Source organism: Carya illinoinensis, chromosome 5 (assembly GCF_018687715.1).
Source record: "Carya illinoinensis cultivar Pawnee chromosome 5, C.illinoinensisPawnee_v1, whole genome shotgun sequence".
Lineage (NCBI taxonomy): Eukaryota > Viridiplantae > Streptophyta > Magnoliopsida > Fagales > Juglandaceae > Carya > Carya illinoinensis.
In genome coordinates this window covers 25,725,106-25,869,284 of record NC_056756.1, presented here as the reverse complement: position 1 = coordinate 25,869,284, position 144,179 = coordinate 25,725,106, and the positions used below count along the sequence as shown (strand labels likewise).

At 37.5% G+C, this 144,179-nt stretch overlaps 5 protein-coding genes, 1 long non-coding RNA gene, 1 other non-coding gene and 1 pseudogene across 39 annotated transcripts; 3 read left to right on the top strand and 5 right to left on the bottom strand.

The window, feature by feature from the left end:
• Positions 1 to 12,350: 12,350 nt before the first annotated feature.
• Positions 12,351 to 17,072, bottom strand: LOC122309588. The gene is made up of 5 exons (XR_006242461.1): positions 16,737 to 17,072; positions 15,133 to 15,255; positions 14,766 to 14,921; positions 13,599 to 13,671; positions 12,351 to 12,812 (listed from the first exon to the last, which is right to left on the bottom strand). It is a non-coding gene; the product is annotated as an uncharacterized LOC122309588 (long non-coding RNA).
• Positions 17,073 to 17,309: 237 nt separating this feature from the next.
• On the bottom strand, positions 17,310 to 18,784 carry LOC122311628 (lignin-forming anionic peroxidase-like). The gene is made up of 4 exons (XM_043126247.1): positions 18,489 to 18,784; positions 18,196 to 18,387; positions 17,930 to 18,095; positions 17,310 to 17,814 (listed from the first exon to the last, which is right to left on the bottom strand). The coding sequence occupies exons 1-4, from the start codon at positions 18,705 to 18,707 to the stop codon at positions 17,420 to 17,422; spliced, it is 972 nt and encodes a 323-aa protein (XP_042982181.1). The 5' UTR covers positions 18,708 to 18,784; the 3' UTR covers positions 17,310 to 17,419.
• Positions 18,785 to 43,291: 24,507 nt separating this feature from the next.
• Positions 43,292 to 44,773, top strand: LOC122310228 (nucleoside diphosphate kinase B-like). The gene is made up of 3 exons (XM_043124110.1): positions 43,292 to 43,350; positions 43,873 to 44,106; positions 44,642 to 44,773. Exons 1-3 carry the CDS (start codon positions 43,292 to 43,294, stop codon positions 44,754 to 44,756), a joined length of 408 nt encoding a protein of 135 aa, XP_042980044.1. The 3' UTR covers positions 44,757 to 44,773.
• Positions 44,774 to 71,600: 26,827 nt separating this feature from the next.
• Positions 71,601 to 108,777, top strand: LOC122310227 (annotated as a pseudogene).
• Positions 88,489 to 88,592, bottom strand: LOC122312111. The gene has a single exon (XR_006243024.1). It is a non-coding gene; the product is annotated as a small nucleolar RNA R71 (small nucleolar RNA).
• A 736-nt stretch (positions 108,778 to 109,513) lies between the features above and the next one.
• Positions 109,514 to 114,083, bottom strand: LOC122310599 (pentatricopeptide repeat-containing protein At1g06143). Of its 33 annotated transcripts, none has more exons than XM_043124613.1 (5): positions 113,946 to 114,074; positions 113,781 to 113,816; positions 113,608 to 113,712; positions 111,470 to 113,318; positions 109,514 to 111,380 (listed from the first exon to the last, which is right to left on the bottom strand). In XM_043124613.1, exon 5 carries the CDS (start codon positions 111,377 to 111,379, stop codon positions 109,688 to 109,690), a length of 1,692 nt encoding a protein of 563 aa, XP_042980547.1. In that variant the 5' UTR covers position 111,380; positions 111,470 to 113,318; positions 113,608 to 113,712; positions 113,781 to 113,816; positions 113,946 to 114,074; the 3' UTR covers positions 109,514 to 109,687. The 33 variants fall into 33 exon arrangements, with proteins under 33 accessions (XP_042980547.1, XP_042980548.1, XP_042980554.1 ...); XM_043124614.1 differs by having other exon boundaries at positions 111,470 to 113,292; XM_043124620.1 differs by having other exon boundaries at positions 111,470 to 113,282.
• A 4,469-nt stretch (positions 114,084 to 118,552) lies between these two features.
• LOC122310226 lies at positions 118,553 to 120,019 on the bottom strand. Its single transcript, XM_043124109.1, has one exon. It carries the CDS (start codon positions 120,017 to 120,019, stop codon positions 118,553 to 118,555), a length of 1,467 nt encoding a protein of 488 aa, XP_042980043.1.
• A 22,990-nt stretch (positions 120,020 to 143,009) lies between these two features.
• Positions 143,010 to 143,948, top strand: LOC122311714. The gene is given in 2 exon segments (XM_043126351.1): positions 143,010 to 143,173; positions 143,822 to 143,948. Coding segments are annotated over 2 exon segments (291 nt in total).
• The last annotated feature ends 231 nt before the right edge of the window (positions 143,949 to 144,179 follow it).

The window sequence follows — 144,179 nt, the reverse complement described above, 5'->3', positions numbered from 1 at the left end:
CCGTCACTCTACTACTTTGAATGTTAGTAAAAATTTCGGCAGCACTTCCCCATAGTTCTCCAAGTATACATGTTCACATATAGGGATTATGACCCTAAGAACAGTATACCCAAAGAACAAATGAGGAAGACACCGAAATTTCATACTAAACGTTCAAAGTATGAATAACGTTTATGTGCAATACAGATAATATAATCTCAAACTGTCCACACTGGACAATTCAAGAATTAATGTACACCTAAATGTACACTAATTCCCAAACGGGTCTAAGGTTATTTATGCAATGTTATACAATATCTAACAAAAAAGTCAACAATAAATTAGCGCACATTGTTTGAATTATACCGATGTACTAATAATATTTATATTATTAATGATTGATAACACTTAAAAATTATTTGTAGACTTATATAATTCCTTATTTATTATATTATATGTCATTTATCAGCTATATAATATATAACACTACTATAAAATATCTTATAATTACAAATATAAGTTACTAATAACACTTATTATATAATTATTACTATTATTGCCAAAATTATTATTGATAACACTTAAACAATATCAGTTATTATATAATTATTACTATTATTGCCAAAATTATTATAATTATTATAATAAAATATAGTTATTAAATAAGTAACTATTATTATAATTACTTATCTATTTCTTATTAATCATTTTTTTATACTATACATTACATGATAATTATTATTATGGATTAATACTAATATACTCTATACTATATATTATTAGATAAAATATTTAGGATTATTGAGCTATTAGATAAATAAGTATTATTATTTTATAATACTTATTTATATTATAATTTTAGTAATACGATTTTTTATATATACTAAATAGTTATGCCTTATAATTGATACTTAGGGTCATGTGATAATTTATTATATTAGTTATTTAACTAATTATATATATAATAGTTATAATTGTAATATTATAATTTATAATTATGATCATCCAATAAATTATATACCAAAATTGTTATTCTTACACAAATAATATAACAATTTATTTATTAAATAAATAGTTATATATATTCTTTTATAACAACAAATTACTAAAATAGACACATAAACTAACAAATAATTATTATTCAAAAACATACACTATACTAAAACATTATCACATTAAGAATAAACATATTCAATAACAATAATTTTTCTTTTTAATTCATCCAAACAACACAAACTTAATCACAAATTATATCCACAATAAAATATAACAATAGAGTTTAGTATATATACCTTGTGCTTTAAATAAATTCTTCTTCAAAAATCACAACTTCTCAACAATTCACAACAAATGATCCTTCAAAAAATACACAATACTAGTTAGTTAAATATATATGAAATAAAACATTGATAATTATCATGTATATTACAAATAAAAAATGAGAAAAACCATTTACCTTAATGCTTAAAAAAATACCTTTGCAAACATATACTCACTATAACCCTCCACTTCTTCTCTTCCTCTCTCTAAAACTCTCTCTCTCCCCACTGCTTTCCACTTCCTTTAGTATTCCGTCTCTCTAAAACTCTCTCTGTCTCTCACTCTAACACGCACGGAGGAAAGCAGAAATGAATCTGCTTTCCCGTGCGTGAAAGTTTTATTTTCTGCTTGTTATGCAATTAACGTTCGAACGTTCATTAATGAACGTTCGGACGTTTGATTTTACGTTCGAACGTTTATGCATTAACGTTCGAACGTAAAATTATCCCGTCCAATAATTATACAGTACGTTCGCACGTATGTACGTCCATCCAACGTATTCGTCAGTAACGTTCGAACGTTAAAATAGTACGTTAGAACGTACTGTGCAAATTTGGTTTAAGCGGGAAATTTCCCTCCGAATTTATTATAACGTCCGAACGTCATAATTTAAGTTCGAACGTTAATATTATTATTTACATATTATATATTTAGTATATTCCTCATAATATAAATATATATTAAATTATAAATTATACAATATTAATTAATATATAATTTGTACCAATTATATAATATATAACATAAATATTATATAAGAATGTACTATATATATATTATAACTTTATATAAATATAATATATATAAAATATATATTATATTATAACTATAATATATAATATACTTATTATATATTATAGTTATAACAAGTATATTATAATATATTATATTGGAAAAATTGTATATTATCCTAGTATAGTATACTTTAATATAGTATATCTAATAACTATATTAAAGTAATATAGTCATATACTAATGTAGTATAAATATTATATAATATATTATCTATATTATAGTCTATAATATAGTATAAGTATTATATACTATATTATCTATATTATAGTCTATAATATAGTATAAGTATTATATAGTATGTTATCTATATATAATAACTATATAATATCGTATAATATATTATATAGTAAATATATTATAGATATAATATAGTACTAGTACTATGTTATATATACTACTTGTATATAATATAGTATATATACTACAAATATAGTGTAATACTTAGTATACTATACATATACTTTATATGTATATACTATATATATTATAGACTATATAATTACTATATAATATACTATAGTTATTATATAGATACTATAGTATATACACTATAGTATTGGATAGTGTTAAATAACTATATAATACTACTATATAATATATACTATATATATTAACATTATAAAGTGCTATATAATATATACTATATAATAACGGTTTCAATAATACGTATATAACACTATATACGTATTAAAACTACATACACTATAACACTATATAGTATACACTATATAGAACATAAGTGTAATATACTATATATTATATAGTATAACACTATATAGTATATAATATACGTATATTATACGTATATAATATTATACATTATATAATATATAATATTATATATTATATATCATATTATATAGTAATATATAGGTAATATAATATATATTACATTATATATATTATATAATATATATAATATAATATATAGTGTAACAACGTTCGAATGTTATAACCAAAACGTTCGGACGTTTTGATTGACGTCCGAACATAATAGACGCACGTTCGCATGTTAACACAACGTCCGAACGTAAAAGTATCACGTTTGCACGTATGCTTTTAAGTCCGAACGTGATATACATAACGTTCGCATGTGGAGTTAACGTCCGAACATTAATTAATTAACGTTCGGACGTTAACTGTATATAAGGCCAGGCACGACGGTTTCCAGGCCATAACTTGTACGAAACCGGTCCGAAAACTCAAACTCTCTCATCCTCTCCGCCACGCACGCCGCCGCAACCGTCGCCATCCGCCACCACAACCGTCACTAAAAGGTAATGTGCCCTCTCCCTCTTCTATTTCCTTGCTTTTAATCGATGGGTTTCAAAAATTCGAAACCCACCGTAGCCCGGTTATAAAACTTGCATTTTCGGCCACCATTCGCAGTAAAATGATAGAATAGGACCGTAGAAACATTTCCCATCTTTTGAAATTCATATTTTGGTTGTTTGTGGCTTCGAAACATGCGTTTCGAAGCTTTCGGTAATGGCTGAGTCGACTCAGCGATTCCGTGTCGTAACGTTCGGACGTCACGACACAACGTCCGAACGTGTGACCTTTTGTATTCAATACGTTCGCACGTTATATTGTTACGTGCGAACGTATTAGTTTTACGTGCGAACGTTTTTATCCAACGCTTTAACGTAACGTTGGATAAAACGTTCGAACGTAATCCGTTGGTCTTCTTCGGCTAGTAAGAACGTCCTAACGTATGAGGATTCAAATTCATTACGTCCGAACGTTTAGGTAATACGTTCGGACGTAATGAGCTTATTCGCACGTTTTTATCGAACGTTTGAATGAAACGTTCGATAAAAACGTCCGAACGTTTCATCTTTGTATATTCGGACGTATTTTAACGTGCGAACGTACATTGTATTAACGTTCGAACGTTTACAATATAAAATTTTTTTATAATGTTTCTTTTAGGTATTATTATTTTATATATTGAAAAAGTGAGTTTCTTTAAAAGTTTTACTCGCAAAATTATGTAAATTTATAAGGATGATATTTTAATTTTTAGTATAATCCATATATGTCATAATACGTATGTATCTGTGATTATAATCATTTTTTTAAAATGTTATAACTTATATATTTTTTTTTATTTTCAGGATATGGCTCAGTATATGACGACAAGGAAGCGAGGGAGGGATGGAGGCAATCCGGACATCGCTCGACTGGGGGCACGAACTGTTATGGGGGAATGAGAAATCCTCATTAATGAGTTTGATGAGCTCAGCTGGGAGCGAAAGACGCTGAGAGACGTCTTCGTCACCAGAGGCTGGGGCCCCATATGCACATTGAGGGGAAAGATTTACCCCACAATGGTTCGAGAGTTTTACATTGGGATGACCACCATGCCTAACGATGCATCATCCCATACTCTCAGTGTACGCGGTGTACAGTTTCAGTTCTCGGCGGATGTTCTCGCCGACTTGCTCCAGATTCCGCGTATGCTACCTGAGTCGACAGCTGCTCAGGCTGATGACATAGCAGCTGCATTTCCCCGGGCATATTCGAGGCAGATCCAGCTGCTTCTGCTTCATCTTCGGGCCCTGTTGAGTTTATGCCAAGTCATGAAGAAGATCGACCCGAGGGCGATCCTATTGCTGCTGAGGTTGGTGACGATGAGCGGGACTAGGATTTCTACATCCTCACTGGCACGGACCGCACAAAGCTCGATAGGCCGAACTCCTTCAGCCAGAATTAGCTGCTGCCTTTCTTTCGCATGTTGCACATTTTTGTTGCAACAAATGTAGACCCGGTGGCACATAAGAGCACATTCAGTCGGGCTTGTGCACAGTTCCTGATTGGCTTGGCACGTGGTGAGTCCATTGACTTGCCCCTTGTTATATTTGAGCGGATCCGTTACGAGGCCAGCATCGTTACCACGGATAATCTCCCGTACGGAGTCATCATCAGCCGCTTATTACTAGCCCGGGGAGTGCCACTCCAGGCGGAGGAGATGGTGATAAACCAGATGAGCCCTATCGACATAACCACACACCGCCGGAGCATTGGACAGGGGAGAGGCTCAGCTCGGCGTCAGTCTGGTCCTACGCCAGATCTTGTTCCCCCGACTGAGTCTGGGGCCGATGTTGCTCGCCCGTCGGCGAGTACTAGTCAGCAGCCGGGAGTTACATCTGCTGGGGATGTGCGACCTGCTTGGGTTGATACAATGATGACAGATATGAAGGCGCATATAGACCGACAGATCGATAGACAGATTGCACATATAGATCAGGCTGTCGCACATCTTGCACATCATGTAGATGTGCTAAACAATAAGGTTGAGACATTGACTGAGGAGTTTCGATCTTTTGTAAACCAGCAGTTCTGAAAGTGATTTGTAAAAATTTATCATTCGAACGTTTTTTATTTTCGACATATGTAATGGACACAAATATTTAATGTATGTATTGTGTAGCTTAATTTCTACTCTTAATTTTTTTTTAATATAACGTTACTCAACCTTACTATTAAAAAAAATATATATTATGGTTAATTTATGTAATTTTACATATAACGTTCGAACTTTATCACATTAACGTTCGAACATTGGCGCTAATATATTCACGTTCGCACGTAAATAGTTAAAACGTTCGAACGTTCGCGCTAATTTTTTTACGTTCGCACGTAAATATACATAACATTCGAACGTTACTGTGACGTTCGAACGTATTATGGGAAACGTCCGAACGTTTTGAAATTCTTGCCCAACATTTAGTGACAGTTCTCACAAACCGTCACAGTAAATACGTTTTAGTCACAGTTTGGAAACCGTCACTATTTATAATCTGTCACTAAAAGCCATATTTGTTGTAGTGGCTGCAGTGCACCGCCCCTCCCAATCTCTTCCCCTCCTACCAGCGAACACCCCCACCCATTTCCAACCTATCTAATGCTGCCATTAGCCCCCTCACACGGCTGCAAGCCGCGGGCCATTTTCGCTTCAACGCCACCGTGCCGCCACCAGTTTTTAACCATACCACCATCAGCCCTCCAGCCACCTAAACCACCCTTTCACAACTTTGATTCGCCACCGGTGAAGCCAATCTATTGCATTTTTTGATTTGAGTATTTTGGCTTTTAACCACCACTCATGCTGCCACCCAAGGCCAACCACCACCACTAGTAGTTTCACCAACACCTTTAAGTTTTTCCCTATCCATCCTAAGTCTTCGTTTGTCCCCATTCAAAATTGGGTATTTTGAGACCCACGACCTTAGCCCAAATTGCACTATTACGTTGCTATATCACCGCCTTTTGTGCCACATTGATCCTTCAAAAATTATATTTTAGCATGCAAGTAACTTTTCAAATAACTTTTTGAGATTTACATATATTTTTGTGCTAACTCATATTTACTGTGATTTGGTTGGTTGTGCCAAACTGAGTCCGAGGAGTTTGGGAGTCAGTTGGATTAAAGGATGTAGTTATTTGTGTGATTGGATTATGCTGAGATTTGGTGGCTATTGAATATTTGTGTCGTGTCATACACATTGCATAATGGCATGCATTTCCATGTGAATAAATGAAAACTGGGTTTTCATGTGTAAGATGATTTTTGGGTGCGTGTGTATCACGATCCCAAGTTGAGATTGAGTATTATCTCGGTGTATCTCCTATCATCACTCAGGAACGTAATATACTAAATGACGTCTTTTGAGTTGTCGTTGGGTGACAACGACATCCGACGAGATGGTAACGCTCTTGTACCGATTCCGTGGCCCTTCTGCTGGCAGGAGCTAGAGGATGCTTAGCCATGATGAACACACTGGGCGCGGAACTAAGCATCGCTAGTTATGAAATCATACGCATAGTCATTATCCGTGGAGTGGCGAAGGGAGCCATGGTGTGCGGATGGTCTCTATTGGAGATTATGGTACATATGGTAAAAATGGATAATGGGTCATTTTCTAAGAAAATGATAGATTTTGGGTAAATGGATATATGTGGACTATTTTCTGGGAAAATTATGGATTTTATACTAGGTCATTTTCTTAAAACATGGTGGAGATTATTTTAATGGACTTGATTTTTGGGCCAAATGGGATTTTGGCATGTGTTGGAAAATAATTATTTTTGGGAAAGATGGATTTTTGGGTATCATGCATATTTCATCATATGCACACATATTTGTTGGTTGCATTAATGTATTTTTATCTCTTGACTTGTTTGGGTTGTTACTAAAATTCATAATCTGACAGTATTCGACACCATGTACTGTTTCATGGTAGCGTAGATTTTGATGTTGATTATGAAGTAGAGCTTGAGGATGCGGCTCTGTCGCATGAGTGATCAGAGATCACTTTCTCGTGGGATGGGATTTGTTTCCCATTTTTGGATATTGTATTTTGATTTATTGCATTTGTCGTTTGGGTGTATGACCCATGTTATTATCATCTCGACGCCTCAATTTTCGCGTGTCCGTACTTGAGAGTTGGGGGCTTGACATCAATTACCCCAATTTGCATGTGGCTTTCTCACTTGATTGTTTTCCTGTGGAAGCTAGCCCTACGTTTCTTTCCCCTACAAAATCACCTCCTTCTAGTCTCCATTTTCATTTTGGAGTTAACTTATTGGGCTTCAAGTATTGTTGACCAAGGCTGATTTTCAAGGATATATTCCATACAAGTATATCTTTAGTAATTTTTCTATCACTCCCCCTTCATGCATAGCTTGCTTTCCAAAAAAATTTGGTTTTTGTTAGTACATTAATTTTTTTACACTGTGAATCAGAAAGCATGTTCTTCCTTTCAGTTTAATTTTTGTATATCAGCCTATGTACGTGGTGGTCTAAGTTGTGGGTATTAGCATAATGCAAAATTCATGGGTGATATTCTTGCAAAAAAGAGCCTCCTTCTTGTAGAATTTATGGCCCTTTTTGGGTTCCTTCTAATATATAAGTAAGTGAATTATGTGAAGAGAGAAGAAAGTGCCTACATTTTTTGTAGAGTATATGATGTCATGAAGTTGTTGCACAAAGTGGGGAGTTTATAGGTCAAGGGTCTTTCACATAGCCCTTGTATATGGGCCAGAGATGAATCTTTGTGTTTGCCACCTTTATCGATCACATGTGATATGTTGAACTATTAGTGCCCATGTCGATGAAAAGTCCCACTTAAATAGAGGTGAAGAACTTGTTAGTAGTGGTTGTAGTGATAGTAGAGTTCTCAAATCTCTTATAACAATAATGTTTATCTATTATTTAATTAGTAACTCAATCTGTACTTGATATGAGTATAATGCACTAGCCCAATGTATAAATACATATGAGTTTGGATGAATTGACGCTTGAAAAAATTAATCACTTAGATGCAAATGATCTCAGCTATATTTGTTGACAGATTAGTTGATAATGTCAGTGAATCAGGCACACTTGAATGAATGAGAATGAACGTCATTTGTTAATTTGCATAAATGTGTCTTCTACATTTACTTCAAAAAAATTAACAGAAATGTGGGAAACCTGAAAATGAATGTGACTTTAGAAACCTTCAAAAATGAGACCCAATGGGAATACTAGGCAAAAAATGTGGTTTATTAGCTTTTTGCGACAATATAATATTCGATACAGGTGAAAAAAGAGAGATGCGATAGACTTTTAAAAACCTGATTTAGTATTTACAGTGATCAAAAAATCATTGGCACAGGTACATTCCTAGTGATTTTTGAATTGTTGCAATTGAGATTTCAAAACTAAAAACTTAGTTGCAGTGATCCAATAATCACTGGCACAGATACATTCACAGCGATTTTCTAATAGCTGCAACTGATTTTTAGTTTTGAAATCTCAGTTGCAATTCAAAAATCGTTGGGAATGTATCTGTGCCAGCGATTATTGGATCACTACAACTGAGTATTCAATTTTGAAATCTCAGTTGTAACGGTTCAAAAATCACTAGGAATGTATTTGTGCCAACGATTATTAGATCGCTGCAACTGAGATTTCAAAACCGAAACTCAGTTGCAATAGAGTTTTGAAAATGCTGGAACAGTAATTTTACGACAATTTTAGAGCTTTTGGCAACGCTAAAAAATCGCTAGAATTAGTCTTTCCCAACAATTTTTAACTGAATCGTAGATCATAATTGTAGCGATATTTTGGACTAATTGCGACAAAGAAAATCACTGGGAAATCTAAGCTTTTAGCAACAATTTTTAACTTCCATTGTAGCATATTAGAAATGGAGGATTAGCACCGGTAATCATGCAGCGAGGTGTAAATTAGATTGGATGTGGTCAGAACCCTATCGGTTTTTACCAAACCGGGACATGATTTTAATTAATTCTTTTACTTTTTTAATGTGACAAAGTCAAACTCAAAAGTCCCTATTAACTAATTAAGTTGTGTTGTCATTATTTTTTAAATTAATGCTACATACCATTGTTAATATATATATATATACACTTAAAATAATATATAATATAGAATTTGTGGTCCCAGTACTGGTATCAATTAATATAACTAGTTGGGAATAATAAATATATGCCCTGAAAGCAACTTGTAATTTTCTTATTTTGTATTAAATAATTTTTAATTTTTTGAGAAAGTAACGGTAATCATTTAATTAGTATTTGTCTTTAAGTACTTCATAAATTATATTCTCAATCGGTAATGGAATTGGACGTTCTAACTGAAAGATTGAACTTTCTAATTTAATAATTATGATCATAGAGAATGGAGACTTCAAATTGACATGATATTCATGTTGGTATATATGAAACATCGTATATGGACCAGTCCTTAAATTGTCACTCAATACTAAACCACAATTCCTAAGATTCATGATTATCTGAATTAATTCATAGTCCTAAGATATATAGTAGTTGTGAGTTTACATGTTGTCAAATGTTTGCATTGATAATCTCCAACGTCCTACTTATAAATCAATAGTGGATGTGCTTTTGACTGAGAGGATCGATGCATTCATTGATCGATCGACTTGCTTAATAAGTTCACTTTCAATATATAGGAGCGAGGGGCTGAGGGCCACTTGCAGAAGACTCTCATTAAGATCACTTTCAATAAGATCGCTTAATAAGATCACTTGCGGCGGCATGCAGTGGCACTGAGAATAATCCAGCTAACTATGGATGTCGGAGTTGCTATGGAGGCTACAGAGACTAGTACCAGGGAAATCCAATCTTTGTTGGAGGACCATCGTGCACTTTTGATCCAAAACATGGAGAGGATTGACGAGAGGATCACTGTGCCCATCATTACTTGACTCGAAGGACTTGAGGCACGCACGACTGTGAAGCAAGAGGACCTCGAGAATCTATCCACTTAGTTTTATTTTGTATCAAATATTTGTTTTGTCTCGAGCATTGTCACTTTTGAATATTTTTTTAATTTATTATATATAGCTTGTTGGCTCATTAAATATTATTTGTCCTTATCATTTAGCGATATCAAAAATCAGTTTTGTTGGAATAAAAAAAAAAATTATTTTCAAATTTTTATTTACCATAAAAAACTCATAATTTATATTTTTAATAACATATATTACTTTTCTAGGATGACATATATGATCTATTTTAATTAACACTGAAAAGTAGATTTTTCATCTTTTATAAATGGAAATTAATAAACTCAAATAATGATTAGTTTTAAAAAATTTGAATGCCTTTAAATAAATTTCCATAACAATGTCTATTTCAATATTGTTCATCACAGTTCAAAAAAATCTTTGTAGCTTTCGAACGGTTTATAACTCTGTTCAAATGTAAAATTTATATTCAAACTAGATTTAAGTTATTTAGCACATCCCCGCAAAAATTGTATATAACTTCCTGTCAAAAATATCATTCGAACTATTACCTCAACATTCGAATGGAAAATACAATTATCTCAACTATTATCTCAAATTATATTTTGTTCCAAATAACTACTATTATGGACGAAATTATCAAATTTCTTGTAGTGATCATGTATATATTATTATAGAGATCGACGTGCACGTTAGAAAAGAGTTAGGAATTGTACAGAAGATTGAAAAGACAGATGTTGCTAATTATTATTAGAGCACTCAAATAATGCTTATGCCTCGAATGTTAATTACATAAATACGTCTGGAAAGTCCTCCATCTACAGTACTTGTTTTGATTTGCAAATGATAACACATGAGAAATGGCCACACACTACAACAGATGGCACTTTTTCCGGCGATCATAAATCGTCGGGAAAAGTGGAAAAATCCCCGCCAAATACATATACCGGCGATTACAAAATCGCTACATATTCGCCGGTACTATTCAGCCATTTCCAATATACTACGGCGGAAACTAAAAAATCGCCGCTAAAACTAAAGGATTTCGCAACGATTTTTGAATCGCCGCTAATAGAATTTCAAAACAGAAAGTCATTTGCCAGCGATTACAAAATCGCTGCCAAATCCTTTGCCAGCGATTTTTGAATCACTGGCAACGAAATTTAAAAACAGAAAGTCATTTTCCAGCGATTAGAAAATCCCTGCCAAAATCTTTCCCAACGATTTTTTAATCACTGGGAAAGGACTTTCGGTTATTAAATTCCTTTGCCAGTGATTTTATAATCGATGGGAAATCCTTTGCCAGCGATTTTTTATTCGCTGGCAAATGATTTGCCAGCGATTAAAAAATGGCTAGCAAAGACCTTTCGGTCATTAAATTCCTTTGGCAGCGATTCAAAAATCGCTGGAAAAGGATTTCCCAGCGATTAAATGAGCGCTGCCATTAAATACCCTTTGCAGTTTTATCGACTATTCCCCGCGAAAAAAAAAAAAAAAAAAGCCTTTTTCGGCGACTTGTTATCGTCGCAAAAAGTATTTTAAAAAATAAAAAAAAAAATTATTAATACAAGCGAACCTAGCCTAAAACATACATCCTTATCATACAATGCACAAAAGTATACTATAAATGGCTAAACAACTTTATAGTCAAATGTACACAACTTTCTGACCTAAGAGAAAATAAAGGGCTAAACACATTCATGGGATGATTATATACACAATCTTCTCAGATTATAAAGACCTAGAACAAAAATTGTTCATCTGGAAAGCTTTGAGGATTTTGAGAAACAAAGATTATAAGGTAGCAATTTGACTTTGAGGATTTGGAGGGGAAAAAACAACCCAAGTCTGTTAATTTTCATAGGATTAAAATCAGCATAAAAATATATATATATTGCTCTAAAATCAGCATTAAGTAATCCCAATTTATAGAGATAAAATAACATAGGATTAAAATCCAAAAATGAATAATCAAGCTTCCCAAACCATCCCAAGGAAAGTAGGCAAATCTTTCTTGAGTGAGAAACAGATGTGAACAATGTAACTTTAAACATGACCATTAACTAAAATTATTGAAAAGAAATCTTTAGGTAGCTGACAATTATAGGTTCTCAACTAACCTATCAAAAAAAAAAAAAAATTGTAGGTTCTCAACCAATATAGTCAACTAAATTGTTCAGTATGATGCTTGCATAGTAAGGCGTACCTTAAGTGGCCTGAAAAGAATCTACTACTTTTATTGCCACACTGTAACATTATTTGGCCCCTTGTCAGAAGACTAAAGTCCTCTTTATACACATTTCTTCATAGATCATACCTTAGCTCCCTCTGTGCATGCTTCGAAATATTTGAAGGCATTCCTGCACTTTGCATCTATCTCTCCAAGGCAGCCATGTCATCATCATTGTCACCAAGCTCCTCTTTTATAGCTCTCATCTGGAATATGTTTCAGATGAAGTAGCCAAGATAGAGGAATAATTAGGGGTAGATAAAGAAAAGTAACAATATAAATATTTTCTAATGCATAACTAAAGATAAACAAAAAGAAAATAGAAATGTTAATAACAACAATGATAAAATAAAATAAGCCAAAAATGCGAGGTTGCAGCATGCTAAAGGGGATAAGTTTAAGTTACTCTTCTCTTGTGTCCTCTGTAAGTATCAATGGTCTTGATTGCAATCTTTGGTCAAGAGAAAGTTCATTCAAGCTTTTTGATTATGGTATAGGGAAAAACATTCAGAATAAGTCAAGAGTTAGGGGCTCTAGGAACAGGGAAAAAGCAAAAAACCTGGCTTCTTGACAGGTTTGAATATTTGCTTCATCCTTTAAACATCATACTCTTAAAAAGCAAAACACCAACAGAACTATAGTTATTGTACCTGCCATTTATGTTTTTACGTCAAGCTGAGTTATTGATGGGCTATAACTATGTTGTAAATAGCTACCCCCCTCCCTGCATGTTATTTTAATCTCACACCCCCCTAAAAAAAAGCTAATATACCTCAGCATGCACCCCCAGCTAAGCAGAGGAACAATTTAGTTTGTTATTACATAATCAAACCAAAGCATATGGGATGATTTCAATTTAGTTTGGTGCATGCTCAGACAGTCATCTTGTTGAAATGATCTGACTAATGAGAAAATCGTTCCCCACTATCCCCTATCCCACAGCAAAATTAATTCGTTCTAGCATCCTAAACTAACATATGATCTTTCCATACCTGACAGAATCCAATGGATCATAATTGATTTTCGATCTGCTTTATTCTTGCCATATATCATTGCTCCGGAAAACTTCACAAAAAAGATTCACTAAAGTTAGAATAGTGACCATTTACATGGCTAGCTTGAGAGAACAGAAAATCAAAAGAAGAGGACATCAGTACTTATTTTTAATACTATCATATCCCTTTTACTTTATTATTATTGGAGAGAATTTTGCAGTACAATTTATGTTCTCTTGAAAAACAAAATTGGAAATACATTATAAATGATCAAATGGTTCGCATGCATAGAATATACATTCTTTATATAAAGGTTCAGACTGTATTACCTAATGCATGCCATTGCAAGCCCACCATTGATGCATTTTTAGTGTATCAAATGCATCAATCTGTCCAATGAGACATGATGTTTTCTAATGTTTTTTATTTCTATTACTGTCATTACCAGCTTTGAGCTTCCTTGTTGGTTGGTGCAAATTTGAAACACCAACAGCTACAGCTCAAGGACAACAGGACATAATGTTATAAGAATTGAACATAAGTTGGACAGCTTGGGTACATGTGGCTATATATGTTTGGTTTGTGCTATCCCCCCCCCCCCCCCCCGCGCCCAACACATAATACATAAATACGGAGAGAAATTGATTGTATTATTAAATTGGAATGGTTTTGCAGGCAAGTCGGAGATCAGTCATCAAACAAGTATTTTGCATTACTACACTTTCTATAGTTCGTGGCAATTCCAGAAAATCTTGTCATGTCAATTCATTTTGATAAATTTCCAAATGCAATTCAAGGAGATTTATGATTTAGCAGTTCAAGGAATCAATCAGCATGTTGCCCAAGAGAGGGAAGGTAAGCACAGGTTTCTGTGGGAATGGCAAGCACCATTCCCAAATAACAGTCTGTTTACACATAGTACCTAAAAAGTAATTTGGACTTACCCAATGGTACGTAGCACAAGAGAAAAATAAGTAGACTGTTCCAATAATTTACTACATTCTTGGTACACTATGAGACAAGACAAGACATGAGTTGAGAAGAACAAAGGTCGCACTACACAATTAGGAGAAAAAAAATGAAAGAAAATGTAACTACTTTATGTGGGAAGCACTTATTTCTGTCTCAACAAAAAGAGTAGGCAACCTATATACAAAGGCATACCACTAGGGAGCAAAATGACATGCAGAGATTATCAAGCCGCCCTGAGAAGATGAATTCCTTTGTGGCACCTGCTATAATACTCGGTTGGGTATCACATGCTTGCAACTCAAAATCACATATATCATCAGGTTCAAAGCCAATCTGAGTTGCAAGCAGCTAGGGAGAAAAAAACAAAAAGAAAGAAAAATAACACCATCGTCAACAACCATACCCAAAAATATCAAACCGAGATAGTCCAACTAAAAGTGTTACAGCTGCTTGTGATCATGCCACTAACACATTCATGTAGTCTGAAATCTACAAATAAAAAGATTGATCCTGCCACACCCGCAGAAGAAAAGAGAAAAAAGAAAAAGAAACTATTTACCTGTAATAGGAGCGAGTGATGCTTTGAGCTATTAGTGGTAGTTCTTTCATTACCATTTTTTCCATTAGCCTGACCTCCACTATTGCCTGAACCATCTTCAGCACCCTCTTTATTGAGCTCTGCCTGCAAAACATAGTTCATAGGATAAAACAAGATTTTGATCAGAAGGAAGACGTACTCAAACCTTAAACAAGACATATTCTTCGGAGGTTCAGTTACTCCTCTAGACAAGCTATGCTGGTATTTGGAAAAAAAAAAATGCACATCTCAATCTACCAAGTTAACCTGATGTGATTGCAGAGTCAGACTCAACATACGAATTGTAATTCCTGTAAGGTCTCACATTGAGAAATACTAAATCTAATTTTCTGGTCCTGACTTATATGAGGAGGGAAAAGAGGATACACTTCCTCATAATCATTTTCTAGGATTTATAATAATTAAAACACACACACAAAGGTAGACAGAAGCATATAATTAAATGTGTGTAATGCCAAGAATACCTCAATTGTATTTTAGTGCACAAAATAGATGCACAACATTTAAAAACAGAAAAGAACCACAACTGTGATGCACAAAACAGAACCACAACTGTCATGTGCACTAAAATGTCACTGCACTAAAACAGAACCACATAACAGATGAAGTTTGTAGTTCAAGCAGTCTCAAAGGCTAGTAGAATGCAGAAAATACAAGTTGAAGGCCACTTATCTTTCTTTCTTTCTTTTTTGATAAGTAGGCCTCTTCTCTTTCTTTTATATTTTCTTTATAAGTTTTAGTAATTTGAAATATAGAATAGATGTTAAACACATGTAGAACATCTGAAGGCATGAAACTTATTGTTAAAAAAACAGAGCAATGCACTAAAAATTTGTAAAAATGTCGATGGCTGGAAGCTCTTCTAATATTCTAATGGGATGCACTAACTTATGTAGTATTTAGTAATATTATTTCAACATGAATGTCGCAGCTTCTCACTGCATGGGAGTTTTAAGTGATCTGCATATTCAACATTTACCATATACTGGCTTGGTTTTTCTTGCCTTTAACTCATTCATTGGACTTAATTCTGCTTTAAGTTTGATTCCCCACATGCCCTAATATCATTATAAATTAACAGGCATGAAAAGAGATTAAATCAGAAAAAAAAAAAAAAAAAAGGTAATCTTGGCAACTGGCAAATACCTTATGATTCATGCCAAACAGAGAGTATATCACTAGAAGATATAAAACGACATTGACTCCAACAAATCAATAAATAAATCTATTAGTAAATTCCACTCTCAATCTACATTAAAACCAAAGTACTAATCTGAAACTAAACAAGAAAAAAAAAGTTGTAAAACTCGTGCTTTTCACCGTCAAAACTCACTACCCAGCTAATAAAAAGAACAGAAAAATAAAACATATATTTTCCCCAACTATTCAACATCCAGCCGAAAGGTCAAATATTGTTCATAAACAAAAACCAAAATATTATAAAGACAAAATCTTCCATAAGAAGTTTGTTGCCAGTGTACTTCGAGAGCAAACCATGGATCAAAAACTGGGGATTTATAAACGAGAGAGAGAGAGAGAGAGAGAGAGAGAGAGAGAGGTGGTACCGAAGGAAGTGGGATGAAAACAGAGGTGCTTGCGACGAGGTGCTAGCCAAGGGCTGCTGCGACGAAACCACAGAAGATGAAATCTAGAACCCAGGTTGTCGAAATTGGTGAACTAAGAATGGAAGGACAGAGAAGGGTGTGGGAAAATGGTCCAAAAGGTCACGATAGAGGAGTTGACGCTGGGAGAAAACACTGGAAAGGGTGGATTTGCAGGGTCTGAAAATGGAGGTTTTGGGGGAAAATTCATCGAGTAGCAGAAGGTTCGCGCGGGGGAAATATCACGTTGGGGGGAAATAAAAGGCGCTTCGTCATTTTGGTGCCCCCAAAAGTGAGATCCCGACGAAAAAATATTTGTTTCATTTTGCGACACAATAAATCGCCGTAAAAGTAACTTAAATCGCTGTGAAAAACATTTTAATGAAGATCCCGCGCTCAAGTGCCGATGTGATTTTAAACACCGGCAGCGATTTCAAAATCGACGCAAAAAGTTACTTGTTGCGTCGATTTTATTTGCAGCGATTTTAAAATCGCTGCAAAAACCCTAATTTCTTGTAGTGACAACGTCTCATATTACACGTCCCGGCCTAGCTCTTATTTACTTACTAATACAAAAACAATCAACTTAATTATGGAATTTTTTTACCAAAAGAAATGATCAGAAAGTGAATAGACTTGCTGACAACTTAGTTGACAACACTGCAAAGTTTTCGCATCTGTCCTTGAGAACCCGTGATGGGTTCGATATCTCCCATTCTGACCATAGCAGCAGCAAAATCATTTTTGAAAGTTGAAGGGCTCTTGCTATACTCTGTAACAATGCTATCTGTGGATCCTCCACTAAATAGTATTTGATCAGATTGGAGAAGACCCTTCTTCTGAATGAGATTCTTAAAGTAATTATTATCGAAAGAATTGGGTGTCACCAAATCAAGCGGTGCTATCTTCTCGTCGTCACTACCTATAGCAAGTGAACACTTGCGCTTTCCAGTGCTAGCAAACCCAGCATCGATATCACTTGCATTGTTGTGAATCCTACCGCGGAAGGTCACACATCTTGCTTGTCCTATTGTATGCGATCCTGCAATATTTCATAGAAAACGCTGGTATTTAGCCATGTTTCCCTTGCATGCATGCATGTTGTCGTGATAATTAAAATTTCCATTATATTCTAGAGTAGTTAATTAGGCTCAAACCTGAAAGGGCGACCATATCTCTTTCACTCAAACCTTTCTCACGAAACAAGAAAGTCAACCTGCCAAGGCCATCAATAAACTTTGGAAGGTTGGCGTCGGTTAGGCTGAGGCTTGCTGTGGTAGAGTCTCTTCTTCCAAGCTTCACCGTCCAAGATGGTCCTCCGACCTGTTTTTGTTGTAGAAAACATCAAGTTATTTACTTATCCGTCATGAATGCTTTGGAGAGAATTAATACTAGTTGAGAAAGGTACTAGTTAGTGACTCACAGCAACAGATGCATCCCGGGCTACAACTGCTAGAATATCTGCACATGATACAACACCAGGACAAACGTTCTCCACTTTAGACTTGATGTCATCAATGACTTCGTATCCTCTCACTGAACCAGCATTGTTTGGTGCTGTCTTCTCCCCCAATATTGAGGGAGTATCATCAAGCAAAATTGATGCATCACAACCCTACATGAATAAGATGATTCATAATAATTATGTTATCTATTACTCGTGCCCGGAACACAGTATGGAAAACTTAATTTAAGTGTCTTGCAAGTTTTACATACCTGGACAAAACAATCATGGAAATGAAGCCGAATGAGCGATGCCGCCATTCTTCGCTCACGAGAAACGGCGCTTCTCGTGGCTGTTTGGATTGTGCTAAGTGCTTTCGGACATGTGTTGTCATAAAATGTTGAGGATAGCTGTGCTTCGCATGGCATAGTACTTGAGATAAACAAGAATACAGCAAGAATCAAGCATGCACAGGTAACAGTAGAAGCCATGTTCGATGATTTGTTTCTCTACACAGACGAAAATCGAAATAGTCTTGTTTCTGATAGAGCTGGAGATCATGAACGTATTGGAGCTAAATATTTCAAGATGGGATGTGAAGCACAATTCTGAACCTATTGTATATATATATATATATAGTGCTAATAATTAAAGCAAATCATGAGCCGCCTTGTTACAGTCTCATATGACGCTTACATATGAACCAAACAATTCAAAGCTGGAGTTGTACAGCCTCCATGCATGAAATGGCCAGCTAGCGTACGCATGTAATTTTATTAGAAATAAATTAATATCAAATCTTGGTGACATGGCTGCAGGATAAATATTAAATGGTCTGATATTTCAGCACCGCGTAAGGTTTCGTTACCACACATAAATACCGTAACGCCGATTAAAGTTAATTTTATCAGTCAAAGGTATACTCTTTTTTAATTAATTATTTTACCAAAACAATATATATTAAAGTCACCGCCAAAAAGCTCCCTAATACGACAACTCATTTGTTGTTGGCTTCCATCATCATCATCGTTATTATTATTATTAAAACTAAATCGATGTGATCTGATCCAGTCCATTCATCGTTTACCATGTGCAAGCTATTAATTCTAATTGAACGTGTTAAAAAATCAAAACTAAAAGAAAGAAAATCGAACCCTTTTTTTTGGGACCACGTCTTTGATATTCCATGATAAATACAACAACAAAAAGATGGAAATGGTCCATTTTGCCATATTCTATCTCAATTTGAATAAATTCTAATTAAAAAAAAAATTGTGTTTATAGCCATATGGGCATTTTCTAGCTCAGATTGGAAGCTCAAGTACTGTTATTTATAAGGATTATTTTCTTAAGAGCTTATTTAAATTTTAAACACAATTGACTGTTAATGTCGAGTTGACTTCAAACAGCTGACTAAATTGAGCCGATTTTACATGATATAGGATGAGATCAAAACTCGTCGACCATATCCAATTAATAAAATAGGGTTTTGGCCAAACCGGGGGATATGCTGGTTCTAGCATTTTTCAAATATTGCAACAAAGTCAAAAATCTTAACCAGGATATATATGTTTTCATTATTCTTGACTTTTTAAAATTAAATTCCTATTCAGATAATATTTAGAGAACTTTTGAAGGAAATATATCAAATTTGCAAATCATATGCGCAACGAAATTAATTTTGATGGCCCGTTTTTACGTGTATTTTCACTGAAATGTTGTTTTTAATTTAATTAATATATTAATTTATTTATTTTAAATTAATGTATTTTAATTGGTTTTTAATTTATTTGATGTGATGTTTAATTTATTTTAGTCGTTTTACAGCTTTTCAAAATCGTTTTCGGCGGATTAGTTTTGGTTTCCGGAGTGAGGATTGAACCTCATTTCTTTTCTTTTCTCTTTTTATTTTTCCCTTTCTCCTTTTGTTTTTCTTCTTTTCTTTCCTTTCTTTCTTTTTCTTCTTCTTTTCTTCCTCGTTTTCTCTCTGCCCTCGCACTACTTCTTCCATTTCTCCTTACCGTCGCAGGCCCTTTGACCACTCGGTTCGCCGCCGTCCGGCCACCGTGTAGTACACCACCCCCACCAAAATCTTCCCCTCCCACCCGTGATCATCCCCACCAATTTTCAGGGTCATCCGACAAGCCGTTAGCCGCCACGCACGGCTGAAAGTCACGGCACCAGCCCTGTTTTTCCTCTCTGTCGCCGGTGGCTTTCTCAGCCCAGAACCGTTGCTCACCGGCGGCATGGCTACACCACCCACCCAGTTTTCTTCCCCTTCCACCGGTGAACATCCCCACCAAGTTTCACTTCCATTCGAGCCACCGTTAACCGCCACGAGCTCCTCCAAGCCACATGATTTTTGAGATTTTCCGATGCCGTCATTCCACCTCCGGCCACCATCTCTTCACAGCTTCTTTCCCTACCTCTTGTCATCCAAACCCACCCAATTCCGGCCTCGATCCGTTGCCGGAGCAGCTCCCACGAGCTCAACTCTGATTTGGGCTTTTTCCACTTCCACCGCCATTTCCACCCCCACCCACGGCCAAAACTCACTTCCTTTAGCTTCATAAATATCTTAAGGCCATTCCCTATCAATTTCATGCCTTGGTTCGTTCCCGTTCGAAAGTGGGTAATTTATTACCAACTGCCACAGTGTAAAATACACTGTTACGTTACTTTTCCTCCGCTGTTTGCAACACCGCGAGCTTTCAAAAAATACCATATAACGCTGTAAGTATTTTTCAAACTCTACTTTTAGATTTAAATATATTTTTCTCTTACAATAAATATTTGCTGTTAGTTGGTTGATTCCGGACTGAGTCCGAGGAGTTCGGGGGTCGGATGGATTGAGGACGGAGTTGCTTGATTTGTTGATTTGTGATTGGATGGTTGTTTTGTGCATTGAGGCGTGCATTACATGGAGCATACATGTGCATTTTATTTAATTGAGAAAAACCCTATTTTATTGGCATAAATGGATTTCGGGTGCGTGTGTCTCACGATCCCAAGCCAGAACGGGTTATTATCTTGGTGGAGCTCCTCTGGTCACTCGGGAGTGGATAATACTGAGTGACATCCCCTGGGTTGTCGCAGGGCGATGACCGGATCGCACGATATAGTAACGCTGTCGTGTCGACTCCGTGGTCCCCAGAGTGGCGGGGACTAGAGGTTGGCCTGACCAGGGACGTGCTGGGTGCGAGTTCTGGGCATCTCTCGTTTAGGTGTCACATGCGTAGACGTTACCTACGGTGTGGCACAGAGTCAGAGTGTGCGGATGATCCTTAAGGGAGATCATGGTGCATGCATAATTGGATCGTTTTTATACTTTTGGTTACGGGCCATTTTCTGGGAAAATGGCGAGATTTGGTTTGAAGCTTTGTGATCCATTTTCTGGAAAAATGGTGGTTTGGGCCATTATCTGGGATAATGGCGAGGCTTGTTTTAAATAATATGTTTTTTGGCCAAATGAGTTTTTGGCGTGCGTGGAAAAATATGGTTTTACGGGACATGTGTATTGACTTTTCTTTCATGCATATTGTTTGGATTTTATATGTTTTTATCTAGTGGTGTTTGGATTTTACTTACCTGTGGCACCATTTTGGTTCCGTAGATTTTGGTGCAGAGTTCGAGGATAAGGAGGAGGTTAAACCAGAGGATACGGCTCCGCCGGAGTTTTGAGTTGAAGTTTAAGCTTGTTGTTGGTTTGAACAATATTTGTGTTTTGTAATATTTTATTATGTATGTTTTGAACAGCTTGTATTAAACTAAGAAAAATTCTGGTACTTAGTTATATGACTTTACTATCCGCTGCGTGTTTCTTCGTGCACATTTGTTGCTTATACACACACTTGGCACTCATCGATAGAGTGGTGACCTGTGATGTCATCATCTGGACGTCTCGATTTCTCCGTATCCGTGCGTGGAGATTTGGGGGTGTCACATTAATAGGATCGTAAAGCTTCGAATTTACATAAATAAATTATGAACATGATCATATGTAGATCGAGAAGATAACGTACGTACCTCAGATTTAAAAAAGAAAATCAAATCTATTAATGCACTTTTTATCACAAAAAGAGCATTGGTTCAAAGAGTGAGTTCTTTGAGGTAACAAAAAATACAAATAAATAAAAAAAAGGATGCCCAACTAAAAACATTATTTGATTTAATGGTGAAAATACTTTTCTTTCAAATAAAAATCTCACTCAACCTTTTCCCTCAAGTGAAAAAAAAAAACAATCAACAACACCAAGAAGATCAATATATACTTAAAAAAAATTAACTTCTCCTTTCCTAGGTGGCTCGTGATAAAAATGAGTAATACTTAAGTGGCAAAAGCTCTATGTATATATAGATGCATCATGGCTGCACGTCTAGTTTAGAATTGAGGGGGAAAATATAACTTTTTATAGTATTTCTTTTAATTGTAAAGTTACCAAAAAAGTATTTAAAAAGTTATTTACTTTTTGATAACACGCACCTAATTTAAGGGCTTTTAAAGTTATCTATGGTGGTTTTTTAAAAATATAGCATATTATCTGCAAGAACTTTCAAAATAATACAAGGAAAACTTCAATTTTTTTAGGTGTTTAAAGCATTTTATATAAATTTATTACATTATTTTTTTAAAAGAGCTTTTAAGCTATTAAAAGCACGTTTTAATCCTCCAAACTCCAATCGTGCATGGTCAAGAGAGTGGCTTCCCGCATGTCATTAATCCTTTTTCTTTTTAATTTTTTAACTTTAGAAGATAAATAAATAACTATATATATGTATATATAAACTATACTGTCACTTTATTATCTCTACATCTTAATTTCTTGAGTACCAAGTTTAATCTCCTGATTTTTCTTTTATTACCCAACGAATAAATATTATTCAATGCTAAATAAATACTAAATAAACATTACCCAACGAATTAAGATATTGAACAATAGGATCTCACCCTGAATACATCAGAGTAACATGATGCATGTCACATTCGAGTTAATGACCTTCTCTAAATTAAAAATTAAATGCTATTTATTATTCACTACAAGAAATCTGGACTATTCTAACGATTTTCTAATCACTGCAAATTATTTTGTTGGCAAAGGTAGACTTTTGTCAGTGATTTAAAAATTGCCGTGAGTTTTAAAACCAATCTATGAGTACGTTATCAGACTATTGGCAACGAGGGTTAATCGCTGAGAAATCTGGGTTTTTTATTCTCTATGTTGCCATTGTGTGGGGACGCGAAATCGATTTAGAGTTATAATTTTATTTTTCCCCGCCCCCTTCCCCCCCTCCCCCCACCAAAGACATTTCCCCCCAAACCTACGGCTTCACCAAAACCCAACGTGATCGAACTGAAGTGTGTTTGAATCCGAGCGTTTGCGCACGGCTTCACCAAAACCCACCCAAAAACCAACCTACACAGTTGTCCTCCTCCACTGGAAACCACCACTAACAGCGAAGCATCCACCCATTTTGCCGAATGGAAGGTGAAATGTGACTTTAAAAACTTAGCACTGTAACAAGGATTTTTTTTCTTTGTATTGAGTGTTCTACCCGATTTCCATTCCCAAAATCGCCCATTTTTTCTTTCCTAACCCACTATTCATGGGCCCAAGCGGTGACCCTTAAGCCATTTAAGGGTTTTCCAACTCGCCAACTCCCTCTGTCCTCTCCTCCAATCAGTTGTCGCTAATTAGCACTGGTACGTTGCTCTATTTTTTGTTTCTTCTTGTATGAAATTGGTTAGGTCAAGTAGAAAATAGTCTGAATACACCTCCCATTGGATGCCCTATAAAACCAACTTTGATGAATTCTGCTTTACTCTTTGTTTTACATGCATCTTTGGCTAATTATTGATTTTTACTATGTTACTTTGAACTGTTGGAAATTGCATGTATTGATTTTGATGTTTGTTGAGATATCTAAATTTTCATTACAATTCTATGATTGCCCTTTCGAAGTTGTCTAAATGTTCAAGTTTGTATTTTATTTTATTTGATTGAATTTGTTTTGTTATCTGTTATAATCTCGTTGTTCAAAAATTACCTGGATGGATCTTGCAAAATTTTAATGGAGAATTAATTCATTGAAGCTGGCACAATCTATGGCCAGTACTTCTTTTTGTCATATAATGTGAATGCTTCTTCGATTACTAGGTGGTTGCATAATGTGAATTTAATTATTTAAATTATTGGTTGTAATCATCACAGTTGAAATGTAATTTTGTTCATTTTGTACACTTTTTTAAAGTCTTGATCTCTGTCATGCTATAAATACTTTTAGGCCAGCATTCTAATTGTTCTAAAACAAAAAGTTCATTGTAGTTGCTGGTGATTGGCTTTGCCAAATTCCTTGGAAACCAATCTATACACTACAACAAAAAATAGATTTTGGGACGATTTTGGTTTGGGACGAAATGAAAATTGTCCCAAAAAGTTAGATTTTGGAACGAAATATGAATTTTATTCTCAAAAAATAACGGATGTCTAGACCATTCGAACGGTCTAGTTAGAGACGAAATATTTTGTCCCAAATTAGTTAAACGTTTGAACACTAAAGATATACCATTCAAAAGTATAAATTTTACCGTTCCGAACGTAATTTTGGCGCATTAAGTAAAATTTTTTTAGAGAGAAATTGATGCATCGTTCAAACGTTAAAGTTTAACCGTTCGAATGATACATCAACACGGTTCAAATATGATTTGAATGGGTCGAATGGTGACCAGGGGTTTTATTTTTTATTTTTTTTTGCAAAATTATATTTATATTAACTAGTAAATATAAGAAATTGGTTAATTAAATAATAGGAATAATATAAATTAATAATTAGTTTAGAAAATATAAAATAATAATATTTCATAGTTAGATATTGAATTTACAAAATAAAAAATATTGTCCATACTTAAAACAAAAACTAAATAAAAAAAATAAAAAAATAAAAAAGATAGAAGGTACTAATTAAGACCCAAGTCTTTGCACACTTCCTCGATCGCAGCTATACGTTCCTCTATTTATGTCAGTCGTGTACTGATGGTGACCTGAGTCTCAGACATGGCATCAATCTGTGCACGAAGCACAGACATAGCAGAATGGATCTCCATACACACTGCATCAATCACCGCTGATGTCTGTTTGCTGATCGCTGCACACACAATCTCGGCCATCTCCTCACAAGTAACATTGTTTACTGATGCCTCGGCCTGTGTGGATGTCCCAGCAGCTGATACTCCATGATCTCCCAGCTTTGCATCTCTCTGAGGATCAATCCGATCTGGAACATGTCCACGAAGACGCAGTCTCGAGTGTCCCGTGCTGCGTGAGAGGGTGGTGCTGTTTATCGGTCCCATCGACTCCCGTTTACGCTCGGCAACGTCAGGCACAACACCAGCAAACAGTAGAAATCGGGTGATCAGGATCCCGAATGGCAATATATCCATCGAAATGTATTGAGACTCTGATCGAATCCTATCGAATATATACCCCACCAAGTCGATAGGAATGCCACGAGAGACCCGTATCATAAATTTCGTCCGATCAATGCCAACCTCTGTCTTGTGCTGCCAAGGGTCAATGTTGTAGGCAATTATCAAATTCAAAATCTTGAAGAAAGATGATAAATCTGCCTGTTTGATGTTTTTCATTTCGTCATACGGTGGAGCATCTGGACCAACAACCAAATCCCTCACCTCATGATCAGCAAGGGTATCGACCTCATCAGTATAAACTGATGCCTCCTCCTCAGCTGTCTCCACCTCAGCTGAAGGATCTCCACCTCAGCTGAAGGATCAGACTCTCTAGGCACCACATTTGGATATGCATCTGGCAGACTAGGAATACCGAGATGCTCAGCAAGTAGTACCCGTGAAAATACAACAAGTACTTCTCGGACAGAGATCCTGTAGGCCCCTTCATCATCGGGGTTGGCACTACCGAGCTCTCTATAGAACTCAGCAACAATGTCAATATAGAAGATTGGCTCCCATGCTTCCTCCCGTGCATCTAGGATAAGTCCCCAACCACGATCGCTGAAGACTGCTGGCAGTGAATGACCCTCTCAGACAAGACTCTGAAAATCAGAAATCTTCACTGGTTGCTCTAGTGAAACAGTCCTCTCCCTGACCGGACCACTACTAGTCTCACCAGGATTGCATCACTTACGTCCCGCCCTAGAAGAAGACATTATAATCAACCTGAAATTTATAATTAAAAATTAGATACACAATATTAACAATAAAAATATATTAAATAAATATTCACAATACACATCAAGGAATAACAATTTAAAAAGTGAGACATTATGAACAAAATAACTTTTAATAAATAATATCACTTTATTTAATATTAATGTGATTAATATTAATAGAAACATTAATATTAAATTTTATATTTTTAAATTATGGCATGAATTGTATTATAATATAGAAATTATTTTTAATTAAAATTGATTGGAACTATAATATGGAAAAAAAACAATTAACAAATATTACTAAAATAGTTTATAACGTTCGAACTTCTGAAATAGTGATCGAACGGTAAAACTGTACATTTGAACATGTAAAACAACGTTCAAATGTTTAACGTTTACATGAACGGTCGAACAGGTTACTACTTGGCCCAAACGTTTGAACGTTTAAAACAATGTTCAAACATATAAATACCGTTTGAACAGTATTTACATGAATGGTTGAATGGTTGCATTGTTTTGGAATGAACATTTGAATGCCTAAACAAGCGTTCAACCGGTTAGTGAATACCGTTCGAACGCTCCCAAAAGTGTTCGAACGTTATTCGAATCGATTTGGGCGTCTAGGCCAAGTCGACTCAGACATTGAAATCTATGAAATTTGTCGATTCCATGGATTTTTCACCCAAATAAATCAAATACAAACTTAACGAAACATTCCTACAAATGATTAAAGCAAATCTACGGTGAGTATTGATGGATAAATCGGTTTATCCTAATTCAAACAAATAATCCATCAAAACCTAAATCTAAACGATAAAATGCTTTGAAAAAGAAGAATACCGGTGCCTAGATCGATTGGCTTCGAGTGGGTACTGTTTACGTTAGAGAAGATGGTGTTGAACGGCGGACATTGATGGTTAACGACGGAGAACGTACGGAATGCACACGTTTGGCTTCTGTGAAAATGACGTCTGCAGCAACTTATATATGCAATATCGTTCGAACGGTATTAACTTACCGTTCAAACGTATTAACTGTAATTTCAGTTATTATTAAAAGATGATATTTTTATCATTATAATTTTTCATGATTACTATATTTATTATTTATAATATAGTATGTAGTATATTTTCATTTAGTAGATAATATTATATTATATTATATTAACTTATATATAGTATAAGTTATATGATGTAGTATAATATAGTATACTATATAGAGCTCTCTATATAATAATATTAGGTAACATATAATAGTGTTATGATAAATGCATATTATGACTTGTTTAGTATATTAAGCTAATTATATTTTAGTTATAAGCTAATTAACTAACACTCTCTATTCTAGTACTATAGATGACATTATATTATATGATAGTATATATATGTTATATATATTAGGATATATTAACATATTAACATATATAGTAATATTTGATTATAATATATAATCAAGCATATATGTTATAGCTATTGATGTCAAGTTGTTCATTAAATTAAACTAAGCAATCATATGTCAATTGTTCTTTAAATCAAACTAAACAATCGTATGCCAAAGAGACTCTGCAGTGAAATGCAGTCTTCGAGAGAAGATATGCATTTTTTTAAGATAATTCTTAATCATTGTCTCTGAGATAAGAAACTTGTAAGCATTTCCTCCGTCTTATTTAGCAATTTAACATTATTATTTTACTTGACATCTCGAATTTGTAAAGCTAATAAGATAAAAAACAGTTCATTTCGATTACATAGAATGTCTCAGGTTTTGTACTCTCAGAAAGAAATGCACTTTAATTTGATTCAGTTTGGCTTGGAACTTTTATAAGACATCAGTAGCTATAATCTAGTGCAAATCTAATTTTTAACTGAATAAAAAGGTATACTGAATCTGAGTTTGAACATCGTTCGAACGCTTACTATTATGCATTTGAACCTTTTTGTACCCAGGATATTAACGTTCGAACATAATATTTCACGTTCGAACGTTAAAATCATGGGGGAGAACTTTTCAACAAAATAATTTCATGTTCAAATGGTTAGTAAGTTACCGTTGGAACGTAAATGTTCTACATTTAGACCATAGAATCTCACAATCTCGCGCTCATCTCACTGCTCCCAGTGTCGCTCCCAGTTCATTTCTCATATAACTAGCGTCATTCTCTCTCAATCCAGCCCGCAAATATTATTTGCTTTCATCCATCTCGTATATTTTCGGATTAAGATGTTATTTTTACCATTTTTTGAAGAGCTTTTTCAAGGTTTTGGGCATTACGTGTACTCTTGCAATTTCATCTATCAAAACTAGATATTTTATGCTATCTTTGACTCATTTTGGTTTGAATATAAGTGTTTTCGTTTGCTGCACTGAGTTTGTGATATTGTGTGCTTTCGTTTGATGTAATGAGTAACTTATATGTTTGGGTTTTTAGAGGTTGAAGACTACTGGAATTTGTTCTAGATCCATTCGAATGGTACACGTTTACCGTTTGAACATGCGTCATAAGTTCAAACGGTCAAGTTCACCGTTTGAACGTTATGTTGGTCAGTATTAAAATGTTAATTACAAATTAGAATATCCAACTTAATCTTGAAATCTATCAATTTCAATATTAATTAAACTACAAATAATTAAAATTCAATAATACTTAAATACTTAATCTTTAAATTAAGCATATGAATTTAGTTTAATTGTCAAATAATTAAGAGTTTATAATTGAACATATACTTAAAATTTAAATTAATCAACTAAATTTTTAAAAAAATACAAATAATTAAGATTTAATAATACTTAAATACTAACTATTTAAATTAATAAAATTGAAGTTTGGAATTAAAATACAAATAGTTAAGATTTAATAATATTTAAATACTAACTATTTAAATTAATAAAATTAAAGTTTGGAATTAAAATACAAATAGTTAAATTTAATAATATTTAAATACTAACTATTTAAATTAATAAATTTAAAGTTTGGAATTAAAATAAAAATGTTTAAGATTTAATCATATTTAAATAGTAACTATTTAAATTAATAAAATTAAAGTTTGGAATTAAAATACAAATAGTTAAGATTTAATAATATTTGTTTACTAACTATTTAATTTAATCAATTGACTTTTAATTAGCATATCTTGCATTGTTTGTATGATACATGTTAGCATATCTTGTATTGCTTGTTCATCACAATAAACCTTAGATCCGTTCGAGAGTTATCAATCTGAATGAATTGAAATATTGATAACTCTTGAATTGTCCAAAGTGGACAGTTTGGAATTGTAAGATCATTCTCGCAAACTATCGATCTATATTTGTTACACGTCCAGTATTAAGATTTTGGTAGATTCATTCATCCATTGCTCTCCGGATATGCATGATAGTGATGGTGTATGGACATGTTAAACGTCGATGCACACAACCAGACGAGCATATTTGGAGAACTATGGGGAGATGCTGCCGAAATTTTGTTGGACGTGACAGATTATAGAGGATAGGTTTGTGACTATGATCTTACAATTCTGAATGAGATAGGACCAACTACCCGGTATAAGATGGCATACTCCTTGATTGATACATGATACATGATACATGATGTATGATGATACATGTTTGTTTGTTGATGCACACGTGATTGTTTGTAATGAAAATAGTCAGCATGGATAAGAGTTGGATGCGAGTTAGCGATCGATTGGGTCAGAATTACAACGTATATGCTGAAGGTGTTAAAAAATTCTTAGAGTTTGCATTGGGTACAAGTGATAGTGATGGGCGTATTAGATGCCCATGTAAAAAATGCAGGAATTTGCGCTCTCATAAGATAGACTTGGTGAGAGAGCATTTGTTTGTGAAAGGTATTGACAAGGGTTATACTGATTAGGTCTTACACGGCGAACCATATCCAACTTCATTCAATGTTCCACATGAAGAAGACGAGATCGATGAAGATGTACAACTAGATATTGTTGGAGATGAATATAATGAGAATATGGAGGAAATGTTAGGTGACATCGGTGCGGGAATATTTATGAATGAAGGTGGCACAGACACATTAAGTTCAAATGATGGGGGTCATAATACTTTTGCGCGATTGTGGAATGATTCACAACGTGAGCTATATCCAGAATGCAGAAGACACAGTAAGTTGTCATTTACCGTAAGACTGCTTCACATAAAATCAATGTGCCAATTATCAATTAAGGCTATCAATATGTTACTCGAGTTGTTTAAGGAGGCACTGCCATTAGATAATACTTTACCTCGTAACTTCTACGAAGCAAAAAAATTGAAACGAGGACTTAGATTTTATTACAATGTAATACATGCATGTAAGAATGACTGCATATTATTTTGGCAAGAGAATGAGCAGTTGAACGAATGTTCCATATGCCACGAATCAAGATGGACATCTGACAAACAAAATGTGCCGCAAAAGGTAGTACGCCACTTTCCATTGACACCTAGATTACAACGATTATATATGTCACGTGCAACGGCTGCAGACATGATATGGCACTCATCAGCCAGAGTTAGAAATGATGATATTTTATCGCATCCTGCTGACTCCCAGGTGTGGAAGGAATTTGATAAGGAACACTCATGGTTTGCAGAAGAACCGCGTAATGTGAGACTTGAGTTGGCAACAGATGGATTTAATCCGTTTGGGAACATGAGTACTAGTCATAATACTTGGCCAGTTGTACTTATGTCGTATAATCTACCACCGTAGAAGTGTATGAAAATCCATATTTCATGATGAGTTTGCTCATTCCAAGTCCGAGATCACTGGGAAATGATATAGACATATACTTACAGCCATTGATTGCAGAATTGAAAGATTTGTAGGAGAATGGGGTTGTCACATTTGATTCATCAACAGGCAAATCGTTCAAGATGCATGCTGTCGTTTTATGGACAATAAATGATTTTTCAGCTTATGAAAACTTGTCAGGTTGGAGTACTAAGGGGAAAATGGCATGTCCAACTTGTAACAAACATACTAAATCTGAATGGCTCACTTACGGGAGGAAATTATGTTTCATGGGTCATCGTCGATTTCTACTTGGTGACCATAGATGGCGGGAAAATTTACAAATGTTTGATGGTACTGTTGAATGGGACCAACCTTCACCATATTTGTCTAGTGAAGATTTACTTGCACAATTTGTAGATGTTGGTTGTAATGAATTTGGTAAAAAACATCAAAAGAGAAAACGAGCTACATCTGAGTTGAATTGGACAAAGAATAGTATATTTTTCGATCTTCCATACTGGTCAAAATTAAAATTACAGCATAGTCTTGATGTTATGCATATTGAAAAAAAATATATGCGAATCCGTATTAGGAACATTGATGTCAATTGAAGGAAAAATGAAGGATACATTAAACTCAATGAAGGATTTGAAGTGGTTGGGAATAAGACCAGAAATGCAATTGCAAGAAAATGGTTCGTTTGTCTACATGCCGATTGGGTGGTATACATTGTCAAGGAATGAAAGGGCTACTTTTTGTGAGTGGATAATGAAAATTAAATTACCGGACGGTTATATCTCAAATTTGACAAGGTGTGTACGAACAAATGACTGGAAAATAACTGGGTTAAAAAGTCATGATTATCATGTCCTTTTGCAGTGTATCTTGCCTATTGGTATCCGTGGGTACTTGACTAGAGACGTGCGCGTGGCTTTGACTGAGTTGGATTTATTTTTCAAAGACTTATATGCTAGGACATTAAATGCAGAAGCTTTGGATCGAATGGAACGGGAAATTCCCATAATATTGTGTAAGCTAGAAAGTATTTACCCACCGTCATTTTTCGATGTCACGGTTCACCTAATCGTCCATTTGCCACGTGAGGCTCGACTTGCAGGACCAGTTCAGTATAGATGGATGTATCCCATTGAACAATTTCTTGAGCAGTTGAAACGAACAATTGGTAATAAGGCTCGCCCAGAAGGATGAATTGCAGAAGCATATATTGATGATGAGTGGCATACCTTCCAAATATTTCCATGGAGTTGACACTAGGTTTGATCGGCCAGAAAGAAACTTTGACGTTGACAGAGCAAGACAACGAAATGTGTTTTCCGTGTTTTCCCAACAAGTACGTCCACTTGGTGCAGTGTGTGGTTATGACTTATGTGGAAGAGAGTTTGAGAAAGCTCAGTGGCATGTGCTAAACAATTGCCCTGAGATAGAAAATTACTTGAAGTAAGTACTAATCTTTTCTTAATTTAATATTCGCTCATTTACTTTCACAAAATTCTAAGAATATAAAATATATGTGGTAATCATCAATTTCAGTAATCATATTAACATGCTCAAGGAACTAGGAGTAAATGATATAGACCAGAAACATGAAGAGGAGTTCCCGAGATGGTTTGAACAACGGGTAATGACATTACATATGCTTCATCCAATAGTTTAGAAAATATTGATTATTTTTTTATTGATATAATAGAAGCTTTACTCAATATGTAGGTTGTACAAATGCATGCCAATAATCCAAACGGTATATCAGATGAACTGTATACATTAGCGCATGGCCAATTGAGACACGCTACAAGATATTCTGCATGTATTTCTCGGGGAAGTAGGTATCACACAATAGATCGAGATTATTATAGGAAAACACAAAATAGTGGTGTCCTAGTTGAGGGAAGTCATGATGGAGAAAATATAGATTTCTATGGAGTGAATGTTGATATAATTGGAATGAAATATTTAGAGGAGCTTGCAGTGTATCTGTTTAAGTGTGATTGGTGGGATTTAAGCAATCCTCGAACTGGAGTCCGTGATGATGAACATTTTTTGAGTATTAATACATTAAGAAAATGGTACGAGGATGATCCATTTATTTTAGCTTCTCAAGCATCTCATGTATTCTATTTAGATGACCCGAAGTTAGGAAATCAATGACGAGTAGTACAAAAATATTCTCTAAGAAATATATATGATGTTATTCCTCAGGCAGAAGGAGGAGCTGAAGAAGAAGATGATGCCTCTACTCAAGAAGCATATCAAGAGAGTCAACCCGTCTTTAATTTGTTTGTGGATTTGAGCCAGTATGAGATGATTCCATTAAATAGAAAAAAATATTGAGGCTGAAATTGTTGATGCAACACTTGAGCAAAATGTTGATTCATCTGAAGTATCTATAGATGATGAGACTGAATTGTCAAATGATACTGATATAGATAATAATTGACGAATTATGTTTTCACATTACATGTGATGAGCACTATTTTACTTAATAAATATTGTATTAGTTTTCTGAAATTATGTCTCCAAAGAGAAAGGAAGTTCGCAACCCATCTCCACCTGTTCCTACCTCTCCTTCAGACTCACCATTAGAGATTGACTCTACAGAACATTATAAATGATAATATGTTTGTCTAAATTTTTTTTTATTCGAATTAAATTTTGGTCGGAGAGAGGAGCATAAGACTGTGGAAGATCTTATGAGTAATGCATTCCGCAAATATAAGGCGATGTGTCATGAGCACTATAATAAGTTCGAGAATATGGAAGATGCACGCCAATATCCTTTTCAAAATGTCAAACCTTCTGATTGGGAAAAACTTTGTGACATGTTTGAGGATACATTATATAAGGTATAATTATATTAATTATTTTAGTCATCCTATATTTAATTTCACTTTCTAATATTTTCAATTCCTATGTAGGAGTGAAATTCTATAAACAAAACAAATAGATTGAAATTGAAGATTACTCATCATGCAGGCTCAAGATCTTTCCACCGCCTCTCTAAGAAATTGGTATTGCTATTTTTTTTATTTGTATATAGTTAACTGAATATATGAATGCTAATGACTTTATATCTTAACAAATATTTATTATAGCAAGATTCAGATGCCAATTATGATTTGACAAAATTATATGCTGCATCACATACTAATCGTAATGGAGAGTGGAGTCATCTTGATACCCGTGAGAATTATGTAAGTATTATAAATTATTCTAAATAAATATATTAGAATATTTATGATGATATTAACTATTTATCTTATGTGTAGGATAAAATGGTTGTCATACGTGCTGAATCTGTGTCAGATCAAAACTCCTCGATAAATGAAGTTGAGATTTTCACACAAGTTCTGGGTCAACGTTCAGGATATTTGAGGGGTTTGGGTCGCTGTGGAAAACCTTTTCTCTCTTCCTCTTCTTCCGGGTCTGCCTCTGTAGCCTCTATAGCGCAAGAAAATTCGAATCGTAGAATCAAAGAATTGATTGCAAGGCAGCATGAGTTAGAGGCTCAATTGGCGAAACAATGAGAGATGGAGAGACGCCTCAAACAATATGAAGAACAATAAGAACAATTCATGAGAGAAATGCAACTCTAAATGCAGCAGCTTATGCAACAGTACAGGCCTCCAAGCAACTAATGGTTTTTTACGTATAGATTATGACATTATCTAATTATGTATGAACAATGTCTCGAGGTTATTTATTAGTTTGAACTTATTATAAAACTTTCATGAGTACTAAATTGTTTCTAATGTATGTTTTTCAAATCTTATGAATTTCAAATTGGTTTTTTATTATTATGGAATTTTCATAAAATAATTTTCGTTCGAACGACCATGTAACGTTCGAACATTATTGATTGAGCCATTCGAACGACATCAGATTGGTCAAAAAATGTTCGAACGCAATTTATTAGCGTACCATTCGAACATAACTCAACACCGTTCGATTCATTTACCATTCGATCTTTTCTTTTAACATTCTAACAGAAATCTCTTTTATACCTTTCGAACGTTATTCTGAACGTGTGATCATTTGAACGTGTTTTCATAACCGTTCAACCAATTTAATTTCATTAGAATGCCCAATATATTACCATTCGAACGTCATTCTGGAACGAAATTGAACCGTGACAAAAACCTAACCCGTTCGAACGGTATCGAACGGTCAATTTCAAAATCGTCCCTAAAGATATTTTCTGGGACGAAATGGTGATTTTCGTCCCAAAATACCTTCTGGGACAGTGATGTTGGGACAACCTTGAGATGATTTTTTTTCGTCCCAAAATATTTTCTGGGACGAAATCACTACAATTTGAGATGAAATTTTTCATCCCAAAAAGACGTTTCTACTGTAGTGGTAGTAGTGTAATGACTACAACAATCACTAGTGTGGAATTGGATTGACTTAGACAATATTATATATATATATATATATTTAAAAGCTATGAGAATATATTTGAAGAAATGCTTGTAGAATATTGCTGGCGTTTTAGTTGATAAGCTAACTTTGAAGATTAAAAGGTTTTAGTATAACGGTACCTTTTCTTATGACCTTATAGATAAGATGTCAATATTCTTAAAGGAAAGGAGAAAAATTTATAAAATATATTTAAGTTCATAGCATCAAGACATGAAGACAAGTAAAACACTTGATCTAGAAGCCAACTGATATGTGCATATATATACCGTTTCAACCGTGAGAGAAATGGTTTGATGTGATCTGTAAAACCTTGATTTTCTCATGACATGCATTCTTTATATAATATGTGTGTGTGTGTGTGTATATATATATATCTTTTTTCCCATATTTCATGCGCTACATACAAATATATCCTTGTTCGTTGTTTCTACGTCTGATGATTGAGCCGGATAATTGTCTGGTTTCGATTGATCTTGGTGCATTAACTAGTGAAAAATAGCCCAAAGCTTTATTATCGCAGCTAAAATTTATAGATGAAGTCACTGATCTCTTCGATCTCATCCTCCTTTTCATGATCATGTGTTTCATGTTTTACACAATTAGTGATCACCATCCCCAATTTATACTGGTTCATGTCATGAACTTTCCCAGATTTTTATTTTCTTGATCTGGGAAAATGTACCGATCATAGATTCTTTTTTTTTTTTTTTTTTGGAACAGAATCACCAAATTAAACAAATTGAGTTCATGTAGTACTCTTTCTAAGAAATTCTTGGTGCATTTATAAAATAATTACAAAAAATTCTCTTAGTAATAGACGTATATAAATTAATATATATATTAGTTGTATTTGGTACAGTATTATATTATTATGCCTTTTTATTGTAAGATAAAGTTGACATGTCTCTTAAAATTACGTTAGTTGACAATCTTTTTATTTATTGTAATTTTCATTGTAGTCTTAACACTTATCACTCTTTTTACAACATCAATTTGGAATTGAATCTGATAATCGTTTGAATTAATAGAATGATTCTTCCTAGTTCCCACGCACCTTATTTTATATCGCCATTGCAAAACAGATCAAAGTATTATTATATATACATTGGTGTAAATATATGATATATATTCACCCTTTTATTTATTCATATTTATTAATATTTTTAGGTCTAGTTTGGATAGTAAGTTGAGATGAGTTGAGATATATAGTTTGTGAATAGTAGTGATCAGATATTTAAATTGAGATGAGATGAGTTAGCTAGAAATGGTTTTAGTTAAAATATTTTATGGGGTTTTGGGATAAATGAGAAAAAAAATTGAATAAAAATATCATAAAGTTATAATATGGTTAGCATATAATTTTTAATATTATTTAAAAACTTATATTTGAAAAGTTGAATTGTTTTTTGGGTTTTGTTTGAAAGTTTGGAAAAATTGTAATAATTAGGCCTAATAATTATTTAGATGAAAAAATTGAAAAATTGAAATTAAAAAATGTTTGTATTTGTAGTGTTAGGATATTGAGAGATAAGATCATGAGATGAGATGGAAGTATGTCATTATCCAAACCAAGTCCTAGTTAATTACCTTGATTCTATTTATGACTCTTAAAGCACTACTTCCAGGACATTATTGGCCGCATGACTCAAAAATTGTCTTGCCTGGCCTTTTCCAATCTGATATGAAAGCCATCCATGAGCATTAATCACTCCGGCCAGCTATATATGTGCATATATATATATTTATATATATTTGGGTATGTTTTTGCTTTATCATGTCATTGGGGTTTTTGAGGGGGCGAAGATCATTGGAAACTCATGATCATCTAGGGGAGATCAGTAGGGTTGTTTTGGAGAGCTATATAAATGTATAATATCCTGGATAGGGATATTTGCAGGCCGGGAGTGACCGACAACTAGTTTCAAGAAAGTTTCAGAAAGCCTAGCTTGCTGGCCGGCTAGCTATATGTTATTTTTCAGATCATCATCTTATATATGGACTAATCGATGTTCATGATTTAACTCTCCTTAGCATCATATGTAGCATTTTGCATATATTAATGTTGTTTTATATTTCAAATGAATAATGTAAGAAAACACAGAATTATTAACTCCTGAAATAATTGAAGTGACTTGAAGACTCTAATTCAAATATCACCCAGTACTCTTGATAATGAACTATCATGCACGTCCCATCTACATTACAGATCATGGACATATTGAATTAAAATGGAAAGCATTCCCTCTAATTAACTTTGTAACCTAGCTAGCTCCACAATCTTTGTGCAGATCTTTTAATTAGCTCCAAACCTCTTTGTTGATTCAGTTGGTAATTTAGCATCACCTTTCTCGGTGGGTTTGTCAATGGGTTTGCTGTCCTTGATCATCACCTTAATTTCTCATTTTCTTTGTTTCCCTCCTTATTCTGATCTGGTTTTGAGGCTATAATCCGGCCTGCATGCATGTTTGTGCACCTTCTTTAGCAAGTACCACACACACACACCTGCACACACACATATATAGTAGCTTAAATATCAGATTTTGGGGATAATACAGATTTTGTAGGGCTGGATTTTGAGTTTGTAAGACTTAGAGGTTTGATTCGTATGGATAGGTTGGGAATGGTTGTTATTAGAGAGAAGTGATTTTTTTCTCAGAGGTTTTGTATCTAAGGTATTCCTCCGCCATAAGTGAGAGTTTCTTAATAAAATTTGGGGTAGGGATCCCTCTTGTACATGGGATCCTGACTTTTTTTAAAAAAAAAAAGAAAAAAAAAAAAAAAAAAAAAAAAAAAAAGCTTAAATATCAGGCTCCATGGTTAATCCTTAGGATGTCATGATCAGAGTTTGTGTTTTCACACGGTACGATCTGTTTAATTAAATGCTGGAAACACCTGCAAATGTTGTATGTTGGTAGTATATATGTAATTATGAACCCAATTACATGGAATAATATATTTTTTATTACCTAATTCTTTTGGTATGTTGTTACCTTTGTGCATTAGAACATTTAAGGCCCTTCTTCATGAGGTTTTGCTGATCACATATATTATATATATATATATATATAGCAGTGCCAAATTTCACACAGCTAGATTGGCTTAACATGAGGAAGACGGGCCAAATTTTAAATTTCCACAAGTATATATATAAGAACTGAGTTTTTTTTTTAAATAATATATTTATGCCTACGCACAATAAAGTATGATATGTACAGAACACAAGATGGATCACAAAATATAGGGTCGGGTTTGTATTAATTGCTATATATATATCACATGATGTACGCATGCTCCTAATTCTTCAGGTTGTTTAGATTAAATATTGATTAGCGGTTTTCTTGGTATGACTATATATGAGTTATATATCATCTGAAACATGCATGCATGCGCACAAGAGTATATATGTCCATTATATTGGACATGATCTATACCATGCATGCTTAATTTTATTTAATGATAAAGGATATGAAACTCGCAATGTGTTTTGTCTTTAAATGCAAAAGGGATAAATCTGGATCCCCTCATGATGTAAAATCCAAAAATATTGCCCCACGGAATATGTACTACATGATCAAGATTGCAAATCAAATTGAAATCTAAAGATCAATAGAGCAATTATTACTATTTGTGGATATATATATATATATATTTATATATGCCCCCAATAGAACAATTATTAATAAGGCTTGATGTTGGTGGGATTTGCTAAGGGTAGCTCAACAGCTATTAGAAAGTATACGTACTTGAATATCTTGAGAAAATGGATGGATCCTTTTCTGGTCTAAATGGAGAATTAATTCTCCATGCTGGCACAATCTATGGCTGAAATTCTGTTTGTCATATAATGTGAATGCCAATAATTTTTTTATTAGGGGTTTCTGTGTATTGTGAATGCCAATTCTTTAAGGCTATGTAAATGCCAATGCTTCTTCTTATACTGGGTGGTTGCATAATGTGAATTTAATGATTTAACAATATTAGCTGCAGTCATCACAGTTGACTTGATCATTGTTCATTTTGTACACTTTTTTAAAGTCTTGATCTCTGTCATGCTATAAATACTCACTACAAGAAAAACGGTCTTTTGCGATCAATTTATAGCAACCAAAAGATTATTAACAACCAATTTTCTTGTAGTGACTTTTAGGCCAGCATTCTATTTGTTCTAAAACATTGTTCATTGTAAGGATGCTTGCATTGGCTTTGTCAAATTCCTTGGAAAATAATTAAAGAGGTTCACAAAAAATCCTAAAATATGAAACAAACATATGATTTTAATATGTAACAACATGATGCAAGCCCCAAAACATGACCTGCACGTACAGTTTTCTCCTCATATGACACAAAACTAAAGAACCCAACCTATATATTCGCTGCAAAACAGATATTAAAGATAATCCCACATTCAGAATGTAGTAGATCATTAAATAAAGTTTATTCTTTTTTGTTTTTTGGTAAGTAAGAAGTAATTTATTAGAAGCAAATGTTTAGGCGAAGCCATGTACACAGGAAGTATACAAAAGAAAACCCCTCAATACATTCCACAGTAATAGAGAGCAACAACAGAAAATCATGAGCAGAAGCTCCATTAATCACTAAAGCAGAAAACCAAATCATTTAAAAAATGCGGGTTCAATTTTTGGAGTTTGTTCAAAGTACTGGCCATGAACCAGATCTCTTTTTCTCTAGCAAGCATCGTCTTAAAAAGACCATTTAAAGTAGGAACGTTAAATGGCTGCTGGTCTAGTGCAGGGTAGAGGACCACAAACTAGAATGTGTATGCATCATATTTCAATATATAACTATGGTAAACAATAGAAGCAGATAAATATATTGAATCCAAAAAATCTAGTTTGAGCTTCACACATACCTTTATGTACCTCCTTAATCAATATGAGAAGGCAGCTGACTATAGAACAAGGAAATATTAAAAAATGCATTAGTAATCAGAAGACTACAGTGTTATCCTTTGAATAGATCAATATTAAAGTGGCAGCTGACCATATAGCAAGCAGCATATGGTCAATCTGAAATGCCATAATGGAGACCATCAATTATCCTAGCCTCTGTGTTGAGAGGTTGGCTGGCACTTACAAACTGCAGCATATTTAATAGAGGAACTTATAAACAGAATGATAAAAACACCAAAGAGAAGAAAATCATAAACCCGAAAAAGAATTGGAAAAAATTGAACGCTATCCAAATCAACTAGATATATATACCAGCAAGCCAGATCTAACAAATTCCAGTACTTCAGAATCGTTAGTGAACAATGTAGCCAAAGAACCAAAAGACACACCCAATATGATGGCTAAGGAAACGTAAGTGAATAACCCGGTCTGAGAAACATATATGACAAGTTATAAAAGGGAATTGGAAAGGGGGGAAATGGGGAAAAAAGATTTTAATTATCTGCTAAAGTTTTTTAATTGTAAACAATAGCAAAAATAACTTTCAAAAATGACTTACCTTCAGTGCAAAGTAAGCAATTTCTTTGACAGTGCTGAAGTCACCTCTAGCAAAAGAACTTGCAATAAGAGCCTACACTCAACAAAGGCTCTTCAGACATGCTTATTAAATTAAAAGTTTCCAGACTCTATAAAATCATAATGCAATCATAAGATTTAGCAAGGACAAAAGTCACAAGAAAATAATTTGTAGCATTTGCAATTATCTGATCGATAGAACTACAAATATCTACCAAAAAAACACTAATGTAGGCAGACCAACTAGTCATGATTGGCTATGAATTTCCAAAAACCTCAATATCCTTTAAGGAAAACAAGAAAAGATGCGGTGTTAACAATGTTTGGAAGTTTTTTAAACACATTTTTAAAACTATGAATGGTTTCAGGTAGGTAAAAGCTAGAGAAAATAAACTGAAAAGGTTTGAGATTACACATGGTTTACCTGACTGGACAAAGCTTGCGCATCAGCAAGCTGAGATACAGATAACCATAGGGTTTAAGTCATATCTGATGAGCTGCCATAGATAATGGTCCTAGACGAGCAGCCATTGATGTGGTCAAAGTTATCGTCAAAACAGCAGCTAGGGTTCTCCCAAGAAGAAAACCACCTAAGCAAAAAATTATGTTGCATATGTGAGGAACCAACGCACAGAGAAGTACGCACTTATACCTAGAAAATATGAATGTAATCGTTTACCATTTGAATAATTAACTTGGATTCAGAAGAAAGAATCAAATGCTAGGTGTTTTCCATGTGCACTTTCTAAGTACTTGAGCTATGTCTACTGTTCAATACATTTTCGGCTTTTTTCTTACTTGCCCAAAGAAAATAATCAAATGATTTTCTAACATCCAATTAAGGATATAATCAAATATTCTTCCAAAAATATGGAAGAATATTTGAGGCGCTGTAAAGTAAATCATATCATTTGGGAATCAATCATTTGGTTCAACCATGTTTGGTTGAACGTGTTGGCTGATTGGGTTGGCTTGCTTGTTTCGATTGTAGCTTGGTTTGTTCCTCTTTCTCTTTTTCTGAGTTTTCATTCTTTGAATATGAAAGTCAGTTTGTAATGTAATTTTTGTGTTTATATGTTTGGAGTTTTATTATGAATATTGAGTTTTATATGTAAAAGAAGGGTGTATAGGGATTTTGTATTTCTGGCTTTTGTTGTGACTTTTTATTTTTTGCTAAATGCTTATGAGTCAGAAGGATTGAGATGGTTCTGAATTGGCTAAATCAATAGAAGTTTTTTGCTATCGGGGGGTTAATGTTGTTTTGGCAGGCATTAGTATGCCAAATGTATATTGAAGAATTTCCAGTGAAACAATATTTTAATTATTTGGCTTTTCAAATTTCTTAAAAACGATTTGGCATGCATAAATGATAAATGGATAATTTTTGGGTTCATAATGATACAAGTTGTGTACTGTTATACTACACTAGATTGCTGACGTTTTGTTGGTTAGAACCAAATTATAAAGATCAAAATGACTGCTAGGCTTATCTAGAAATTGGGAATACATGCACGCAAGAGGGGTTTTAAAAGATTTTATTAGGATAACATGACTACTTAAGACTCACCTCATCCAGGAACTGGGAATACACGCAGAAGGGAAAGAAATTAAAATGGGTCAAGATGCCTTGCACGTGGTGGTTCCGTTAAGTTGCATATGTCCCTTTCTAGTTTCAGCTTCTGTAGTAGTGTAATTTCTCCTTGAATTTTGTTTGTCTTTTTTAAATGATTTATACTAGAAGCTGAAACTAGAAGGCTGAAGTCAGAAACCGCCAATACTTTTGATCTTGTACAATACAACTGAAACTAGCAAGCCAAACCAATCTGAATTCTATTGATTGGGTCCCTAGCTTCAATCAGAAGTAAGGCTAGTTCAGCCCTTGTTTTACAATCTTCTTGTTCTGTCTGGTTTTTCATGACTTTCCCCCCTTAATGAAATGGCCGAAAACTTGTCTTAATGCAAATTTCCTTGAAGCATCATTTGTTCACAGCCCTTGTGGTTTTAAGGAAATGGAATGTATGAACCATGTATGAAAAAGGGTGCCTTTCGCTCTTATTTATATTTTTCTTATTCAAGAAAAAAAAAAAAAAAAAAGCATGAAAAAGGAAATTTCTTGACGTGGACTGAAATCTAGTGATGAACGGAACTTTTGCTCTTGGATTTTTCTATTATTGCTTTTGTTTAATCGAGACAACTTGATTTCGTAAAGCATTTATCTATGTTTCAGGTTGGTGAGATAATTAGTACATTTGAGAAGGAGGAGGAGTTCTATTTGAAAGCTAAGATCTTTTCGATCATTCATCGTAGAATATGAGCTGTGAAGTTATGGGTTGGCAGTAATATGTGCCTTTAAGATTTACATATGACGATTTTCAATACGTGCATTTATACTTAAATGTAGGCCCTGATTGCATAATTTGCATGAGAGTCTGAAATGACAGATCAATAGCATAGGTGGTCTACTTCTAGAGGGTTCAATCTGAAATGCTCATGTTTTTGGTTGAATGTCATTGGATTCCCATAATTCTCTTTCTTCTGTCCTGAAATGATTGAATCGATGAAACATCAATTCCTGTAGTAGACATGCAGAAAACTCTATTCTGATTAGCAAAAAGAATCTGTTGCATGGAATGTTCTTCGCATTTTTAAAAAAAATAAATGAGTTTCTATAAATATATGCTTAACTTGCTCAAGTTTCAGGGAAAGTAGTAGGGCTGAAACCGAGTATGAATTAAAGCCAGCTGTTGAAAAATGGAACTCCTTTCTTCTTCTGTAGTTGACTAAATGTAATCTGTGTTTAGGTTTGAAGCTCATCACTGTGGACTGTTCTTTTGCTGAGAGGCACCATGCGGAATTGTATGCGAATCCCTTTTTCAATGGGTTGGTTGAATACATCATTTATGGTCCTGTTGTTAGTATGGTTTGGGAGGGCAAGAATGTCGTGACAACTAGTCGAAAGATTATTGGAGCTAGAAATCGTTCCGATTCTGCCCTCGTAACCATCCGTGGTGACTTTGCCTATGAAATTGGGAGGTAATTTCATCTTCCTTTAACTGAAAACTTTTCAAAATACCAAGGTTTGTTCTTTCTCTTGCGAAATTTGGTGGTCTTAAATTATATCCTGTATACAAGTTGTTGACAAAGAATGGTCATCTCATGTAGGCATTGATGGTCTTAAAGTACCGTTTTGTTTCAGCATATGTTCACTTGGCTTCTACTTATCAAGAAAAAAATTCACACATAACTTGTTTCTGAGGTTCACAAAATTTCGCAACGTAGGTTGTGATCATGCAAATGTGTTCAATACCCTGTAATCTTTTATTCTGGTTGCAAATAATATATATATATTTTTTATAATTTTCTTTTACGGATCACAAAAGATTATGGTCCCTGCAAATAATTATATTCTTTGTATTCCTCTTTCTTAAGAACATCTTCCAGAGGAAATTTTTGAAGCTAGGAAAATTAATGCAGAATTGACAAGAAAATTTTGAGTAATCCTGCAATATGCTTGGATTAGTCATTACAAAGCATTGGAAAACGTCTAATGCAAAGTTACTTTATGCAGGAACGTTATTCATGGAAGTGATTCGGTTGAGAGTGGGAGGAAAGAAATTGCTCTGTGGTTCCCTGAAGGCCCTGTTAGCTGGGAGAGCAGTCTTCACCCTTGGATCTACGAGTGAATGCTTGATACCCAACAAGTAACAGCATTTATATTAAAGACTACTGTTTTGATAAGCATGTTTGTGAAATTTTGACTTAACTTGGTTAGGTATGCTTCCTTGGAACTTTACTTTATACATGCTTATTAAATCAACATAAAGTAGTTTAAGTTATATGATTATGGGCTTGCATGAGCTGCACAGATTTGATTTTTTTTTGTTTTCTAAATGGTCTGCTTCTGATGACCATTGCAATGGAACCCCTTTTAATTTCTACATTAGTAGGAATTGTTTGCTTGATATCTCTCCTCAAAGTTTTCCATGTATGTGTGATACGAACTAGATGAAAGTTGTCGACATTGGACATGAACCAAATTAGTGGTCTTTGATGTGATATGATGGTCATGCATTCATGTTGGTTTTGGAATGTATTGGAGTGGTGGACGCGTACTTCAGTCGGTCTCTTCTGCCAATTCAGAAGCATACTTGTGGGAATGTTGGGTCAAGTTTGTTCACCTGCTATACTTCACCACAAAGTTTCTAGTCTAAATCACTATTTGAGTTTGTATTTCCTGCGTTGGCCAAAGGGGTGAGCATGCAAACCTGTTGGAAAAAAGAGTTTTTTACTTGTTTAAATGTTATTCATAATACCATGTAATTATTAACCTTCCAAAGTTCCGTCATCCATTATTGATGTTTTGTCAAAAACCATGATCAGATTATTCTTTATTTTCAGCTAACCTTCAGTCATTTAATACTACAACAAAAATGATAACATATGATGATGGTCAAAGGTTTTTGAGTATCATTATCTCTTTCAAAATAAGTAATGTTATTCATCTTGAACGTGTCATCTTTGTACCAACTAACAAAATATTTCAAATGAATTTCCATTTGAACGCTCGACAAGAAAATTCAAAAATTCATTTAAAATATTGACATTTGCTGATAGGGATTTCTAATACTCTAAGTGGGTGCTCTTAATAAAATGGCTCTATGAAACCTGTTCCACTTTCGTGCAGGATGCCAATACTAACGTGGAAGATGCAGTAGACACGAAAATCGATGGTTTTGAGGCAATCTATGATATTTCAGAAAAAGATAAGAAACCTTTAGAACATGTGATTACTAGTGCAACGGGCAATTTCCTGGTGTAACTCGATACAAGAAAATGGAAATGCCAATGCTGTTGGTTTGCTGGCAGAGAGCATTGAAGTGACTTTGTGCCACTATGGTGATGATTGTGGGGATGATCCTTCCACAAAGTTCAGTACCATGTCAAGTAGCCTATTCAAGATGATGCATAGTTGCTAAAAGGGGTACATAAAAGTATGTGTGAACCATGGCAAATTTTTTGGATTCAATATATTTATCTGCTAATATTGTTTACCATAGATAGCTATTTTAAATATGATGCATACACATTCTCTCTACCACAAACTAGACCACGAGTGGTTTAACGTTCCTACTTTAAATGGTCTTTTTCAGACGTCGCTTGCTAGATAAAAAGAGAATCTTTCATGACCAGTACTTTGAACTAACACCAGGGACATTCTATGGAATTTTGAAGGTGATATGTTTTTCTGATTTAGTGATGAACGGAACTTCTGCAATCTAGATTTTTCTATTGTTGCTTTCTCTTTCCTAGAATGTAGTGAGGGGTTTTCTTTTTTAAACACAAGTGTACATGGATTCGCCTAAAAATTTGCTTCTAATAAATTACTTCTTACTTATCCAATAAAAAAAAAAAAATATTTCAAAAAAGAAGAATCAACTTTATTTAATGATCATAACATTCTGAATGTGGGATTATCTATTCAATCTGTTTTGCAAATCATATAGGTTGGATTCTTTAGTTTTGTGTCATATATGCCAACTGTTTTTATCATGTTTTGGCTCTTGCATGAATATAAATTTGAGGGAGTTATTGCTCCAAATAATTGCCTGGTCATTTAACTGTCTACAATTTAGGAATTCATTTTTATGTTTGAACTATATTCAGGTTGCACTTCACTTTTGGGGTACCACTACAACAAAAAACATTTTTTGGGACGAAATTACTTTGGGACGAATTGGAAATCGTCCCAAAAAGTGGAATTTTGGAACGAAATTTGAATTTCGTTCCAAAATGACGACAGTTATGCCAGACCGTTCGAACGCGTTCGAACGGTATTCTTAGGGACGAAACTTTTTGTCCCAAATAAGTTAACCGTTCGACCGTTAATGATTAACCCTTCGAACGTTTAATTTTTACCGTTTGAACGTAATATTGGCGCGATAGGCAAAAATATTTTGGAGGGAAATAGATAAACCGTTTGAACGGTTAATATTAACCGTTCGAATGATGCATATTCACCGTTCAAACGTTATTTGAATCGGTCGAACGGTGACAGAGTTTTAATTTTTTAAGTTTTTTGCCAAATTATATTTAGATTAACTAGTAATTATAAAAAATTGGTTAATTAAATAATATGAATAATCTAAATTAAGAATTAGTTTAGAAAATATAAAACAATACTATTTCATATAACTTAAATACTGAATTTACAAAACACAAAATATTGTCCATACAAAAAACAGGAAATAAATAAATAAAATTTATCATAAAGTAATTAAGACCCCAAGTCTTTGCACACTTCCTCGACTGCAGCTATACGTTCCTCTATTTGTGTCAGTCGAGTACTGATGGTGACCTGAGTCGCAGACATGGCAGCAAACTCTGTACGAAGCTCAGACACAGCAGAATGGATCTCCATACGCACTGCATCGATCACTGCTGATGTTTGCTCGCTGATCGCTGCACGCACTATGTCAGCCATCTCCTCACGAGTAACACTGTGGACTGATGCCTCGGCCCGTGTAGATGTCTCTGTAGCTGCAGATGAGACTCCACGATCTCCCGACTGTGCATCTCCGTGAGGATCAACTGGTTCTGGAACATGTGCACGAAAACGCAGTCTCGAGTGTCCCATGCTGCGTGAGAGGGTGGTGCTGTTTATTGGTCCCATCGGCTCCCGTTTATGCTCAGCAACATCTGGCACAACACCAGCACATAGTAGATATCGGGTGATCAGGACTCCAAATGGTAGTATATCCATCGAAATGTACCGAGATTCTGATCGAATCCTATCGAATATATACCCCACCAAGTCGATAGGAATGCCACGAGCGACCCGTATCATAAATTTCGTCCGATCAATGCCAACTTCTGTCTTGTGCTGCCGAGGGTCAATGTTATTGGCAATTATCAAATTTAATATCTTAAAGAAAGAAGATAAATATGCCTGTTTGATGCTCTTCGTCCCGTCATACGGTGGAGCATCTGGACCGACAACCAAATCCCTCACCTCGTGATCAGCAAGGGTATCGACCTCATCAGTATAAACTGATGCCTCCTCCTCAGCTGTCTCCGCCTCAACTGAAGGATCAGACTCTCTAGGCACCACATTCGGATATGCATCTGGCAGCCTAGGAATACCGAGATGCTCAGCAAGTCCATCTCGTGAAAATACAACGGGTACTCCTCGGACAGTAATACTGTAGGCCCCAGAATCATCTGCGCTGGCACTGCCGAGTTCTCTATAGAACTCAGCAACAATGTCAATGTAGGAGACTGGCTCCCATGCTTCCTCCCGTTCATCCAAGATAGGTCCCCAACCACGATCACTGAATATTGAGGGCAATGAATGACCCTCCCAGAGAAGACTCTAGAAATCAGAAATCTTCACTGGTCGCTCCAGTGAAACTGTCCTCTCCTGAACTGGACCACTTCTACTCTCACCAAGAATGCGTCACTTACGTGCCGGTCTAGAAGTAGACATTATAATCAACCTGAAATTTATAATTACAAACTAGATATATAACATTAACAAGAAAAATACAATAAAGAACTATTTACAGTAGTTTGAAACAAACAGCAATTTAATAATATTTGATATTCTGAACAACATTATCAACAATAAATATATTTCTCAATATCAATACTAATAATATAAATATAATATTAAAAAACATTCGAACATTTACTGTAACGGTCGAACGGTTACAGACAAACCGTTCGACCGTTAAGTTAGATCGTTCGAACGTTTACTGTAACGGTCGAACAGTTACAGACAAACCGTTCGACCGTTAAGTTAGATCGTTCGAACGTTTACTGTAACGGTCGAACGGTTTGTCTGTAACCGTTCGACCGTTAAGTTAGATCGTTCGAACGCTACGCATAGTGTTCGAACAATCTTCATGTCGATCGGGATTCCAGGCCGAGTCGACTCGGCCATTGAAATCCATGGAATCCTTCGATTCCCTGGATTTTACACCAAAATAAATGCAATAGAAACCTAAATAAATGTTCCTAACATGGATTTATGCAAATCTACCGATTATTTTGATGTATAAATCGGTTTACCCTAACTTAAACAATTAATCTATCAAAAACCTAAATCTAAACGGTAAAATGCTTTAAAAATGAAAAATACCGGTAGTTAGAGGTAGGGGCTTCGAGTGGGCACTGTTGACGGCGGCGAAGACGGCGTTCAAAGGCGGAGATCGACGTTTTGGAGGCTTAGAACGGAGGAAATGGAGACGTAATGTTCCGTGAAAGTGACGTCGGGGGCTTATATATGCAGTTCCGTTCGAACGGTAAGTTAATACCGTTCGAACGTATTAACTGAATATTAATATCCATCCCTAATTAATCGGTTTTCATGATAATAAATAATATTTAAATGCAATATTCGGTATTAATTATATTAAATATAATAATTAATTCAATTATAATATATTTTAATTGTTAAATATATTAAATGCAATATATTTAATGCACTTATATATTATTAAACACTATGTATTATATATATAATTTTTTATATATATAGTATATATTATATTATATTTAATTAAAATATATTATACTATTGAATATTATATGGTATATAGTATAAGTTATATTATATAGTATAATTAATATAATATAGACTACTATATACATGAAGCTATGTTCATGTATTTATATAACATATATATTATATGTGATATTAACTAGTATCACATATATATACTAGTATAGATGACACTATATATATTAATAGTAGATATTCTATTATTAAATATCTACTATTAATATTATAGTACTAAACATTATATATATATATATGCATGTGATACATATAACCCTATGCTATGATACCATATATATGTTATATATAATAGGTTAATATATGTACTTGACTATAATATTAGATGTAATATGATATTTTATACTATATATGTTACTAAACTATATAATATATGTTTGATTATATATTATATAGTTATATTACTATGGCTCTAAACTATAGTACATTTAGAAATTATTATATTTAAAGGTATAGTGCAAAAAAAATACAATAAGCAACAATATAACTTAAACGTTTGAACGGTTTAGTATTGGCGTTCAAACGTTTAAGAATACGTTCGAACGTATATATGAACGTTCGAACATTAAATTAGGGGGGGAAATGTTTCCCGCTAATCGATTTGACGTTTGAACGGTCTAATATAACCGTTCCAACGTTTAATAAAAACGTTCGAACGTATATTTTCACGTTCGAACGTTAAATTAGCGGGAGAAATTTTTCCCGCTTGTCGATTTGAAGTTCGAACGTTCATTAAACGAACATTCGAACGTAAATGTTCTACATTTACACGACAGAACCTCACAATCTCGCACTCGTTCCAGTCGACCGAGCATCACTCCCACGCTCATTTTGTTCCAACCAACGCCATTATTCTTCAATATAGCCCTCAAATATTACTAACTCCTATCAATCTCTTATATTTTCGGATTAAGAGGTTGTTTTTACCGTTTGGTGGATTTTCCGCTTTATCTCTCCAAATCAGATATTCTCCTTAAATTTGACCTCATTTTAGTTTTTATATAAGTGTTTTCGTTTGCTTACATGAGTTCGTCATATAGTTTGCTATCTTTTGATGTAATATGGACTGTAAATTTTGGGGTTTTTGGAGGTTGAAGACGAGTGATTTCTGGAAGTAATCCGTTCGAACGGTATTCGTGTTCCGTTCGAACATAATATATTAGATCGAACGGTGACGAGCACCGTTTGAACGATTTCTTGGGCAGTGTTAAAATAATTAACATTTTAAATGCAGGAGTGTAATTAAAAATTAATTATTTATAATCTACATTTAATAATACTTAAATACTTAAAAGATTCAAATAATCAAATGAGAATGAATTAAATTACAAATCATCCAAAATTTGTTACAAAACTTAATTATTTATGATGTTGAATTATTTGTTTGATACATGTTAAATATTGACATATCTTATATTGCTTGTTCATCAATATTAGCCTTAGACCCGTTCGAGAGTTATCAATCCGCCTTAATTGAAAGATTGATAACTCTTGAATTGTCCAGAGTGGACAGTTTGGAATTGTAAGATCATTCTCGCAAACTATCGATCTATATCTGTTATACGTCCAGCATTAAGATTTTGGCAGATTTATCCCTTGTTCTCCGGATATGCAGTTTCGGTGATGTTGTATTGACGATGGATAAGTCGGTGCACACAACCAGACGAGCATATTTGGAGAACTATGGGGAGATGCTGCCGAAATTTTGTTAGGCACGACAGATTATAGAGGATAGGTTTGCGACTATGATCTTACAATTTCGAATGGGATAGGACCAACTACCCGGTGTAAGGTGGCATACTCCTTGATTGATACATGATACATGCTTGTTTGTTGATGCACACGTGATTGTTTATAATGAAGATAGTCAGCATGGATAAGAGTTGGATGCGAGTTAGCGATCGTTTGGGTCAGAATTACAATGTATATGCTGAGGGTGTTAAGAAATTCTTAGAGTTTGCATTGGGTACATGTGATAGTGATGGACGTATTAGATGCCCATGTAAAGAATGTAGGAATTTGCGCTCTCATAAGATAGACTTGGTGAGAGAGCATCTGTTTGTAAAAGGTATTGACAAGGGTTATACTGATTGGGTCTTACACGGGAAACCATATCCAACTTCATTCGATGCTCCACATGAAGAAGAAGCTATCGATGAAGATGTACAACCAGATGTTGTTGGAGATGAGTATGATGAGGATATGGAAGAAATGTTAGGTGACATCGGTGCGGGAATGTTTATGAATGAAGGTGGCACGGACACATCAAGTTCAAATGATGGGGGTCATAATACTTTTGCACGATTGTGGAATGAGTCACAACGTGAGCTATATCCAGGATGCAGAAGACACAGTAAGTTGTCATTTACCGTAAGACTGCTACACATAAAATCAATGTGCCGATTATCAATTAAGGCTGTCAATATGTTACTCGAGTTGTTTAAGGAGGCACTGCCATCAGATAATACACTTCCTCGTAACTTCTATGAAGCAAAAAAATTGAAACGAGGACTTGGATTTGATTACAACGTAATACATGCATGTAAGAATGACTGCATATTATTTTGGCAAGAGAATGAGCAGTTGAACGAATGTCCCATATGCCACGAGTCAAGATGGACATCTGACAAACAAAATGTGCCGCAAAAGGTAGTACGCCACTTTCCATTGACACCTAGATTACAACGATTATATATGTCACGTGCAACAGCTGCAGACATGATATGGCACTCATCAGCCAGAGTTAGAAACGATGATATTTTATCACATCCTGCTGACTCTCAGGTGTGGAAGGAATTTGATAAGGAGCATACATGGTTTGCAGAAGAACCACGTAATGTGAGACTTGGGTTGGCAACAGATGGATTTAATCCGTTTGGGAACATGAGTACTAGTCACAGTACTTGGCCAGTCGTACTTATGCCGTATAATCTACCACCGTGGAAGTGTATGAAAGATCCATATTTCATGATGAGTTTGCTCATTCCAGGTCCGAGATCGCCGGGAAATGATATAGACATACACTTACAGCCATTGATTGCAGAATTGAAAGATTTGTGGGAGAATGGGGTTGTCACATTTGATTCATCAACAGGCAAGTCGTTCAAGATGCATGCTGCCGTTTTATGGACAATAAATGATTTTCCAGCATATGGAAACTTGTCAGGTTGGAGTACTAAGGGGAAAATGGCATGTCCAACTTGTAAGAAACATACTAAATCTGAATGGCTCACTTACGGGAGAAAATTATGTTTCATGGGTCATCGTTGATTTCTACCTGGTGATCATAGATGGCGGGGAAATTCACAAATGTTTGATGGTACTGTTGAATGGGGCCAACCTCCACCATATTTGTCTGGTGAAGATTGACTTGCACAATTTGTAGATGTTGGTTGTAATGAATTTGGTAAAAAACAACGAAAGAGAAAACGAGCTACATCTGAGTTGAATTGGACTAAGAAGAGTATATTTTTTGATCTTCCATACTGGTCAAAGTTCAAATTACGGCACAGTCTTGATGTTATGCATATTGAAAAAAATATATGCGAATCCGTATTGGGAACATTGATGTCAATTGAAGGAAAAACGAAGGATACATTAAACTCAAGGAAGGATTTGAAGCGGTTGGGAATAAGACCGGAAATGCAGTTGCAAGAAAATGGTTCGTCCGTTTACATGCCGATTGGGTGGTATACATTGTCAAGGAATGAAAGGGCTACTTTTTGTGAGTGGATAATGAAAATTAAATTACCGGATGGTTATGCCTCGAATTTGACAAGGTGTGTGCGAACAAATGACTGGAAAATAACTGGGTTAAAAAGTCATGATTGTCATGTCCTTTTGCAGCGTATCTTGCCTATTAGTATACGTGGGTACTTGACTAGAGACGTGCGTGTGGCTTTGACTGAGTTGGGTTTATTTTTCAAAGACTTATGTGCACGGACATTAAATTTAGAAGCTTTGGATCGAATGGAACGGGAAATTCCCATCATATTGTGTAAGCTAGAAAGTATTTACCCACCGTCATTTTTCGATGTCATGGTTCACCTGGCCGTCCATTTGCCACGTGAGCCTCGACTTGCAGGACCAGTTCAGTATAGATGGATGTATCCCATTGAACGATTTCTTGGGAAGTTGAAACGAACAGTTGGTAATAAAGCTCACCCAGAAGGATCAATTGCAGAAGCATATATTGATGATGAGTGGCATACCTTCTATTCCAAATATTTCCACGGAGTTGACACTAGGTTTGATCGGCCAGAAAGAAACTTTGACGTTGACAGAGCAAGACAACGAAATGCGTTTTCCGTGTTTTCCCAACAAGTACGTCCACTTGGTACAGTGCGTGGTTATGACTTATGTGGAAGAGAGTTTGAGAAAGCTCAGTGGTACGTGCTGAACAATTGCCCTGAAATAGAGATTTACTTGAAGTAAGTATTAATCTTTTCTTAATTTAGTATTCGCTCATTTACTTTCGCAAAATTCTAATAATATAAAATACATGTGGTAATCATCAATTTCAGTGATCATATTAACATGCTCAAGGAACTAGGAGTAAATGATATAGACCGGAAACATGAAGAGGAGTTTCTGAGATGGTTTGAACAACGGGTAATGACATTACATATGCGACACTTCATTCAATACAAATAGAAAATATTGATTGTTTTTTTTATTGATATACAAATAGACGTTTTACTTAATATGTAGGTTGTACAAATGCATGCCAATAATCCAAACGATATATCAGATGAATTGTATGCATTAGCGCGTGGCCCATCTAGACGGGCTACAAGATATTCTGCATGTATTTCTCGTGGTAGTAGGTATCACACAATAGATCGAGATCATTATAGGAAAACACAAAATAGTGGTGTACTAGTTGAGGTAAGTCATGATGGAGAAAATATTGATTTCTATGGAGTGATTGTTGATATAATTGGAATGAAATATTTGTGGGAGCTTGCAGTGTATCTGTTTAAGTGTGATTGGTGGGATTTAAGCAATCCTCGAACTGGAGTCCGTGATGATGAATATTTCTTGAGTATTAATACATCAAGAAAATGGTACGAGGATGATCCATTTATTTTAGCTTCTCAAGCATCTCAAGTATTCTACTTAGATGACCCGAAGTTGGGAACTCAATGGCGAGTAGTACAAAAATATGCTCCAAGAAATATATATGATGTTATCCCTCAGGCAGAAGGGCGAGATGAAGAAGAAGATGATGCCTCTACTCAAGAAGCATACCAAGAGAGTCAGCCCGTCTTTAATATGTTTGTGGATTTGAGCCAGTATGAGATGATTCCATTGAATAGAGAAGATATTGAGGCTGAAATTGTTGATGCGACACTTGAGCAAAGTGTTGATTCATCTGAAGTATCTACAGAAGATGAGACTGAATTGTCAAATGATACTGATACAGATAGTGATTGACGAATTATATTTTCACATTACGTGATGATGAGCACTATTTTACTTAATGAATATTATATCAGTTTTTTGAAATTATGCCTCCGAAGAGAAAGGAAGTGCGCAACCCATCTCCACCTGTTCCTAGCTCTCCTTCAGACTCACCATTAGAGATTGACTCTACAGAACAAGGTAAAATTCTAATAGTCATAAAAGTTATTAATTAAGATTATAATAGAAAATTGATTATAATGTTATATATCATGATGACTTCACAGTACAATCTCGTCAAGGTCGAGGCACTACGAGAGGCGTGACGTTGGAAAAATATCGTAAGGTGGGTAAGATCAAAGTTAACATTCTTGATGAACATACCCGAGGCGAAGGACAACCAGCAGCTTGGCTTGCATCGCATGTGGGTGCTCTTACACGAACTTATGTACCTTTGGCAACAAGTTCATGGAAGAAAGTCCCCCAAGATGTTAAGGACCTTATCAAGAAGCGTTGTTTGGTAATGTTTAATAAATGAAATTTAATTGGACTTATAATTTTATTTTACTTTAAAGTTAGAATATTATAAATGATAATATTTTTGTCCAAACTTTTTTCTGTAAGGATGATTTCGAATTAAATTTTGGTCGGAGAGAGGAGCGTAAAACTGTGGAAGAGCTTATGAGTAATGCATTCCGCAAGTATAAGGCGAGGTGTCATGAGCATTATAATAAGTTTGAGAATAGTGAAGAAGCACGCCAACATCCTTTTCAAGATGTGCAACCTTCTGATTGGGAAAAACTTTGTGACATGTTTGAGGATCCATCATATAAGGTATAATTGATTTAATTATTTTAGTCCTATTTTTAATTTCGCTTTCTAATATTTTCAATTCTTATGTAGGAGCGAAGTTCTATAAACAAAACAAATAGATCAAAATTGAAGATTACTCATCATGCAGGCTCAAGATCTTTCCACCGCCTCTCTAAAAAATTGGTATTGCTATTCTTTCATTTGTATATAGTTAACTGAATATATCAATCATAATGACTTTATATCTTAACAAATCTTTATTATAGCAAGATTCAGATGCCAATTATGATCTGACAAAATTATATGCTGCATCACATACTAATCGTAATGGAGAGTGGAGTCATCCTGATGCCCGTGAAAATTATGTAAGTATTATAATTTGTTTTAAATAAATATATTTGAATATTTATGATGATATTAACTCTTTATCTTATGTGTAGGATAAAATGGTTGCCCTGCGTGCTAAATCTGCGTCAGATCAAAATTCTTCAAATACAGATGTTGAGATTTTTACACAAGTTCTGGGTGAACGTTCAGGATATTTGAGGGGTTTGGGTCGCTGTGTAAAACCTTCTCCCTCTTCCTCTTCTTCCGGGTCTGCCTCTATAGCTCAAGAGAATGCGAATCATAGAATTGAAGAATTGGTTGCAAAACAACAAGAGTTAGAGGCTCAATTGGCGAGACAAGGAGACATGGAGATGCGCCTCAAACAACATGAAGAAGAACAAGCAGAGTTCAGGAGAGATATGCAACTCCAAATGCAACAGCTTATGCAACAGTACAGGCCTCTAACCAACTAATGGTTTTTTACGTCTAGCTTATGACATTATCTAATTATATATGAACAATGCTAGTTTTATGGTTATTTATTTCTTCGCACTTATTATAAAACTTTTGTGAGTAATTAAACAGTTCCTAATTTATGTTTTTCAAATAATATGGATGTCTATTTAGTTTTTTTATAATTATTGGTTTTAATAAAAATAATATCCGTTCGAACGACCGAGTCACATTCGAACATTAATGGGCATGCCGTTCAAACGATAATGTACCGTTCAAACAACAATGCGCAAACCGTTCGAACGATACCAGATGCTCAAAAAACCGTTCAAACGCATGACATTACCATATCGTTCGAACGTTGATCATCACTGTTCGATCTCTTATACCGTTCGATCGTCTCATTTAACGTTCGAACGTATTTCTACTAATCGTTTGAACGTATCTTGATAACCATTCAAAAGAAACGTTAACATTCGAATGGTATATGAGAAGCATTCGAACGCTATTCTGGAACGAATTTTAACCGTGACAAAAAAATCCATCGTTCGAACGGTATCGAACGGTCAATTTCAAAATCGTTCCAAAAGATATATTTTGGGATGAAATTGTGATTTTCGTCCCAATATATCTTCTGGGACAGTGATGTTGGGACGACCTTGGGACAAAATTTTTTCGTCCCAAAAAATCTTTCGGAACGAAATCTATATATTTTGGGACGAAAATTTTCGTCCCAAAATATGTTTTTTGTTGTAGTGAGGTGGCGGTGTACTACCTGTTGTCTCATTTCTATTTCCAAAAGATTTATGCATCCAGCTTGGATGATTGCTTTAAAGGATATATAAAGCATACGTGTTGAACTGCCAATTTATAAATGCATTGAAATTGCAACATATGGGGGTGGATCTTCCTACTGCATAGCAACATGCAATTGTTTTTATTCGACCATGGAGCAATGATTTTAGTAATATACTTAATACAAATACTAAGGCAACTGAAAAAAACTTGATTTTTTTATCAGTAAGGTAATATTTTCCTCTTTTAAAGATTCGTTTTTAGGGTTCTCATGTTCACTCGTATTTTGATGGCTTTTCACTGTTAATTGATCAGCGGACAATACGGATGTTCTGACTTCATGCAAAAATCAAAAGATTAATTGATTGGCGGGGTGATATGGCCATTCAAGCTTGGGCAATCGCAACAATAACGTCAGTTTTCTACCTTCGTGTTCGCCATCTTTGTTGATCAAATATGATATGTACAACTGTGGGTACCAATATTGATGAAAAGTCCCACTTAAAGTTTCAATGTGGAACTTGGTACAGTTTATTTTAGTGATAGTAGAGTCTTCAAATCAATTATGTAATAGTGATGACTATCTATTATGTAATTAATAGCTCAGCTTGTACTTGATATGATCAGTATAATGCACCGCCCAGTGTAAAAATATATATGAGTTTGGTTGAATCAACACTTGAAGAAATTATTGAATTTGATAGATTGGTCTTAGCTATATTTGTTGATGTATGGATAATTAATTAAGTACGTTGAATGCATGAAAATTAGTTAATTTTCATGCTTAGGAACTATTAATGAGACCCATTATTCTTAGTGGGTCTCATTTAAATGAGACTATGAGTCCAGTAAGAATAATGAGTTATTAAAATTTGATTTTTAGGTTTTGGCGGCGATTGAAAACTCGCCGTCAAAAAGTTTAAAAACCAAAAAATTAAATAGGTAGGTGTTGCCAAATTCATTTAACAGCGATTTTATAATCGCTGCTAAAGGAAATTCAAAACCGAAAGGCCTTTGGCAGTTATTCAAAGGTAGTGAATTTTTGAATCGCTGGCAAAGGAATTTAAAAATCGAAATTCTTGTGGCAGTGATTTTTAAATCTCTGGCAATGAAAATGGCAACGATTTCCAAAACGCTGCCAAAGGAATTTAAAAACAAAAAGACCTTTGGCAGCGATTCAAAAATCACTGCCAAATGAAATGGCAGTGATTTTGTAATCGCTGGCAAAGGAATTTATAAACCAAAATTAAAATTGCTGGCAAATAAAATGGCAGCAATTTATTAATTGCTAGCAAAGGAATTTAAAAATTGAAATTCCTTTGGTAGCGATTCAAAAATTATTGGCAATTGAAATGGCAGTGATTTTGTAATCGCTAGCAAAGGAATTTAAAAACAGAAAGTCCTTTGGCAGTGATTCAAAAATCATTGGAAATTGATTTGGCAATGATTTTGTAATCGCTGGCAAATGACTTTCTGTTTTTAAATTCCTTTGCCAGTGATTTAAAAATCGCTACCAAATGCCTTAGTTTTAGTCGCAATTTTTAATTTCCTCCACAGTATATTGGAAATGGTTGAATAGAATCAGTGAATGTGCAGTGATTAGGAAATCGCTAGCATATTTAATTGGCAGGGATTTTTCTACTTTTGCCGGCGATTATAAATCGCGTGGAAAAGTGAAATCTGTTGTAGTGATTAATAGTGAATTAATATTATTGATTAGTTGACATTATTTTCTAGAATAAATATATAAATCATGGTCCAGTTCAATATATCCCCAAGTATATCAGCATGTCAATTAGAAGTTCTAACTTCCATGATTAAGATAAATCATCACGAATTTATAATTTATAAATAGTAAGGACTTATGATTTATATTTTATTAACATTAATCTCATTGTTATCATTATAAAACCTTACTTTTATTTCTCTAATGAAAATTATTGATGTTTTCTTTTATATGTACTCTTAAAATGTCGTAATAGGTTAAGCTACATTTTTTAACAAAATCAGCAAATTAAATGATATGTGATGATCAGTACAAGTGCTTTGACATTATTTGAAATTGAGAAGGGAGGTTGTAGATGTAAGTGTTAGGGATGATAAGAGAAAAAAGTAAAGTAAAAAAATGAAATTAGTCAAACACAAATACAAGATTTATGCGCTTCGACAACATGCCTACATCTATGAAGCTACAAAAGATTTTATTCTCTTAAAAGTCGAATACATATTGCTGCAACACATATGTGGCCGTATGAAAATAGAATATATATACATATGGCTTAGGATTATTGATGGGTTTAGGGTTGGGTCAGATTGGTCCAAGAGCTAAAATCGGGTCAAAAAAGACTCATTGAAAATTGGCCAAAAAATGACAACAAATTCTTATCGGCTCGGATCATCAAAAATCAATTTGCTAAAAAATAGAACCAGGCTCCACATAAAAAGCCCAACGGTAAGTTGTTTCCTACATGGGGCATATAACTCAAGAAGCTTCAATATTTTGAAAAACCATACTCTCCGCAGTGCATTCAAGAGCCTATCTTTACTCTGGTGCATGATGCATCTTCCTTATTGCAAGCCAATCACTATATCAATATATGGTGTTCCTCCCCCATCCCCCCTTCTAGCTAAAGCCCTAAACAACTATGCACCATTAATACCAATTAATATTAATCTCGACCATTCCAACCATAAACAACCAAGGCCCCTTTGACATTGACCTATTGATTTGCAAAGCCAACTCATTAGTCTACCTAGCAAAACCAATTGCCCTAGAACCAGATCCCCAATTAACCCAAGGCATCAACACCTTGTCACTCATTAAAGAATTCATTTCATCCAACCCACCACTAAACCTAGTCATTAAAGGTAATCTTGTTCACAACACCACCATTAACCTATATCTTCACATTCTTCTTCTCAGAGGACCGTTAACAAGCTCTACCCTTAAGCATGTGGAACATACGAGGCTCTCCCTTGTTTCTCAAAGAATGGCCCCCCAAGTTGCCAATAGACTACATTAATTTCTCTCATTTTGTCCTAGGTATTTAATTTCGCTGGTTGCCTCCAAATCGGAACAACAAAGCTTATGCAAAACAATTGGCAAGAAGAATCAGCACTCCTTTGGAGACTGAATTCAAATCCATATTCGGGATCAATATCATAGCATATGCACACGCAAAGATCCTCATCGACATTGAACAACCACTTCCCCTAAGTCATTTCTTGCAGCTCACTGAAACAACTCAAACTTGGGTCTAATAAAGATACGATAGAATCTTGGATCATTGCTTTAGATGTGGAAAATTGGAGATATTGACATCTCTTGCCATTTTGGTTTATTTGAATTTTCAATGGATTTTTTTAGACCAAAAATGAAGCTAAATGAAGTTTCCTAGAAAAAAACTATCACTTGCAATGCCGAACTTCACTAGCCCCAGCCACCAAACAAGAGGAGATGAGTTCTTTTCCCACTAGAGAAAGCAACTACATGAGATTTCCAAAGACCAGCACTCTCGAGTAACCAATCCAAGCTAAACGCTCCGAACCAAATCTCTGCAAATAGGCCATTGTCAAAAACAATTTCCAACCATTGCAACCATACCCCAAACAGTGCTTGGGGCTCAAAGACATATTACCCACACCTATCTAGGATCAAATAACCTTAAGACCCATCAAGTATCTATGCTCTCTATCACTCAAATCTAGATATATTTCTTTCCCCATTTTGCAACCACTTGACTGATCATCTCCAATAAAACTAGCCAACACACATAAGCCATTTGGTACTAATCCCTATTTTTAAATCCAATTTCTCCACTCCTTTTGTGCCAAACTAATACTCACCCTGGTCCTCTCAAACCATTAACTCTACATCAACTCAAATATCACTTTAACCCAAATGGACGCTCAGATGGTATATCAGATCATGCTTTGATACCATGGTAGAAAATATAAAATAAAATATAAAATGAGATGGATAATACAAATGGAGGGAGAAAGACTTTGAGGGCTATATCTTTACTATTATCAATTGTGATTGAACACAAACCATAGATCCCTATTTATAGAAAAATTATATTGATATAAAATAAGATAAATATCTTAATCACTATAAAAATCAAATCAAGATAATATCAAATCAGAGTGATTTGATAGTTATAAAAATCAAATCAAAATAATATTAAATCAAATTCTTAATTTGATACTATCTCCAACATCCCCCCTCAAACTTAAGATGGAGAATTTTAAAATCTTGAATTTGAAATTTAAGTATAGCCTTTATATCCATTGATTGATTGCCAATGAAATGATGAAAATGGTGTTGGTGATGAAGTGACTGGCAACAAGAACATTAAATATGGGATTGTGACCAACAATGAGCTATATATGGCCTTGGTCAACTTTAAGACCAAAATCAAAAGGCCAAAAATGGATTTGGGGCTTGAAACAATACTCAAAACATTTCAAAACCCAATAAAACAGCTCACAACTAATAAAAATACTCCAAATGCATGAATGTGAGATGAGACATAATTGAATGGCGATAAAAAATTTTATGAGATGTAAAGGTAGCGAAGTACTTTAAAAGAAATATTCCACATGATTGAGCTTGGTGTTAGCTGTGATGACCCGCTTTTAAGTGTATTTTCGCTGAAATAATTGTTTTTATTTTAATTAATATATCAGATATTTTATTTTATTTTAATTGCGTTTTTAAAGTCGGTTTTTAATTTATTTTAATTTATTTGAGGTTGTGTTTTATTTCTTTTAGTTGTTTTTGTGGTTTTAATCTTTTTGGCGGTTTGTTTCTTTTTCCCGGAGTGAGGACTGGACCTCATTTCTTTTCACATCTTTTTCTTTTTCTCTTTTTCCTTTTTTCTTTTCCCTTCTTTTCTTTTTCTTCTTTTTCTTTTTTCTCTTTCTTTTCTCTCTCCTCTCTCCCGCTCGACCCGGACACCCCCCCCCCGTGCTCTCTCTCTCTTCTCTCTCTCTCTCTCCCTACGCCGGCGTCACCTTCCCTAAGCCCTACCGCCGCCGTCCGGCCACCGTTCGGCCTCCCACCGGTCCCATTCTCTTCCTCTCCTTCCGGTCTACCTTCCCTCCAAAACCCACCCCCAACCGGCCGGCCATTTGGCCGGAAAAAGCTTCCAAAGGGCGCACGGATTTTGCTCCGATCCGCCGCCGTCGCTCCACCTCCGGCCACCATTTCTTCACCACTTCATCACCGACTCCTTGCCGTCCTAACCCACCTATTTCCGGCCTCCAACGACCACCGGAACAGCTCCTACGAGCTTAGTTTCCGTTTTGGGTAATCCGGCCATTTCCGGCCATTCCGCCGCCACCCACGGCCGTCCGTCACTTCCAATAGCTTCACAACCACCTCTAGACCATTCCCTATCAATTTCGTGACCTAGTTTGTCCCCGTTCAAAAGTGGGTTTTTCGGACCCACGGCCACAGTGAATTTTCACTGTGACGTTGCTGTTTTTCCGCCGTTTGCAACGCCTCGTGTTTTCTAAAATTGCCGTATAGCGCTGTAAGTATTTTCCAAACCCTATTTTCAGATTTAAATATATATTGCTCATTCAATTTATTTATTATCTGTTGTTGGTTGTTGATTCCGGATTGAGTCCGAGGAGTTTCGGGGGTCGGATGGATGGAGGACGGAGTTACTTGTTTTATTGATTTATATTGTTGGATTATTTTAATATGCATTGATTTGGCATTTCATGGTGCATGCACGTGTGTTGTGGGTTTACGAGAAAAGCCTGTGTTTTGGCGTGAGTGTGTTGCGGGTGCGTGGGTATCACGAGCCCAAGCCGGGATGGGTTATTATCTCGGTGGAGCTCCTCTGGTCACTCGGGAGCGGAATAAACTGAGTGATGTCCCCTGAGTTATCGAAAGCGATAATGGGAGCGGGACTAGGGGGTGCTTGGCTACGAACGCGCCGGGCGCGGAACCGGGCATCGGCCTACTCACCGACTCCGTGGCCCTTCGCTGGCGAGGGCTAGAGGATGCTTGGCTACGCACGCGCGGGGCGCGGAACTGGGCATCGCTCGTTGGGTGTCACATGCGTGGCGGTACTCCGCGGTGTGACACTGGAGCCAGGGTGTGCGGATGACCCCTAGGGGAGGTCATGGTGCATACGGTTAAAAATTGGATAATGGTTTGAGATGTCAAATGTGTCTTTTGGCGTGCGTGGAAAACTGTGTTTTATGGGCTTTGTGCATTGGGCATGATTCATGCATCTTGTTTGAGTTATATGTGTTTTTATCTGGTAGTGTTTGGATTTTACTTACCTGCGGTACCATTCGTGGTTCCGTAGCTTTTGGTGCAGGAGATGAGGTTGAGGAGGAAGAGGCTGAGCCCGAGGATGCGGCTCCGCCGGGTTGCTGATGTTATCTTTTTATTTGTTTAAAACTGTATTTGTGGTATATGAAATATTTTATCTATGTACGTTTTAAACAGCTTGTATTATGTTAAGAAAAATTCTGGTACTTAGTTATGACTTTCTTATCCGCTGCGTGTTTCTCTGTACACTTTTGCTGCCTTGCACACACTCGACACCCGTCGATGGGATGGTGACCCGGGGTGTCACCATCCGGACGTCTCAACTTCCCCGTGTTCGGGCGTGGGGATTTTGGGGGCGTCACAGGTGGTATCAGAGCGGTTTGGCTCTGGGTAAAACCACAAGTCCCGTAGGTAGTACCAGAATGTTTTTAAAGTTGTGTTTTAAAATTATGTTAAGTATAGTTGTTTTATTTGTTTTATTTGTTTATGTTTGTTTGCTTGTTTTATTTAGTTATGTTTTGGCACGCGGGTTTCTTTTGTTTCTTGTTGCGTGGTGCTGTTTTGTTTTGTTGGTTTTATGATGGTTTTTGTTTGTTTTCTTAAAGGATGGTCAAGAGTGGTGTTGTGACAGAATTATGGGGAGACCAGGTAGACCAAGGAAAAATACTCAGGAACCGCAAGACAATACATCCAGGGATGACTCCATAGCCGAAGCAATTCGGCAGATGACGGAGTTCATGCAACAGAATATTAGGCCACAACAGGCAGGGCCTTGGCCACCACAAGGTCCTTGGCCACCATCAGGAGGGCCTTATCCACCATCAGGAGGGCCCTATCCACCGTCAGGAGAGCCTTGTCCGCCACAGGGAATGTATTGGCCACAACCAGGAGGTCCCTGGCCATATCAGGGAGGGCCTTGGATGTATCAAGGAGGGTCCAGTAGCATGGTGCAAGCCGGATGCACCTATGAGCGCTTCTTGGCGCATAGGACTCCACACTTCAATGGGAATGAGGATCCACTTCAGGCTGGGAAATGGATCAAAGATTTGGAGAAGACTTTTGAGGTGAGTGGGTGCACTGAAGCACAACAAGTACTCTATGCCAGCTACCTCTTACAAGGTATCGCTTCTGATTGGTGGGATACCAGGAGGGTGATGTTGGAAGCTGAACTGGGATCTTTCGCTGCGGTGACCTGGCAGCGTTTCAAGAAGGAATTCAATGACCGCTTCTTTCCCGCATCGGTAAGGAAGCAAAAGGCAAGAGAGTTCTCCAATCTGGTCCAAGGGGGCGCAACAGTGGAACAATACGCCCGGAGGTTCATAGAACTGGAGCGGTTTGCTCCTCATCTTGTTGCCACAGAGGAGCTGCGAGCTGAGCGTTTTCAGGAGGGACTACGCCCTGATATACGCCGATTGGTGGTCAGCCATCGGATATCCACTTTTCAGGAGTTAGTGGATGTGGCCACCCTTATAGAGCGGGAAAATAATCTGTGTATGGGATCCCCTTCAGGGCAAAAGAGGCGGAGTTTTTCTGGTGAAGGAAGCAGCTCGGGTTCGCCTCAGAAGTTTGTTCAGCGGACTGGAACCCGATCTCAAGCATCCTCCAGTGTTCGCATGGGAGGACGTATGCCTGTTTGTGGGGTTTGTAATAGAGCTCATGAGGGCGAGTGTCGCACGAGTAGCGGACCCCAGTGTTATCGATGCGGTCAAGTGGGACATATAGTTCGGGATTGCCCCGTCAGAGCTCAAGGAAGCCGTGGAGGTAGACACGGTGGAAGAACCAACCCGAGACAAGCAGTGCAAGCCCGGGTTTATGCTGTCACGCCCGGAGAGGTGGACGATGAGGCACCAGCGACCCATGATGCTGGAGTAATCACAGGTATGGATTAATTTAATCTTTTAAGTTGGATTTATTTTTGGTATATTTGGTTTCTTCGTTGTTTTTTTTAAATTTCATGGGTTGTGTGTTTGGTTCAGGAAGAGTCCGGTTGTATGAGTTTTATGCTTGTACTTTGTTTGATTCTGGTGCTTCACGATCGTTTGTGTCTTCCACATTTGCTCGGGTGTGTAACTTGGTCACGGAACCGTTGCCGAAGGCTATGGTAGTGGCGCTACCCGACGGCGAGATGGTGTGGTGTTCCAAGGTTGCTTTGGGATGCCCGTTAAATTTTGAGGGAAGATTTTTGGATGCTGATCTGGTGGTATTCAAGCTGTTGGGTTTTGATATCATCCTCGGGATGGATTGGCTATACCGATATTCTGCGACTATTAATTGCAGAAGTCGGACAATTAGCTTTCAGCTTCCGGATGGTGATTGTCTGGAATTTGCGGGGAGTAGATTAAAAGAAAAGCCGATGATTATATCGGCGATACAGGCAAGAAGAGAGATTGCATGGGGAGCGGATGCATTCTTGGTCCAGATGGTGTCCACGCCGTCTGAGAAGAAGTCCTTGGCAGACATTCCAGTTGTGGAAGAGTTCCCCGATGTGTTTGTGGATGACTTGCCCGGACTACCCCCCGTGCGAGAGATGGAGTTTGTTATAGACTTGGAACCTGGAGCGGCTCCTGTGCATAAGGCTCCTTACCGCATGGCACCGGCTGAATTGAAAGAGTTGAAGACTCAGTTGCAAGAATTAGTAGAGAAGGGGTTTATTCAGCCTAGTACGTCGCCGTGGGGTGCTCCAGTTTTATTTGTTAAAAAGAAAGATGGAACCCTTCGTATGTGCATTGACTATAGGGAGTTGAACAAGGTGACCATCAAAAATAAATACCCTCTCCCGCGGATTGATGACTTGTTTGACCAACTTCAAGGAGCAGCGGTGTTCTCTAAAATTGATCTGAGGTCAGGATACTACCAGCTGAGAATCAGAGAGCAGGATGTGCCGAAAACTGCCTTCAGGTCGAGGTATGGACACTATGAATTTAAGGTGATGCCGTTTGGGCTAGCTAATGCTCCTGCCGCTTTCATGGATTTAATGAATCGGGTGTTCCAACCTTATCTGGATTCCTTTGTAGTAGTATTTATTGATGATATACTGATTTATTCCCGAGATATTGAAGAGCATGTGTATCATCTTAGTCTGGTACTTGAGAAATTGAGAGAGCACCAGTTGTATGCCAAGCTCAGCAAGTGTGAGTTCTGGTTGGAAGAAGTTAAATTTCTTGGGCATGTAATTTCCCAGGGTGGAGTGGCAGTTGATCCCAGTAAGGTAGAAGCCATTTTGTCATGGCCACGCCCAACTACAGTACGCGAGATCAGGAGTTTCTTGGGGCTCGCCGGTTACTACCGAAGGTTTGTAGAGGGTTTTGCTCGCTTATCCGGACCTCTCACAGCTTTGACTCGGAAGAATACAGAATTTGTTTGGTCAGAGAAATGTGAGAGAAGCTTCCAGGAATTGAAGAACAGGCTGACGACGGCACCAGTATTAGCACTCCCAGAACCGCATAAGCCGTTTGTAGTCTTCAGTGATGCGTCTAAGTTCGGTTTGGGTTGTGTCCTTATGCAGGAAGGACGGGTTGTAGCCTATGCATCTCGTCAGCTTAAGGACCATGAGAAGAATTATCCGACGCATGATCTAGAGTTGGCTGCGATTGTTTTTGCACTCAAGATCTGGCGGCATTTCTTGTATGGGGAAGCTTGTGAGGTTTTTACTGATCATAAGAGCTTGAAGCATTTGTTTTCCCAGAAAAATTTGAATATGAGGCAGAGGCGTTGGCTAGAGCTAATCAGTGACTATCAGTGTGAGATCAAGTACCACCCGGGGAAGGCTAATATAGTTGCTGATGCTTTGAGCCGGAAGTCTCATTTGGAAGATGAAGCCGGGCCGTCAGAAATGGATTCGTTACTTTATGGGATGAGAAGGCTCCTTATAGAGAGTTCGCAGCAAGTAGAGATTTTGTCTTCGGTTCTGGACATTCGGGTAATAGATTTTGAAGAATTGAAAGCTCTCCAAAGAAAGGATCAGAAGCTGCTGAACATCAGGAAAAGAGTCCGAAAATCTCGAGGGCCGTTGCACTATAGCATGGATAGTGATGGAATACTTCGGTTCCGAGATCGCAGAGTGATCCCAAAGGACTCAGATTTCAAGGAACGAATCATGGCGGAAGCTCATGCGGCCCCGTATTCAGTTCATCCCGGCAGTACAAAGATGTATCGAGACTTGAAGAAAAATTACTGGTGGGATGGAATGAAGAAGGACGTTGCCTTATATGTGGAGAAATGCCACACGTGTCGCCAGGTAAAGGCCGAGCATCAGAGACCTGCAGGTATGCTCCAACCCCTCCCTATTCCTGAGTGGAAGTGGGATGACATCACGATGGATTTCGTAGTGGGTTTGCCGAGAACACCTAGTGGGAAGAATTCTGTTTGGGTGATTGTGGACCGGTTAACGAAGAGTGCTCATTTTCTGCCTGTTAACAACACCGACTCTTTGGGTAAGTTGACCCGTTTGTATGTCAAAGAGATAGTTCGGCTACATGGCATACCAAAGACTATAGTGTCGGATCGAGACCCGAGGTTTACGTCGCAGTTCTGGAAGAGTTTGCAGGCAGCTTTGGGTACTAAGTTGAAGTTCAGTACTGCTTATCACCCGCAGACAGACGGCCAGTCAGAGCGCACCATACAGACCTTGGAAGACATGTTGAGAGCTTGTGCCCTGGAATTCCAAGGGAGTTGGGAAAATCATTTGCCGCTCATTGAGTTTGCCTACAATAACAGCTACCATACGACCATTCAGATGGCTCCCTACGAAGCTCTTTATGGAAGAAAGTGTAGGTCGCCCTTGTGTTGGGATGAAGTTGGGGAGAGTAGGGTAATTGGACCCGAAATAATTCAGGAAATGCAAAGCCAAGTCCGGATCATCAGAGAAAAAATGGCGGCAGCTCAGAGTCGCCAGAAAAGCTACGCGGATACCAGGAGGAGAGAATTGTCATTTGAAATTGGTGATTGGGTTTATCTTAAAGTCTCTCCCATGAGAGGTGTTAAGCGTTTTGGTAAGAAAAGGAAACTAGATCCGAGGTACGTCGGCCCTTTTCAGATTCTGGAGAGAGTAGGGTCCGTCGCCTATAGAGTTGCTTTGCCGGATTATTTTGGGGATGTTCATGATGTCTTCCACGTATCATCCCTGAAGAAGAGCTTTGGGCAGCAAGAGCCACGTTTCGTTGACCCAGCAGGTATTCAGTTGCAACCGGATCTCACTTACGAGGTTGTTCCGTCGCAGATTTTGGATTGGAAGGAGCAACAATTGAGGTCCAAAACGATACCGTTGGTTAAAGTGGCTTGGGGAGATCCGTTAGCTCAAGACTTCTCTTGGGAGCGAGCAGCGGACATGAGGGAGCAATACCCGTATCTGTTCGAATGATGAAGGTATGCTTTCTAATCTTGGTCTCAGTTGGTTCATGTGCGTTTGTGTGGCTTGGTTTAAGTTGGTGGTGATCTTGCAATTTCGAGGACGAAATTGTTTTTAAGGAGGGGAGGATGTGATGACCCGCTTTTAAGTGTATTTTCGCTGAAATAATTGTTTTTATTTTAATTAATATATCAGATATTTTATTTTATTTTAATTGCGTTTTTAAAGTCGGTTTTTAATTTATTTTAATTTATTTGAGGTTGTGTTTTATTTCTTTTAGTTGTTTTTGTGGTTTTAATCTTTTTGGCGGTTTGTTTCTTTTTCCCGGAGTGAGGACTGGACCTCATTTCTTTTCACATCTTTTTCTTTTTCTCTTTTTCCTTTTTTCTTTTCCCTTCTTTTCTTTTTCTTCTTTTTCTTTTTTCTCTTTCTTTTCTCTCTCCTCTCTCCCGCTCGACCCGGACACCCCCCCCCCCGTGCTCTCTCTCTCTTCTCTCTCTCTCCCTACGCCGGCGTCACCTTCCCTAAGCCCTACCGCCGCCGTCCGGCCACCGTTCGGCCTCCCACCGGTCCCATTCTCTTCCTCTCCTTCCGGTCTACCTTCCCTCCAAAACCCACCCCCAACCGGCCGGCCATTTGGCCGGAAAAAGCTTCCAAAGGGCGCACGGATTTTGCTCCGATCCGCCGCCGTCGCTCCACCTCCGGCCACCATTTCTTCACCACTTCATCACCGACTCCTTGCCGTCCTAACCCACCTATTTCCGGCCTCCAACGACCACCGGAACAGCTCCTACGAGCTTAGTTTCCGTTTTGGGTAATCCGGCCATTTCCGGCCATTCCGCCGCCACCCACGGCCGTCCGTCACTTCCAATAGCTTCACAACCACCTCTAGACCATTCCCTATCAATTTCGTGACCTAGTTTGTCCCCGTTCAAAAGTGGGTTTTTCGGACCCACGGCCACAGTGAATTTTCACTGTGACGTTGCTGTTTTTCCGCCGTTTGCAACGCCTCGTGTTTTCTAAAATTGCCGTATAGCGCTGTAAGTATTTTCCAAACCCTATTTTCAGATTTAAATATATATTGCTCATTCAATTTATTTATTATCTGTTGTTGGTTGTTGATTCCGGACTGAGTCCGAGGAGTTTCGGGGGTCGGATGGATGGAGGACGGAGTTACTTGTTTTATTGATTTATATTGTTGGATTATTTTAATATGCATTGATTTGGCATTTCATGGTGCATGCACGTGTGTTGTGGGTTTACGAGAAAAGCCTGTGTTTTGGCGTGAGTGTGTTGCGGGTGCGTGGGTATCACGAGCCCAAGCCGGGATGGGTTATTATCTCGGTGGAGCTCCTCTGGTCACTCGGGAGCGGAATAAACTGAGTGATGTCCCCTGAGTTATCGAAAGCGATAATGGGAGCGGGACTAGGGGGTGCTTGGCTACGAACGCGCCGGGCGCGGAACCGGGCATCGGCCTACTCACCGACTCCGTGGCCCTTCGCTGGCGAGGGCTAGAGGATGCTTGGCTACGCACGCGCGGGGCGCGGAACTGGGCATCGCTCGTTGGGTGTCACATGCGTGGCGGTACTCCGCGGTGTGACACTGGAGCCAGGGTGTGCGGATGACCCCTAGGGGAGGTCATGGTGCATACGGTTAAAAATTGGATAATGGTTTGAGATGTCAAATGTGTCTTTTGGCGTGCGTGGAAAACTGTGTTTTATGGGCTTTGTGCATTGGGCATGATTCATGCATCTTGTTTGAGTTATATGTGTTTTTATCTGGTAGTGTTTGGGTTTTACTTACCTGCGGTACCATTCGTGGTTCCGTAGCTTTTGGTGCAGGAGATGAGGTTGAGGAGGAAGAGGCTGAGCCCGAGGATGCGGCTCCGCCGGGTTGCTGATGTTATCTTTTTATTTGTTTAAAACTGTATTTGTGGTATATGAAATATTTTATCTATGTACGTTTTAAACAGCTTGTATTATGTTAAGAAAAATTCTGGTACTTAGTTATGACTTTCTTATCCGCTGCGTGTTTCTCTGTACACTTTTGCTGCCTTGCACACACTCGGCACCCGTCGATGGGATGGTGACCCGGGGTGTCACCATCCGGACGTCTCAACTTCCCCGTGTTCGGGCGTGGGGATTTTGGGGGCGTCACATTAGCCAAGGGCTTTAACACCATGATACAAAATATAAGGAAAAAAAAAAAAAGAAGAGAGATAGAGAAGAGATAAGGGAGAAAGACTTTTAAGGGCTACATCTTTACTATTCTCAATTGTAATTGAATACAAACTAAAGATTCCTACTTATAGGAAAATTATATTGAGATGAGATAAGTTTAATATCTTAATCACTATAAAAATCAAGTCAAGATAATATCAAATCAAATTCTAGATTTGATATTATTTCCAACATCGTCCCTCAAACTCAAGGTGAAGTTTTGAAATCTTGAATTTGAAATTTGACTGTAGGCTTCATATGCTTTGATTAATTTCCAATGAGATGACAAAAATAGTGTTGATAATGAAGCGACTGACAAATGGAACATCATCCATTTGTGCCCCATCTGCTGCAGAGAAGAGGAGACCACCATCCATGCTCTATGGAGCTGCAGTTCAGCCATGGATGTTTGGAGTCAAGGCCATGTCTTTTTTCAAAAAAGCACTTTGAGGGAAGCCAGCTTCAAAGAGTTGTATGATTGTATGAACGACTCATTCTACAGTGCAAGAGGGATTTACTTGACATGTTTTCAGTCATTGCTAGGAACATATGGTTAAGAAGGAACAAGTTACTGTTTGAAGGGTCTTTCTTGCACCCAAACATTCTTCTGAGGCAAGCAACCCAGTCCCTAGAAGAGTTCAAGACAGCTCAAGCTAGTAAGAAGGTTAAACCTCAAGTGGCCTCTACTCACCCCTCGAGATGGACCCCTCCTCCATCTTGTTGGGTAAAAATAAATTGGGATGCTGCTGTGAATGTGGATCAGGGTAGGGTTGGAATAGGTCTGGTGGCCCGAGACCATGAGGGTTCCACTTTGGCCACTAAGAAGCTCTCTGTTCCCTGCTTGGCTGAACCTGTGTTGGCTGAAGCCTTAGGAGCTTTTCATGCAGCTTCCATGGCAAGGGACTTGGGGTTGAGCTCGGTTATTCTGGAAGGAGATGCACTCCAGATTGTGGCAAGGATCAACAACCTTTCTGAAAGATGGGATAGAGTTGGCATGGTTTTGTTGGACACTAGGATGGTGTTGTCCAACTTGTTCCAGTGGAAGGTGGCTTTTGTTAGGAGAAGTGGCAACCAGTTTGCTCACGGTCTGGCTAGGGAATCTTTAAAGCTTGGTGAGAGTTCAAATGGGTTGGTCTTTAGACCTCTTTGTAATCATGTCCCATCTTTCCCTTGAAGGTGAATGAAAGTATGATTTTATCAAAAAAAAAGACAAATGGAACATCAAATTTGGAGTTGTGGCCAACAATGTTCTATATAAGGCCTTGGTCAACTATAGGACTAAAATCAAAAGGCCAAACGTAAATATGGGATTTGAAGCAATGCTCACAATAGACCAAAATCTAATAAAAAGGCTCACAGCTAATTAAGATACTCCAAATATATCAATGTGAGACAAGACAACTGAATGACGATAAAAATTTTGTAAGAGGTAAAGGTACTGAAAGAGCTTTAAAAGAAATAGTCCACATAATTGAACCTAGCCAAGGGGTTTGATACTATGATAAAAAAATATATAATAAAATAGAAAAGGAGGTGAAAAAGAGATAAGAGAAAAACTTCGAGGGCTACATTTTTACTATTCTCAATTGTAATTGAATATAAAGCATAGGTCCCTATTTATAAGGAAATTATATTGAGACAAAATAAAGTAAATATCTTAAGCACTATCAAATTAAAATTATGAAAATAAAATCCAGATAATGATTTGATATTATCCCCAACTCGAGGTAACTCAGTAGCACTTTCATCCCTTGAGAATGAGCCCACCTACACTATAAAAATGTCATCATCCCTAATACACTCTTGCTCTCATGAAGGCCTAGTATGCTCCAAGAAGCTAGCAACTCAAATTTCCATAGAAGATAAGGAGCTAGAGTTTTAGACCAAGGCCATGCTTAATTAGTGTCACTCATACATGCAGCACCATGGGTGGTCCAGATATTGCACATCACATTTCTCATCATGGAATCAAAGGTTTCAAGGGTTAATCCTTGGGGAAGAAAATCAACTGGTGGTGTAAAGATGAAATTGGGTGGACATTTTAATAATTCTGTGATTGAGTTGCTCAGTTAATCAAGCTACAAGATATGGAGATCAAGTTACAAGATATGGAGATCATGCATGGAGTCTTATCTTGTTGAGGAAGATGTATGGGGGTTTGGTTAGTGGACATTATGTGAATGCTATAAAAAAATAATTTGGAAAACGTCAATATGTTTAAGAGATGGTATATAGCAAGTGCAAAAGGAGAGTTTATCTTGAAGAGGTTTATATCTCTTGTGTTCTTCTAACATTTTATCGACTGTAAGTTGGTTGTAGTTGGACTACCCTCGATGGGTTGTTCGACAAGAAGGAAGTGACTCAATTGCAACATTTGGAGAATGTGTTGGCTAATACAACTCAAGGTGATCTCTCTATTTATCATTTTTTATGATTTAAAATCTTTGTTCAAGGTTTCAACCCTTAATCTAGAGGAACCTATATCTGAGGCACGAATGAAACGTCACACCATTCTTGTATTGAAGAGGGAGTACACTCTCTATTTCACTTATATTTAGGGATGAGCTACTTAACCCATCTTGGTAGATTTTGAAAATCTTCTTACATCACAAGAATCTTTGGCTCGTCAAATAGCGAGATGCTCCATTTCAAAGAGTGAAGGAGATGTTCTCTTTTTCGACAAAAAGGAAAAATTTTAGCTAGAAAAAATAAAAATTATATTTATAAATGAAGGCTCTAGGAAGCATGAATCAAGATGGTGGAGAATTGTCTTATAAGACAAATAAAAATAGAAAATGTGTAAAGTGTTACTAATGTTGTAAACTTGGACATCATGCATAAAGAAGAATTTTTGTGTAAACCTAAAAGAAGGAAATGTAGCTAAGAAGGAAGTTGAACCTAACAACAAAGAAGAGTGGGTACAATACTTTTATGGCAGGAACCACCCCCATTGATGCATTGGCATCAACTAATTTTGAAAAGGATTGGATTATTGATTCAGGTTGTGTAAGAAAATAAGGTGCAGAGTAGCACTTGTGAAGCAAAGGATAGAAGGGAGATATGAGAAAGGAAGATAGCTTCAAATGGAAGAGAAAGCTATTGAAATTCTCATTAACTCACTACTCCTGAATATAGGTTCTGTTACAAATATATATAGATTACAAAAAAATCGAAAGACTAAAGAGGAAGAGTCCTAAAGTTAACTTTTGATTTTCTACTGATTTACAAGTAATCTAAGACATTGCTTTTCATGACAACCTAAGACATTACTTTACACAACTTTATCTACAATTGTGTGCAGTCTTAATCAGCTGTTGATGCATGATTTTATGCTTTTCTGTTGCCTTACTTTTTTGTCCCAGTGCTTTATACTTTTCAGTTGTTGCATCTTGCTTTTCATCAACTTGTCTGCAACATGATGTTTCCTACATGTTATTGTGTGCTTGTTCAGAGTATACATCTTCCTTCTCATTTTCTGTTTCGTGTGACAATAGGAGGACATCATCTCACTGGTGATACTTCCAACTTGTCCACCTTTCACAAATACGATGAAAATGATGCAATCATCACAGTGAAAAAGGAGTCATGAATATCATAAATGATGGAGATGACAACATCACACTGAAGATTTTGTTTGAAGTACCAGGTTTGAAAAAAAAATCTATTCTCAGTGGTTTGCTTATGTCGGTAATTATGTCCTATTTGGGCCAAAGGATATGAAATTTCTAAAGAATATCACATGTTTAGATGTGGCTGTCGTTCACACAGATGAGAAACTTCTGAGAATACTTATATTTTCCTAGCTAGCTTCTCCAAGTGTTAGGGCGGTGGGGGTTGAGAATATTGTGACTCTCTTCATAATATTTGTAAATCATCATTTTTCTGTATGCGGGCACTCACAATGTCAAACACTCACAACCAGTCAACCAGCAATAGACCAACTTGAAGACCATGACCAAACAGCAAGAGACCAATCTACAGATGAAGTTAGATAAACGATTTCCATTGTATAGTAATCTAAACATTTATTGTAACAACAACTCTCATTTGACCATCTATGAAATTAATAATATATATTGAGTAACAGTCTCATTTTATTAGTTTTTTCTTTTTTAATTTGAGTTTCAAATCTTGTATTTTTAAAAAAAAAAATCAATATTTTAATTAACAACTTTCTAAATTAGTATTTTTAAACAATACAATTGATGTGGGACATGCTCCTTCCAGACATCCAAACCAAACCCACACTGCCACCTCCATTGCTCCTCCTCCTCCTCCTCTTCATGCTTCATTTCTTGGCATGTTCTTTTACATGATATTCTTTTCATTTATTGGATCTTGGCTATTAATTGTTTCTTATTTTAAAGATTTTCACTCTATTTTGCTCTTATTATGCATATTTATTTTGGAAAACATTAGAAGTTAGAAAGTGGGGCATGCAAGCAGTGGGGTCCTGTGTATGGTGAATCTAGTTATGACTTGGGGTTTTTCTACGTTATTGGAGAGCGGCGTTGCAAGGAAAATAAGGTTTGTGGGCTTCTCTCTACTTCATTTGCTTTAATGCTCATATTTGCTCTTACAGCTGTTTGGTTTGCTAATAAATCTAGGAAGAGCAAGGCAGAACTAACATCCTAACTCAAAAATTATACTTATGAAGATGGTAATTAAGCAATAATTGGCAGTTGGGCTAATGAGAGAATTTCTCGTCGAATGTTTCTTTCTTAATTTTTTGAAAACTTGTAATAAATATATATATATATATATATATAGTGTAAACAACCAACTATTCTATCTCTTTGTATCTCTATTCTCTCTGGTTTAATGCGACTAAAGAAGAAGGAGATGACAATCTTTGAAAAGAGGTGAAAATGGTGGTGGGTTTGGTCTGAACCCCAATTATAAAGTCCCACATTGAATATATATATATATATATATAAAAGCTTATATACGTTAATATCCTCTACTTTCAGCAATGGAGACTCGTCACTCAATTCCGTGGAAGTGACATTTATTTAATTATATAAAAGCTGAGTTACAACTATCTAGGTGGCATTCATACCATACAAATCAGGAATGAAAGGGTGCAAAGAGTGACTTGCACCAAGTGATGCCTCGATTCCAAAGCAGTGGTTCGATCTAAAACTTTCAAAACCAAACTCCTTCTAGTGTAAAATATTTCAGATTTGGACATATTGGTTGGCCCTGACATCCTAATCCTATGTCCCTTCCAAGCACCTTGACCCCACGACACGACATTGAAGAAAAGAAAATTCCCGCATTTAAAATCCTATCGTCTTCCTCTTTCAATCCCATTTTTCTTCATCTAGAACGTACTTGAGTCTCTAGCACTAACAGAAGCACAGAGAGAAAAAGTAATCCCAGGACAACCTCTTCTGGCTAAGGCTGGGTCCAATCGATTCCTCCATGTTAATGTCCTCCTATTCTGCGATTGGGTGGGAATGCCTTCAGAGTGAGATTTCTGGGTGGATGGAGTAGTAGTCGATTCATAAGAGGAAGGAGGAGGCTAATCAGTGTGTGACGACATAATTTTGGTCTCTTCCACCATTATCTGAGAGTCGTGTTTTAGCAGCGGTCGATTTCAAGACCCATTAGTCAGTTAATTCTAAATTGCGAATTAGTTGAGTTAGCTTTTTTGTTTCCTTGAAAGTGATAGGCAATGTCATCGTTGATGCTTCGAGTTTCATTTTCTCTTCATTTCTTTAGTTCTCTCAGCCGAACAGAGGCGTTACTCTTTTATTCTCAATGTCTTTTTAGTGCTTGAATTATAATCATGAGATCGACCGAAAGACAAAAGGGGATGACAAGGACGAAGTTCCGATGGGGGCGAAGACTCGAATAAGCACCCAAATGGTTTCCATTGTTAGCCACAAACTCAATCTGCATGAGGAGCCACATCTTGCTACCGTTGGAGCAGTCCTCGATGAGGGCCTTGACTCTCTCTGCAAAAACAAGTGCATTTTTCTGAAGCATAGGATGACAGATGGAGAGAGAGTGGGGATGGGATGACAAAAGGATGGCGAGGAGCTTGGATTTGCAGATGAGGGAAACTGAATGGCACTTGAGAAGGAATTGGAAAAGTGTGAGGGATGGAATTTCTTGGGTGAAAAGGAGGAGATTGGATAAGGTTCTGGTTAGAGAGTTTTGGAGAAATGAAGGAATCGGCCGATAATTGTTGCCGTTTTCTTGGCGGGAAAGCTTTGGGCAGAGATATGGCCATGAAGGACCAAAAGAAGAAACTTTGAGTGCCCAATAGATTGAATATGATATGGAAGAGAGGAGATCATTTGTGGTGATCAATGGAAGAAAGTTGTGATCTAAGAGCAGAGGTGAAAAGAACAAAGTTGTTTGTCTAAGACAAAAATCTAGACTTTGGAGAAATAAAATGAAAAGGGGGTATAGATTGGAGAGAATTAAGATTGGTTGTTTTATCTTCAATTTGAACTTCAAATGGGCAGAGCCTATAAAGCCATCAAAATAAGTCTTTCTTTTCTTTTCCGTATTTCACCCATTTTTTTACGATGTTTTGACATCAAAATGCAACATTATTTTACATTTCATTTTTTTTTTCCATATCAAATAACTGTGAAGAAATCTCTGATTGAGCTCCACATTACATAAGTATTGTAACTTGATTTAGTATAATTTATCAATTATTGATCATTGAATAGACTCTGCATACCGTTACATCAGGGGTCATATTGAGTATGGATTTGAATTCTTTTTGTATTGTATTGCATTCAATACATTTGTATATTACTATATGTTAAAAATGTGTTTCAATGAGTTTAGAATCTAGATACATATATGCATGTAGGTTTTAAACAAAGCAGTGCATCAATGTTTTGATGGATCAAGTCTTCATGTCTACAGTGAGTCTGTTATTGTTTGAGTTGTTCAAAAACATCTAATGATATGTTTAAGATTCTAATTTGCTTAGATATTTGGTGAAACTAATTTATCATATCGTTTTATTCATTACTTCCACCGTGATTTTAGTTTGCACAAGTGTCTGTTCTATGGTTTTAAACTTTATAGTCAACGATTGGTATTAACAATTTCTTTATACATTAGATAAATAATTAAGATTTAAATTATATAGGAGGCTTTATGTAATTTTTATGGACATTAAAGATAAAACTATACAAGTATAAATATTTAAAGATTTCAAACCAAAATTTTTCATTTGATCACAAATAATAAATTGAAATTAAAAATAAAAAAATAAAAGCCCGCACAATAAACACACAATAAACTCTCTAATATACAAAATAATAAAACTGATTTAAAAAAAAAAAAAACTAAACACACAATAAACTTTCTAATATACAAAATTTAGTTGGATGTGTTATTAATATAATATTCGTATAAATAATATATGTCTATAATATATAAACATCTTGAAGGTTTGATATATTGTCGATGTGGGATTTCTTTTGAAAAACACACTCCTTTTCTACACAACATGATTACAACCCACATAAACACGCTCAGTGCTCCTCCTGCTTCATTTCTTGGTACGTTCTTTTGTATGATATTCCTTTCATTTATTGTATCTTGGTTAATTCCTTTCATCTATTCTGGAAAACTTTAGAATTGTCTTCCACTTCTTCCTATGACTTTATGATTATATATCAGTCAGTGGTCCGGGCTCTTAGCCTTACGCCTAATCGTTACACTTTTTTTATTTTGTGTAAGGCAAGTGGGCACAGTTTGGGGGTATTGGTGTAACACTCATCCTTGTGGTGGGACCTTTTCAGTTCAATTTTGATAAAAATCAACAGGAATTTTGATTCCTATAAAATTTCTTTTCCATTCATGCCAAGATACAAAAGACTCCATGTTATAAATAAAATTCATTTTTCTTAATTAAAGATTTCAGCAGAAACAGTAAATTTCATAATCAAAGTTTCCAATATACAATATCTTGCCTAGGCCTTCGTGCTCTTCCCCTTGGGCTGTGCTCGTCCTGACTTGTTATGCTCCTCTTGTCCTTGGAAGGGCACACATAAAACTAAAATGAGTGGACGACTTGTAAGAATTATTTTATACAGTCAAAATATAATAACATAGCTTTTCAGTCATGCAGTTGCCATTCCATACATACATATCATACATAGTATGCATAGACATCCTTTTCATTTTAAAACGTTGCAAGATGAGGTTTTCCTTTAAAAGCATGCTTTCTTTCTTAAAACAGTTCCCCATGCATCACTGCTTTCATTTCTTAAAAAGTCTTTTCATGCATTTGTTCTTTTACATACAGTCATGCATACGTACATTCATGTATTCATCTTTTCTTACTTATGTACATTCATGCATTATATTCATTCATACATACATGCATTTATTCTTAACATGCATCCATTCATTCTTATCACTTTCATTGACCATTGCACACTGTTACGCCTCGTGTGCTAGGGTTAGCGGTCTTTTGGACATGATTCCGCCTGTGGCCACGTTTTGGAAATCCATTCCGTCAGGATGCAGCACTGGATGCACTACTAGTACTACTTACCCGGCATTGCAATCTGCCCAGTCCAGTCCATTCATTTGGTACCATTTCCATTTCACTCCATGTGGCCCTTACGTATTTTCATACATCATACATTCAGTCCGTTCATTCTTTGTCAGTCATTTCCTTTCCTTTATAGTCCATTTAGTCTTTATAGTCCATTTAGTCCTTTATAGTTCTTACAGTCCTTTCTCACAGTTCTTACAGTTCTTCAATTTGTTTCTTTCATAGAAAGTTGTTTTAGAAACAAAATAATTTTCATAAAAGTTATTTTAGAAAAAGTCATCTTTCATGGCATCATGTAAAGCATTTTCTTTCATATAGACATTTTAATACACTTTCATAGGAACACTTTAAAACAGAGGGCCAAGGCCTCACTTTCAAAAAGACATTTTAATACAATTTTTTTCCGTCGTTTAAAGCATATTTTCTTTTTTCTTTTTTTTTTTTGTAAAAGTTGTTTTAAGAGAAGTTTCTTTAAGAGAAAATGATTTTCTTTCTTTTTATTCATAAAAGTTGTTTTATAAAAAGTTATTTTATTTTAAAAAATAGTTTTCTTTCTTTTCTTAAGAATTGTTTTAGGAACAATCCATTACAGTTTCAGTCCTTACAGTCCTTAATAGTTCTTACTGGTCTTTTAAAGCTTCTTTTTGTTTCTTTTCATGAATGTACATACAATACATACTACTTATAACACACATTCACATGCATACACATACATATACTTTGGGTGCATAAAAAGGGGCTGCCAAGAAGGGCCGCTACGTACTTATACTTGAAAACTTACGTTTCGTTTCTTATTCTTTCGTAAAATGTGTCTTCGTGGAGAAAGGTTTTGTTTTCCTTTTAGAGAAAAGCTTTCATTTTCTTCTTCGTTTGTATATAGAAAAACTCTAGAAGAATATGAACGTAATACTTACCTAGACTTCATGCCATACTCATTCCATGCAGTCTATTCGTATGCATGTCAGATGGCAACCTATATGCATACACATAATCTTACATCATCATCTATCTAATGCATAAGTAACTATTCTAAAAATAGAACTATGCCTCATTTGGAACACTCTTCGTCCATCACTAGGCTCTTACATGCTATTTACTATGCTAAAACCTTCGGGATCTTATTCCTTAAAGTGAACCTTCGTGATTCACCTTAGGGTTAAGACACTAAGACTTCCGTCTCATTCTTCTATTTCCACAATCCGACGCATGATTTCGATCAATAGAGTCATGCGTCCCAACCTTAGACTATATACTCGTCACTATCTTCACGCATCCTAGCCCATACTAAATTCTCATTCCCAACTAGTCAGACTACATGAATTCAAGCCAACTCTGGGGCTAAAATACCATGTACCCATACTGAGGACAATTTACTCATTACATATAGTAAACCTATCCGGCACACATGTCTCGCCAAAGACACCTGTATCTCATCCCCTTTTATCACCTAAGAGTAACTTATAATTCTAATGAATGCTCGCTTGTATAAACAAGCTCCATACTCCAATACCAACTTACTCAAACCCAGTCAATAGGACTCTTCCTACTTCTCGGCCCTGTACAAGTTCATCCCAACACTTGATAGGAGACAAATGCACCTCTGTCATGACATGCAGCTCGAGACTAATCCCGAGTCACGTCACGACACCCATTATGCTTCCGCTGCACTCTTTGATACTTTTCCACCACTTCTTTATACTCTTAGCCATAGTCAACCACAAGGTGACACCCTTCATCCCTGACTACAGGCCCTATCACCATTGCTTCGGGACACTGTTACACAGTTCCCGTCACTTAACAAGAGGATTGCATCCAGAAATGCATCTCTGTCAGATTATGCAGCTCGAGAAAAATTCCCAAATAACAGCACAATGCTCATCATGCTTCCGCTGCACTATCTGATACCTTTTTCACCGCTTCACACATACCTTCAACCACAAGTCAACCTCAAGGCAACATCCGTTTCCATGGACTATAGCCACATCACCACTACTTTGGGACACTGTTACACAGTTTCCCGACGTTGCACCATACACTCCACACTTCTCTGCTACGCCATCCAACCCTTCGTGACATGTCATCCAGTGTATCACGACCTAGTACAGAGTACACTCATGTCAACTCTCTTCCATCCACACTATGACACACATCACTACGATACACACCTCACGATGCATCCCTTTGCTACAACGCTTATTATCACGGTGTATCGCCATACAACATGGAGTACGCTCCACGTGCACTCCCTTCATTCTACAACACACATCACTATAGCGCACGTCACACGGCGTGTCGCTGCACTACACAGAGTACGCTCCACGCGTACTCCCTTCACACTTCATAACTATGGCATCCATCTCACGCCCATACTTCACAACACAGTCCACAATACTACACAATCAAGCCCAACACTTCACAACTATACTTCACTTCACAACTACGCAACGAACTCCACAAATACTAATTACACAGTCTACATTCCAACCAATCAACTAATATAAACGTAAATAACTAGAGATAGAAGGTTATACCATCGATGGGATAACCCATGCGTTGCTCACTGCTCATCACGATCAAGTCGTTGTAGGCGTTGTACGTGGCAGTAACACCGCGTACAGTGGCTGTCCACCACATAAGGTGGCAGTTTGGGCTTGAGAATAGCTAGGTGTGGCCTTGGAAAGGCTCAAGGTGGCCTCATGGTGGGGCATCACGCTGTGAACAGGGAATCCAAAAAGGTGGAAGTTTGCTTAAGGTGGATGAAGGCCATAGAACTTCATGGGAAGCTAAGGAAAGGTAGATGTGGTGGCCAGGCGGTGGATCAGCCACTAGAAGTTAATTTCATGCCTTGGAGAGTAAGGGAGAGTGAGAGCTATGTATAGCTCTGTTGGCCATGAAATGTGTTAAGGAAGGTCGTGGTGATGAAAGGAAGAAGGTGGTGTTGATGAAACACTGTGGGTGGCCATGCACGATGGTACACGGTGGTGCAATCGTATGGCTAGTTGTGGAGACCCATCGGGGAAAGAGAGAGAGTTAGAGGAAAAGAAGGACATGGGGAGGAAGCCCATGATGTTGTGAAGCCATTAGTGGTGCTTGGTGGCCATTTTGGCCGTGTATGGTGGCTCAAAAAGGAGAAAATGACCTTAGGACCCATTTGCTTGGAGGGAGAAAGAGAGATAAGAGGTTGCTAATATAGCTCACCACCGGTGAGGTAGTGGTCCATGGTGAGGAAGGATCAAACCAGAGGTGGAGGTGGGGCATGGCGGCTGGAGGTGGCGCCGGCTGGGAGCTTGAACCGAACGGTGAAGGCAAAGCCGTGTATCGGCTGGACGTGCATGGGGGAGAGAGAGAGAGAGAGAGAGAGAGAGAGAGAGAGAGAGAGAGAGAGAGAGAGAGAGAGAGAGAGAGAGAGAGAGAAAGAGAAGAGAGAAAAAGAAGAAAGAAAAAAGTGAAGGAAAAAGGGTTGGGGCCTGGGTATTTAATCCCAATCCTTCGCTTCGGAATCCTCAAAATGATCTAACAATGAGTTTAAACACTGATTTGAAAATACGTAAGTTTTTTTTAAAATAAAACACTTAAGTAAAACACTAAGAGGAATTAAGATAGAATATTATTTTATAAATAAAGTTTATAAAATAATATTTCTTCATCATTATTTAAAATGAAAAAGTATCGTTAATTGTTCAAAAAGGATAAAATCATTTAAATAAATTTTAGAGTTTTCTACATAACGTTAAACCTCTTAATATTTTAAAACAACCAAAATATTTAATTTAAAATTATCCACAATTATAATATTTTTAGAACTCATCAAAAATATTATAATTGTGTTACTTTAAAAACAAGCTTATTTAATAATACTAGAAATATCTCCTATAGATATTTCCATAATATTTAAAATATCCATAAGCTTTAAAATATCTATCTTACTTTGAAATCCACTGGATAACTTTTGGAACATGCCATCAAGGTACAACACTTAGGATAAGGCTCAGCACGTAGATCAAAGTTCGGCATGTAAAACGAGGCTCAACACGTAGACCGAAGTTCGACACATAGATCGAGGCTCATAAATAAAGAAGAAGAGAGAATGAGCGGATATTACAATTGGAGGGTGAGCAAGTTCGAGGTCATGCCTGATTGAGCTGAAATATTGCATAGTTTAGCTATTTAAAACCAATGTATTTTAAATTCTTCATAACACTATTATTGGTTTTAGATAGAAAAATGGTTAATAAGCATAGATACGAGTTGTGATTTTTAATTGATTGATATCATATTTATACTTAATTTTATAACTATGATTTAATGGGACAATATTTCCTCACATATATAGTCTATTTTTGATAATCTATTTTTCTTTTAATTTATTTTTGAGTGTTATTTCTTCCTTTTTATTTTCAGCTTAAATAAAATTCAAATGGGATCCGGTTGGAACTTTTGATCAAAAGTGCATATTAATTGAGAGGAATGAAAAGAAAGAAGCGACGTACTTGGACAGCTGAAAAATAAGACAAAATGAAGAATCAGTGGTTATTTTCTTCCTTTGATTATTCAAAATGCATGTGATCTTCATGGTTGAACGAAAATCACGGAGGCTTGAGAATTTTTGGTGGTGCAACATTAAAGTCATACAAAGAGGCTGAATTATGGCAAAAGTAAAAAGAGAAATGAATTTTCGGTAGAAGTGTGAATGTAATTGGGCGGCTGCTTGTTTGGCTTAACTTTCATCGGTTGGTGCAGCTAAATTTGATAGGCAAAGCAGAATAAAATAAATTTAGTGTCGGCTGGAATTAAGGTGAGGAACATGTGATTGATTGGAGGGCTGCTTTTGAAGTGTGAAGATGTACTTGAGTTTTCAACCAAGTGTGAGTCGGTTATTGAAGATGGAATTAGGCTGAGTTAATTTTATTGAAGATGGAATTCGGCTGGTTAATTTGATTGGAGGAAGGGCAGCACCAACTTGAAGCAAAGAAGAGCCGTGTGGGAGTTTTCAACAAAGGAGACGTGCTGTTTTTTTTTGTGCTGAAATCAGAAATTGAGGGGAGATGTCCAGCTGTTTTAGAAGAGAGGCAACAAGTCTATAAAGCAGGAGGGGTTGTGCTGGAATGAGGTGCAAGAGTTGAGAGAAAAGTGTAGGAAAATCGGTGGTGATTGAAAGAAAAAGGAATTGTGATTGGAGGAGGGAGTTTGGACGACTAGAAGCAGCTATATATATATATATATATATATGTTGCTGGACGTAAAGGAAAGGAGTAGCAATCGGTGGGTGTAGGATTTGCTGAGGGTGACAGGTTACGTGGGGTGTTGAGAGAATTGGAGAGGTAAGAAGGTGCAGGCGAGAGAGAGATTTGATTGAAGGAGGCAGTCGGTGGGTGCTTGTGTAGAGTCGGTGCATGATTTGCTGGAGTTAAAATTGGAGTGCAGGGGTACGTGGGTAGAGAGGGACGTGTAGGGAAGTGAAGGGAAAATGCCGTGCTTGGGTTTGAGTGAGGTGTCGGTCATTTGGTTGGTAGTGAAAGGGTGAGTAGAAGAGAGGAGGTACTGTGTGAGGTCGGTTGGAGAGAGGGTGAGACGTGTAGGGGTACGTGGTTGGAATTGAGAGTAGAGAGGGAGCTGGGATATGATTGATTTTCATGTGAAGTGGTAGTTAAGGGCAGGAGAGTCGGTCGGTTGGGAATTAGATTTAAGGGGGTGTTGGTCGGTTTGTGATATTTGGCTGGGTAGAGGGAGACGTGTAAGGAGTTTCCAGATTTTCTTTGGGGTTGATGTGAAAAGAAGTTGATGTGGGGGATGGACTTGAAGGGAGCCAGCTGGAGTAATCTAATTGGATGGGATTTGTTTTGGTGGAGAGAGGAACATGAGGAGATTGGTGCTTGAGTTTAACGTGGAGTTGAAGTGGTTGGAGTTTTATTTTTGCTTCTTCATGTTTTTCGTTTGGCATCTGGTGGGGCTGCAGCTTCTTCTTGATGAATTTCTTTTAGTTTCAATTTCTGTTTTATGCATTTTAGTAACGTCGTGAGCTTTATTCTTTCGACGTTGACTAGAATCTAAATTTTGTTGTTTCTAAATTGTTGCCTAGTATTTCTTGTATTTCATTTTAGTTTTCTAATGAATAATATTTATATGATTTCTGTAGCACTTATAATAAATATGATTGGCTAAATTTCCATACTAAGGTTAGAGGTGAAGTTTAATGATTTAAATATTATTTTTAGATCCACGTAAAATTTATTCTGCTAGCTTGATCGATTGAAGGATTTTATTGGATATTTTGATTATCTATATACTCATCTTGATTCATTGTGATTTCCGAATACAGTGAATGCTTGAGGAATCCCTGTGGTATTCAAATAGATTTGTAAATGTTTTAATCATCAATCGTTCACGCTCAATCATAAGCGACTATTTTTCTTGATCTTAAATACTAAATCTTCCAATTAAACGGAATTATTATTCTAGTTTAATTGAAGTAAATTGATCGGAAACAATATCATAAATTATTAAACGAATCCTCGAAACCTTAGTATTTCTCCATATTAATTCATTTTATCATTTTAGGTTGATTCAGTTATTTTATCAATCTTCATCTGATCGCACGTTTCTTTTAGTAATTTCGTTTCATTGTCTGAATTTATTTTCTCTATCACAAAAGTGAATCCCGTGGATTCAATCCTGTAAGATACTACAACACCTGTATACTTGCAGGTAAAACTATACTAAATTTTTGGTTCATTAATTTGAGTAAATTTAATCGGTGGGTGTAGGAGTTGAGGGGCAGGTTACGTAAGAGATAGAAGGGAGTTGAGGTGTGTTGGTCATTCTATACAAATCCTTGAGCAAAATAGTGAAAATTAATTGAGATGAACATTGCATAAAGCTCAAAATTCAAACAAAAACAATAAAACATAATTCTGAATTCTCACAAAAAATCGATTCGTGACTACTCAACACCAGGAGTTGTATCCACAAGGAAAGTCTCAACAATTGTTCACATAGAATTAAGGCAAATATCTTAGAACTCAGATATGTGTGTGTGGCTAAACCTTTGTGTGTTCCTCACTAATAAACATGATTTATCATAGGATTTTTCAACCTTAAGATTAATCATTATTGATTCTAACTACCTCAAAGCCTAAGGGACTAGCAGTTTTCACGCCAACTCTGTTTAAAGGTTGAACATTCAACCCCCAAAGTTTTGGATAACTGTTTCTAGCCCTTTATTCAGGAAAAATTACATGAATTTTTTTTTTTATTTCTTTCTTTCTTTCTGCCTTTTTTTTTTTTTTATATATATAAAGCTCGGTAGTCCTGCAGTTTACTTCTCATGTTTTAAATCAATGAACATTAATGAGAAACACTACAAGTGTAAGCATGTGCAAAATGTTCTTTCAAAACTTGCCCTTCATTCTATACAAATCAAACTAATTCTCATTTTTGTAAATATTGCATCCCGGTGTTTCAAGTCACTCATCAACAAAATATGATGCATCATAAGTCATGTTGTATGCTTAAGATTGAAAATAAATCTTCACAAAATATAGTCTATTTTTTTTTATAATCTATTTTTCTTTTAATTTATTTTTGAGTGTTATTTCTTTCTTTTTATTTTCAGCTTAAATAAAATTCAAATGGGATCCGGTTGGAACTTTTGATCAAAAGTGCATATTAATTGAGAGGAATGAAAAGAAAGAAGCGATGTACTTGGACAGCTGAAAAATAAGACAAAATGAAGAATCAGTGGTTATTTTCTTCATTTGATTATTCAAAATGCATGTGATCTTCATGGTTGAACGAAAATCACGGAGGCTTGAGAACTTTTGGTGGTGCAACATTAAAGTCATACAATGGGGCTGAATTACGGCAAAAGTGAAAAGAGAAATGAATTTTCGGTAGAAGTGTGAATGTAATTGGGCGGCTATTTTTTTGGCTTAACTTTCATCAGTTGGTGCAGCTAAATTTGATAGGCAAAGCAGAATAAAATAAATTTGGTGTCGGCTGGAATTAAGGTGAGGAACATGTGATTGATTGGAGGGCTGCTTTTGAAGTGTGAAGACGTGCTTGAGTTTTCAACCAAGTGTGAGTCAGTTATTGAAGATGGAATTCGGTTGATTAATTTTATTGGAGGAAGGAATTCGGCTGGTTAATTTGATTGGAGGAAGGGCAGCACCAACTTGAGGCAAAGAAGAGCCGTGTGGGAGTTTTCAACAAGGGAGACGTGCTGTTTTTTTTCTTGTGTGCTGAAATCAGAAATTGAGGGTAGGAGGCTTTTCTCACTGAGCAGGTAATCCGCCAATGAGAACTTTGCGCGAATATTTGCAGCCTACAAGGACAAGTACTCCATCTTGCATGATTTTTCCTACGAATATGGGAAATTTTGATTTAAAACCGGGAGTAATCCAATTACTTCCCAAGTTTCATGGCTTAGATTCAGAAAGTCCTTATTTGCATCTAAAAGAATTTGAAGAAGTTTGTGCAACTTTACAAAACCAAACTATCAATGATGATGTTGTTAGATTAAAGTTGTTTCCATTCTCTTTGAAAGAAAAAGCTAAAAATTGGTTGAACTCCTTGAAACCAAGATCTATTGGCACATGGCAAGAAATGCAAAGAGAATTTCTAAAAGAGTTTTCTCCTACTCATAGGACCAACACCCTTCGCAGAAATATTATGAATTTTTCTCAAAAAGAAAATGAAACATTTTTTCAATGTTGGGAACATTTTAAAGAATTGTTGCTAACTTGCCCACATCATGGCTATGAGACTTGGCGCACCATTAGTTTCTTCTATGAAGGTTTAACATCTCAAATGCGTCAGTTTGTAAAAATGATGTGTAACGGTGATTTTTTAAATAAAGATCCTGATGACGCTTGAGACTATTTTGACCAGTTAGCTGAAAATGTCCAATCTTGGGATAACACAGATCGTTCTGATCGGTCAAATAAACCCAAACTCGGTGCCATGTCTCAAGAAGGTATGTATGTTCTTAAAGGAAATGATGATGTGAATGCTAGGATAGCAAGTCTGACAAGAAAAGTCGAAGCCATGGAACTTAGGAAGGTAAATCCGGTTAAGGCCAGTGAAAAAGAAGAAGAAAATTGTGGCATTTGTGAGATTGGTGGACACCTAACTCAGGATTGTCCAACAATCCCTGCTTTTAAAGAGGTGTTGCACGAACAAGCAAATGTCATGAATTCCTATAGGAGACCATTTTCTTCTCCTTATTCGGAAACATATAATCCTGGATGGAGAAATCACCCCAATTTTAGTTGGAGGAATGAGTCCAATTAAAATCAAAATCCTCAAGGGCCATCTTCTTCTAGTCCTTATGTGCCTCCACATAAGAAAACCCTTGAGGAAACATTACAGGCTTTTATGCAGGGACAAGCAAATATCAACACTCAGACAATGCAGGCCATTACTGAGATGAGAAGTTCTATTAGCGACTTGACCTCTGTATTGCATGCTCAAGAAAAGGGTAAGTTTCCTGCTCAACCTCAGCCAAATCCCAAAGGTAAATTTGAGGTAAGAAATTCAAATCCCTCTGATTCAGAATTTGAACATGTCAAGTCCATCACCACTCTACGCAGTGGAAAAATAATTGATAAGAGTATTTCAACAACGAAAGTTGATGAGACCAACAACTCTTTAAATTCCAAGAGTGATGGTGAACTTGAGAAGGTTGAATTGGATGTGCTTGTGAAAGCCCCAATACCTGCTCCATTTCCCCAAAGATTGCAACATTCTCACAAGTTGGTTCAAAATGTTGATATTCTTGAAATTTTCAAACAAGTAAAAATCAACATTTTTTTGTTAGATGCAATCAAACAAATTCCATCGTATGCTAAATTTTTGAAAGATTTGTGCACAGTGAAGCGTACGATGAAGGTGCAGAAGAAGGCTTTTCTCACTGAGCAGGTAAGCGCATCCTCTAGAACAATTCTCTTCCTAAGTACAAAGACCCAGGTTGTCCAACAATTTCCTGTGTGATTGGAAATTTTAAAACTGGAAAAGCTTTACTTGACCTCGGAGCTAGTGTTAACCTCCTACCCTACTCGCTATATGAGCAGTTGGGTCTTGGTGAACTTAAACCCACCAAGGTAACACTCCAACTTGCTGACCGTTCAGTTAAAATACCGAGAGGGATAGTTGAGGATGTCCTAGTTCAAGTAGGCAAAGTTTATTTCCCAGTGGATTTCATTGTTTTGGACACAGAACCTGTCTTTGATGTTTGCACTCAAATTCCTATAATTTTGGGTAGGCCGTTCCTTGCGACCTCAAATGCTTTAATAAATTGTAGGAGTGGTGTGATGATAATATCTTTTGGCAACATGACTTTGGAGTTGAATATTTTCAATATTTGTAAACAACCTGGTGATGATGATGATGTGCATGAAGTAAATCTGATCCAAACTCTTGTTCAAAATAAATTTGATTTGTCAAGTTTTTATGACCCTCTTGAGGCTTATTTGGTTCATGGTGCAAATTTTGATGATGATTCTGTACTTGCATTTATGAATTTTTTGCTAGAATCTACTCCTATAATGGACACTGATAAATGGAGAACACGTTTTGAGGAATTACCGCCTCATGATGTTGTGTCTCTCCCTTCAAGTATGCAAACACCAAAACTCGACTTGAAACTTCTACCTGCTGATCTCAAATATGTATTTTTAGGTCAAGTAGAGACATTAACAGTGGTCATTTCATCAAAACTAGATGAAATTCAGGAGAGCAAATTGATTGGTGTTCTCATTGAACACAAAGAGGCAATAGGATGGACCATAGCTGATATCAAAGGTATCAGTCCTTTGATTTGTACCCACAGGATTTATCTAGAGGACAATTCTAAACCCTCTAGAGAAATGCAGCGTAGATTGAACCCCAATATGAAAGAGGTTGTCAGAGCAGAGGTGTTAAAACTTCTGGATGTAGGGATCATTTACCCTATTTCTGACAGCAAATGGGTTAGTCCCACGCAGGTGGTACCCAAGAAATCTGGTGTGACTGTAGTTAAGAATGCTGATAATGAATTGATCCCAACTAGAGTTACTACTGGTTGGCGTATGTGCATTGACTACAGAAAACTAAATTCTGTCACCAGAAAGGATCATTTTCCCCTACCATTCATGGATCAAATCATTAAACGTGTGGCGGGCCATAAATTCTATTGCTTCCTAGATGGTTATTCTGGATATAACCAAATTGAGATTGCTCCTGAAGATCAAGAAAAGACCACTTTTACATGTCCATTTGGTACCTTTGCATATTGAAGGATGCCATTTGGACTTTGTAATGCTCCTGCTACATTTCAACGATGCATGATGAGCATATTCAGTGACATGGTAGAGCATTTCATTGAAATATTCATGGATGATTTTTCTATTTTTGGTGATTCATTTGATGAATGTTTGACTCATTTGGAAAGAGTGCTGATTAGATACAAAGAAAAGAATTTGATTTTAAACTGGGAGAAGTGTCATTTTATGGTCACTCAAGGGATTGTTCTTGGTCACATTGTTTCTTCTCAAGGTTTTGAAGTGGACAAAGCAAAAATTGAATTAATTTCTAAATTGCCCATCCCAAAGAACATCAGGGATATCAGATCTTTTCTAGGTCATGCAGGTTTTTACAGGAGGTTCATCAAAGGCTTCAGCACAATTTCTAGACCTTTGTGCAATTTATTGTCAAAGGAAAATTCTTTTGTGTGGACTAATGATTGTGAGTTAGCTTTTACAAAGCTAAAAAGTATGTTGGTTTCAACCCCAATTATGCGATCACCTGATTGGAATTTACCATTTGAGATTATGTGTGATGCTAGTGAGTATGCTGTTGGAGCTGTATTGGGCCAACGTAAGGACAAAAAGCTTTGTGTTATTTATTATGCAAGTAGAACTTTAAACAGTGCTCAAATGAATTATTCAACAACTGAAAAAGAGCTACTTGCAGTAATTTTTGCACTTAACAAATTTCGCTCTTATTTGATCAGATCTCAAATTGTCATCTTTACTGATCATGCTGCGTTAAAGTATCTTTTAGCAAAAAAAGATGCAAAGCCCGGGTTGCTTAGATGGATCCTTTTGCTGCAAGAATTTGATATGATAATCAAAGATAAAAAAAGGAGTTGAGAATGTTGTTGTTGATCATCTGTCTAGACTTGTTCTTTCAGATTCCATAGAGACAATTCCTATTAAAGACACATTTCCAGATGAGCAACTTTTTGGTATATCTCAAGTGCCATGGTACGCTGACATTGCTAATTTTCTTGCTACAGGTGAAATTCCTCACATTTGGACTCAACAAGATAAGAGGAAATTTTTTGTGGAGGTAAGAAAATTCTTTTGGGATGATCCATATCTGTTCAAGTATTGCCCAGATCAGATAATTAGATGATGTGTTCCCAATAACAAATTTCAAAGTGTGATATCTTTTTGTCACTTTGGGGCATGTGGTGGCCATTTTTCTGGAAAGAAAACTGCTTTTAAAATTTTGCAATGTAGTTTCTATTGGCCTACCATTTTCAAGGACACCCATGAATTTTGTAAAACTTGTGAGCATTGTCAAAAGTTGAGAGGTATTACCCGCCGGAGTATGATGCCATTAGATCCAATTTTGGTTGTTGAAATATTTGATTATTGGGGCATTGACTTTATGGGACCCTTCCCAGTTTCTTTTGGCAATCTCTACATTTTGGTAGCTGTGGATTATGTGTCCAAATGGATTGAGGCTGTTCCATGCAAAACCAATGATCACAAAGTGGTACTGAAATTTTTGAAAGAAAATATTTTATCAAGGTTTGGAACACCTCGAGCCATTATCAGTGATGGGGGTAAACATTTTTGTAATAAGCCTTTCGAGGCCTTAATGCGAAAATATGGTATTACTCATAAGGTTGCTACCCCTTATCATCCACAAACAAGTGGCCAAGTTGAGGTATCTAATTGGGAGATCAAAAAAATTTTAGAAAAGACGGTTAACCCAAGCCGCAAAGATTGGTCTTTACGACTAACCGACGCACTTTAGGCATACCGTACTGCTTTTAAAACCCCGATTGGTATGTCTCCATATCGACTCATTTTTGGAAAGGAATGTCACTTACCTGTGGAATTGGAACACAAAGCTTATTGGGCAATCAAGCAATTTAATTTTGATATGGATAAAACTTGCTCTCTTCATAAGTTTCAGCTTAATGAGTTGGAAGAAATCAGGAATGAAGCTTACGAAAACTCTCGCATTGCCAAGGAGAGAATGAAAATTTTTCATGACAAAAATATTTTTCAAAAATCTTTTGAGCCTTCCCAAAAAGTTTTGTTGTATAATTCAAGGCTTCATTTGTTTCCTGGCAAGCTTCGATCCCGATGGATCGGCCCCTTTGTTGTAAAAACTGTTTATCCTTTTGGGGCCGTTGAGATAGAAAATCTAGAAAATGGTAATGTTTTTAAAGTTAATGGACAAAGGTTGAAACCATTTTTTGATGATTTTACTCCAGAGATTGAGTCCACTACTCTGGAGGATCCTACTTATCAGAATTAATTTCTGATTTCTCATTGTATATACCGTATTTGTTTGTTTTGTTTTTCTTTCTTTTGCTTTTTGTGTTTTTAACTTTGACAGAAATCTACTCCTTATATGCGTTTGAATATCTCAGGTGAATTCTTTCCTCTCTGTTTAATCATTTTCGTCTCAATATATGTTATACAGTGTTTATCTTGCTCCAATTCATACCTGTATAGCATACATCATCAAACATTCAATTGTTGAACATTGAGGACAATGTCACATTTAGTTTAGGGGAGGGTTTTCTATTGAAAATTTATTAGTACCTAAAAAAATAAAAATAAAAATAAAATAAATAAAATAAAAAATTTGTGAGGTGCATTGAAACATAAATGATTAACACACACTTCTAGCATTTTTGTGAAATTTGAGTATCTTAGTGGAGTAGTTGAGCACAATTATTTTGTGAAGATTTATTTTCAACCTTTAAACAGAGTTGGCGTGAAAACTGCTAGTCCCTGAGGCTTTGAGGTAGTTAGAATCAATAATGATTAATCTTAAGGTTGAAAAATCCTATGATAAATCATGTTTATTAGTGAGGAACACACAGAGGTTTAGTCACACACACATATCTGAGTTCTAAGATATTTGCCCTAATTCTATGTGAACAATTGTTGAGACTTTCGTTGTGGATACAACTCCTGGTGTTGAGTAGTCACGAATCAATTTTTTGTGAGAATTCAGAATTATGTTTGATTGTTTTTGTTTGAATTTTAAGCTTTATGCAATGTTCATCTCAATTAATTTTCACTATTTTGCTCAAGGATTAGCAAAAAGCTAGTTGGGGGGTGTGATTGAGCTGAAATATTGCATAGTTTAGCTATTTAAAACCAATGTATTTTAAATTCTTCGTGACACTATTATTGGTTTTAGATAAAAAAATGGTTAATAAGCATAAATACGAGTTGTGATTTTTAATTGATTGATATCATGTTTATGCTTAATTTTATAACTATGATTTAATGGGACAATATTTCCTCACATATATAGTCTATTTTTGATAATCTATTTTTCTTTTAATTTATTTTTGAGTGTTATTTCTTTCTTTTTATTTTCAGCTTAAATATAATTCAAATGGGATCTGGTTGGAACTTTTGATCAAAAGTGCATATTAATTGAGAGGAATGAAAAGAAAGAAGCGATGTACTTGGACAGCTGAAAAATAAGACAAAATGAAGAATCAGTGGTTATTTTCTTCCTTTGATTATTCAAAATGCATGTGATCTTCATGGTTGAACAAAAATCACGGAGGCTTGAGAATTTTTGGTGGTGCAACATTAAAGTCATACAAAGAGGCTGAATTACGGCAAAAGTGAAAAGAGAAATGAATTTTCGGTAGAAGTGTGAATGTAATTGGGTGGCTGCTTGTTTGGCTTAACTTTCATCGATTGGTGCAGCTAAATTTGATAGGCAAAGCAGAATAAAATAAATTTGGTGTCGGCTGGAATTAAGGTGAGGAACATGTGATTGATTGGAGCGCTGCTTATGAAGTGTGAAGACGTGCTTGAGTTTTCAACCAAGTGTGAGTCGGTTATTGAAGATGGAATTCGGCTGAGTTAATTTTATTGAAGATGGAATTCGGCTGGTTAATTTGATTGGAGGAAGGGCAGCACCAACTTGAAGCAAAGAAGAGCCGTGTGGGAGTTTTCAACAAGGGAGACGTGCTGTTTTTTTTTTTTTTTTTTTTTTTTTTTTTTTGTGCTGAAATCAGAAATTGTGGGGAGATGTCCAGCTGTTTTAGAAGAGAGGCAACAAGTCTATAAAGCAGGAGGTGTTGTGCTGGAATGAGGGACTAGTCGGTGGGTGCAAGAGTTGAGAGAAAAGTGTAGGAAAATCGGTGGTGATTGAAAGAAAAAGGAATTGTGATTGGAGGAGGAAGTTTGGACGACTAGAAGCAGCTATATATATATATATATATGTTGCTGGACGTAAAGGAAAGGAGTAGCAATCGGTGGGTGTAGGATTTGCCGAGGGTGACAGGTTACGTGGGGTGTTGAGAGAATTGGAGAGGTAAGAAGGTGCAGGCAAGAGAGAGATTTGATTGAAGGAGGCAGTCGGTGGGTGCTTGTGTAGAGTCGGTGCATGATTTGCTGGAGTTAAAACTGGAGTGCAGGGGTACGTGGGTAGAGAGGGACGTGTAGGGAAGTGAAGGGAAAATGCCGTGCTTGGGTTTGAGTGAGGTGTCGGTCATTTGGTTGGTAGTGAAAGGGTGAGTAGAAGAGAGGAGGTACTGTGTGAGGTCGGTTGGAGAGAGGGTGAGACGTGTAGGGGTACGTGGTTGGAATTGAGAGTAGAGAGGGAGCTGGGATATGATTGATTTTCATGTGAAGTGGTAGTTAAGGGCAGGAGAGTCGGTCGGTTGGGAATTAGATTTAAGGGGGTGTTGGTCGGTTTGTGATATTTGGCTGGGTAGAGGGAGACGTGTAAGGAGTTTCCAGATTTTCTTTGGGGTTGATGTGAAAAGAAGTTGATGTGGGGGATGGACTTGAAGGGAGCCGGCTGGAGTAATCTAATTGGATGGGATTTATTTTGGTGGAGAGAGGAACATGAGGAGATTGGTGCTTGAGTTTAACGTGGAGTTGAAGTGGTTGGAGTTTTATTTTTGCTTCTTCATGTTTTTCGTTTGGCATCTGGTGGGGCTGCAGCTTCTTCTTGATGAATTTCTTTTAGTTTCAATTTCTGTTTTATGCATTTTAGTAACGTCGTGAGCTTTATTCTTTCGACATTGACTAGAATCTAAATTTTGTTGTTTCTAAATTGTTGCCTAGTATTTCTTGTATTTCATTTTAGTTTTCTAATGAATAATATTTATATGATTTCTATAGCACTTATAATAAATATGATTGGCTAAATTTCCATACTAAGGTTAGAGGTGAAGTTTAATGATTTAAATATTGTTTTCGAATCCACGTAAAATTTATTCTGGGAACTTGATCGATTGAAGGATTTTATTGGATATTTTGATTATCTATATACTCATCTTGATTCATTGTGATTTCCGAATACAGTGAATGCTTGAGGAATCCCTGTGGTATTCAAATAAATTTCTAAATGTTTTAATCATCAATCGTTCACGCTCAATCATAAGCGACTATTTTTCTTGATCTTAAATACTAAATCTTCCAATTAAACGGAATTATTATTCTAGTTTAATTGAAGTAAATCGATCGGAAACAATATCATAAATTATTAAACGGATCCTCGAAACCTTAGTCTTTCTCCGTATTAATTCATTTTATCATTTTAGTTTGATTCAGTTATTTTATCAATCTTCATCTGATCGCACGTTTCTTTTAGTAATTTCATTTCATTGTCTGAATTTATTTTCTTTATCACAAAAGTCAATCACTGTGGATTCGATCTTGTAAGATACTACAACACCTGTATACTTGCAGGTAAAACTGCACTAAATTTTTGGTTCATTAATTTGAGTAAATTTAAGCGCAACAATGCCATAAAAGTTGGGCTAGAGAACAATGTGTTTGTTACCAATGAGTTGATTGGGGTGTATGTGAGTTGGGGCTAGGTTAAGGAGGCCAAAATGATGTTTAATTGCAGTGTGGAGTGGGATTTGTATCCATGGAATATTATGTTTGGTGAGTACATATGGACAAGTGATATGGATCAAGCTCTAGAGTGGTTTGATCGAATGCCATAACGAGATGTTGTATCATGGAGTATTATCATAGCTGGTTACGTCCAATTAACTGTATTTGAAAAACAAATGGCTACCTCGTATGCATGCTTTCCAAATGTTTTTTTTTTTTTTTTGGACACCTTGGTTAAGAATGTTGTTGCAACGCATTGCTTTCCTTTTCATTTCAAAACAATATGCCCCATTGTTTACGAATTACCTTTGCACCTCTAGAGTCTAGTTGGAATGAACATAAAGAGTTACCAGTCCAAAATGTTGTTTTACTTTTATTAAACATTTTATGGCCGGTGGATTTGTTTAAAGGAGTTAGTGGTTGTTATCTTTAGGTGGATTGTTTCCTAGAGGCCTTGGATCTCTTCCACAAGATGCTACAAATAGGTCCTAAACCCAATGAGTTTACCGTGGTAAGTGTCCTGTGCAAGTCTAGTGGCATTGGATCAAGGAAGGTGGATCCATGTTTATACTAAAAGGGTTGAGATCAAGATGAATGAGCAATTGCTTGCTAGACTCATAGACATGTATGCAAAGTGTGGATAGATAGAATTTTCATCAAAGGTTTTTTGCAATGAACGTGGTCTGAGGAAGGTTTGGCCCTAGAATGCCATAATTGGTGGTCTTTCAATGCATGGAAAATCCAAGGAAGCAATTTAAATGTTCTTCAAATAAGGTGACTCTTATTGCCTTATTAAAGGCCTGTAGTCATGGAAATATGGTCGATGAACGAAGAGGTTATTTTGAGTTCATGGCAAGTTGTTATGGAATTGAGCCTAAGATAGAGCATTATGGGTGTATGGTAGATCTACTAGGTCGTGCTATATTCTTGGAGGAAGTTGAAGAGATCATATCTAGCATGCCAATGGCTCCAGATGCTGCCATATGAGGAGCATTACTTGGTACTTGTATAATCCATAAAGATATGGAAAGAGGAGAGAAAATAGCAAAGATATTAAAAGAACTCGATCCTAACCATATCAACTATTGTGTTCTTTTGGCTAGTATTTATTCTGCTTCCAGGAGATGGAATGAAGCAAAGGCTGTGACAGAGGAGATTGAATTAAATGGAAGAAAGAAAATCCCAGGTTGCTACTCCATTGAATTAAATGGCGTGTTCCATCAATTCCTTGTGGGAGATATATCTCATCCCCGCACTAAACAGCTCTACCTATTCTTGGATGAGATGACAACTAAGTTGAAGATAGCTAGTCATGTTCCACAATTTGGAGACGTTTTGCTTCATATTGATGATGAGGAAGATAAAGAGACAGCCCTATCTAAACATAGTGAGAAATTAGCTATTGCTTTTGGCTTGATGAACATAGCACCCCAAACCCCCAATTCAAATTGTAAAGAACTTACAAGTTTGTGGGGACAACCACGAAGTAACAAAGTTCATCTCCAAAGTTTATGATCGAAAGATTATTGTCAGGGACAATATTAGATATCACAATTTTAAAAAGGAAAGCTATTATTGTAACGCCCCCAACTTCCACATACAGAAAGGCAAAAATCGTGATGCCGAGATGATGACAACGCAGGTCATACACCCCAAACACTATTGTTAAGTGTGTGTACATGTAAAAAATGCACCATAAAAATTGCAATAGAAAAATAAGAGAGTCAACTAAATACCAAAATCTTTTTATACAAAACCACAAAATAAAAGTCCTTCAACAAGGTTATACAATTATACAACATGGTAAGATAAAATCCGAAACACATAATCAAAAGTGGGAAATAAATCCGAAGACACGAAAAGTAACCGCGCATCACTCCTCCAGTGGAGTCGATCCCTCAGGTTCAATGTCCTCCTCTGCGTCAAAATTTACGAACCATAGGATAGGATTACCACAGTGAGATTATAAATTTTAGTAAGTAATCAACCAAATAACTAGCATGTATGCGTGCACATGAAGAAACATGCATGAGACCAAAACCATCATTTCCCCAAAAATGATCATTTTCTCAACGCACACCAAAAATCCTATTTGACCTAAAACACGCCATTAACGATCATCCGCCATTTTCCTAGAAAATTACCCAAACATAAATCCACCATTTTCTCACAAAATTGTCCTCATATCCATTTAATCATAAACTGTCATTTTCCAAAAAATTGCCCAACATACCCATTCATTCCGTCACTGTGATGATCCATTTTCACGTGTATTTTTACTAAAGGGTTGTTTTTAATTTAATTAATATATTGATTTATTTATTTTAAATTATTGTATTTTAATTATTTTTTAATTTATTTGATGTTGTGTTTAATTTAATTAGTCGTTTTACGATTTTTAATATCGTTTTCGGCAGATCTGTTTTTGGTTTCTGGAGTGAAGACTGGACCTCATTTCTTTCCTCCATCTTTTCTTTTCTCTTTTTCTCTTTTCTTTCTTTTTCTTTCTTTTTTTTCCTCCCTTTCTTCCCGTGCGTTGGCCCCTCCCCGTGCGATTTCTTTCTCTCTCTCTCTCCTCTCCCTCCCGCGTCCGTCCAGCCACCCAGACCCGCCGCTCGTCGGCGACGTGACCCACACCACCACCACCGTTTTCTTCCCCTTCCTCCGGTGAACCACCCCACCAAGTTTTATCTCCAACCGTGCCGCCGTTTAGCCGGAAAACCATCTTCAAGCCGAGCGGCTTTTCCTCCGATATTCCGTCGTCGCTCCACCTCCGGCCACCACCTCCTTAACACTTCATCACCGACTCCTTGCCGTCCTAACTCACCCATTTTGGGCCTCGATCCGCCGCCGGAGCAGCTCCCACGAGCTAGTTTCCGATTTGGGCGTTTAAGCCCTTCCACCGCCATTTTCGCCGCCACCCACGGCCAAACTCCACTTCCACTAGCTTGATAAACACCTCTAAGCCATTACCTATTAATCCCGAGCCTTGGTTTGTCCCCGTTTGAAAGTGGGTAATTTATTACCCAGGGCCACAGTGTAAATTACATTGTTACGTCGCTTTTCTTCCGCATTTTGCAACGCCGCGAGCTTTCAAAAAATACCCTACAGCGCTGTAAGTATTTTTCAAACTCTACTATTAAATTTAAATGTATTTTTCTCTTACAATAAATATTTATCTGTTGGTTGGTTGATTCTAGACTGAGTCTGATGAGTTTGGGGGTCAGATGGATTGAGGACGGAGTGCTTGGTTTTGGTTGTTTGTGATTGCTTGGTTATTTGCGCCATGAGGCGTGCGTTACATATTGCATACATGTGCATTTTATTTTAAGTGAGAAAATCATGTTTTGTTGGCGTAAATGGATTTCGGGTGCGTGTGTCTCACGAGCCCAAGCCAGGATGCGTTATTATCTCGGTGGAGCTCCTCTGGTCACTCGGGAGCGGGGGCTAGAGGATGCTTGGCTACTAACGCGCCGGGCGCGGAACTGAGCATCACTCTATGCACCGACTCCATGGCCCTTCGTTGGCGAGGGCTAGAGGATGCTTGGCTACGAACGCACGGGGTGCGAAACTCGGCATCGCTCGTTTAGGTGTCACACGCGTGGTCGTTACCTGCGGTGTGGCACAGGAGCCAGGGTGTGCGGATGACCCCTAGGGGAGGTCATGGTGCATATGGATTAATTGGTTAATGGTTTGAGTTGGATATGGGCCAAATGTGACTTTTGGCGTGATATTTGGAAAGGATATGTTTTTGGGCCAAATGGGATTTTTGACATGCGTGGAAAAATTATGGTTTTATGGGACATGTGCATTGCATTCTTTCATGCATGTTGTTTGAGTTAATATGTTTTTATCTAGCGGTCTCTCGATTTCCCCGTGTCCGTGCGTGGGGATTTGGGGGCGTCACAGGTGGTATCAGAGCGGTTTGGCTCTGGGTAAAACCACATGTCCCGTAGGTAGTACCAAAATGTTTTTAAAGTTGTGTTTTAAAATTTATGTTAAGTAAAGTTGCTATTTGATTTTTTTTATTTATTTGAGCTTGTTTGCTTGTTTTATTTATTTAGTTATGTTATTGCATGCTGGTTTCTTTCTATTTCTTGTTATGTGGTTTTGGTTTTTGGTTTTATGTTGGTTTTATTTGTTTTTCTTAAAGGGGGTCAAAGGTTGTATTGTGGCAAGAAAAATGGTGAGACCAAGGAAATCTACTCAGGAGCCACGGGACGATATATCGAGAGATGACTTCATAGCCCAAGCAATACGGCAGATGACGGAGTTCATGCAGCAGAATTTTAGGCCCCAACAAGGAGGGCCTTGGCCACAACAAGGGGGTCCTTGGCCACAACAAGAAGGGCATTGGCTGCAACAAGGAGGGCTTTGGCCACAACAAGGAGGTCCTTGGCCACATCAGGGAGGGCCTTGGCTATACCCAGGAGGGCCTAGTAGCATGGTGCAAGCTGGATGCACCTATGAGCACTTTCTGGCGCATAGAACTCCACATTTACTAGAGAAGAGGATCCACTTCAAGTTAGAAAGTGGGTCAGAGACTTGGAAAGAAATTTTGAGGTGTGTGGTTGCACTGAGGCGCAATAAGTGCTCTATGCCAGCTATATGTTGCAAGGCACCGCTTCTGATTGGTGGGATACCAAGAGAGTAATGCTGGAATCAGAGTTGGGATCTTTTGCCGCTGTGACCTGGCAGCACTTCAAGAAAGAGTTTAATGATCGTTTCTTTCCCACTTTCGTGAGGCGATAAAAGGCAAGAGAATTCTCAAGCTTGGTCCAAGGGAGCATGACAGTGGAACAATACGCCCAGAGATTTATAGAACTTGGACGATTTGCTCCCCACCTCATCGCCACAGAGGAAATGCGAGCCGAACGTTTCCAGGAGGGACTACATCCTGATATACGCCGTATGGTGGTCAGCCACCAGATATCCACTTTTTAGGATTTAGTGGACGTGGCCACCCTTGTAGAGCAAGAGAATAATCTGAGTATGGGCTCCCCTCCAGGACATAAGAGACGGAGTTTTTCTGGTGAAGGAAGTAGCTTGGGTTTGCCTCAGAAATTTGTTCAGCGGACCGGGACCCGACCACAAGCATCCTCAGGTGTTCGTATGGGAGGACGGATGCCAATTTGTGGAATTTGTAATAGAACTCATGAGGGCGAGTGTCGGCTGAGTGGTGGACCCCAGTGTTACCGATGCGGCCAAGTGGGACATATTGCTCGTGAGTGCCCCGTCAGAGTTCAAGGAAGCCATGGAGGTAGACGCGGTGGAAGAACAAATCCAAAACAAGCATTGCAAGCCCGGGTTTATGCTGTCACACCCAGATATGTGGATGATGAGGCACCAGCGACCCATGATGCTGGAGTAATTACAGGTATGGATTTAATTTAATTTTATGTTGGATTTGATTTTTGGTGTGCTTTGATTTCTTTGTGTATTTGAATTTCATGGGTTTATGTATTTGGTTCAGGGAGAGTCCGTTTATATGAGTTTTATGCTTGCACTTTGTTTGATTCGGTGCTTTACAGTCATTTGTATCTTCCACTTTTGCTCGGATGTGTAATTTGGTCACGGAACCTTTACCGAAGTCATTGGTAGTGGCTCTACCCAATGGTGAAATGGTGTGGTGTTCCAAAGTTGCTTTGGGTTGCCCATTAAATTTTGATGGAAGGTTCTTGGATGCTGATTTGGTGGTGTTTAATCTGTTGGGTTTTGATATCATTCTCAGGATGGATTAACTATACTGATATTCTGCGAGTATTAATTGCAGAAGTCGGGTAATTAGCTTTCAGCTTCCAGATGGTGATTGTCTGGAATTTGCAGGGAGTAAGTTAAAAGAAAAGCCGATAATTATATCAGCAATTCAAGGAAGAAGAGAGATTGCATGGGGAGCGGATGCCTTCTTTGTCCAGATGGTGTCTATGCCGTCTAAGAAGAAGTCTTTGGTAGACATTCCCGTTGTGGAGGAATTTCCAGATGTGTTTGTGGATGACTTGCCTGGGCTACCCCCTGGTCGTGAAATGGAGTTTGTTATATACTTGGAACCTGGAGCGGCTCCTGTACATAAAGCTCCTTACCGCATGGCACCGGCTGAATTAAAAAAGTTGAAGACTCAGTTGCAAGAGCTGGTAGATAAAGGGTTCATTCAGCCTAGTACTTCGCCTGGGGTGCGCCAGTGCTGTTCGTTACAGAGAAAGATAGAACCCTCCGTATGTGCATTGATTATCGGGAATTAAATAAAGTGACCATCAAGAATAAATATCCTCTCCCACAGATCGATGATTTATTTGATCAGCTTCAAGGAGCAGTTGTGTTCTCGAAGATTGATTTGATGTCAGGATACTACCAGTTGAGGATCAGAGACAAAGATGTGCCCAAAACTGCTTTCAGGTCGAGATATGGGCATTATGAATTTAAGGTGATGCCGTTTGGGTTAGCCAATGCCCTTGCTGCTTTCATGGATTTAATGAATCGGGTATTTCGACTTATCTAGATTCCTTTGTGGTAGTATTCATTGATGATATTCTGATTTATTCCCAAGATGTTGAAGAGCATGTGTATCATCTTCGTCTTGTTCTTGGGAAATTGAGAGAACACCAGTTGTATGCCAAGCTCAGCAAGTGTGAATTTTGGTTGGAGGAAGTCAGATTTCTTGGGCATGTGATTTCCCGAGACGGAGTGGCTATTGATCCTAGTAAGGTGGAAGCCATTTTGTCATGGCAGCGTCTGACCATAGTGCGCGAGATCCGAAGTTTCTTGGGACTTACCGGATATTACCGAAGATTTGTGGAAGGATTTGCTCGCCTATCCGGACCTCTCACAGCTTTGACTCGGAAGGATGCAGAATTTATTTGGTAAGACAAGTGTGAGAGAAGCTTCCAAGAATTGAAAAACAGGTTGACGACTGCACCAGTGTTAGCGCTTCCAGAACCGCATAAGCCATTCGTAGTCTTCAGTGATGCGTCTAAATTTGGATTGAGTTGTGTCCTTATGTAGGAGGGACGGGTTCTTGCTTATGCATCCCGTCAGCTAAAGGACCATGAGAAGAATTATCCGATGCGCGATTTGGAACTAGCTGCGATTGTTTTTGCTCTTAAGATCTGGCGGCACTTTTTGTATGGGGAAGCTTGCGAAGTATACACTGATCACAAGAGCTTGAAGCACTTGTTTCTCCAAAAGAATCTGAACATGAGGCAGAGGCGATGGCTGGAGTTCATCAGTGACTATCAGTGCGAGATCAAGTATCATCCGAGGAAGGCAAATATAGTTGCTAATACTTTGAGCCAAAAATCGCACTTGGAAGATGAAGCCGAGCCGTCAGAATTGGATTCTTTGCTTTGTGGGATGAGAAGACTCCTTATTGAAAGTTCACAGCAAGAAGAGATTTTATCTTCAATTCTTAATATTCAGGTAATTGATTTTGAGGAATTGAAGACTCTTCAGAGGAAGGATCCGAAGCTGTTGGATATCAGAAAAAGAGTCAGAAAATCTCGAGGGTCGTTGCACTATAGTATGGATAAAGATGAAATTCTTCGGTTTCAAGATCATAGGGTGGTCCCCAAAGATTCAGAATTCAAAGAGCGGATCATGGCAGAAGCTCATGCGGCCCCTTATTCAGTTCATCCCGGCAGTACAAAGATGTACCGAGACTTGAAGAGAAATTATTGGTGGGATGGAATGAAGAGGGATATTGCCTTGTATGTTGAGAAATGTCACACATGTCGTCAAGTCAAGGCCGAGCATCAAAGACCTGCTGGTATGTTTCAACCCCTCCCTATTCCTGAGTGAAAGTAGGATGACATCACGATGGATTTTGTAGTGGGCTTGCCGAGAACTCCTAGTGGGAAAACTATTGTTTGGGTGATTGTTGACCGGTTAACGAAGAGTACTCATTTCTTGCCTGTTAATAACATCGATTCCTTGGGTAAGTTGACCCGCTTGTACGTCAAGGAGATAGTACGGTTGCCCAGCATACCGAAGAGTATAGTGTTGGATCGAGACCCAAGGTTCATGTCTCAGTTCTGGAAGAGTTTACAGGTAGCATTGGGTACTAAGTAGAAGTTCAGTACTGCATATCACTCGCAGACAGACGGTCATTCAGACCCTTGAAGATATGTTGCAGGCATGTGCCATGGAATTCCAAGGGAGTTGGGAAAACCACTTGCCGCTCATAGAGTTTGCGTATAATAATAGCTTCCATGCGACCATTCAAATGACTCCTTATGAAGCTCTTTATGGGAGGAAGTGCAGATCGCCTTTGTGTTGGGATGAAGTCGGGGAGAGTAAGATAATTGGACCCGAAATAATTCAAGAAATGCAAAGCCAAGTTCAGATCATCAGGGATAAAATGGCGGCAGCTCAGAGTCGTCAGAAAAGCTACGCTGATACCAGGAGGAGAGAGTTATCTTTTGAAGAAGGTGATTGGGTTTATCTCAAAGTCTCTCCCATGAGAGGAGTTAAGCGTTTTGGTAAAAAGAGGAAACTGGATCCGAGGTATGTCGGCCCTTTTCAAATTCTGGAGAAGGTAAGGTCCGTCGCCTATAGAGTTGCTTTGCCAGAATATTTTGGGGATATTCATGATGTCTTCCACGTATCATCCTTGAAGAAGAGCTTTGGACAACAAGAGCCGCGCTTTGTCGACCCAGAGCGTATCCAGTTGCAATCGGACCTTACTTATGAGGTTGTTCCATCGCAGATCATAGATTGGAAAGAGCAACAGTTGAGGTCCAAGACGATACCTTTGGTTAAGGTGGCATGGGGAGATCCTTTAGCTTAAGACTTCTCTTGGGAGAGAGTAGTTGACATGAGGGAGCAGTACCCCTACTTGTTTGAGTAATGACGGTACGTTCTTAATCTTGGTCACAGGTGGTTTTATGTGGTTTGTTGCAAGTTGGTGTTTGATCTTGCAAATTTCGAAGATGAAATTTATTTTTAAGGGGGGAGGATGTGATGACCCGTTTTTACGTTTATTTTCACTGAAGGGTTGTTTTTAATTTAATTAATATATTGATTTATTTATTTTAAATTATTATATTTTAATTGGTTTTTAATTTATTTGATTTTGTGTTTAATTTAATTAGTTGTTTTACAGTTTTTAATATCGTTTTCGGCGGATCTGCTTTTGGTTTCCGGAGTGAGGACTGAACCTCATTTCTTTCCTCCATCTTTTCTTTTCTCTTTTCCCTTTTCTCTTTTTTCTCTTTTCTTTCTTTTTCTTTCTTTTCTTTTTCCTCCCTTTCTTCCCATGCGTTGGCCCCTCCCCGTGCGATTTCTTTCTCTCTCTCTCCTCTCCCTCGTGCATCCGTCCAGCCACCCAGACCCACCGCTTGCCGGTGACGTGGCCCACACCACCACCACCGTTTTCTTCCCCTTCCTCCAGTGAACCACCCCACCAAGTTTTATCTCCAACCGTGTTGCCGTTTAGCCGGAAAACCATCTTCAAGCCGAGCATCTTTTCCTCCGATTTGCCGTCGTCGCTCCACCTCTGGCCACCACCTCCTCACCACTTCATGACTGACTTCTTGCCGTCCTAACCCACCCATTTCCAACCTCGATCCGCCGTCGGAGCAGCTCCCACGAGCTAGTTTCAGATTTGGGCATTTAAGCCCTTCCACCGCAATTTTCGCCGCCACCCATGGCCAAACTCCACTTCCACTAGCTTCATAAACACCTCTAAGCCATTCCCTATCAATCCCAAGCCTTGGTTTGTCCCCGTTCAAAAGTGGGTAATCTATTACCCACGACCACAGTGTAAATTACACTGTTATGTTGCTTTTCTTCCGCCTTTTGCAACGTCGCGAGCTTTCAAAAAATACCGTATAGCACTGTAAGTATTTTTCAAACTCTACTTTTAGATTTAAATGTATTTTGCTCTTACAATAAATATTTATCTGTTGGTTGGTTGATTCCGGACTGAGTTCAAGGAGTTTGGGGGTCGGATGGATTGAGGACGGAGTGCTTGGTTTTGGTTGTTTGTGATTGCTTGGTTATTTGTGCCATAAGGCATGCGTTACATATTACATACGTGTGCATTTTATTTTAAGTGAGAAAATCATGTTTTGTTGGCGTAAATGGATTTCGGGTGCGTGTGTCTCACGAGCCCAAGCCGAGATGGGTTATTATCTCGGTGGAGCTCCTCTGGTCACTCGGGAGCGTAATATACTGAGTGACGTCCCCTGAGTTTTCCCTGGGCGACGACAGGAGCGGAGGCTAGAGGATGCTTGGCTACGAACACGCCGGGTGCAGAACTGAGCATCGCTCTATGCACCGACTCCATGGCCCTTCGCTGGCGAGGGCTAAAGGATGCTTGGCTATGAACGCGCGGGGCGCGGAACTGGGCATCGCTCGTTAGGTGTCACACGCGTGGTCGTTACCTGCGGTGTGGCACAGGAGTAAGGGTGTGCGGATGACCCGTAGGGGAGGTCATGATGCATACGGATTAATTGGTTAATGGTTTGAGTTGGATATGGGCCAAATGTGACTTTTGGCGTGATATTTGGAAAGGATATGTTTTTGGGCCAAATGGGATTTTTGGCGTGCATGGAAAAATTATGGTTTTATGAGACATGTGCATTGCATTCTTTCATGCATGTTGTTTGAATTAATATGTTTTTATCTAACGATGTTTGGATTTTACTTACCTACCGCACCATTTTTTGTACCGTAGATTTTGGTGCAGAGTTTGAGAAAGAGGAGGAAGCTAAGCCCGAGGATGCGGCTCCGCCGGGGTGCTGAAGTTAATGTCTATGCTTTGTAGTTAGTTTTTAAAACAATATTTGTGTTTTGTAATGTTTTTATATGTAGGTTTTGAATAGATTTGTATTAAACAAGAAAAATTCTGGTATTTAGTTTATGACTTTGCTTTTCGCTACGTGTTTCTTCGTGCACATTTGTTGCTTATACACACACTTGGCACACGTCGTTAAGGTGGTGACCCATGATGTCATCATCCGGACATCTCGATTTCCCCATGTCCGTGCGTGGGAATTTGGGGGCGTCACAGTCACTATAGGCGAAAATCACAGGCAAGACTTACCACCATCTCTACAGATACTTTTTACTTTCTTTCATTACTTTCAATCCGTTCATTACACATACACTCAAAATTCTTTCTTAACACAAAAACTCAGCTTTCAAACATGACACATGAGAATGAATGCAAACAGTATATATGATGTCATGGCACATCACACATCAGATAAAATACACTAATCACAAATCCAAGTGCACAAACCCACAAACCAACTCCACAATTAACCCATCCTCCAAACTGGCCCAAGGCTCACATCAAACAACAAACAAAATCCATAAATCCACACTCCTCAGACACAAGGCCCACAACAATTAATCAGACTGCATAAAACAAGTTAGTGTAAAAATATATTTAAATCTAATAAATTCTTTGAAAAATTACTTACGATGGCTGAATGAAATTATGGAAGATCAAAAGTCATGCCAAAAGTGGTGGAGCAGTGGCAAAGCAGTGTTTTCTAAGGGTTACCATGGGTCTCAAACTGAAAAATGGAAGAGGAGAGCTCGAGGAAGCTTAGGCTAGGCAAGAAGGAGCTAAGGGAGGCTGTAGAAGATGGTGGTGGTAGCTGGTTACCAAAGATGGTGGCGCACTAAACATAGTGAGAAGTTAGCTATTGTTTTTTGCTTGATGAACACGGCAACCCAAACCCCAATTCTAATTGTAAAGAACTTACGAGTTTGTGGGGACTACCACAGAGCAACAAAGTTCATCTTCAAAGTTTATGATTGAGAGATTATTGTCAAGGACAGGAATAGATATCATCATTTTAAAAAGGGAAGTTGTTCGTGTAAAGACTATTGGTAGACATACAGATCAAGTTTGCAATGGATCCAAGCCAATCAAATATTGCAAGTTGTCCTACTTTCCTACACAATATACAAGAATTTGGCTACCATGCATCACATTCTTTCAGCCATTTTTCTGCTGAAAAGGTACCACATTAAATTGGTGATTCTAAGGATGCTTTGTTTTTAAAAGATGCCAACACCCTTTCGCTTAGAGAGTGAGTAACAAAGGGATGTGTTTTGTGACGTGATGAGATACATGGACTTTTACATGTGAGGAGATCAAGCCTAGATTAGTTAGATTCTGCATGGTCATCAAATGAGATGGGATTTTCGTTGTAAAATATGTATTTAAAGTTTTGCTCAAGGGACGTGAAAGGGAAAGCCAATGATGAGCTACAGAGACCAAAAACATGGAACAAACCAACAACAGGCATTTGAATGTTCAACCGAGATGTACTGAAAGCAAAACAAGGAATATTGGAATTGTCAAGATATATGAAAAGAAACTGCCTTAGGAGCATGTAGAGTTGGGATTTGTGGAGGCACTGCAAAGGGATCACATTAATATATTCCACTTTGTAAAAGGCAGGCAATTGTGTGGTTAGAGGTTTCTCCACAATAACACAAACTAATGATATGGTTTTATGTTTATGGTAATGAACAAAGAAAAAAAATAATGTTTAAGATGTTATGAAGCAAAGCATAGCTGAGGAGCCAACCAAGGATTGTAACCTCTTCCATGTTTCAAAGGATTGTTCTCAAAAATTTAATTTATTCCTATTAATTGAAATGGAATGATTTTAATATGTTACCACAAATAAATCAGTTTCTTCCATATTCTACAATGACTAATCACTTGTTATCACAAAAATCAAGTGAGAACCCCAAAATAATCAACATGTTACACCCCCATGTGGGTGGGTAAATCAGCCTAAATCTCCCCATGTTAGTTCAGGTACATAGCCAACTAGCTTCAGCAGCCCATCCAACTGATCTAGCACCAAGTAAATTTCATTATAAGCTGGGTGAGTTTTATCAGATGCTGCAAACTGATGAATCTTCCTTCCCATTTCAATCCAACTGGATCCAGGACTACTCTTTTCTACCCCTAGATTTTTCATGGCTGCCCGGATTTTCGCAACCTCATCCCATCTATTTACTTCGGCATACATATTAACCACAAGGTTGTAATAGCCACTGTTGTTTGGCTCTAAAACCATCAATTCATTAACGGCAACTTGAGCAATCTCCAAATTCCTATGGAGCTTACACCCACCCAACAAGGCACCCCAGATAACGGAGTTGGGTTCAACTTTCATGCTTCTTATCAACTCTAGTGCATCTGTAAGCAAGCCTGCTTTGCTTAGTAGATCAACCATGCATCCATAGTGTCCAACTTCATGCGGGATTGAATAATCACTGACCATGCTCAAAAACCTCTTACGGCCTTCTTCAACAAGTCCTGCATGTGTGCAGGCACTCAGAACACTGATAAAAGTGACCCCATTTGGTTTGATCTTCTCCCCCTCCATCCTACTAAACATCTGTAGTGCTTCTTCTACAAATCCATGAACTGCAAGCCCTTCAATTACTGAGTTCCAACAAAACAGGTTCTTTTCCCGCAACTTGAAGAACACCAAAAGTGACCTATCTAAGCTCCCACACTTGGCGTACATATCAATCAATGCAGACCCAATATAGACATCAAGATCAAACCCATTCTGCAATACATAAAGATATATTTCATTTCCTAAATCAAGTGCTCCAAGATGAGCACAAGCCGATATAACAGTTGCCATGGTCACTTCGTCAGGACTAATCCCATTGCTTATCATTTCATTGAATACTGCTAATGCTTCTCTATATCTCTTGTTCTGAGTATAGCAAGTGATCATGGTCGTCCACGAGATTATATCCCTTGCAGGCATCTGATTGAACAGCAGCTCTGCAAACTCCACATTCCCCACTCGTGCGTACCCATCAATTATAGTGTTCCATGTAGCATTATTCCTCTCAGGCATCTCCTCAAACAATCTCCTTGCAGAACTCAAATCCCATGCCCGAACATGAGCTGAAACCATCACGGTCCATGTGAAAACATCTCTTTCAACCATTTCATCAAACACCCTTTTCGATGTACCAATTTTACCCAGATTCGAGTAGAAATCAATCAAAGCAGTCTGAACGAACACATGTGAACTAAACCCATTTTTCCAAACTTGACACTGTATAGTTTCACCGAACCCAAGAGCCGATACTAAGCTACAAGCCTTAATCAACGATGAGAATGTATAACTTGTTGGCATAACATCAGCTCTTAACATATCAATGTAACACTCCAATGCTTGAGCTGGGTAAAAACAATGAGCAAAGCCTCTTATCATCGCATTGTAGACAAAAACATTTGGATTTTCCATCTGTAGAAATGCTGAAACTGCATAGTCTATTTTCGAAAGGCCCAAACAGGCACCCACAAACTGGTTCAGCAAGAAACAGTCTTGGTTTGCATTGGTTTTGATCATTGAGGCATATACATATTCCAGGTTCTTTACACTAGAACATTTTTTCAGCTGATTAAAAAGGGTTCTGCTACGAAGAAGCCTTTCTATTTTGCACATCCTGCACACTCAATGACGTGGCAATTTTTATTTAAACAAAATACAAAAAGACAAACAGATCGGCATAGGAAAGAAGGAAGGAAAATTCACCTCTCGCACAGAAGGAAAGCAATTGATTTCGAAAACTTGAGAAATCAGACCATTTCTTCATTCTTTCTATCCCACTCTCTGTCTCTATTTTTTCACTGCAAACCAACCAAAAGATTGAGAAACGAGCTGGGTAAATCTAAGTACATGGATCCAAACCTATTCAATGTTTATGCAAGCAGGCAAGTCCAGATCCAGATCTAGACCACATTTTTCCAAACCCTATGAAAAACATTTATACCACTCCTTCTCTAGCATCAGAGGTAATCTCTCTTCCAAGTTACAAATTGTGCCAATGTATCTACAGACAGAAATTTAAATCATTGTTGGGCAGCTCAAAAGACAAACATAGCAACAATATTAAAAAATAACAGACCAACTATAAATCCAAGCATGGAATCCATCACCGTAACATTGTGAGCTAAAAAGTAAAACATCAGTTACAAATGAACCACAACCATAATCGCTATTCAACACAGTTTGAGTAATGAAACAATAATTGTTTTGGACACTTCACTAAAAAACAGAACTGCTATTTCTAACCCCATATGATATAATCAAAATACAACATGAAACAAGAGAGAACATTAAGAAGTAAAAATAGGAATGATCAAAGCTTGGAACACTACTGGGTGCTGATGTAAAAACCAGAATATGAGCATTAAGCCAATTGCATTGTAACAATTTAGCAGTATTGAATTGAAGTGCTCATCAATGACAGCAAATGGACCTGATAATCTCAAAGATCAAGCAAAGAATCACTAATCTATTCAATTGTTTTTGGGCACAAAAAAATACACAATTCACAGTTTACAGCGCTTGTGAATCATCTTGTGAATATTTGTATGAAGCTTCAAAATATATAGAGGCAGACAAATGCCCAAGTATATGAGAATCCTGCTTTATTGAGAGGAGAATGTACAATACAATCCGAGTTGTAAACATAATGATCAAAATCCAATACAAGTCATCCCATAAACTGCCATTTTTTTATATGTTGAATGAAACTTGTTATTTATCTCCTTACCTATCATAAAAAAACTTGTAAGAACCACCAAAACTCCATTGACATCAGTTGTGTCTAGAAACATTTAATGCAAGTAATGCAGGAATATGTATCAAAGTTAACTGCAAAAATTTCATAATATATGGATTCCTCACTAAAAGAATATGGAGGATGCTTTAACTTCATACAATTCAATTTATTAGAAAAGGAATGAAACTTAAATACACAGGATGCGTGTAAGAATGACTCCCTTGAGAATTAGAATGCAAAATTAAGCTCATAGGAATATTGATGTATAATCTTTTATTTTTTATTGGCACCGGGTGTCCAGGAACAATGTCCCAACTAATCCCTAGGAGTCAAAACTATTAACCCTATGAAATAATATAGGAGAAATAATATATAGGAAGCAACTAATTAATGTTAATCTACAGAATAAGTATTTCATAGGGAAGCCAAATATAATAGAAACAGGCCAATGCCCAAAGAGTTGAAATTGAAATTTAAGTGAGTGGTTGCCAAGAGAAGCTACATGCATTACTTCCACAAAAACCATATTTCACAGCTGGCAGAGAAATTATTTAAAAAAAAAAAATATTTAAGAAAACCTTCAAAATTTTTATCCTCTCCCCCAAAGCATAAACAGCACAGCGATTCTTCAGGGGTTCCCTTCCTCTTAAAAAAAGACCGGTGCTTCTTGTCTCCACAGCAATCAAATCACTATATGCTGCTACATCCAACTGTAGTTTCTCCACGGCCAGAATATAAGCACGAAATGTGCACTAAGGACGTGCAGAACATGCAGCTGCACTTCAATATACTTCAAAAATATCAACGTGAAGGCATCTATAAGACAAAATAATGAGGAAGAAGAGAAGCGAATGAAATTAAAGCTACATTAACAAGTACAAAGGATTATAGTTCGGTCTCGGAGTTCTCCATAATGCAGTCTTTTGGATAATCAAAGTAAAATTTTATGTAGCTAATAAGTAAGAAGATTCTATTAAAACTCAATTTAATACCAGAGGAAGCTGATAGTTCTCCTAATCGCCAACCTCAGTTCCAAAATAACAGTCAATCTCAGACAATTATTATATTTTAAAACAGTGCTAAAACACACACAAACACAATTCACCTTAGTTCCAAGAGCTAGGGTTACGGGACACTCTGGAAATTCCAGACAGTATGAGAGGTAGGAGGATCTTTCTGCAAATCCTTGAGCTGTAGCGCGATGGTGTTCCTCCGAAAGAGATAAATTTATGAGAGAAACGGATAGATAGAGGAAAAAGAGAGAGGGAGAAAGCTTACTGAGATGGAGACCAAGCGGAGGAGATGGCGAAATACCTTGGTTTGCGGCAGCGCCAAAGTGGCAGAGAGAGGGACTAAGTGAGATCAGTAACAGATCTTGAGAGAAAGAGATTTCGTGAGAGACAGAGAGGAGACACACTAAGAACTGGAAAGAGAGAGACTCACCAAGGCGAGGAGACGACAGCGCAGGCAGGCGGTTGGCGTTAGGAGAGGCAAGTTTCGGATTTCACACTGGAGAGAGAGAGAGAGAGAGAGAGAGAGAGAGGGAGAGGCTATCGGGATTCGGGACGCTATCGGGGCAGAGTGACTTGATATATTGATTTTGGGGAAATATGTCTTTTCTCAATACTTTTGCGGCGACACGGATAGCCGAAGAGTTTTACCCAAGGTTTCTTCCGCCGCAAAAGATTTCCTCGCGGTAGGTAAAGGGCTTGACGGAAATGGCGTGATTTTCTTGGCGCGTGTCCTTTTCTGGCGACGAAGTATCCAGGCCGAGATTTGTTTTCGGCGGGAGAGATCGCCAGTGAATCATTTGAATTTAATTTCATCTTATTATTATAATTTTTTAATATTTTTACATAAAATATAATAAATAATTATATTTTTTTAAATTTCATAATAATAATATTATTATTTTATTTTATTTTTAATTTTTATCTTTTTTTTTTGAAACGAAGCTTGCATTAATATCTATGAAATCATAGCTTGAATACAAGGAGGGATGTGTACAAAAGTCGTGGTACTACCACTGAAATTAAAAGCATCCCTACTCAAGGCATGAGCAACTTCATTGGTTGCTCTTACAACATGCCTCACTGACCACAAACTAAACGTGCTGAGAATCTCCCTGGCATCTGCCACAATCTGGCCCACGTAATTGAGAGCAACTGACTGAGATTTTAGGCCTTCTACCACCAGCAAAGAGTCGCCTTCCAGAACCACATCCCGGTGACCAAGAGAACTACACAACATAACTGCCTGTAAAGCTGCGTATGCTTCTGCCATGTGAGGGTCAGGGAACAACTCCCGCACCATACGCAAAGAAGCTACCACTTTGCCATTCCAGTCACGAAGAATGACCCCCACTCCAACTTTGCCCGATGCTTTATCTACTGATGCATCCCAATTCGCTTTAATTTTGCCTTGAGGGGGAGCCTCCCACGCTTGGTTGGTTTGTTGTTTCAGCACCCCTGCCTTCTTGCTCACTGACAGCTTGTTTAAGTCGTCTACCATTAGCTTTGATTGGCTTGCTACTACAGATGGATTAGTGAGGTGACCCTGGAAGATCACTTCATTCCTCCTCTTCCATAAGTTCCAGGCTGTTACTGCAAACACTTGAAGCTCTTCTGGCTCCTTAGCTTCTATTAAGCCCTCTAATTTCTCTGCAAAGGAAGGGGAGTCCATGCTGGTTTTTTGAAGCTTCCTACTGCTCATGGACCACACATCCCTTGCTGAGGGGCATTCCCACAGCACATGCTCAGTGGTTTCAGATGTTTGGAAGCAAATGGGACAAGCTGAATCTGCCACTACCTTCCTTGCCTTTAAATTTGCTCGGGTGGGGAGTGCATTAAGACATGCCCTCCACAGGAAAACTTTTGTGGCATTTGGGATGTTTAAACGCCAAATACCAGACCACGGGCCCTGTTGAATGGTGGCTCTTGATGTCTGTCCCCTTTCTCTATCTTCCATATCATTCTTCAGGTGGTAAGCTGACTTTACTGAAAAGGTGCCTGTAGCTGAGCATCTCCAAAAAAAGCTGTCTGGCTTTAGCAGTGGGCTGATGGGGATTTTCAGAATAGCCTCTGCCTCCCTTTTGGAAAACATGGTGGTTACTAGGTCCCTCTTCCATTGAGCAGTATGCTCATTTATCAGGATAGATACTTTGGTACTCTCATGCATGAACCTTACTGAATCTTGAGGCTTGAATGTTGAAGGAATGGGAAGCCATCTGTCCTTCCATATCTCAGTTGATTTTCCATTCCCAATTCGGCTTACCATCCCTTCCCTTAACAATGGTCTAGCAGCCAAGAAACTTTGCCATATGAAAGAAGAGTTGTGACCTTTTTTTGCCGTGAGGAACGAGCCACCTGGAAAATACTTTTCTTTTAGTACTTGTGCTGCTAGTGAACACGGATTGGAGACAATCATCCAGCCTTGCTTGGCTAATAGTGCCAAGTTGAAATTTGAGAAGTCTCTGAAGCCGAGTCCCCCACTGCTCTTACCCTTCTTCATCTGTTTCCAGCTCACCCAGTTTATCTTAGATTCCTGATTTTGTTGCCCCCACCAGTAATTCCTGACCAGTTTGCTTAGTTCTTGCACTAAGTTCTTGGGAAGTTTGAATATACCCATGCTGTATGCTGGTATGGCTTGGACTATTGCTTTAATAAGAACCTCCTTACCCGCTTGGGACAGAAATCTGTTTTTCCAATTGGAAATTTTTGACTGCACTTTGTCTATTAAGCCTTTGAAAGATTGGCTCCTTTGCCTTCCCACAAGGGCTGGTAACCCAAGATACTTTTCATACATATTAGTGCCCCTTATCCCTGCTATGTTGATGATTATCTCCTTGGTTTCCTCTCGGGTATTTGAACTGAAGAAAATGGAGGTTTTTTCTTTGTTTAGCTTTTGGCCTGAAGCTCTTTCATACTTTTCCAGCAAATGGTAGAGGTTGCTCCATTCAATGGAGTTGGCTTTACAAAAAAGGATGCTGTCATCTGCAAAAAACAGGTGGTTGATGGAGAGCTTGGATTTCCTGATTGGTAGGCCAGTGATGACCCTGTTGCTCTCGGCTTGGTTTAGCATACAACTTAATACCTCAGCACACATGATGAACAGATAAGGGGATAAAGGGTCCCCTTGCCTTAACCCCCTTGATGGAACAAACTTTTCTTGAGCTTCCCCATTCACTATGATGGAGTATGAGACTGTTTCCACACAATTCATTATTAGTTTGACCCAATGCTGATCAAAACCCATCTTTTTCAGGACTTCCCTCAGAAAAGGCCACTCAATCCTATCATATGCCTTGCTCATGTCGAGCTTGAGTGCCATATAACCCTCTTTTCCTTTTAGTCTAGATTTCATAGTGTGTAGAGCCTCATACGACACAACTATATTGTCTGTGATCTGTCTGTTTGGAACAAAAGCAGCCTGTGTTTGGGATATGAGATCTGGAAGCACTTCCTTTAACCGATTGGCTATAGTCTTTGCAATGATTTTGTAAAAAACATTGCAAAGACTAATAGGTCTGAAATCTACGACCTGTAGAGGGTTTGCTTTCTTAGGGATGAGGGCAATAAAGGTTTCATTCACCCCAGCTGACCACTTGCTGTCATTCAAGGCTGAGAGAGCTGCTTGTGTAATCCTAGGACCCACTGTCAACCAATGATCTTGGAAAAACACTGCTGGGAACCCATTTGGCCCTGGGGAGCCCAAAGGCTTCATACTGAAAATGGCCTCTTTAACCTCCATTTCTGTAAATTTCTGACCCAGCACTGCTATCATTCCAGAAGTAAGTTTACAAGGAAGAGAGTCCAGGCAAGCTTGCATGTTTGTTGGTTTAGAAGAGGTGAAGATTGCTTTGAAGTGATTATGTATCTCATTATAGATGCCTTCCTTACTAGTTACCTCCTGACCTGCCACATTTCGAAGCTTGTTGATGTAGTTGTGTTTTCTCCTCTGAGATGCACACTTATGAAAAAAGGCAGTATTTCTGTCACCTTCCCTAAGCCAATCCTGTTTGGCTCTTTGCTTCCACATTGTGTTTTCCTCATCTAGTAATTGGTCTACTGATTTCTGGAGAGTTCTAATCTCATCATGAAACTGGCCTTCATTTTGGTCTTTTAGAAGGTTCAACAGTTCAGTTTTTGATTGTAGGGCAGCTTGGTCTAACTTGTTCTGGTATTGGCTCCACTTCTTTAAATTGGTTTTGCAGCTTCTCAAACCTTGCAATGAGCTGCCAAGTTTGTCCTTAGACTCTCGGATATCCTCCCAGGATCTTTTGATGGTAGCTTCACACCCTTCCTTTGTTTTCCATTTGGCTTCATATCTGAACATTCTTGTCTTCCTTGGCCTATTGTTTGTTGTTTGCAAGGTTATCAATAGAGGCTTGTGGTCTGATGAGTACGTAGTTAGGTGCTGTACTGAGTGGTCTTCAAACTTGTCAATCCAGGAGGAGTTCCCGAGTACTCTATCAAGCCTTTCCTTGGTGAAATTGCTTCCTTCCCTATTATTTGCCCAGGTATACTTGTCACCCTGAAAACCTAAGTCATTTAACTCACATAGTGCAAGGGTTTTCCTGAAATCCGTGATTTGCTTATAAGGTCTCATAGCTGCCCCAAATTTTTCACTTAAGCAGGTTATTTCATTAAAATCTCCAAAGCACAACCATGGGACTTGGGGGGCTGGTTTTAATGCTTTAAGGATTTGCCACGTTTCTGACCTCTTTGCTGTATTAGGATGCCCATAGAAACCCGTTAGTTGCCATGACTTGTCACCATTTGGGAGTTTTACTTGAGCTGAAATGTGCCAGTTGGTATAGGTTTCAACCTTCACCTCCAGACTAGAATTCCACAACATGGCCAAACCACCACCTCTTCCTACACTGCCTACTGCAAAACAATTATCAAAACCAGATTTAACTCTGATTGTTTCCATCCTTTCACTAGAACACTTGGTTTCAAGGAGGAAAACCAGGTGTGGGGACTTAGTCTTCACCAGTTGGAGAAGCTCATGAATTGTCCGGGGGTTCCCAAGCCCCCGGCAATTCCAACTTAAGCAAACCATTTGGATAGGTGGGGCTGTTGTACAGCCACCACCTCTGGTTCATTGGTTTGTTTCGACTCGGATACCACCTCGGTTTTCTGTTTCTTTGACAGCCTGTTTCTGGATCTGGTCTCAGTACCATAAGCTACCCTTTTGAGGTTCGGGGAAAGGGTGGGTATGAGCTGTTGGTTTGTAATGTTTGCTAGGATGGGAGCTTGTTCCCTAGCTTTCCTTTTCCACTTAGTAGCCTCTCTAGTTCCCTCTCCACTTTCCTTGGTCGAGTTTTCCTTAAGTAGCACAGTGTTGCTCAGCTTATAGTTACTAGGAGTCTTTTGTAGTGTACTATACTCTACCCTCATATCACTATTTTGTAAGAGTAAAGGTGAGATTTGTTCAGAATCACTTACCTGTGTCAGAGGCCTAGAGGAGGGGTATGGGGTCTCTTTCCTTTTGATTTCTCTGTTGTCTTGCTGAGATAGACCATCGTGATCTTTGTTTGGATAGTTGGCTTCTACTTCTGTACTGCTCCAAGTATGGTCAGTCTGACATGTCGGGGTAAGGCCACTACCTTGCTTCTGTTTTCCTTCTGCAGTGTTCTTGCTGGTAGCTACCCCCTCTGTCCCTAAACTGGACCATCCCGAGTTGACCTTTTGGGCCTCAGCTGCCTTTGGTTGCACCGGGGAGGAGTTGTCCTGTGAGGATTGTTCCGATGAACCACCATACTTCTTGGTTGAGAAACTCTGGGAGGGACCATGAGAGGCACGCAGCCATTGACCATACTGGTCCTGGGATTGCTTGGAAGTGGTTTGGCTTGGGCATTTGCCTTCCATGTGCATAAGTTGTCCACACTTGAAACAAAAATTTGGGAGGCGTTCATACTTGAAATAGATCCAACACTGTTTTCCTCTTACTTTGATCAACTTCCCTCGAGGGAGAGGTTTGTTAATGTCAACATCCACCCTTATTCTGAGGTGTCTTCCCCAACCACAGCCCTGGTCATCTGTTTCTACTGTGTGCACCTTGCCGATTACTGAGCCCAGTATTACACCTTGTTCTGCATTCATAGCCGCGAATGGTACATTATGTAACTGTACCCAGAATGGTTCTGTTCTGAAAGTTATATCATTTGGGGCCAAATCATCTTCGAAATCCTTTAAGCAAATGAGGTGCCGGTCAAATGACCATGGTCTACCTTGTAGCACCTTCCTTTTATCTGAAAGCAGTTGAAATTCTATGAGAAACTTGTTGAAACCTATTTCCTTGAAGGTGATCCAACCTTCCAAGTTCCACACCTTAGCCATAGTGGACTTGAAAGCCTCTCGGTTTACACTTCTGTCATACAGGTGGAAGGCAAAGATGCAGTGACTGCCTCTCGTTTTTATGGACTGGAAGGTTTCCTCTGGCAGGACCAGTTCCTGCTGCTCCTCTTCTGTTAGCTTCAAAGAGCTCCATATCGATGCTAGCTCGTCGGCCATTAGTCAGTACGAACAAAGAAGATAATAAAACACAGGATTTCTAGAACCACTCTATGAACTACCGTTCAAGAGACGAAAGCTTTGCCCAAGGACAAAGCAGAGAACCTCTACCTTACGGAGAGGGATCGAGGCAGCTTCTTTAATTTTTATCTTATACTTTCTTATTTCATATCATTATCCAATCGATAAAAATGCCTAAATTTTTAACTTTTAGGAGAGAAGAAACATTATGGAGTAGAAAGATGATTGTTTGAAGTAAAAACGTCTAAAGACTATTGCTGAAATTAATGGATTGGCCCCATACCTCCTCCATGTTTTTTTTTTATTTTTTTGAAATAAAAACCATATGGTTTCATTAATGATCACGAAGGATGAATACATGAAGGTAATATCTCCATACAAATACTCTTCTCAGAGAGTTTTAAAGCATCCTTAGCTAAATTATGTGCTACTTAGTTATAAGTCCTAGGGATAAAATTGATAGACCAGCTATGCATCTTAGTAAGTAAATGCTTGATGTCTCTAACTATCATCCCTGCAAAATTTCCAGTTTCGTGGTAGCCTTGTATTGCCTTCACCACCTATTGTGCATTCCCTTCTAATATAACATGTTCCAGGCCAAACCACTGACATAGAGTTGACTGCTTTGAGCACTGCAATAGTCTCAGCCAGGTGAGTATCAGGAAAAGAGTCCCTGGGAGATCTTAGGCTTGCAATGACCATTCCCTTTGAGTCTCTGATCACCACCCTTATATCAATCATGCAGTTTACTTTATCCACTACTGCATCCCAATTGGATTTGTATGAGTTGAGAGGTGGGGCAGACCACTGGGCCTCTGGTTGGTTGGTCATTAAGGAACCGTCATTGCTACCCCAGTTGCCTCCTCGTTGTTTAAAAGCATGATATTAGTTGCAACAATTCGATAATAAAGGCCAATTCCAATTTTTTGTATGCCATTTCCCATATAAATGGTGATAGCTATGAAGCATTCTCTTAAACTTTTTCCTTTTAAACAAAGTGAGACTGAGAAAGGATTCTGAACTTTTGGAAGCGATGCAATAAAGGTTTGGTTGATCAAATAAACTTCATTCATGATTCAACCAATTTTGAATTCTTCAGTGTTATTCACTCTCGTCACAATTCTAGAAAGAGGGATTTTCTTTCCCTTTTTTTTCTTCTTTTGAGAATCGATATTTAACTCATACCATTAACATGAATTCGATTGTCCCATATAGATGGTCCTCTACCGCCTTCTTTTGCTGCACCTTCACACTTTGATTGTAATTCAAAAGAACACACTTGGACACAATAATTACATGCTTTCTTGTCAGAAAACTAGAAGCAAAACTCCATTGTGATTCAAAAAATAATACAGGAATGCATAAAAGTTGATAAGAAAAACCTGGTAGGATGATGATGCTGCCCCAAAATGAAACCTGCAGGAAAACTGCTTCTATTGAGTACATCATTATGGTAATGGCTTGGTGTTGAAGCAATGATGTTAGCAAATGAGTAGAGAATAATTAAGAGATGATAGCTATGGAATGCCATCCTCAATGATCAGGGGCATAGCTGGGGCCTTGTTTTCTTATTATTATTAGTTTGAAATAAAATAAGATCATCTTCATTCGATAACCTCAACCACTACAAGATTTATCTTTTAAAATGAGGTGATAGACCTCAGGAGGTCCTTCCTCTATCCAAACAAACTCTCTTTATGCCTTAATAGCCAATTTGACAAGAGCATGAGCAACAACATTTCCTTCTCTATAAGTGAATGAAGTGAATCATGAAGCTTGAGTAGATAAAATTTTCTTCGTGTCTTCAATCACTCGACCCATCCAGGAAGTATCTTTAATCTCAAACTTCATAGCATCCAACATTGCCTTTGCATCCCCTTCAAAAACAACATACCTTAGCCCCAAGTCCTAACACGGACTCGTGCTCTTTTCATAGCATAACATTCAGCAAGGAAAGCTGAATTGACATATCTCTGGGTGCACTTAATGCTACCACTAAGGCCTCATTTGGAACTTAGACTGAACTGAGATAAATTCAATTGAGTCTAATTTTAAACTGAGTCTAACATTCAAACACCCAACTCTCAAATCACTAAACTCATTTCAATTCAAAACATATTTACACATAAGACCCATAACCTTTTTCAATTCAATACATTTTTACAAGCAGGACCCACAGTTTTTTTCAACTTCCTATAAATACATCTAAACTCATCTTAATATCTAAACACATCTAAATTCATCTTAGGTGGACCCCACAAAACTCACTCCACCATCTCAACTCACTACTATTCATAAAGAACTTAATTTATCTCAACTTAGTTCAACATCTAAACAGGGCCTAAGTTTCCATTTCGATAGTGAATGTATTTCATCTCATCTCATCTTATTATTCCAGTTTTTTTAAATTTTCACACAAAATATAATAAACAATTCAATTTTTTCAAATCCTAAAATAATAATAATATTTAAAAATAATATTTTAAAAATATTTTATTTAACTTTCATATCAACTCATTTCATCTTAACTCGCAATCCAAACAGCACCTTACCCTCTAATATCTCATACATTATTTAAAATGAGTACAAATGATGTAACTTCAATTTGGCATGCTAGATTGGGCAATCTTAACATGGAGAAATTGAAAATTATGGTTTTCAAAATTTTAGTTAATGGGTTGTCCATGGAATTGACTATCTTTGATGGTGTTAAGATATAAAATAAGTAATAAAGTTTACCTCTTCCCATTAACTTAAACTTTTGAGACAAGTAGTGATTTCATATGGTATCAAGAGCCTGAGTGACCTCTATCATTTCTTTTTCCTTTCCAATGGCCTCCAACAATACTACTCCCATCAACATTCAGAGCCTTGTTACTATAAAATTGACCAAAGACAACTATTTATTATGGACTGCTCAAATTGTTCCTTATCTTTGTAGGCAACAGTTGTATGATTATGTCGATGGAACCATACTCCCTCCCCTTGCCTATATTCCCAACCCACCGGAAGTTGTCTCTTTCGACACTACATTTACAAAAATTCTCAATCCTCAATATACTGCTTGGTACAACCAAGATCAACTTGTGTTGAGCACACTAGTATCCTCATTGCCTAAAGGTATTCTTGAACAAATGGTGGGCATCACCACCCACAAAGAGTTTTGGCTAGCTTTGTTGAAAATTTTCTTCTCTCACTCATAAGCCTGTGTCATGCAAACAAAGCAATCTTTGTCTCTCACCAAAAAGGGGAATCAAACTATATCTGACTACTTCCAAAAGATGAAGACTTTCTCTGACAACCTAGCTACTATCAGTACACCCATTCTGCAAAATGAATTTCAATCATATGTCCTCAATGGCCTGGACTCTACATATGATGCTATAGTCACAACAATAATAACTCGTGTAGATGCTATTTCCATAAAGGATCTCTATAGCTAGCTTCTCAACTTTGAACTTTGGATTGAACAACATAATTCTGCCTTGGAGACCTCTATTGGTTCTACCAACATTGCTACTCACAATGATAGTCAAAGAAATTGAGGCGGAAAATTCTCGTATCAACAACATAGTTCTCAATTCAATACTACTAATAGCAATGGCTTTTCCAGGGGGCATGGCCGTGGTGGACACTCAAGGGGTGAACAACATTTTTCATCTCATTCTACATCTGGGTCCCCATCCTCTCGTCCTCTCTGTAAAGTATGTGGAAAACATGGTCACACGGCAATACAATGTTACCATCGCTTTGACCAAGCTTATCAAGGGAATCCACTAAACATGGCAGCATATTTAACTGGCCAAAACTCTGCTACCAATGGAAACTGGTATCCATACACAAGATCGAAAAATCACCTCACTCATGACTTTCACAATCTGAATATTCACTCAGAACCATATAATGGTAATGAGCGCATACAAGTTGGTAATGGGGCACGTTTGACAATACAAAACACTGGTTCTTGCAAATTTTCTTCCCACATAAATCATTGCATTTATCTCATATTCTGCATGTGCCTCAAATTAAAAAGAATCTTGTTTCCGTTAGTGACTCGATCTCGAATGTGCTTCCAAGTGTAGAAGTGTCAAGTTATATCAAGGATAAGTCCAAGATCGTATTCCACAGGGACAAAGGGTTATCAAAGCATATATGAGATTTTTGAGTAACAAATGTGTTGACTATGAGAGATGAAAATAAAATTAAAATGCAATGCAAAAAAAAAAATAATCGAAGTTGAAATTAGAGTTTCTAATCAAAAAGGCAAATTAACAAACATTTGGGTTGGGTTTGAGACTCTCTTTATTTTGGATTCTAGATAATTTTCTCAATTAAAAACCCAATCAAGGCATTGATAATCGGAAGATAAAAAGTTAAGCTCAAGTTTTTTTTTTTTAATATTTTCCTAAGAGATTCTCTACTTTACTAGTCAAACACTCATTAACAAACAACTGAGAGAGGCCTTGATAATTTTCAAACTTTTGTTGTGCCTTACGTCAACAACAAAACAAGAGCAAGAGCCGCAATCTATTTTCAATTCAAATTCGACTAGTAATATAGTGAAATCATCATTTATCAACAAAATATCGCATTCAACTAAAATCTAAAACAAATTGAATCTCATTCCATAACCCAAGCTTCAGAAATTAGCCACACATGGTATTTCTAACAGGAAAAATGAATCTAAGTTGAGTCATGACAAAATCTAAATAAAAATACCCAAATGAAAATGAACTGAAAGCAAAAAAAAAAAAAAAAAGAGAAGAAAAATAATGCCCAACCAAAAGTATAACTCAGGAAAATAAATAATGAAATAGAAATTGCAGAAGAATAAAAAGAAACCGAGAAATGTAACTAGCCGACTCTGCGTCTGAAAGCTAACCAAGAAAGAAAAAGAAAAATAAAGAAATCCAGCCTACCACACATATCTTTCTGGAAACGAAAACGTAAAAGACTACTGAAAATAAACTAGAAACCGAGAGCTTCAGAGAGCCCCCGCCTGAAACAAAAACTGGAAAGAAAAAAAAAGTAAAACTCCCCTCCTTCCGTCTGAAACGTAAAGATATAAAAGCAACAAGAAAATCTAGCCGTTCCTTCCGTCTGGAATGAAGAAGAATAGCATGAAATAAAATCAAAAGCTGTCGCCTACTGCTACTCAATGAAAAGTAAGAAAATAAAAGCTAAAGACTCTCCTACTTCCTAGCTTCTAAACGAAAAAGAAAGACTGAATAAAACCAACTCTGCTGCTTCCGTCCAGTTGTCTTCCATGATCCCATGTGATCTCCTGCTGCTCCAGCTTAAAGGAAAGAAAAGAAAGAAGAATAAAAGCTCTGCTGCTGCTCGTTGGTGCCAGCTACCCAAAAAAGAAAGAAAGAAAATAAAATCTGCTGCTGCTGCTTTCCGTCCAGTTGTCTTCCATGATCCCATGTGATCTCTTACTGCTCTAGCTGCTGTCTTCAACGTGCTTCCATCTCTCAGCTTCACATGCCAAAAGCTGCTTTCCAACGAAATGATGCATGAGCTGCATTGCTCCTACTTTTCGAGTGTGTGATGTCCGTCCGTGTGAGTTTCTTGCTGGAGGTTTATTGCATGTGTGAGTTGCTGTGGTCCCAAGTTTTCTGCATGTGTGAGCTGGTCCCACGTTTTCTGCATGTGTGAGTTTCCTTACTGCAGGTTTATTGCATGTGTGAGTTTCCTTGCTGCAGGTTTATTGCATGTGTGAGCTGCTGTGGTCCCAAGTTTTCTGCATGTGTGAGTGGCTGGCTGTGAGTTGCTATTTTGATGCATGTGTGAGCTTCAGTTCTCACTCTTTGGGCTTTTCTCGATTCTTCCATTTCTCTTCCAAACCTTTCCTGTTATAAGAGGAATAAAATTGAAATATTTATTTTCATGTAAAATGATTGCATTATAAATCTTCAAAAGCACTAAGAATATCAGAATTATCAATTGACTCAAGTATTGTGATCTATTACATAATTAAGTACTTAAATCATTTTTTTATTAAACAATTTATTTACTTAAGTAACTTAATCATGCAGTTTTAGCGCTTCATCAGTTAGCCAATTTACGAAAGATAAAAATGTCTTTCTTAAATTTCATGCTTCTCATTTTTTGGTGAAGGATGCGATGTCGGGGACAATTCTGATACAAGGCAAGAATAAGGACGGCCTCTACCAATTTCTAACCGTCGTGTCATCCTCCACCTCCCCTCAAACTTACATCAACCAACATGTTCCCTTCGAAGTTTGGCACTATTACTTAGGACATCCATCCTATAAGATTGTGCAACATGACATCTCCAAATTTAATTTACCTATTTTATCTAATAAAATTCCCGACATTTGCTCAACTTTTCAACAAGGAAAAAGTCATCATCTTCCTTTTTTGATTCTATGTCTAAATCTAATCATCCTCTTGTACTTATATTCTCGGATGTTTGGGGACCTTTGCCTACTATGTCTACAAATGGGAATAAATATTATGTTTCATTTGTGGAATTTTAGCAAGTATTCTTGGCTTTTTCCCATACCAAAAAAATCATATGTTTTATCAAGTATTTTGCTCTTTTCAAAAACTTGTTGAGCGTTATTTCAATCATAAAATCAAGTATATGCAAACTGATTGGGGAGGAGAATATCGCTCTCTCCACAAATATTTTGAGCAAATTTGTATTCAACATCATGTGATTTGCCCACAAACGTCCCAAAAAAATGGTTCCATTGAAAGAAAACATTGACACATTGTCGAAACCGGTCTCTCACTTCTCTCTCATATTTCGGTATCTCATGATTTTTTGGATGATGCCTTTTTAATGGCTACACATCTTATTAATCGCCTACCAATTGGTCCTCTTGGTATTTTCCCTTTCGAAAAACTTTAGGTAAACCACATGACTTTGTCTCATTTTACATATTTTTGGATGTGCATGCTATCCATATCTTCATCCTTTTAATTCTCACAAAATTGACTTCCATTCAAGACTTTGCATCTTTCTAGGGTATAGTAACATGCACCATGGCTTTAAATGTCTAAATCCTTCCTCATGCAAAATTTTTCTGTCAAGGCACGTTGTTTTATATAAGGACCACTTTGTGATATCCGCTCCTTTTTCCTTCTTCTTTAAGTATGAGCCTCGTTCTACGTATCGAGTTTCGATCTACGTGCTAAGCCTTATCCTGCATGTTGTACCCCAATGGCATGTTCTGAAAATTATCCAGCAGATTTCAAAGTAAGATAGATATTTTAAAACTTACGGATATTTTAAATATTATGAAAATATTTGTAGGAGATATTTTCAGTATTATTAGATAAGCTTGTTTTAAAGTAACACAATTATAATATTTTAATGAACTTTAAAAATATTATAATTGTGGATAAGTACTTAAATTAAATATTTTAGTTGTTTTAAAATATTAAGAGGTTTAACTTTACATTGAAAACTTTAAAATTAATTTAAATGATTTTATCCTCTTTGAGTAATTAACGATACTTTATCATTTTAAATAATGATGAAAAAAATTATTTTATAAACTTTAGTTTATAAAATAATATTATATTTTAATCCCTCTCAGTGTTTTATCTAAGTGTTTTATTTTACGCATTTTCAAATCAGTGTTTAAACTTATCGTTAGATCATTTTGAGGATCCCAAAGCATAGGACTAAGATTAAATACCTAGGCCCCTTCCTTTTTCCTCCTCACTTTTCTCTTTTTCCTTTTCTCTCTTCTCTTTCCTCTCCCTCTCCCTCATGCCCCGACATATGTGTGTTGTCTCTCCCTCCACCGTTCAGTTCAATCTCCCAGCCGGCGCCACCTCCGGCCTAAACCTCCCCCACCGGCAACCATTACCTCACCGGTGGTGAGCTATATCGGCAGCTACCTCTCTCTCTTTCTCCCTCCAAGCAAATGGGTTTTACACCCATTTTCTCTCCTTAAGCCACCATACACAGCTGAAACAGCCATCAAGCAACACCAACGGATTCACCACATCATGGGCTTCCTCCCTATGTCCTCCTTTCTCCCTAACTCTCTCTCATTCTCCAATGGGTCTCCACCCATACAGGTATGGTTGCACTACCATGCACCACCATACACGATTACCCACGGTGTTTCACCACCACCATCTTGTTCCTCTCATCACCACAACCTTCTCTAATAAATTCCATGCCCAACAAAGCTTTGTACGGCTCTCACTCTCCCTCACTCTCCAAGGCACAGGTTGCACTTCCTGTGGCCGATTCACCGCTGTGAGCCACCGCCTGGCCACCACCTCGGCACCACAACTCCACCTCACCTTCCTCTACCTTTCCCTAGCTTCCCATGAAGTTCTATGGCCTTCCTCCATCTCAAGCAACCTCCCTCCATTTTGGATTCACTATTCACGACATGATGCTGCCATGCTCCACCACCTTTGACCCCCACGAGGCCACCTTGAGCCTTTCCAAGACCACACCTAGCTATTTGAAGCCCAAACTGCCATTTTACGTGGCGGATAGCCACTGTACTCGTTGTTACCGTCATGTACAACTCCTCCGACGCTTTGATCGTGACGAGCAACAAGCGATGCACGGGTTATCCCGTCAATGGTATAACCCTCTATCTCTAGTTATTTATGTTATAGTAGTTGATTGGTTGGACTGTAGACTGTGTAATTAATATTTATAAAGTTCGCTGCGTAGTTGTAAAGTGAAGTGTAGTTGTGAAGTATTGGGTTTGATTGTGTAGTATTGTGGACTATGCTATGAGTATGGGCTTGAGACGGATGTCGTAGTTGTGTTACGGCATGAAGCGTAAAGGGAGTACGTGTGGAGCATACTCTGTATAGTACAGTGACGCACCGTGTGACATGCGGTGTAGTGACGTGTGGCGTAGAGTGAATAGAGTACACGTGGCATGTGCTATGTGTTGTATGGCGATGCACCGTATGGTGTGCGTCGTGATAATAAGTGTTGTAGCGAAAGAAGTACACGTGGCGTGTACTCCATGTCACGTAGTGATGTACCGTGAGACGTGTATCGTAGTGATGTATGTCGTAGTGTGGATGGAAGAGAGTTCACATAAGTGTACTCTATATTATGTCTTGATACACCGGAAGGCATGTCATGAAGGGTTGGATGGCGTAGCAGAGAAGCCTAGAGTGTATGATGTAAAGTCAGGAACTGTATAACAGTGTTCCGAAGCAGTGGTGATGTGGCTGTAATCTAAGGTGATGGATGTCGCCTTGAGATTGACTTGTGGCTAAGAGTATAAGGAAGTGGTGAAAAAGTATCAGAGAGTGCAGCGGAAGCATGATGGGCTTCGTGCTGTTATTTGGAAATTTGTCTCGAGCTACATAATGTGACAAAGGCGCATTTTGGATGCAATCCTCTTGTTAAGTGGCGGAAACTGTGTAACAGTGTCCTGAAATACTGGTGATATGGCATGTAATCCAAAGTGATGGGTGTCACCTTGTGGTTGATTATGGCTAAGAGTATAAGGAAGTGGTGAAAAAGTATCAGAGCGTGCAACAGAAGCATGATGGGCATCGTAACGTGACTCGGGATTTGTCTCGAGTTGCGTGACATGATAGAGGTGCATTTGTGGATGCAGTTCTCTCCTATCAATTGTTGGGATGAACTTGTACAGGGCCTGGGAAGTAGGAAGAGTCCTACCAACCGGGTTTGAACAAGTTGGTATTGGAGTATAGAGCTTGTTTATACAAGCGGGCGTTCATCAGAATTATAAGTTAGTCTTAAGTAATAAAAGGGGATGAGATACATGTGCCTCTGGCGAGACACGTGTGTCGGACATGTTCACCATATATAATGGGTAAGCTATCCTCAGCATGATTACATGGTGTTTTAGCTCCAAAGTGGCCTCATATTCATGTAGGCTGACTGGATGGGAATGAGGATTTAGTATGGGTTAGGATACATGAAGGTAGTAACAAGTATATAGTCTAAGGTTAGGATGCATGACTCTGTCGATCGGAATCAAGAGTCAGATTGTGGAAATAGAAGAACTAGACGGAGGTCTTAGTGTCTTAACTCTAAGGTGAATCACGGGGGTTCACTTTAAAGAATAAAACCTCGAAGGTTTTAGTATAGTAAATGGCTCGTAAGAGCCCAGGGATGGATGAAGAGTGTTCCAAGTGAGGCATAATTCTATTTTAGAGTAGTTCTTTACGCATTAGATAGATGATAACGTAAGGTTATGTGTATGCATGTAGGTTGCCATCTGACACGCACATGAATGGACTATATGGATTGAGTATGGCATGAAGTCTAGGGTAAGTATTACGTTTATACTCTTCTAGAGTTTTCTTTATACAAACGAAGAAGAAGACGAAAGCTTTTCTCTAAAAGGAAAACGAACATTTTCTCCACGAATAGACGTTTTATGAAAGAAAAAAAATGAAACGTAAGTTTTCAATTATAAGTACGTAGCGGCCTTCCTTAGCAGCCTCTTTTTATGCACCCAAAGTATGTACGTGTATACATGTGTATGGATGCTATAAGTAGTAAGCATTGTATGTATGTTCATGAAAAGACAAGTAGGAACTGTTAAGGACTGTAAGGACTGAAACTGAAATGAAAAGAAAGAAAACAAATTTTTAAAATAACTCTCTCTCCTAAAAAATGATTCTTTCTAAAACAACTTTTTCAGACTCTTTCTAAACAACTTTTCTTAAAATAAAAGGAATGAAAACTATTCTCTCTCTCTTAAAGAAACTTCTTTTAAAACGACTTTTACAAAATAAAAGAAAGAAAACTATTTTCTTAATTAAAACTTTTATGAATTGTAAGAACTGAAGAACTGTAAGAACTATAAGAAACTTAAGAACTGTAAGGATTGAAACGAAAGAATGAACTGTAAAGGAAAGGAAAGGACTGTAAAGGAATGAACGGACTGAATGTATGATGTATGAAAATACATAAGGGCCACATGGACTGAAATGGAAATGGTACCAAATGAATGGACTAGACGGGGCAAATTGCAATACCTGGTAAGTAGTATTGGTAGTGCACCCAGTGCTGCACCCTGAAGGAATGGATTCCCAACCCATGGCCACAGGCGAAATCAGGTCCAAAAGATCGCTAACCCCAGCACACGGTGCGTAACAGTGTGCTATGGCCAATGAAAGTGAAAAGAAAGAACGAATGCATGTTAAGAATGAATGCATATATGAATTGATGAACGGAATGCATGAATGTACATAAGTAAGAAAAGATGAATGCATGAATGTATGTAAAAGAACAAATACATGAAAAGACTCTTTAAGAAATGAAGGCAGCGATGCGTGAGGAACTGTTTTAAAGAAGAAAGCATGTTTTAAAAGATAAACCTCACCTCACAGCATTTTTAAAATAAAAAGAAAGACGTATGTATGCTAAGTACTATATGTATGTATGGAATGATAAATGCATGACTGAAAATCTATATTATTATATTTTAACGGTATGAAGTAATGCTTAAGAGTCATCGACTCATTTTAGTTTTTATGTGTGCCCTCTTAGGGACAAGATGAGAATGACAGGTCAGGATGGGCACAAGCCAAGGGGAAAAGCATGAAAGCCTCGGCAAGATGTTTTATACGAGAAACTTAAATTATGAAATTTAATATTTTCTACTGTAATCTTTTAATTAAGAAAAATGAATTTTATTTATAACATGGAGTCTTTTGTATCCTGGCATGAATGGAAATGAATTTTAAAAGGAATAGTAATTCTCATCAATTTTTATCAAAATCAAACTGAAAAGGTCCCACCACAAGGACGGACGTTACACACTTTCCTTTCAAAACTCAAGTTTCTCCTACGTCTCCATGTCAAACAGAACTTCTAGTTGTCACTTACCTGCCTTTCTTTATTTTTCCTAGTGACAATGTCGATCCTAACCATCCCATTCCTACCATACCTACTACAAACAATCTGGACCCCGCATCTTCATCCTTATCCGATCATGTTCCCTTTCCTACCGTGTCCCTGTCCAACCAAGAAATATCAACTTTGCCAACTCCTCAATTACCTTCATCTCATCCTCTTGCTGTAGTTCTAGAATTCCCCACAAATAGTCCTCACCAGATGAGAACTCGCTCACAAAATAATGTCTTCAAACCACAGCATTTCACCAATGGGATTGTTAGGTATCCATTACCAAGAGCACTTCCCACCACAAGCTCGGTACCAAATTCTCCTTCATGCTACACTGAAGCTAGCAAATATGTTGAATGGTGACATGCCATGGATGATGATTTCTCTCCATTAATGAAGAATGGAACATGGACGTTAATACCAGCTGAACCAAGTATGAATATTCTTGGACACATGTGGATATACAAGTCTAAAAAGAAATCCGATGGCACTCTTGATCAAAGGAAGGCATGGCTCGTTGCTAAACGGTGCCACCAGCAACTGGGAATTGATTTTGATGATACTTTCTCTCACAACGTCAAGCCAACTATAGTGAGACTGGTTCTAATTATTGCAATTTGTAAATAGTGGCCAATTCATCAAATCAATATTTAGAATGCATTTCTCCATAGGGTTTTGTCCGAAGATGTCTACATGAGCCAACCAGTGGGGTATGTTCAATCAAGCTTTCCAACAGGTTTGCAAACTTCACAAAACTCTGTATGGGCTAAAACAGGCACCAAGAGCTTGGTATTCCAGACTTAGTGAACATCTCCTCTCTCTCAAGTTTGTCAACTCCGATTCGGACACATCCTTATTCATCTCTACCCAAGCATCCATCACATTGTTTGTTTTAGTTTATGTGGATGACATCCTCATAACAGGGACCAACTCCTCTACCATATCTCAGCTTATTGCATTTACTTAGTTGAGAATTTGCCGTAAAGGACCTTGGCAACTTGAGCAACTTTCTGGGTGTCAAAGCTCATCATGACAACAATGGTCTTTTTCTCTTATAGAGACAATATATATCCAATCTTCTTCAATGTACTATTATGCAAGAAGCCAAATCTGTATCCTCGCCAATGTCCTCGTCCCACAAGCTCTCTCTTTTCAATGGTGCACCTTTTGAAGACCCTTCATTGTATCGAAGTGATTGAGCTGAAATATTGTGTATTTTAGCTATTTAAAACCAATATATTTTAAATTCTTCGTGACACTATTATTGGTTTTAGATGGAAAAATGGTTAATAAGCATAAATACGAGTTGTGATTTTTAATTGATTGATATCATGTTTATGCTTAATTTTATAATTATGATTTAATTGGACAATATTTCCTCACATATATAGTCTATTTTTGATAATCTAATTTTCTTTTAATTTATTTTTGAGTGTTATTTTTTTTCTTCTTATTTTCAGCTTAAATAAAATTCAAATAGGATCCAGTTGAAACTTTTGACCAAAAACGCATACTAATTGAGAGGAATGAAGAGAAGAAAGGAAGCAGTGTACTTGGATAACTAAAAAGGATACAAAATGAAGAACAATAAATAACTTTTGGTGATTATTTTCTTCTTTTGATTATTCAAGATGCATGTGATCTTTATGGTTGAACAAAAATCACGGAGGCTTGAGAATTTTCAGTGGTGCAACATTAAAGGCATATAAGAGGGCTGAATTACGGCGAAGGTTTGAAAAAGAAAAGAAAAAGAAAGCGAACGAAAAGGAAGAAATGTGAGGTTGGTTTTCAGCTGATTTTGATGTCTGGCGGTGAAAAGCTTTAGACGTAAAGGAGCTGGCTTTTTTCCAGTTGAATTTCGGTGGATTGGCAGCTTGTTAATTGTTTGGCTTTTTACGTTGATAAAGGAGAGAAAGTCGGTGATGAAAAGATTTTCGGTGGATCCAACGTGATCCCTTCAGTTATTTAACTTGATATTCCTTGTTTTATTGGGATTAGAAGGTGAGTCAGCTGGAATAAAAGAATGAATTTAGTGTGGAACCAACTGCACGTCTGGCTTGAGGCGGCTATATATATGTATATATATTGTTCGCTTTAGAAAGGTGAGAGGGGGGACGTTGGATTAAAGGAAGTGGGAAGTCGGTGCTTGATGAGTGTGAAAGTCGGTTGAGTTTTGTTGGGCTGAGTAAGTGGGAGTGTGAACGTAAGAAGTGGTGGGATGAAGTTGAAGTCGGCTGGGATTTATTTATTTGGCTGATTTGAGAGATCAAGGTGGATGCCTTTTTAGTTTAAGGGAGGGCACACATAAAAATTAAAATGAGTCGATGACTCGTAACCATTACTTCATACAGTCAAAATATAATAACATAGCTTTTTAGTCATGCAGTTAGCATTCCATACATACATATCTTAAATAGCATGCATACGTCTTTCAGTTCGTTTGAAAATGTTGCGAGGTGGGGTTTTTCTTTGAAAACATGCTTTCTTCTTTAAAAAAATTCCCCACGCATCGCTGCCTTCATTTCTTAAAGAGTATTTTCATGCATTCATTCTTTTACATACATTCATGCATACATACATTCATTCATACGTTCATCTGTTCTTACTTACATACGTTCATGCATTCCATTCATCCATACATACATGCATTCTTTCTTAACATGCATTCATTCTTTCTTATCACTTTCATTAGCCATAGCACACTGTTACGCCCCGTGTGCTGGGGTTAGCGATCTTTCAGACTTGATTCCACCCGTGGCCACGGGTTGGGAATCCATTCCGTCAGGATGCAACACTGAGTGCACTACCAGTACTACTTACCCGGCATTGCAATCTGTCACGTCCAGTCCAATCATTTGGTACCATTTCCATTCCAGTCCATGTGGCCCTTACGTATTTTCATACATCATATATTCAGTATGTTCATTCCTTTACAGTCTTTTCCTTTCATTTATAGTCCATTCTTTCATTTCAGTCCTTATAGTTCTTACGGTTCTTCATTTCTTTCGGTTCATAAAAGTTTTACTTAAGAAAAAAATGGTTTTCTTTCTTTTATTTTGTAAAAGTCGTTTTGAAAGAAGTTTCTTTAGGAGAAAATGGTTTTCTTTCTTTTATTTTAAAAAAATTGTTCAGAAAGAGTCTGAAAAAGTTATTTTAGAAAGAATCATTTTTAGGAAAGAGAGTTATTTTAAAATTATGTTTTCTTTCTTTTCTTTTCTTTCTTTTCATTTCAGTTTCAGTCCTTACAGTCCTTAACAGTTCTCATCTTTTAAAGCTTCTTTTCGTTTCTTTTCATGAACATACATATAATACGTACTACTTATAGCATCCATTCACATGCATACACGTACGTACTTTCGGTGCGTAAAAAGGGGCTGCCAAGGAAGGACGCTACATACTTATACTTGAAAACTTATGTTTCATTTCTTTTTCTTTCGTAAAGCGTGTCTCGTAGAGAAAAAGTTTCATTTTCCTTTTAGAGAAAAGCTTTCATCTTCTTCTTCGTTTATATAAAGAAAACTCTAGAAGAGTATGAACGTAATACTTACCTGGACTTCATGCCATACTCAATTCATGCAGTCCATTCGTGTGCGTGTCAGATGGCAACCTACATGCATATACATAACCTTACGTCATCATCTATCTAATGCATAAGTAACTATTCTAAAAATAGAACCATGCCTCACTTGGAACACTCTCCGTCCATCCCTAGGCTCTTACGTGCCATTTACTATACTAAAACCTCCGGAGTCTTATTCCTTAAAGTGTACCTTCGTGATTCACCTTAGGGTTAAGACATTAAGACCTCCGTCTCATTCTTCTATTTCCACAATCCGACGCATGATTCCGATCGACAGAGTCATGCGTCCCAACCTTAGACTATATACTCGTCACTACCTTCACGTACCTTGACCTATACTAAATCCCCATTCCCATCCAGTCAGCCTACATGAATTTAAGCCAAATCTGGAGTTAAAACACCATGTAACCATGCTCAGGATAGATTACCCATTACATATGGTAAACCCATCTGGCACACGTGTCTTGTCAGAGACACCTGTATCTCATCCCCTTTTATCACCTAAGAGTAACTTATAATTCCAATGAACGTCCGCTTGTATAAACAAGCTTCATGCTCCAATACCAACTTGCTCAGACCCGGTCGATAAGACTCTTTCTACTTCTCGGCCCTGTACAAGTTCATCCCAACACTTGATAGGAGAGGACTGCATCCACAAATGCACCTCTGTCACGTCACACAACTCGAGACAAATCCCGAGTCAAGTCACAACGCCATCATGCTTCCGCTACACTCTCTGATACCTTTTTCACCGCTTTACACATACCTTCAGCCATAAGTCAGCCTCAACGCGACACCTATCACCTTGGACTACAACCACAACACCATTACCTCGGGACATTGTTATACAGTTTCACGACGTTACACCATATACTCCACACTTCTTTGCTACGCCATCCAATCCTTCGTGATACGCCATCTAGTGTATCACGACATAGTACAAAGTACACTCACGTGAACTCTCTTCCATCCACACTACAACACACATCACTACGATACACACCTCACAGTGCATCGCTACGCGACATGGAGTACGCGTCACGCATACTCCTTTTGCTACAACACTTGTTATCACGACTCACATCACACGGTGCATCGCCATACAAAATGAAGTACACTCCATGTGCACCCTCTTCATCCTACACCACATGTTACTACAGCGCACGTCACACTGCACGTCGCTGCAATACACAAAGTAGAACTATGGCATCCATCTCACGCCCATACTTCACAGCACAATCCACAATACTACACAATCAAGCCCAAAACTTCACAACTACGCAATGAACTCCACAAATACTAACTAGGCAATCTACAGTCCAACCAATAAACTACTTTAAAAGTAAATAACTAGAGATAGAGGGTTATACCATCGACAGAATAACCCTTGAATCGCTCACAACTCATCACGATCAAGAGTCAGAGGAGTCGTACGTGGCGGTAACTCCACGTACGATGGCTATCCACCACGTAAGGTGGCAGTTTGGGCTTGAGAATAGCTAAGCGTGGCCTTGGAAAGGCTCATGATGGCCTCGTGGTGGTCAAAGGTAGCGGAGCATGGCGGCATCATGCGATGAACAGTACATCCGAAATGATGGGAGTTTGCTTAAGGTGGATGAAGGCCATAGAACTTCATGAGAAGCTAGGAGAAGGTAGAGGAAGATGTGGTAGAGCTATGGTGGCAAGGTGGTGGCCATACGGTGGCTCACGACGGCAGATCAGCCATTAGAAGTGAAATATGGCCTTGGAGAGTGAGGGAGAATGAGAGTTGTACATATCTCCTTTGGATATGAAATTTGTTGGAGAAGGTCGTGGTGATGAGAGGAACAAGGTGGTGGTTGTGAAACACCGTGGGTAGCTATGTATGGTGGTGCATGGCGGTGCAACCTTACGTGTGTGAGTGGAGACCCATCGGAGAAAGAGAGAGAGTTAGGGAGAAAGAAGGACATGGGGAGGAAGCCCATGATGTGGTGAAACCATTGGTCATGCTCGGTGGTCATTTTGGCCGTGCATGGTGGCTCAAGGAGGAGAAAATGGGTGAAAAGCTCATTTGCTTGGAGGAAGAAAGAGAGAGAAGAGGTTGCCGATATAGCTCACCACCAGTGAGGTAGTGGTGCCGATGGGGGAGGAGCATGCCGGAGGTGGAGGTGGGGCATGGCAGCTGGAGGTGACGCTGACTGGAGTGAGCAACCGAACGATGGAGGCAACCATCGCACGTACGTAGGGCATGGGAAGGGAGAGAGGAGAGAGAAGAGAGAAAATGAAAAAAAGAAAAAGTGAGGAGGAAAAGAGAGGGGCTTGGGTATTTAATCCTAGTCCTACGCTTTGGGATCCTTAAAATGATCTAACGATGAGTTTAAACACTGATTTGAAAATACATCACTTAAATAAAACACTGAGAGGAATTAAGATAGAATATTATTTTATAAACTAAAGTTTATAAAATAATATTTCTTCATCATTATTTAAAATGATAAAGTATCGTTAATTACTCAAAGAGAATAAAATCATTTAAATTAAATAAGAGTTTTCAACGTAAAGTTAAACCTCTTAATATTTTAAAACAACTAAAATATTTAATTTAAGTAATTATCCACAATTATAATACTTTTAGAGCTCATTAAAATATTATAATTGTGTTACTTTAAAAACAAACTTATCTAATAATACTGAAATATCTCCTATAGATATTTCCATAATATTTAAAATATCCGTAAGTTTTAAAATATCTATCTTACTTTGAAATCCGCTAGATAACTTTCAGAACACACCATCTAGGTGTAGCACTTAGGATAAGGCTCAGCACGTAGATCGAAACTTGGCACGTAAATTGAAGTTCGACACGTAGATCAAGGCTCATAAATAAAGAAGAAGAAAGGAGTAGATATCACACCCACATACCTCCCTCTTCACTTCTTCTTCCCCCTTTCTCTTCTCTTCCGCCTCCTCTCATCCTTCTTCTCCCTCCTCTTCGTTGGGATGCAAACATATGCATGCCCATTGGTCTACGTATTGGGCAAGGGCTTTTGCATAGACCCATGGCCAACTATAGTTGCAGGTCTCCAACACATATCTTTGTGTATGTGTTTTTCTATTTTAGATCTAAGTATATGTTTTCGTCACAAACAATGGAGACTTCGAAGGATAAGGGATGAGGGTGAAGTGTTTTGGGGATGCCTTCAGGAAGTAAGAGTTGGGCTTTACATGGACCTAGAGTTATTAGAGTGGGTGTGAGGATTGCATATGGTATGAGGAAGACTGGGCTAAAGAGAGTAATAAATGGGCTAGACTAAATAGAGTAATAGCTGCTTATTTCCATTAAAGTCTTAGGTTAAACGAGTCCTTTTATTATTGATTGTTGTTTAGAGTACATGTTATCATAGGTTGTAATAGAAATATCATAAGCTTGTTATTGTTGCTCTTCATAGAGGAGCAATAACTATTATACGTTATTTTATGCATGATTTCAAGAATATTCAATATCATTTTCTTTTCCCCCATTTCTTCTAGAGGTCCTCCCCTCGAAGTGAGGTTTATCCCTTTTCTTGCTAGTTAATTGTTACAGTTTTGGATTTGTATTCAAAGAGTTTGGATCTTTATTTTTACGATATATTTGCCTATTTAGGTTTAGAGTGCAGAGGCCATATTGTGAGGGTCAAAAATCCCACCTCCCCACCACCTTGGGCTGGTGGTTAGATGCATGGTTGTGTTGGTCGATGGCAAGGTGGAAAATTGCCACCTTCTTGGGTCTCACGGGATATTATAGAAGGTTTATCAAAAGTAATGGGGGGATAGCAGCACCTTTGACTAAACTTTTAAAAAAGAAATGGTTTAAATGGAGCCTGCAGGCTGATGAGGCATTTTTAAAATTAAAGGGAGCCATAATGAAGCCCCCGGTATTGGCTCTCCCAGATTTCAGCAAGCCATTTTGCATTGAATGTGATGCTTCTAGCAGGGCAACGAAAGCAGTGCTTATGCAGCAAGGACACCTTATAGCCTACTTCGACCAAGCCTTGAAAGGAATGACTTTAACCATGTGACCTACGAAAAAAAGTTGTTGACCCTAATTTCAGTAGTCAAAAGGTGGAGGCCTTATCTTTTAGGTGGTAAGTTTACTATCAAAACTAACAATCAAAGTTTGGAATTCCTGTTAGATCAGAGAAAGTGGGCAACCCTATGCAGCAGCACCTTTGACTAAACTTTTAAAAAAGAAATGGTTTAAATGGAGCCTGTAGGCTGATGAGGCATTTTTAAAATTAAAGGTAGCCATAATGAAGCCCCCGGTATTGGCTCTCCCAGATTTCAGCAAGCCATTTTGCATTGAATGTGATGCTTCTAGCAGGGCAACGAAAGCAGTGCTTATGCAGCAAGGACACCTTATAGCCTACTTCGACCAAGCCTTGAAAGGAATGACTATAACCATGTGACCTACGAAAAAAAGTTGTTTACCCTAATTTCAGTAGTCAAAAGGTGAAGGCCTTATCTTTTAGGTGGTAAGTTTACTATCAAAACTAACAATCAAAGTTTGGAATTCCTCTTAGATCAGAGAAAGTGGGCAACCCTATGCAGTAGAGGTGGGAGTCTAAACTCCTAGGTTCCGATTTATTAGTAAACAAGGGAAGGACAACAAAGTGGCTGATGCACTTTCTAGGTGATGGGAGGAAAATGAAGTGAAGGAGGTTACTCTCACTATGGTTTCTATCTCGACTCTTGAATCATTAGAGGAATTGAAACTATTGTATCTTTCAAACTCAAACATGCAGGCTTTGCTAAAAAGTAGAGGTGTAACCAGTCCGGTTTAGTTCGGTTTTGGGCAAAATTTAGAATCGAACTGGTATGTACTGATTTTATATTTTTTAAAACCGATTACGTACCTGTTACCGTCCTAAACTGCTATTCCGGTTTTACTGGTTTTAATGTACTATATTATATATTATATAATATATATAATATAGTATATTAAAAGAATAGTATATAATACTATAGTGATAATATATTGTAGTATATTATAATATATATTATAATTGTATTATAGACTATAATGATATATTATAATATATAATATAATGATATATTATAGTATATTATAATATATAGTGATATAGTATTAGTATAACTATTAATACAATAAATAAAATGATATATTATTTTAAAATTTAAAAGTATATTAATTAGTAATTTATCATATAATATAAAACTATTTTATATATAGTTATATTTTATATATAAATATTATATACAATATAAAAAATTAAAATATATATATAAACCGGTCTGGTCCAGTCCGGTTTTAGAAAAAGAAAAATTGAAATTTGACCAATTTTAACCGGTTTTAAGAAAAATAAAACCCGTACCAGACCAAACCAATCTCAGGATCGGACTGATCCCGCCGATTTGGTCCGGTCCGATTTACCGGTTTATCGTTTTTTTTTTTTTACACCACTGCTGAAAAAGGAACACTAAGCCCTCAGTACTTGTTAAGGGGTTGATGTACTACTAAAACAAATTGTATGTTGGCCAAGATAAATCCTTTAAAATGAAGTGGCTAGATATATTCCATAGTAGCCCAATGGGTCACTCAGGCTATGAGAAAACACTCCATAAGGTAGGGAGAGAGTTCTATTGGCCGGGCATAAGGACAAATTGAAGGAATACATTCGGGGTTGCCACACATGCAGGTGTGTGAAACTTGAAAACAACCACTTTGGGGGGTTGCTGCAACCCTTAGCCATCCCTTCTAAACATTGGACCAACATTACTATGGACTTTATCGAAGGAGTCCGCACCTCACAAGGGTTCAACTACCTATGGGTAGTAGTTGACCGTTTAACCAAATTCAGGGCATTTCATTCCCTTGTCCCACCCATACACTACCTCTATCCTAACCCAACAATTCATTGAACGCATGTTTAAGCGACGCGAGATGCCAACTTCTAGTGTTTGATAGAGATAAATCTTTTACCAGCAATTTTTGGGGGGAGCTATTCAAATAGCAAGAGGTTTAGTTGGCTTTCAGCTCAGCCTACCATCTCCAAACCAACGGCCAGTCTGAGATCGTAAACAAACTAGAAAACTACCTTCGCTACTTTGTGGGAGACAGACTCAAAGATTGGGCCCTCTAGATTCCCTTAGCTGAGTGGTAGTCCAACACCACCAAACACTCATCGACCCAACTCTTCTTATGCCACTTTAAGGAGAAAGGAGAGAACTTTCAGTGTAGGGGACTGGGTATATGTGTGATTACAGCCTTACCGGCAGCAATCAATAGCCCAGGGGAGGAATATTAAGTTGTCTCCACGTTTTTACGGCTCATACCAAGTCATAATAAGGATTGGGGAGGTGGCGTACTGCCTAGTGTTTCCAAATTTAGCCCAAATTCATCTAGTGTTCCACAAAAGCTTGTTCGAGAAGAAGCTGTGGGCGTCTTGTTCAGCCGAGTCACACACTGCCACCGGTGAACGCCTTGGACATTCTGAAGTCTCAGCCCGAAGCCATATTAGACAAAAGATTATAAAAGAAATGAAGTTTACTCGTGGTGGAGGTGCTAGTTTGTTGGCAAAGGCAGCGAGATAAAAACACCACTTGAGAACCAGCTAAAGAATGCCTACCCACATCTTGTGGGCAAAGTGTTAGAAATGAAGGGGGCTCTTTCACAAACAATGGAGACTTCGAAGGATAAGGGATGAGGGTGAAGTGTCTCGGGGATGACTTCAGGAAGTATGAGTTGGGCTTTACCTGGGCCTAGAGTTATTAGAGTGGGCATGAGGATTGTATATGGTATGAGGAAGACTGGGCCGAAGAGTGATAAATGGGCCATACTAAATAGAGTAATAGCTGCTTATTTCCATTAAAGTATTAGTTTAAAGAGTCCTTTTATTATTGGCTATTGCTTAGAGTACATGTTATCACATGTTATAATATGGATATCTTAAGTTTGTTACTATGCTCTTCGTATAGGAGCAGTAACTGTTGTACGTCGTTTTATACATGATTTCAAGAATATTCAAAATCCTTTTCGTTTCCCCCAATACTTCTGGAGATCCTTCCCTCGAAGTGAGGTTACCGCACCCGCCCGCCCCCCCAAGGTGAGCTGGTGGTTAGATGCATGGTTATGTGGGCTGGTGGCAGGGTGGAAAATTGCCACCCCGTCCAGGCAAGGAAGGGGTCTGGGTAGCACCCCTATGGGTTTGGTGCGTGACACTGATGACAAAGAGAACACAATTTGTAAATCTCATTTGAGTATTTATTGCCACAAATGAACAAAACATAGGGCCTTCATGGGGTCATGGTACTTAAGCTAATTGTAAAACAGAAAGCCATTAATGAATGAATAAAGATGCGGTTTTGATCGGAGGATAATATTTCAAGGCTGCAGCAAAGAATTTTGGCAATAGAGCCATAAGGGGCGACCTAAAAAAAAACTGTTTCTACGTGATCTACAATTCCACTCAATGCCACCAGCCAAATATTAACCTTACACCGTCACAGTGAACAGGTAGAGCTTTAGTACGACAGCCAGAGCCAGCTGCAACAAAAAGATGCCAGCCACAATGAGGAACCACCTTTCACCTGCTGACTTGATGTGGGCTCGTAGGTTTAATGCCACAAAAGTTGCTGACATGAACCCGGCTACACCTGCAACAACCCATCTAAAGATTTCCAACGGCACAACAGAGAGGCACTGCAACCACAAACCATTTGAGTTAGTCACAAAGTATCTACCCAACGACACCATTAATATGGTAAATCAATTTAATTGGCCAAAGATGTAATGAAAAATTTCCAGGATTCCCTATATCCTCTTTAAAGCGTAGCACCAAATATCACATAAGTCCAAAGATAACTATTTTTATTTAAAACCGTTACACAAAGCCAATTCGTTGTGGAAAACCAAATTGACATGATTACAGCATACTAACTTCTTCGTGTCAGGATTATTAACCTTACACAATAATTTACAAATAGGAGAAGTCACTTTAACAGTAATCTTTAGGATGGGAGCAGAAAACTCCTTGTCAAGGGATTGGGCAACCCTGGGATTAGTTGGAAATTTGTTTCAGGCTCCCAATGCCAATAAAAAGAAAAAGTAATCTACAGAACAGGAGTGGGTCACATTTTTTTCCTTACAGGTACAGCTTCAGAAAAATGCTCTCTAGAAATATTTTGGCTTTGTTTTCCCCCTTTTGCCATTGAAGGCTTATTAATTTCACTGCAAATCTTCAGATAAGCTTAAAATCTCTTTCATTGACCGAGGGCAAGGCCTTCTTAATAAACATGAGCTTTTTCTTCTAAAAGATGATAATTCATGCTAGTAGCTTATGGTGAAAAGAAAAATATACGAGAACAAGAGACTTACCAGTGCAGGAATAAAGACAAATAGGGAGTAGCCATAGAGACAAAACAACTGAACAAGACCAGATGGAGCTGAGAAGTATTTGAGGATTATGTACAATACAAGAGGTACAATAGTGACGTAGCCATAGAACATTCCAGCTGACCAAGTTACCAAATTTATGTCATAGTTCCATTCTTTCTTCTTCAGCTTGTGTGCTATGTAGGTTACAAAAGTGCCAATGGAAGCTGCTACAAATATCAGGGTAGTGCAAATCCAAAATGGTCCATACCTGCATGGCATTTGATATCAAAATTATACAAGAGGTGCCTTAATCATATGGAGGGTGAACACAAACCAGAGGAAAGAAACTAAA

Bases quoted from the DNA above. Each gene is read 5' to 3' on its own strand.
- LOC122311628 (XM_043126247.1), bottom strand. From the start codon at position 18,707: ATGGCTTCTACTGTTACCTGTGCATGCTTGATTCTTGCTGTATTCTTG. The intron at 18,096-18,195 runs GTGAGTCACTAA...CAACAAAAACAG, and splicing joins CCCGGGATGCATCTGTTGCT to GTCGGAGGACCATCTTGGAC. The intron at 17,815-17,929 runs GTTTGAGCCTAA...GAAATATTGCAG, and splicing joins AGATATGGTCGCCCTTTCAG to GATCGCATACAATAGGACAA.
- LOC122310228 (XM_043124110.1), top strand. From the start codon at position 43,292: ATGTTTCAGGTTGGTGAGATAATTAGTACATTTGAGAAGGAGGAGGAG. The intron at 43,351-43,872 runs AGCTAAGATCTT...TAATCTGTGTTT, and splicing joins GAGGAGGAGTTCTATTTGAA to AGGTTTGAAGCTCATCACTG. The intron at 44,107-44,641 runs GTAATTTCATCT...TACTTTATGCAG, and splicing joins TTTGCCTATGAAATTGGGAG to GAACGTTATTCATGGAAGTG.
- LOC122310599 (XM_043124601.1), bottom strand. From the start codon at position 111,379: ATGTGCAAAATAGAAAGGCTTCTTCGTAGCAGAACCCTTTTTAATCAG.
- LOC122310226 (XM_043124109.1), bottom strand. From the start codon at position 120,019: ATGGCCGACGAGCTAGCATCGATATGGAGCTCTTTGAAGCTAACAGAA.